General features: G+C 39.7%; 1 protein-coding gene and 3 pseudogenes across 15 annotated transcripts; 2 read left to right on the top strand and 2 right to left on the bottom strand.

Moving 5' to 3' along the window:
* Positions 1-1,437: 1,437 nt before the first annotated feature.
* On the bottom strand, positions 1,438-89,582 carry TAB3 (TGF-beta activated kinase 1 (MAP3K7) binding protein 3). 15 transcript variants are annotated; one of them, XM_045582347.1, is made up of 11 exons: positions 89,029-89,200; positions 72,871-72,992; positions 68,890-68,974; positions 62,542-62,602; positions 58,788-58,979; positions 51,893-53,318; positions 50,785-50,945; positions 43,519-43,612; positions 38,734-38,817; positions 30,973-31,074; positions 16,752-20,955 (listed from the first exon to the last, which is right to left on the bottom strand). In XM_045582347.1, the coding sequence occupies exons 5-11, from the start codon at positions 58,887-58,889 to the stop codon at positions 20,807-20,809; spliced, it is 2,118 nt and encodes a 705-aa protein (XP_045438303.1). In that variant the 5' UTR covers positions 58,890-58,979; positions 62,542-62,602; positions 68,890-68,974; positions 72,871-72,992; positions 89,029-89,200; the 3' UTR covers positions 16,752-20,806. The 15 variants fall into 15 exon arrangements, with proteins under 15 accessions (XP_045438308.1, XP_045438303.1, XP_036295620.1 ...); XM_045582353.1 differs by lacking the exons at positions 16,752-20,955; positions 30,973-31,074; positions 62,542-62,602 and adding exons at positions 21,936-21,946; positions 24,687-24,692; positions 34,258-34,262 and having other exon boundaries at positions 89,029-89,195; XM_036439727.2 differs by lacking the exons at positions 62,542-62,602; positions 89,029-89,200 and adding an exon at positions 89,559-89,582.
* Positions 89,583-90,628: 1,046 nt separating this feature from the next.
* On the bottom strand, positions 90,629-94,492 carry LOC118720188 (annotated as a pseudogene).
* Positions 94,493-108,861: 14,369 nt separating this feature from the next.
* Positions 108,862-110,054, top strand: LOC118719800 (annotated as a pseudogene).
* Positions 110,055-110,669: 615 nt separating this feature from the next.
* LOC118720189 lies at positions 110,670-113,048 on the top strand (annotated as a pseudogene).
* The last annotated feature ends 31,131 nt before the right edge of the window (positions 113,049-144,179 follow it).

A 144,179-nucleotide genomic window follows, 5' to 3' on the forward strand; every position in this document is an offset into this window, starting at 1 on the left:
TTACCCCCCATCCCCTGCCTTCCCTCATAGGTCTTATAGTCTGTTTGATGCTTCTATGTCTCTGGTTGTATTTTTGTTCATCAGTTTATATTGTTCATTATATTCCACAAATGAGTGAGATCATGTGGTATTTATATTTCTCTTAGGATAATGCTCTCTAGTTTTATCCATGCTGTTGCAAATGGTAAGAATTTCGCTTACGATAATGCTCTCTAGTTTCATCCATGCTGTTGCAAATGGTAAGAATTTTTTCTTTTTTTACAGCAGTGTAGAAACAAGGATCTTTTCAAATATGTAATCCTACTATAAAATAAATATAAGGGGATCCTTTTCTTTTCCTTCCCTTATTTTTAGTGGGTAAACTGGTTAGAAAATCTAATTCTTCTTAATATGATCATGTAAATGGCAAACATTCATGTCTTGAACAAGGGCTACTGGGGCTTACTGCTTTATTTTTTTTAAGTGTTTTTATCTATACTAATAAAAGAGTAAGATGCAAATCGACTGTACCTTTGTGATGACCACCAGCCAATCAGGAGTGAGTATGCAAATTAACCTAACAAAGATGGTGGGTTAATTTGCATACAGGTGCCGTGGCTGAGGCAGAATGCCTGATGCCACTGATGCCACTGACCGCTCAGGGCCTCTGGGCAGCATGGATAGGTGGAAAGGAGGTTCAGGGCTGGAGAGAAAATATGGCTCTGGCCAGAGTGAAAGCGGTGCTGGCAGCCAGGGGAAGGAAGGGCCATTCTTTTTTTTTCTTTTTTAATATATTTTATTGATTTTTTTTACAGAGAGGAAGAGAGAGGGATAGAGAGTTAGAAACATTGATAAGAGAGAATCATTGATCAGCGGCCTCTTGCACACCCCCTACTGGGGATGTGCCCGCAACCAAGGTACATGCCCTTGACCAGAATCGAACCCGGAACCTTTCAGTCTGCAGGCCAATGCTCTATCCACTGAGCCAAACCGGTTTCAGCAGGAAGGGCCATTCTTGCATGAATCTTCGTGCATTGGCCTCTAGTTTTGGAATACTTTTAGATTTACAGAAAAGTTGTAAAAAATAGTACAGAGTTCCCATATACCATGCATGTATTACCCCTAATGTGTCCCCCATTCTCCCTTTGGAGAAAACTATAAAACTGAGACAGCTTCACTGAAACCGGTTTGGCTCAGTGGATAGAGCGTCGGCCTGCGGACTGAAAGGTCCCAGGTTCGATTCCCGTCAAGGGCTTGTACCTTGGTTGTGGTCACATCCCCAGTGTGGGGTGTGCAGGAGACAGCTGATCGATGTCTCTCTCTCATCGATGTTTCTAACTCTATCCCTCTCCCTTCCTCTCTGTAAAAAATCAATAAAATATATTAAAGAAAACAACAACAACAAAAACTGAGACAGGTTTAAGTCAAATATCCAACATAAGAACAGTCTGCATGCTTTCAGCTCATTTTCCTTTAAACCTGTGGTTGCCCTTCTCCTGCAAGATAAATATAACAGTTGAGAACAATACTTAGCAGAAGTTGATTTAGATTACATTGAGGCCATGCAAAGGACACTACAGTTTTGATTTTATAAGACAGACTTCCAAGCATTTACCCATTTTTTTCAATTGCAGTATGCATTCAATATTCTATATTAATTTCAGATGTATGACTTCTACTGTTAATGTCTTAATAGGTATAATACATTTGTTCAAACTAAGAGATGCATATTAGTACATTATTATTTACTAAACTACAGACTTTATTTGAAGTTCAGTTTTTCCACTAATTTCCTTTTTCTGTTCCAGAATTCAATTGAGAATACCACAGTGCATTTAATTGTGGCATTATTTTAATTATAAAAATTCATCCACTGTGTTTGACAACAATAACAACAAAATTATATAGCAATTCTATTCTGATCCTAAAATATGTAAATGTTAACATAATCTAGCCATTTAGTAAATAATATTATTTTAACATTTTCCCAGGAAAATCTGCCCTAGTACCCAGAGAAAATATTGAACCAATAAACTAAGGGGCCATTATGTATTTCAAACTGCTTAGGGAATTGTGTTCATATTATTTTCTGGTTATTTGCTTGAGAGAGACTTAGAACTGGGATATTTTTAAAAAGAAAAGTTGAAGTTTCACAAAAGCAAGTGCTTTTGTCCTTCAGCTTATTCCCACTTTTCGGGTGGTGGAAATAGCATATGATAATTATTTTAATAGAAGTTTTCTTTCAAATGTATTCATTTTATATTTAATTAAACCTTTTAAAAAATGATAGACATATTTTTAAATATATTTTAATTGATTTTAGAGAGGAATGAAGAGGGAGAAGGGAGATATAGAAACATCAATGATGAGAATCATTGATCAGCTGCCTCCTGCATGCCCCCTATTGGGGATTGAGCCTGTAACCTGAACATGTGCTGTTGACCAAAATTGAACCCGAAACCCTTCAGTCCACAGGCCAACACTCTATCCACTGAGCAAAACCTGCCAGGGCTAATTCAACCTTTTTTAAAAATCAGATATTTGTTGAATGCCTATAATATGCCATGTGGAAGGAAGAAATTTTCCTCTTCCCTCCTAGATTTTTCTGGGTGGTCAATAATTTCAACCTGCTGCCGAAACTGGTTTGGCTCAGTGGATAGAGTGTTGGCCTACAGACTAAAAGGTCTCAGGTTTGATTCCGGTCAAGGGCAGGTACATTGGTTGCGGGCACATCCCCAGTAGGGTGTGTCCAGGAGGCAGCTGATCGATGTTTCTCTCTCATTGATGTAGATTTTCAGGCTTCTGATAACATACACTTTCCCCTTCAAGATGGCCTGGTCTCCGTGTCTGATCCAGTCACTCGGAAAAAAACCCTAGCAGCAGTGGGGGCTGCCTGGTCAGGAGACCCCTGTCCTGCAGTCCCCCACTGTCTCCTGGAGTATGGCTGTCCCTCAACTCACCACAAACACTCCCTATGCGACCACACTCTCCTTTGTTTTCTCACTCTCACAGTCTCTTGCAGTCTGCTTTCCCATTGGCAGCCATCGTCTTTCAAAAATATATTTTTTTAAAAATTGACTTTTGAGAGAGAGAGAGAGAGAGAGAGAGAGAGAGAGAGAGAGAGAGAGAGAGAGGTAGAGAGACACACACACAGAGAGAGAGATTTGTGGTTCCACTTATTTATGCATTCAATGGTTGATTCTTGTGTGTGCTCTGATCAGGGATCAAACCCACTATCTTTGCTTAGTTGGATGATGCTCTAATCAACTTAGTTACCAGCCAGGGCTACAGAGCACAGTGATGTTTTGTACCAAGATTTGGAAACTAGATCTGACCTCTGACCTGAATGTAGCATTTAATGCATCACTTTGGAGAGCAAGGTTATGGTTTAGGTACCTGAAGCAATTTGATTTTTTTTCAATGTTATGGGATCTTGATCATAGTACAATTATCTGTTTGCATGTCTGTGTTCCTATCAATTATTTTTTCCTTATCAATTATTTTTATCTAATTTTTCAATTATGGTTACTTTCAATTATAGTTGACATAAAATATTATTAGTTTCTGGTTTATAGCATGGTGATTAGACATTTATATAGCTTACTAAAAGTATAGTATCCATCTGGCACCATACGTAATTACTATAGTGACAATTTGATGTCTTTACAAACATTTTTATGCCCTAGCTGGTTTGGCTCAGTGGATAGAGCATTAGACTGTGGACTGAAGGGTCCCAGGTTCAATTCTGGTCAAGAGCACATGCCCAGGTTGCGGGTTCATTCCCCAATAGGGAGCATGCAGGAGGCAGCCAATCAATGATTCTCTCTGATCATTCATGTTTCCATCACTCTTTCCCCTCTCCCTTCTTCTCTGAAATAAAAATTTATAAAAAAATATTTTTTTACTTTGAAATGATTATGGACTCACAGGAAGTAGCAAAGTAGTACAGAGTCCCATGAACCATTTACCCAGCTTCCCCCCAATGAGAGATATTATATAACTGTAGTGTAATATTATGACATTATTTTATATTAATATTGGTTTAGAGATGAGTCAATGCAGCAGAGAAAACAAACAGTTGTTTAAAATAAATTTTCTCTCAGATGTAATTTCATCTAGCTCTACTAAAGATTACATAGAGAAGAAGTTGTGGCATGCTCTTTTATGATAAATAACTTTTAGGCTGGTCAGTGTTGAGCATTGACCTATGAACCAGAGGTCATAGTTTGGTTCCTGTTCAGGGCACATGTCCAGGTTGCTGGCTGGATCCCCAGTGTGGGGCATGCAGGAGGCAGCCAATCAATGATTCTCTCTCATCATTGATGTCTCTCTCTCTCTCTCTCTCTCTCTCTCTCTCTCTCTCTCTCTCTCTCTCTCTCTCTCTCTCTCTCTCTCTCTCTCTCTCTCTCTCTCTCTCTCTCTCTCTCTCTCTCCCTCCCTGCCTCTCTGAAATCAATAAAAATAATATATCTTTTAAAAAGATAAACTTTAATCATATAAGAGGTGGTAATTCTTGTGTGCAAGAGAGCACTTCAATAGTTAGAATATACTTTGTTAAACTTCATCTGCTTTAAATGTAACACAGTGCATAATGGTTAGTTGATCAACCTTTGATTCTTTCCAAATTCATATGTCCTCAAAATTTTACTTGAATGTCTTCTCTATTCAGTTTCCTATCATTTAATGTGACAATTCTTAAGTCACATCATAGCACATTTAATTCTGTAGAATAGTTGTGCTATTCTAAGAGATGATATGGCAGTTTAAAACCTAATGGTACTCCTACACATTAATATCTCAATATAAATAATCATTATATCCACTACTTACCTGCTTTAAATGAAATATCTATAAATATTTTGGCAAAGCAGCCCATCCTTGTGGATGGATGAACAGAGCTAAGATTTCCTGTGCCTTTAGGTCTATAATCTATTCTGTAGGCATCTGAAATTTGCCTTCCAGGCATGCTGAGAGCTCAGTGATATGGACTAGCATCGTGGAAGAGAAGCTGAGAACCATCAAGGCAAAGATGAAAAGAACTAATTCAACCACACACCTGGTTCTAGGGAAGCATATTTTGCATTTTTAAAACAGATCGTTTTCCACAATTGAACCTTTAAACATGCTGGTATGATCTGTGCATCTGGATTTCAAGGAAAGGAAGAAAAATATATTTTGCAGGAAAAAGTCTGCAATTCAGAGCCTATCATATGCTTTACCTTTTAATATCCAAAACAAGGTTGAACATTTCCAGCCATATATATAATGCTTTTTAAAGAGAGAAGAAGAGTGAAGCAGGGGGAGAGAGAAACATCGGCTGCCTCCTGCAGGCCCCTACTGGGGCATGTGTCTTGACTGGGAACGCTTCATTGCACGGGACTACTCCCAACCAACTGAACCACACCGGCCAGGGCATGTTAACATTTTTAAGTGTCTAATTCAGTGGCATTCAATATATTCACAATGTTTTGCAACCATCAACACTGTTTCCAAAATGTTTTCATCACTCTAAACAGAACTCTAATCATTAAGCACTTTCTCCCATTTCCCCATTCCCCTGGGAACCTCTATTCTACTTTCTGTCACTGTTAATTTGGTTTTTCTAGACATTTCATAGAAGTGGAATTATCCATTATTTGTCCTTTTGTGTTTGGCTTATTTCCCTTTGCATAATGTTTTCAAGATTTATCTATGTTGTAGCATGTGTCAGAACATTATTCTTTTTTTTAATGCCTGAATAATCCATTGTATTGATATGTATATGCCACATTGTATGTATCCATTTCTCTACTGCTGGATGCTTAATGTTAATTTCCACCTTTTGGCCATTGGGAATAATCTGCAATGAATATTGATGTCCATTTTTAGTTCATTTAGGTATATACCCAGGAGTAGTTGCTGGGTCTTATGGTAATTTTATGTTATGATTTTGAGGATCTATCACTGTTTTCCATAGCAGCTGTCACATTTTAAATTCTCACGAGCAAAGTACAAGTGTTCCAATTTCTCTATATTTTTGCTAACACTTGTTATTTTTTTTTAAATAGCCATTTTAATAAGTTTAAGGTTCATAGTACTTCGCTGTGGTTTTGATTTGCATTTTCCTAGTGACTTATGGTATTGAGTATCTTTTCTTTCTTTTTAAAAATATATTAATATTTATTGATTTCAGAGAGGAAGGGAGAGGGAGAGAGAGAAACATCAATGATGAGAGAGAATCATTGATAAGCTGCCTTCTGCATGCCCCACACTAGGGATCAAGCCCACAACCTGAGCATGTGCCCTAACCAGGATCAAACTCGTGACCTCCTGGTTTATAGGTTGGCACTCAACCACTGAGCCACACTGGCCGGGCTTGAGCATCTTTTCATGTCCTTACTGGCTTTTCTAGCTATTTCTTTGTAGAAAGACTCTATGCAAGTCCTTAACCCAATTTCAAATTGGTTTTTGTTGATTTGATTGTAGGAGTTGTAAATGTTCTAAACATTCTAGATATTAAACTTAGATACATGATTTGCAGATATTGTCTCTCATTCTATAAGTTGTCTTTTCACTTTTTGAATCTTGTCTTTTAATGCATAAAAGTTTTTAATTTTGATGTTCACTTCATTTTTTTTTCTTTTGTTGCTCATACATTTGATGCCATATGTAAGAATTCATTGCCAAATCCAAGGCCATGAAGATCTATCCTTATAGTTTCTACTAAAAGTTTTATAGTTTGGGCTCTTATGTTTAGGTCATTCATCAATTTTGAGTTAATTTTTATATCTTTGCTGTGAAATAGAAATCCAAATGTATTCTTATTTTTATTTTATTTTTTATTGATTTCAGAAAGGAAGGGAGAGGGAGATAGATAGAAACATCAATGATGAGACATTTTTCGGCTGCCTCCTGCAGGCCCCTCACAGGGGATTGAGCCCACAACCTGAGGATATTCCCTGACCGGGAATCAACCATGACCTCCTAGTTCATAGGTCAAAGCTCAACCACTGAGCCACACCAGCCAGGCCAAATTTATTCTCTTTATTTTTCAAATTTATTTTTTAATTGTAGAAATCTATTTATTCCAGCATCTATTGAGGAGACTACATTTTCCCCCATTGAAGAGATGTGGCACCCTTATTAAAAATCAATTTGCCATAGACATAAGGATATATTTCTGGACTCTCATTTTATTTTATTGGTCTATTTGTCTACCTTTATGCCACTACCACACAATGTTTTGAAATCAGGAATGTGAGACCTCTGTCATTTTTATTTTTCAGGATTGTGTTGGCTATTCAGGTCCCTTGAAATTCCATATGAATTTCAGGATCAATTTTTGCATTTCTGCAAAAACAAAGCTGTTTGAATTTTGATAGGATTGCATTGAATCTGTAGGTCACTTTGGGGGTAGTATTGTCAAGCTAACAATATTGTCTTTTTTGATGAACAAAAACAGATTCAGAGACAGAGAAGCATCGATCAGACTGTCAAACCTCAGAGGGAAGGTAGGGGAGGGTGGGGGTAAGGAGGAGAGGTCAACCAAAGGACTTGTATGTATGCATATAAGCCTAACCAATGGACACAGACTACAGGGGGGTGAGGGCATGAGTGGGGTGGTGGTAGAGGGGTAATGGGGGGATGAGGTCACATATGTAATACCTTAATCAATAAAGAAATTAAAAACAAACAATATTTTCTTCTTACCCATGAACACAGGATATCTTTCCATTTCTTTAAGTCATGCTTAATTTTTTTCAGCAATATCTTATAGTTTTCAGTGTAAAAGTCTCTCATTCCTTGGTTACATTTATTCCTAGGCATTTTATTTTATTGATTTATTTTTAAATATATATTTTTATTGATTTCAGAGAGAAAGGGATAAGAGGAGAGAGATAAAAACATCAATGATGAGCCGAAACCAGTTTGGCTCAGTGGTAAAGCGTCGGTCTGTGGACTGAAAGGTCCCAGGTTCGATTCCGGTCAAGGGCATGTACCTTGGTTGCGGGCACATCCCCGGTAGGGGGTGTGCAAGAGGCAGCTGGTCGATGTTTCTAGCTCTCTATCCCCCTCTCTTCCTTTCTGTTAAAAAATCAATAAAATATATTAAAAAAACAAAACAAAACAAAAAAACCATCAATGATGAGAAAGAATCATTGATCGGCTGCCTCCTGCACGCCCCCTACAGGGGATCGAGCCCACAACCAGGGCATGTGCTCTGACCAGGAATTTTAACTGTGATCTCCGGGTTCATAGGTTGATGCTCAACCACTAAGCCACACCGGCTGGGCAACATTTTATTATTTTAGATGATTTTATAAATGAAATTACTTAATTTCATTTTCAAATTGCTCATTGTTGGAATGTAGAAACAAAACAGATTTTTGCATGCTGTTCTTGTACCCAGCAACTTTGCTGAATTTGTTTAGTAGCTTTCATGTGAAATTTTTAATATATGGGATTATGTTTTCTGAGAATAAAGATAGTTTTACTCCTTCCTTTTTCAATATGGATGCTGCTATTTATTTCTTTTCTTGGCTATTGCTCTGTCTAGAACTTCCAGTACAATGTTGAATAGCAGTGGTGAAAGCAGGCATCATTCTTTTGTTCCTAATCTTAGGGGAAGAGCTTTTAGTCTCTCACCATTGAGTATAATGTTATCTGTGAGTTGTTCATAAATGCTCATTATTGTGTTGAAGAGGTTCCCTTCTAAGTATAGTTTCCTGAGTGTTTCTTTTTATCATGAAAGGATATTAATTTTGTCAAATGCCCTTTCTGCATCAATTGAGATGATCATTTGAGTTTTCCCCTTTTTTCTATTAATGTGATGAACTGCTCATGCATTCTTGGAATAAATCTCATTTGGTCATGGAGTATAATTCTTTTAATACTAGAGGCATGGTGCATGATATTCATGCACTGGGCGGGGAGGAGGCTCCTCAGCTCAGCCTGTATCCTCTAGCAGTCCAGGACCCCTCAGGGGATGTCCACCTGCCGGTTTAGGCCCGCTCCCCTGAGGGGTCCTTAGCGGTGCCACAGAGGCAGGAGAGGCTCCTGCTGCGGCAGCTGCATTGCCAGCAAGCCAGGCTCACAGTTGGAGAGCACAGAGGCAGTGGCGGGAGCCTCTCCTACCTCCGAGGCAGCGCTAAGGAGCAGCGAGCCCTGTGGGAGTACACTGACTACCAGGGGGCAGCTCCTGCATTGAGCTTCTGCCCTCTGGTGGTCAGTGCACGTCATAGCAACTGGTTGTTTCATCGTTTGGTCTATTTGTATATTAGGGTTTTATTATTTAGGATGCTGTCGGATTCAGTTTGCTTTTCTTGAGAAATGTTGCATCTATGACATAAGGGATATTAATGTGTAATTTTCTTTTCTTTTAATCCTCATCCAAGGATATTTTGTTCATTGATTTTTAGAGAGAACGGAAGGGAGGAGGTGAGTGAGAGGGAGAAACATCAATGAGAGACATGTTGATTGGTTGCATCCCAAACAGGGCCAGGGATAGAGCCTGCAACCAAGGTACATGTCCTTGACCAGAATTGAACCTGGGACTCTTTAGTCTGCAGGCTGACACTCTATCCACTGAGCCAAACTGGCTAGTGCTATACTTTTATTTTTCTGTGATGTGTTTATCTGGCTTTAGGTTCTATCTAGCTAGCCTCATAGAATAAGTATTTTTTGGAAGGGCTTGAAAAGGATTGGTGTTAATTTTCCTTTATAGTTTTGGTAGAATTCAACAGAGAAGCAAGCAATCTGAGCTTTCCTTTTTTTGGAAGGTTTTTGAAAAGAGACCTCTAACAAGCAAAGACACTAAATCCGTTAAGATTTTCTGTTTCTTCTTCCTTTTTAAAAAAATATATTTTTGTTGATTTTTTACAGAGAGGAAGAGAGAGGGATAGAGAGTTAGAAACATCGATGAGAGAGAAACATCGATCAGTTGCCTCTTGCACACCCCCTACTGGGGATGTGCCCACAACCAAGGTACATGCCCTTGACTGGAATCAAACCTGGGACCTTTCAGTCCGCAGACCGACCCTCTATCCACTGAGCCAAACTGGTTTCGACGATTTTCTGTTTCTTCGTAAACCATTTAGGTAATGTGTGTTTGTAGAAATTTGTCCATTTCATCTAGATTATCTAATTTCTGAATGTGCAGTTGTTCCATCATTAATGTCCCCATTTAATTTTTTAAATATATTTTTTTATTGATTTCAGAAAGAGGAAGGGAAAGGGAGATAGAAACGTCAATGATGAGAGAGAATCATTGATCAGATTGGTAGCCTCCTGCACACCCCTTATTGGGAATGTGCCCACAACCAAGGTACATGCCCTTGACCAGAATCAAACCTGGGACCCTACAGTCCACAGGCCGACGCTCTATCCACTGAGCCAAACCGGTTTTGGCTAAATATAATTTATTTAACCCTCACACTTAATGAGATAGATTTCCATTATTGTCCACCTTTCACAGATGAGGTGACTGGGTTTGAGAGAAAGTAACTTGTAGAAGATCACACAAAAAGTAGGTTGTAGGCAGGTCAGATAGTCCACCTCCACAACTGTTATCCTTAATGGCAATTCTCACACTTCAAAGAAAAATACTGTCATAAGAATTTATGTGTGACATAAAAAAGTTGTGTGTCCTAGCTGGTTTGGCTCAGTGGATAGAGTGTTGTCCCATACACCAAAAAGTTTCCAGTTAGGACACATACATAGTGTGTGGGTTCGATCCCCAGTCAGGACATGTGCAGGAGGCTACCAATTCATGTTTCTCTCTGTCTGTCTCTGTCTCTGCCATCTCCTCCCTCACTCCCTTTCTTCTCCCTCTCTTTTCTCTCTAAAACAAATTTTAAAAATGTTTGGTAGACATTTGAAAGAGGATTTAGTTCATGTGAAATAGATAATTTTATTATATAGAGATTTAACCAAGCTCACAATTTTGTCTGTTTTGCCTGTTAAAATATGAGAGTTGTTCGAGTTTTACACATAGATATAGGAGAATTTTGATGTTACCTTTGTTGCTTCTATCCTAGCTTCTGTCTTCATTCCTTCTGGTATCCCTTATTGCACCTCTTGGATCCAGAATTCACAATATGTCAATCTATAATAGAATAATTTCTCAATTGATTTCAGTTTTCTGAAGTTTTACTGCCTGAATTTGTAGTTTAGAATTTCATAAAAATTACTTTTCATTTGACCCTAGCCGGTTTGACTCAGTGGATAGAGCATTGGCCTTCATATCAAAGGGGCCTGGGTTCGGTTCTGGTCAAGGGCATGCACCTTGGTTGTAGATTCCTCCCCAGCCACAGTCCCACCGCTGTGATAGGCAATACAATAATTTCAGAATTGGGGTAGAAAAACTCAAATTGTAACCTTGAAGTAGGAGCCTACCACATGTGACCATTTTATTCATTGTCAAAGTGTATAGGGAATACAAATTATTTTAATATACTAACCCAATTTCCTCCTCTTCCCACAATCCCAAATACATTTCAAATAAAGATCTTTTTGAATCATGCACACCCAAAGCAGACTACTCGTAGTGATTTAAATCAGAAATGGGGGATGTGATTTAGAAATAGCTATAAATGTTAGTGGTTCTTGATCAAGGGTATAGAACTACCTAAAAACAGGCTCAGTCCCCAACACAATAAATTATACAAGTCCAAAAAAGCAGAGTATATAATATATACTAGAGGCCCAGGGCATGAATTCATGCACCAGTGGGGTCCCCCAACTTGGCCTGTGGGATCGGGCTGAAACTGGCTCTCTGACATCCCCTGAGGGGTCCCGGATTGCAAGAGGGTGCAGGGCAGGCCAAGGGACCCCACTGGTGCATGATCAGAGCTGGGGAGGGATGCGGGGGGTTGGCCAGCCTGGGAGGGACTGTGGAAGGGCTCCAGGGTGTGTATGACCTGTCTCACTCAGTCTCAATCAGCGGGACCCCAGTAGTTAGCTAACTTAGTGGTTGGAGCATCTGCCCCTGGTGGTCAGTGCATGTCATAGTGAGCAGTTTAGCAGCCTTAGCATATCATTAGCATAATATGCTTTGATTGGTTGAACAGCCAACCATACACTTAGCATATTAGGCTTTAATTATATTAGATAATAATTCGCATTTTGTTTCCAAACTACGATGCAAAACTTTAGGAAGCTAGGCTGTATCACTTGATTTTTCTCACAATCCATGGAAGGGTGATCAAAAGTACACCCGTCACCATTCAGGAGATGACTGCTATGAGCATCTGGATCTGATGAACCAAAATCTTATTCATATATTATAACTCTATTATTAAAACCGTTGAAACCTTAGACATCAAACATCACTTGGGTAATGTCCTAAAAAAAGGCCATCAGGCCAAAGTCAAGTCAGGAAGTCTGTAGAAATGGAGGTGAAAGACAAACACCGGGCATCCATGCCCAGTAGTCCCCCACATTGTGCGTGGAAAACTGAGCTAATCCCTACCTACAGAAATCATTATACAGATAGTGGATTACAGGGTAGTGTTTCCCTCTGATATTGTTTCTCCCCCAACCGCCTTCTTCTCTTTCTAAAATTCAAATTAATTCTTTAAAAAGTGACTATCCAGGATGCAGGAAACGATTACAAGGGGAATAAGAAAAATACTTCACATACTATTTTTAAAAATTTTGCCAGGTATCTCCCATTCACCTTTCTTCCCCTTTCCCAACCCCTTAGGTCTTCACCACCCTATTGCCCATGCCCATGGGTTATGCATATCTTACTAATAAAAGCCTAGGTGGTCCTCACGCCATGTTGCCCTCATCCTGTCACAAGATGGTTGCGTGCACAGTAGATGTGCACAGGTGGATGGGGATGGGCTTGACGCTGAGTGCATGAGGGCCCCCCAGCCTTTACCTGGGGTATTAACATGACAGAAAACCTCTCTAGTCACTGCCTGGTTCCCTACCCCAAGCTTCTCCCCACACAAGAACAGTTATTTCATTTCCTGACAAGAGCAGTGACCTCACTTTCTGACAATGGAGCCCAACAGAACATGGAACCTTGGTAGCTAGGCAGCCACATTCTGAAACAGCCCCTGCCCAGCTCACTTGATAGAGACATTCCCACCAAGGCATGCTCTGCTGGTTGCCACAGTCCTGCCGCAGTGATAGGCAAAGAGTCAGCCATGACAGCTTCTTCTACTGCTGCTGCTACTGGCTCCGCACTCAGTCCTGAAGCCTCTGGCCCTTTTCATGAAGGATCACAGAGGTAACCCAGGGAGGCCCAGGGTGGTTTTCTTAGAGACAAGCTACCTCTCTCATCCCTCTCAACAGCCCCATGTCCCCTGAGGTGCTAGCCCCGTGGAGCTAAGGAACTCGGGGACTTGGGGGGAGTCCTGCAGCCCCAAAGGCCACTGGCTTTGACCCTTTGTCCCTGTGGGCAGGGCACCATCATAGACTCTGACAGGAGGGAGGAGGGAGCTGGATACCTGCACCTAGGACTTGACAAATAGTGATATTAAAATATTTCTTCTAATTAATTCCCTTTCAATGTGTACAAATTTGTGCACTGGGCTACTAGTACTATATAATAAAAGGGTAATATGCAAATTGTCCATCACTCCAACACAAAGATGGATGGCTGCCCCCATGTGGACACAAGATGGCCGCCATAAGATGGCCAGCAGGGAAGGGAAGTTAGGGGTGACCAGGCCTATAGGGGAGGGCAGTTAGGAGGTGGCCAGGTTGGCAGGGGAAGGCAGTTTTGGGGGACTAGGCCAGCAGGGGAGGACAGTTGAAGGGGACTCACGCCTGCAGGGGAGGGCAGTTGGGAGGAACAAGGCCTGTAGGGAGGAGTGTTGGGGAGGACTAGGCCTGCAGGGGATGGCAGTTGTGGGTGATCAGGCCAGCAGGCCAGGGCAGTTGGGAGGGACCAGGCTAGCAGGGGAGGACAGTTAAGGATAACCAGGCCTGTAGGGGAGGGATGTTGCAGGGGACTAGGCCTGCAGGGGAGGGCAGTTATGGGTGATCAGGCCATCAGCTGAGGGCAGTTGGAGAGAACCAGGCCTGCAGGGGTGGCAGTTGGGGTGGAGGGGAGACCAGGCCAGTAGGAGAGAGCAGTTAGAGGCTACCAGGCCAGCAAGGGAGGACAGTTATGGGTGACCAGACTGGCAGGAAAGGGCAGTTAGGGGCAACTGGGCCTGCAGGGGAGGGCAGTTGTGGGCTAGCAGGCTAGCAGGGAAGGGCATTTGGAGGGAACCAGGCCAGCAGGGGATAGCAGTTAGGGGCTACTAGGCCAACAAGGGAGGGCAGTTAGGGAAAGCCGAGCCTGCAGGGGAGGGCAGTTAGGGGAAGCCGAGCCTGCAGGGAGGGCAGTTGGGAGCGACCAAGCCTGCAAAGGAGGGCTGTATGGGGGGACAAGGCCTGCAGGGAAGGGCAGTTGGGGGGGACCAGGCCTTCAGGGGATGGAAGTTAGGGACAACCAGGCTGGCAAAGGAGGGCAGTTAAGGGTGACTAGGCCTGTAGGGGAGGGCAGTTAGGGGTGACCAGGCGGGCCGTCAGGAGAGGACAGTTAGGGGCAACTAGGCCTGGAGGGGAAGGCAGTTGGGGAGAACCAAGCCTGCAGGGGTGGGCAGTTGGTTGGGGGACAATGCCTGCAGGAGAGGGCAGTTAGGGGTGACCAGGCTGGCAGGGGAGGGCATTTAGGGGCAATCGGGCTGGCAAGGGAGCAGTTAGACATCAATCAGGCTGGCAGGGGAGTGGTTAGGGGGTGATCAGGCTGGCAGGCAGAACCAGTTAGGGGCAATCAGGCAGGTAGGCAGGCGAGCAGTTGGGAGCCAGCAGTCCTCGATTGTGAGAGGGATGTCCCAGATTGGAGATGTACAAGCTGGGCTGAGGGACACCCCCTCACCCCTCCATGCACAAATGTCATGCACTGGGCCTCTAGTAAGTATGTAAGTTCATTGATTTATCTCTTTTTATCTACCCAATTCCACATTGAGGTCAGTCAGTCTATTCCATGCCTTCCTGCTTCAGGTCTTATTTTGTTGGTCAATTTATTTTATTCATTAGATTCCACAAATAAGTGAGTTTATGTGATATTTGTCTTTCTCAGTTTGACTTATTTCACTGAGCATATTTTCCGGGTCTATCCAGGTTGTCCCAAAGGGAAAGAGATCTGTTGTGTTTTTTTTTGTTTGTTTGTTTTTTATAGCTGCATAGTATTGCATTTTGTAAATGTCCCACTGTTTGTTTGTTTGTTTTTTTATACATTCATTTGCTGATGAGCACTTGGGCTGTTTCCAAATCTTAGGTATTGTAAATAACACTATGAACATAAGGATGCATATTATTCTAATTGGTGTTCTGGAGTTTTCAGGCTATATTCTCAAAAGTGGGAACACTGGGTCAAGCAGAATACATACTATTTTTTAAAAAATCAAGTCTCTATTTTTAAAATTTTATTTTTTAATATTTTTATTGATTTTAGAAAGGGAGGATAGTTAGAAACATTGATCAGCTGCCTCCTGCATGACCCCTGCTGAGGATTGAGCCCACATCCTAGGTATATTCCCTATCAGGGAATTGAATCAGTGACCTCTTGGTTCATGGGTTAATACTCAACCACTGAGCTACACTGGCCAGGTGCTTTACATACTATTTTTAAAGTTATCTTTGATCTTTCTATTCATTACTTTACTGTAAGATGTGGTGGAAGATAACCGTATAGTTGATGAGGTAAAGTATCCTTATGATTGCTGACAGAAAGGTAGGGGAAATATATAAAGATGTAAGAGACACAATTTCAAGTCATAATTTATACTCTAATTTAGACATGCTTGTAAAATAATTCTTAAGAAAACGGGTAATTTAACACTAGATATTTAATAAATCATTTTATAAGGTGTGATATGAGTATATGGTGCTTATGTTAAATTTAGATTACTTGTTATGTGTGAGATTTGTTTCAAAATAATCAGAGGTGGATTAGAACATTGATGAAATAAGATTGCTTATATATAGATAATTTTGGAAGTTGGTGATAAGTAAATGCGGGATTATTCTTCTTCTGTACTTGTCTGAAAATTTATAGTAAAAATGTAATAGAAATTATTTTGACTTTAAATACATTTTTTTCAGTTTTTTAATAGGACATGTGATTTATCTTTTTTAAAATTTACTGTTGAAAGCAGTAGATATATCTCCCCCCCCCCCAGACCTCTCCCTAGCTGCTCCCACTCCCCAGCACATACCTCACCCGCTACCGTCTGTGTCCATTGTTTATGCTTATACGCATGCATAGAAGTCCTTTGGTTGACCTCTAACCCCTCCATTCTCCCTCCCCTGCCTTCCCTCTGAGATTTGATAGTCTGTTCGTTGTTTTTGTAATAAATACATATTCTTATCACTGAAAATCCTATCTACTATAATTCATCTGTGGTGATTTCTGTGCAAAAGCTGGGAAGTTGACTCTAAATCCTAGCAAAACTAGGTTCAGGGCCTCTGTGATTATTTGCCTTTAAAAAATTAGCTACAAATGATATAAAGATAAAATTACTTCCTTTTGTAAGAAATATGTAAGTTCCTAACATATTCTACCTTTTATATAAAATTTGGTTATATATACTTTGACCCAATTTAAAATTAGAGTAATGTACATATAATACCTCAAAATTTAACATTAGTACATATTCTAATAGAACAGAAATGTGACCAAAGAGTAGGTTTCTGAGAGTTTATTTCAGACCAGAAATAATATGTGTTGGAACTAGAACAGGTTTGATACAGTAAGTCATTTCTAACTACACAGAAAAGATGCAGAATGTAGTTTACTTTTTGTTTATTAATTTATTTTGCAGGAATCATTGATTTTCCGAATATGTGTTGTTTGGAGGTACAATGCATGCATAGCCTTTTCAAATGCCTTTGTACAATTTCACTTCAAAATAATTTGATTCACAGCATACACAGAAATCTAAGAGACAAGGTATTTACAAGATTTAATAAGTTCTTGCTGTTTTAATAAAGAAACGAATAAATTCTTTAACAGTAGGGAAACATGGACATTGGGTATCATTATTAAGAATTCAGAATTGTTCAGTCGCAAAGTAACTTTTCATGGCTTAAAAAATTATAATTGAGCCATTCTATTAATTTCTGAATGCTCATGCCATGCAAAATCTAGTTTTAAATATCTGGGGTTGCATATGATATAGGAAAAAAATGCATTTCTGGTGAATGTGAAAACGTCATCAGAATTAAATTTTATAGTAAGAAAACATTGTTAATTCTCTCAGAAAGATTCAGTAGTGGTGCAACACAGACAGTGCCTAATTTAATGATTTTTTTAAAGTAACATTTCAGTAATCATTTTTCCTTCTTTACAGATATACAGACACACACTGTAACATGAACTCATTCAAAGTCTGAACAATGACTACAGTATTAAAATAAATCAGTTTTAACTATAAAGGGACATCTTCACATTCCAGGATACACTGTTGATATTTTCAAAGAACAATTTTCCTATACCTTATATTCTTTTTGTTTATAGCATCAGACATTACAATTACCTCTTAAAATACTATATAAAACTTGAGTTGCCATAGAAAGCTGGCAATGAACCTTAGATAATTGGGACAAAGCAATGACAAAATTTTAGGAAGTAATTACTAAAATTGAGACCAGCTCTTTAAAAATTATTAAACTTCTCATCACACATCCCATTTCTTTCAGGGAAATAAACAAATTAGCAACACTTCCCCCACCATCGTTAGTCTGCTCTAAAAACTACTTTTACCACACATTTCTTTGTTTCTTTAAAACCCTGCATCTACCCTCTCCCAAACAAGGTCATTATCAATTTGAAACATTTTTACAGTGCTCATTAGAAAATTTATGGCTCCTCTATAAACTTTTCAGACCTACTCCAAAATTTAGGGGGCCGTGCACTTTAACAAAATGGTAAATGTGCTCTCAGAAAACCCATTTTAAAACAGTGAAATACATATTTGAAATGTGTCTGGCCCTGGCTGGCGTTACATGGTGGTTAGAGCGTCAGCTTGTCCACCAAAGGGTCGCGGGCTTGATTCCCAGTCAAGGTCACATACCTGGTTCACTCTGCTCCAAGAGGGTGTCTGCAACCATTCTATGTATATGTATCTGTCACATGAATGGTTCTCTTTCTCTCTCTCTCTCTCTGTCCCTCCGTCCCTCCCTTTCACTCTCTCTGAAAAAATCAATGGGAAAAATATCCTCAGATGAGGATTAACAAAAAACAAACAAAAAACAAACAAGTGTCGTTAGGTCTGCGTTAAGAAAAAAAGTTTTTAATAGAAACAAGAAGTGTACCAATTGATCTAAGGAGCACAGGCACCTCTCAGCAGGCAGGCAACCAACCATCCAATTTGTATCCTACCATTTATATGCCAATTGTCTGTATATGTCAATCTAACTAGAAGATCCTTTACTTTGAAAGTTGACTGAATTCTTGTTCAAACTGGTCACAGACAAGAAGTAATGGATATATGGGACACAGTTAAATGTATCAGATTTATCAGTGTCAAATGATTTTGCTTATTTAAAAAAACGGAATACAGCCTATGTTGGTGTATGAAACTTGTACACAATCAGAAATGAACACATACAAAAAAAACACACACTTCCTTCAAATCAGTCTGATGTGTCATACCCCACCCTATACCTATCAAATAGAGTGGTTTCTCAATTTCCCTGGCAGGTGAAAACAATGGTTGTCTAGATATATCACCTAACGACTGGAACCATGCATCAACTGTATGACAGCAGCTTAGTAATCTGGATGTATGTTCATGCAATAGTTTTAAAGTCATCTACGTGGTTTTAATAAAGCATCAAACTGTTTTCATAACATGCTACAGGTACTTTCATTCTCAACTGTCAACTGCCAAGTTAGTTGCTGCCGCTTGAGCATATCACTAAGAATACTGGTAAACCTTTAGCGAGAATACCAACCAGTATATGGATTTCCCCCTAAACTGTTACTAAATACCAAGTGGGGTCCACCGTCACTAAAGAGATAATGAAACCATACAAAAGCAAAGATGGAATGTTATAGGATAGGACTGTTATTGGAGACTGACAGATACGTGTTACAAAAGCCTTTAAAGGATGATGTTTTCAGGTCACTGCTTTTAAGTCCATCTACTTTCTCACCATTGTTTTCACAGTTTTGCCACAGTTGTTGTATGAGAGATGTTCTATCAGTCTAATTACATAGCCACACTTTGTAGAGTGTGAAAGTATGATTTTGATGGAAAACTATGATGAATTGTTAATGCCTTTGGTTTCATTATGCTATTAAATGCAGCTTATTTTTCTAGGTCTGCCAGAGATTACTGCCAAATTAGAATGCAATGACAGCTTAAAGTGTGTGCAAGGGGTGTGGGGGAGGGAAGGTGGATATTTCTAAATTTATAACCTCAGGAAAAATCCCTAAGAATTAGAAAAACTTTCAATTTTATTGCTGTTTATATTTACCCAAATAAGGGGAAGATTCCAAAATCCAATTCTCAATGATGATAGAATCATTAATTGAATGTCTTCTTAAATTTTTTTCCAGTGGTGCATTCTAGGGAATTACATCTCTTGAGTTGTGCATACCCTAAAGTTCTAGTTTCATAAATAAGGAGTGCTTCAGTATCACTTGAACTACTTGGAACTCAGTGTTATTTCTGAATATAGTATGTTCAATTTGAAACATACTTCAAAGTCCTTTTTATTAACCTTATTCTTAATCTTATTTTTGACTAGCCTTCTCTTCCTCCCCAACTTTATGATATTGGCCCACTGTACTTTCACTCTCTGGTTTATGAATGTATGTGCAAATAAATATTTATTGAACTAATATTAATTTTTTTTCAGCTAAGTTAGGATTATGGCACAAAGTATTATCTGTGCTGTAAACATCATGAATCCCTCACAAAACTGAAAGGAGGGGACAAAAAGGCCCTATGCACTGCAAATGTATCTTGTAGAACCACAGGTGAAATCAAGGTTTCCAAATGGATTTTGGAATGGATTTACAATTGGCATACATTCATTGTGCTACTGACAGAGCACAGTTTTACGAGAAGGTCATTCATAAAATTGTACTTTGTAAGGACTCATTTTTTTATTTTTAAAACCAATGACCTAATAAAAGCATGCAGTAACTTCAAAAATATATCTATTATGTGGCGTAATTAGGTCTTGGTTACCAGTGTTGATATAGCTTGATGAATCATTGTACGAGCAATGATTATACTTTTGACAAAGGGCACAACATGCCTAATTCCTGACTACTGCAAATCACATTTTAAAACATCTTGTGTGTTGGAAATTACCCCTGAAAAAAGCAGCAGATACAAATACCCTAATATTTTGCCCCCCGCCCATCATATTCTAAGTGCTTCTTCCTATCCTCTTCAGTAGGAAGCAATGGGAAGGGCTCTAGGCTTTTCAGAGAGCTGTGACCAGATAAGTCTGCTATGGGGATTCACAGTTTGTCTGCATAAACTGTAACATGTCACACGATAAAGTTCTAGTTTATAAAATAAGGGTCACTCAGCAGTAACTCAACAATTGAATTCCACAGAAGAGCTCTTGACTTCTGTGTACATTCTTTCAAGAGAGAATCCTTTCCCAGTTTCAAGTATCCCTTTCTGTCTCTCACTCTGTAATGAGTTGAGACAGGGAAAAAACCTTCCCCATTTCTCCTGTAGTGAGTACAGGCAGCTCCAGTGCCATTCCTCCTCCCCCTACGGAATCTGAAATAAAAAGGCTGGACAGATGAAGATCCCGTTTCCTTTTCTTCTAATGGACACTCAGCTTCACTGTCAACCTGGTGCAGACTCTTCTCAATTCAGGTGTACCGGGGCATCTCACACTGCTCACAGCGATTTAGTGCTGGGTGGTTCAGAAACGTGCAGCTGTCACAATTCCATGGGGCCCCTTCATAGTCTTCATCTCGGGGCTGTGTCTGAGAATTGTTCTTGGGGCCAGGTAGATGCTCTGAGGGAAGTTAGAATGGAAAGAGAAAAAAGAGATTGATTTTCCCCAAAACAAATTAAAAACTACCAAAAAACGAACAAAAATAAGAAGTCTAGTATAGATTACCTTCAAAGTTCATTAACCATACATAGTTGTTAGCAAGCTTATTATCCATAGACACCGTTTCCCCGAAAATAAGACAGTGTCTTACATTAATTTTTGCTCCCAAAGATGCACTAGGTCTTGTTTTCAGGGGATGTCTTATTTTTCCATGAAGAAGAATACAGTACACATTTATTGTTAAATGAAAATAAAGGAAATTTATTACTTGTATACAATACGGTAGTACGGTAGTTGTCAACACAAACCAGACAAACTGTGAATCCTACAGTATCAAGAATTTACTCATTTATTCAATGACAATCATGTCATCATCTTCTGGACCATCATCATAACAATCCAATTCCTGAATTTCCTGGTGAATTTCTTGTGACTCCATTTCTTTCAGAATCAGTGGACCAAATCTCTCATGTTTAGCAATAGCACTGTCTTTTAATGAGTACTTCTTGTCAAGGTAGCCTGCTCGCAGTGCATTTGCAATGCAACTGTCAGTGATTTTCTCCCATGAATTCTTCACTCAAGTCACAACTTCTTGCAGTTTAGGTTTCACAAAGTTTCCACGCTGATTTCTCTCCATTCTATTTTCAATGTAGTCATTAATTTATATGCGCAAATTGTCTTTGAATTGCTTGCTTATTGCAGTAACAAGAGTCTGGAGATAGGCCTTCATTCCTGCGGGAATCATTATCTGATCTATTTTTCTTTCGTGAAGAAATGTCTTCATGTCTTTAGCGTGGTGAGTGCTGGCTGCATCCCAGACTAGCAGACCTCTTTGGCTCCCTCGCATAACAAGCGACAGCATTAAATTGACCCACTTCCTTATAACTGCTTGTGTGGCCCAGGCTTTTTCAGTTTCAAGAATAAAAACGCCCAAAACATGTTCAATCTTTTCCTTTTGCCCTTAGAAATGATTAAAGGCGGGATTTTAGTGCCATCCAGACGAATTGCCAAAATACAGGAAACACATGCACTTTCGTAAGCAGTGGAGGGAATGTACACTAAAGAGGCACCCCACTGTTCAATTGTTTGAGATGATTGGCCCATAAACACTGCAGTTTCATCCATAGCAATCATGTTGGAAAGACTGTATTTAGAGAAGTCAGCATCATCAATAAAGGACTTGAATGCAAGTGCTCACTTAATAACTTGAGTATCTTCCAACCTAAACAATGTAGATCTTCTTTAAGACAGTTCACTTTGCTGAAGGAAATTATCCAGCCAGTGTTGTGATGCTTTGAAGTCTTCGGGGGCTATGTTAAACTGTGGTGCCATTGCAAGGGCAAATTCTTGAATCTGAGCCCTATTCACAACCAAAGCCTTTGCTCTCCTGTCAACAACCCATTCACAGATCAGGTCTTCCAGCTCGGAAAATAATGGTTGCTGACCTGATCCACACTTGTGCTTTTTAGCATTTCCCTTGTCCACTTGTTCAATGAGATTACCATACTCTGCTTGCCATTTTCAAACCAATCGGATACTCAACATCTTCTCTTTGCAGAAAGCAGTAAGATTTTGGCCCCAAGAGTTTTCCACGATTCCTTTCTTGTACTCCACGGAGTAGCTTTTTCTTTTTGTGCTCATTTCTATGGGTAAAAAAAGGGAATTGGGGTATCAAGGTGGGGGAGGGGGATCACTTAAAATGACACAGGGGGGATCAGAGGGGGGGGATCAAAATGGCACAGGAGAATCAGAAGGGGGATTACCATTTTAGTAACCCCCTCTGATCTTCCTGTGCCATTTTAAGTGATCCCCATCCCCCCATCCCTGTGCCACTGAACACCTTCACCAGACATTCTCCCTACCCCTTTATCAGACATTTACCCCCTGGGGCCTGCCTGAGGACTGTCACTGGGCTTGCTGGAGCCTGGATCTGGGCTGGAGCAGGGTCTGCCACTGACTGAGAACCTTCAGTCATCATGAGGGCGGCCGCGAGCATCAGGTAGTCTCACCAGAAACAGACCAGCATTCACCACCTTCACCGTGTCCTGTCCGCTCTAATCCTCCTGTTCTACACGCATCTGCGAAATTCTCTCTCCTGCCCCGCGCTCACTGCTCACTCCGACCTCCGCTCTGCCTCCACACAGCAGTGACTTCAGGGCTCAGCATAACATCACTGGTTGCTAGATGCCAGTCGGGGTGGCCCTAGCAACCAGTTTACAGTAAAATAATTTTCATTCTGAGACAGAGCCTGGGGGGGGGGGGGGCTAATTTTCAGGGGGATGCCTTATATTTCACTCAGAAGGAAACCTGTTAAGTAGGTCTTATTTTCGGAGAGTATTTTATTTTTGGGGAAACACGGTAGTAGTTATTCCAGCCAAATGAAAATAACAAAATGTTATATAGCATGTTAAAAATAATTCTACCATTGGCCAGTGTAGCTCAGTGGTTGAGCGTTGATCCATGAACCAGGAGATTGTGGTTTGATGCAGGTCAGGGCACATGCCTGGGTTGCTGGCTCAATCACTAGCCAATCAATGATTCTCTCTCATCATTGATGTTTCTACCTCTCCCTCTCCCTTCTTAAAAAATCAATAAAAAAGATATTTAAAAAATTAATTCCACTTCCTCCTGCCATGTTCAGTTCTATGTGTCTCCCCCTCATATTAGTCATACTACATTTAGCATCTGATCAAATGTGTGACTTCTTTTAGATCATCAGTTTCACAATATGCATGTATTTAATAATGATGGTTCGTAAATGGCAGTAAGGGTTCACAACAAAGGTTTCCCCAGAATGGTAAAAAGAGAAAGATAAAGCCCCTACAGTTAGTTTTTCAGAAGTTAAATTGATTCAATATAAACAATTATCTTTTTATTCTCAGACTAGAGACCTGGTGCATGAATTTGTGCACCAGTGGGGTCCGTTGGCCTGGCTTGTGGGATCTGGCTGAAACTGGTTTACAAGACGGTGTGGGCCAGGCCAAGGGACCTCACTGGTGCACAATCGGAGCCATGTAGGGACACGGGAGGTTGGACAGCCGGGGAGAGACCATGTGAGGGTTCCAGGGCATGCCTGGCCCATCTCGTTCAGTCCTGATAGACCAGACCCCAGCACCAAGCTAACCTACCAGTTGGAGCATCCTCCCCCTGGTGGTCAGTGCACATCATAGCAAGCAGTTGAGCAGCCTTAGGATATCATTAGCATATTACATTTGATAGGTTGAACAGACGACCGGACATTTAGCATATTAGGCTTTTATTATATAGGATTCTTTCCTATCAATTTTTTTAAAAAAGTCTATGTGTATACAATATAAAATGCTAGCAACTTTATGTCAGTCCTTGGGAAAAAAGGCTTCTAGAGTTAATTTGTAAATCCTGCCTTTTAGGAACAGTCCCTTCTGAAAATGGGGTCAATAACTAGAGGCTAAAGATCTCTGGATGGAATTCACCCTGGCATCTGGAGCAAGGTCAGGAGGCTGTGAAGATGCACCATAAAACACTGGAAAATCCTCTCTGTGAACCGGAGATGACATTATAATCTAAGGTAAACAGCCTTCTAAGCAGGTAAAAGAAACTGAGACATGGTATTTAATTGGTTACCATTCTGGGTTAAGCATATCTTCCCTTGAAAGTGAATGAGCTACTGTGGCTTACCAATTTGTCTCTAATGACAAATGGCTGTTGGGTACATTTCCCTAAGAAAATTTGGTGTTAGACCCTGAACCTTACTGCAAGCTTAAGGCTCAGGCTCAATCAGGAGGTGGTCTTAGCCTTACAATAGAACCATTGGGTTCTCTAACCTAGTCCTGTGACTATAAAAAGATGGGCTTGCCATAGCACATTTGGCTCAGTGGATAGAGCATCAGCCCATAGACTCAGGGTGTCGTGGTTCAATTCCAGTCAAGGGCACATATCTTGGTTGCAGGCTTGATCCACAGCCCTGTTTGGGGTGCATGCTGGAGGCAACCAAACACTTCCTCTCTCTGAAATAACTTCTCAACAAATATATTTAAAAGGCACCTAATTTATAATTTTTTTGATCTTCACCCAAGGAGTATTTTTTCCATTGATTTTAGAGAGTGGAAGTGAGGAAGAGAGAGAAACATCAATGTGAGAGAAACATATCCATTTGTTATCTCCCTGTGGGGATCCCACCTGCAACCCCATGCCCTTGACCAGGAATTGAACCTGTGACCTCCTGGTGCACCAACTAACCATTGAACCATGTTGGCCAGGGCTAAAAGGCACCTAATTTAGAATTATTGTTAGCCCAAAAAAAAGATACTGCTAAAAAAAAAAAAAAAAGATACTATTGCTGAAACCGGTTTGGCTCAGTGGATAGAGCGTCAACCTGTGGACTGAAAAATCCCAGGTTCGATTCCGGTCAAGGGCATGTACTTGGATTGTGGGCACATCCCCAGTAGGGGGTATGCAAGAGGCAGCTGATTGATGATTCTCTCTCATCAATGTTTCTAACTATCTGTCCCTTTTCCTTCCTCTCTGTAAGAAATCAATAAAGTATATTAAAAAAAAAAGATACTGTTCATTTCATCATAAGGAAGTAGTGTTTAAATAGAAGCATGTAAAACACAAAATACATTTTAGATGCCTATTTTCATATGACTTACAGGTGTGAAATATTTATGGAATAGTTTACAAGTTAAGATAGTTCAGACCTTATGAAAAATAAAAACAAAATAATATGCATGTTTATACACAATAAAATGGAAATAAATAGGTGTTTCCTTTAATAGACTAAATTTCCACAAAATGACCACCCTCAAATATCACATCAATTTAATACTATTTATCTCACCTAATAAAAGAGAAACATGCAAATTAATCATCACTCCGCTACGCCCACAGCCAATCAGAGTGATTATGCAAATTAACCCAACAAAGATGGAGATTAATTTGCATACACAGGCACAGAGCAGAGTGAAGCCTGCTATGAGGGGAAGAGGGGCAGCGGAGGGAGCTACTGGAGTGGTGCTTCAGTCAGAAGTGAGGATGTGCCTGCTCTGGGCAACCCAGCAGCAGGGAGCAGAGACTTGCAGGCTCTGAGCAGCCAGGGAGCAGGGACTTGCTGGCTCCCTGGAGGCTGTGAGTGAGGCCAGGGGCCTATTCTTGCACAAATATCATGCAATGGGCCTCTAGTGTTATATAACTAGCATACAGAAGATAAAAATGCTCAAAAGGATGCAAATAGTTTTCAACAATTATAAATATTTTCTACACTTTCAAAGATAGTTGATATTTTTCCAAAAGGGAAATATGCCAATGATAAAGACACATTTCTTTTAAGTATATGAAGTGTAATATAGTTTCATGCTTGGTTTATATTTACGTTGGGATCTTTCCACCTAGTTAATATCAAGAAATATCAAGTATAATACTTGTACAAATCCAACTTGTATATTTTTAGAAACCTTATTTTCACTGAACCACAGGATATAGTTCAAGAAGCATTATAAATGCTCAGTGAGAAGTTATAAAGTCCAGAGCTTTCAAGTTACATTTACTTGACATTGCTTTCATTAAAAAAAAACACAGAACTTTATTATTGAGAATATTACAAATACCACCCCTTCCCCCACAATTGCCCTCATCCACCCAGTTTCTGCCCTGCCCCAGGCCTTCACCACCCTATTGTCTGTGACCATAGGTAATGCATATATGCATACAAGTTCTTTGGTTAATTTCTTCCTGCCCTTTCCCCCCACCTTCCCTTTGAGATTCCTCAGTCTGTTCCTTGTTTCCATGCCTCTGGTTTTGTTTTATTTTATTAACCAGTTTATTTTGTTCATTAGATTTTTTGTTCATTTGATTTTTTTTACATTGAATTATTGATAGACATGTATTTATTGCCATTTTATTCATCATATTTTTATCTTTTTTCTTCTTCCTCTTCATCTTCTTTCTCTTAAAGAATACCTTCGACATTTCATGTAGTACTGGTTTGGTGGTGATGGACTCTTTTAGCTTTTTCTTGTCTGTGAAGCTCTTTATTTGACCTTCAATTCTAAATGATAGCGTTTCTGGGTAATCTTTTTTTTTAATTTTTTATTTTTTTATTAAATTATTATCTGTGTACATATCTTACCATCCTCCCCCTCCCATATATACCCTCCCTCCCCAGAGTTTTGTGTCCATTGGTTGTACTTATATGCATGTATACAAGTCCTTTGGTTGATCTATTATCTCCCCCAGATCTCCCTCCCCTCCCTGCTGTAATTTGACAGTCTGCTTGTTGCTTTACTGTCTCTATATCTTTTGGTTCATCAGTTTATAATGTTCTTTATTATCCATAAATGAGTGAGGTCATGTGGTGTTTCTCTTTCATTGACTGACTTATTTCACGCAACATGATGTTCTCCAATTCCATCCAGGCTGTTGCAAATGATGAGAATTCCTTCTTTTTTATGGCAGCTTAGTATTCCATTGTGTAGATGTACCACTGATTTTTGATCCAATCACCTGCTGATGGGCACCTAGGCTGTTTCCAAATTCTAGCTATTGTAGATTGTGCTGCTATGAACATAAGGGTGCATATATCCTTTCTGATTGGTGTTTCTAGTTTCTTGGGATATAATCCTAGGAGTGGGATTACTGGGTCAAATGGGAGTTCCATTTTCAGTTTTTTGAGGAACTCCCATTTGTCCCAGTAATCCCACTCCTAGGATTATATCCCAAGAAAAATATATTCTAGCTGAAAAATATATTCTCCATAGTGGTTGCACCAGTCTGCATTCCCACCAGCAGTGCACGAGGGTTCCTTTTTCTCCGCAAACTCACCAACACTTGTCGTTTGTTGATTTGTTGATGTTGGCCATTCTGACAGGTGTGAGATGGTACTGCATTGTTGTTTTGATTTGCATCTCTCGGATAATTAGTGACTTTGAGCATGTTTTCATGTGCCTTTTGGCTTTCCTTCTGTCTTCTTTTGAAAATATTCTATTTAGGTCCATTGCCCATTTTTTAATTGGATCATTCATCTTCCTTTTATTTAGTTGTATTTTTCAGGGTAATCTTGCTTGTAGGTCCTTGCTATTCATTACTTTGAATATTTCTTGCCACTCCCTTCTGGCCTGCATAGTTTCTGTTGAGAATCAGCTGACAGTTGCTCTCTTGGAGGTAACTAACTGCTTCTCTTTGTCTTTAACCCCTGGCATTTTAATTATGATGTGTCTTGGTGTGGGTCTCTGAGTTCTTCTTGTTTGGGACTCTGTGCTTCCTGCACTTGTAAGTCTATTTCTTTCACCAAGTAAGGGAAATTTTCTACATTATTTTTCAAATAGGTTTTCAATATCTTGCTCTTTCTCTTCTCCTTCTGGCACCCCCATAATGCAAATGTTGGTATGCTTGAAGTTGTCCCAGAGGCTCCTTATACTGTTTTCATATTTCTGGGTGTTTTTTTCTTTTTGCTCTTCTGATTGCTTTTTCATGTTCCAAATCATTGATTTGATTCTCAGAATACTCTACTCCTCTATTGAGTCCCTGTAAAATATTCTTTTTTTCAGTTAGTATATACTTAATTTTTGACCAGTCCTTTTTCATGTCTTTGAAATTCTCACTAATATCCTTAAAAATCTCACTAAGTCCCTGAAGCTCTCATTAAGATCCTTGAGCATCCTAATAACCATTGTTTTAAACTCTGTATCTAGTAGTTTGTTTGCTTCCATTTCATTTGGTTATTTTTTTGAGATTTCTTGTTTTTTCATTTGTGACATGTTTGTTTTCACCTTTTGTCTTCTTCCCTGTGTTCATTTCTATATATTAGGTAGGGCACCTATGTCTCCTGGAATTAGTAAAGTGGCCTTGTATAGTAGGTGTCCTATAGGGCCCAGTGGCTCAGCCTCTCCAGTCACCTGAGCTGGGCACTCTAGGTGTGCACCTGTGTGGGTTTGTGCATAGTCTTGTTGTAGTTGAGCCTTGATTGCTGTTGGAGTCACTGAGAGGAATTGACCTTTAGGTCAATGGTTGTTAGGATCAGCTTCAACTACAATGGGAGAGCTGCTGAGCAGGAGACACTTCTATGGAGCAAGACTTGTTTCACTGGGGCTTTGGTGCTCACTAAATCTGCCCCTTGAGTGTGTTCCTTGTGGATTTGTAGAGTTGTAATCTGGCATGGTCTGAAGTTGTCCACCATGTGCACTGGCTTTGGGGCTTCCTGGCAGGTGCAAAGTCAACCACTGCATGGGGCCACCTAGCAAGAGTTACAGAGAGATCTGCAGATCATTTTTACTGTGTTGTGCTTGGAAGTGCTCAGGCAAGGACAAGATGTGAAGCTACGCAGGCCGGTGCTAGTGCTGGGTCTTGGACCTTTTATTGATAGGTATGGGGCACACTGATGCCAACTGTTGCTTGTTTGAGAAATTTTAGAAAAGTCTGAAATCTGAACTACTAAAGACCATTCATATGGAAAAGTTGCTGCAAACAGCTTGTGTGGGGCTGCAAATTGGATGAGGTGGGGCCTCAGGGAGTCACCGGGGCTGAGTGAACCATACTGATAGAAACTCGGATATGGCTGCCAGTCAGTTCTGTGATGGAGGAGGTCCCAGCACAGGATCAATGACCCCTATGAACATCCCCATCTGGGAGGAAGCCACCTCAAAATCCCTGCCCTGATGCCAGGCATTCCAGTTCCTTCCCATATGTCCCTGGATCCCCTAAAGCCACTGCCTGAGTGCTAGAGTCCAGAAGTATTGAGTCTGAATAAGTCCATGTGCTGGCCTTTCTAAGAGGGACTGCCTGGGTATCCAGCAGCCTCTGTGTCAGTCATAATCTCTGATGATTTTTACAGCCTAAAGCAGGCATCCTCAAACTTTTTAAAGTGGGGGCCAGATCACGGTCCCTCAGAGAGCTGGAGGGCCGGACTATATGAACTACTAATTCCTACTGTAACACCTCGGCTGCGCTCACTGCCCAAAAAACCTGGTGGGCCGGATCAGACTCCTCTGCGGGGCGCATGTGGCCCGCGGGCCGTAGTTTGAATACCCCTGGTAAAGTATGGGGGATTTCTTTTACTGGCACTGGAAGCCTGGGCTGACCATTCTGGTATGGAGTTGGGAGCCCTTGCTTCTCACAGATCTCACTGACTTGATATCACTCCAAATTAAAACCATGCCATATGAGGGTGTCAGACCAGCCTGTTCTGCACCTCTGCCCCTCCTACCAATCTTGATGTAGTTTCTTCTTTATTTCTCTAGTTGTAAGACTTCCATTCAGCCAGATTTCAGGCAGTTCTAAATGATGTTCAGTATTTTAGTTGTAATTTGATGTGGTTGTGGGAGGCAGCAAGTACTGCTTTTATCTATGCCACCATCTTGGTTCCTTCTCCTTCGCCTTGCTTTCTAGACATAATATCTAGAGCAATCTGTCCAATGTGTTAGCCACTTGACATGTGGCCACTCTGAATTGAGATGCTCTGAAGTGTAAAATTTATACCAGATTTGGAAGATTTAATATGAAATAAAAAATGTCACCTTGGCTGGCATGACTCAGTTGGCTGGAGCATTGTCCTATCCCATGCATTTGAACCCTATTCAGGCACGTATAGAGGTAGACGATAGATGTTGGTCTCTCACATTGATGTTTCTCTTTTCCCCTTTCCCTTCCCCTCTCTCTAAAGTCAATAAAAAAACATGTCCTTGGATAAGGATTAAAAAAAAATCTTTAAAAGATGTAAAATATCTCATAATTTATATTGATTTCATATTATTGTAAAATAACACCTTGTATTTAGATTAAAATATACTAGTTTTACTTATTTAGTTTTTAAATGTTTACTACAATGTTTTAAATTAATGTAGATGTCTAACATTTCTATTGGACAGCACCACTTTAGAAACTCAGTAGAGAGGGTAATTTTTTTAAAGCAAAAAAAAAAAAATGGTCTTTACTTATGATAGCTCTACATGGGTTAACACGTGTCTTTGGACATTTTGCACAAATGCTAGAGACACAAGTACAAACCACCTGCAGCTGCTGCCTGGGTGTCATGAACATCCGCCTGTACTTTGGAGGTCACACTAATTCTTCGGGCTTTCCTCTCAACTGTGCAAGGGTCTGGTGAGTCTGCATGAGACAAAGTGAAGTTACTTAAAAGGGATCAAGCCATTCATTTGGAAGTATTGTTGGGAGCACAAAAATCTCTCACAGGATATGCACAATTGAGTGCTTACCCCTTCTACTACCTCATGTTATCTTTCATTTTTCTGTGAGGACAAGTGCCATGTTTAATACTGCTTTTCCATCCTATACAAAGCAATGGCTTTTCTGACTTTTTCTATTCTCTCCTATTTATTCCACATGCCTTCTTTCATCAGTTTCCCACTTGCTCATTGTTTAGGGTTACAAACTCAGTAATGAAATGTCAAAGTGAAAGCAAAATTTGAGATACTATACTTTAGCAAAGCCGTGATTAAGAAATAGTTATTGGAAAATTATGGGTTGAAGATAGACTGCACATGTAAGGCTAACCAAAGAATCCATTATAATAATAACATTAAACTACAGCATTTTAAAATTAAGGAACAAGCAGTTCTGCCCTGGCTGATGTGGCCAGTGGTTATAGTATTGGTCCTTGAACCAAAGGGTTGTGAGTTTGATTCCTGGTCAAGGGCACGTGCGGGAGGCAACCAATAGAGGTGTCTCTCTCATATGTTTCTCCCTCTCTCTTCTCTCCTTCCCTCTACATCCCCTTCTATCCCTTTTATTCTCTCTGAAAAAGCAATGGAAAAAACTTCCTCCAGTAAGGATTAGCAACCCAAAAAGAAAAGTAATAGCAGTACTTGAGTCCTGCCAGCATGGCTCAGTGGTTGAACGCCGATCTATGAACCAGGAGGTCACGGTTTGATTCCTGGTCAGGGCACATGCTTGCGTTGTGGGCTCGATCCCCAGTGTGGGGTGTGCAGGAGGCAGGCTTTCAATGATTTTCATCATTTATGTTTCTATCTCCCTCTCCCATCCTCTTTGAAATAAAAAAGAATTGGTTCTTGAAAAATCAGAACCAATTCAGAATAACACTATGGACTGACAATAAATGCTCCTCAGTCATTTAATAAATTTCAAATACCTACATGTTCTAAAAGCCCAGCAGATACTTTCTAATAATGGATGTTAGGCATTCCAATTTTGTGCTAGAATACTATGTATCGATATATCAGTTTATGGTTTATCGGTAAGTAGTCCTTTGTTAATAATTAAAAACAAGAAATGACAAACTTCATAGTATTTGTCCCTAAGAACCAAAAAAATACCTTGCATTTTGTAATCTGTTCTTAGCCCATAAGCAGTTCCCCTAGTACAATCCACCTTTGGAAATCAGTGCTCCAGAATCCTAAGTGTGTTGCTTAGGTACTAAAACACTCCATTATCAGAATGAACAAAACAGAGTAAATTTCTCCTCAGGCTTCAAAGACTAAGGTAAAGTTCCACTTCTTAGATTTTTTAAAGTACTTTATAGCATCACATGCCTCCTTCTTACTGCTTATTTGGCTTATGTATTTTACAGTACTGATCACCTCTGGTGCACAGACTGGATCAGAACAAGGTCAGGTGGCCAAGACAACTAGGAACAGCATTCAAATCATGGGACACCAAGGTCAGTGCACTTACCAGTATTAGTTACCAATGACAGGGTGGGAGCAGCGGGGCTTTCTGAATCAGCTGAGGAGCTCATATACAAACTGTACTGTTTAACTACAAAATCCAGTGCAAATTTCTGTCTCGGTATCTCTCATTCTCTCTTTGGTTATCATACTTACTATTCAGATAATCAGATAAATATTTATATACCACTTGGATTTCTAGTATGTAACTATAATAACCCCAATACATTTATTCTAACTAATAAAACAATTCTACATTTTACTTGCTTTTTAAATTTAAGTGGTAGACAAAATTTTCATCAAACTAGGTAAACTTTAAAAGGACAATTTAGTTCTAGAAAAAAGAGACACTCTGTGTTTAAAAGAAAACAAATTTGACTTCATAGAGAAAAAACAAATAGCTTTTATAAATCTGTTATGAAAAACTTCCTAAAGAATTATAGAATTTAATCAAGTTCTACTTATAAACTTTAGTAGAAAAAGGTGAAAGGTTTAAAAAACTACAGGATATATAACAGTATCATTTTATACACTCACCAAAAGTCTCAGGAGGAAAAGTAGATATTAAACAAAATAATTAGATAATTAAAGTTCAATTAGATTTCTAAAGTAGATCCATTTATAGTAAAGATGCTACTTTAGAGAGCTTTCTATTCTACTTTTTATTGTAACTGTATATAGAGAGTACAAGCCAATTGGGATTGAAATTATGTCTTACCTTTGTAGCATCAAGCATCTACTACATAATCCATCTACGCATTTACGAAAATGACTGTATTTGGAATCCCATTACAACTAACTCTAAGGGACTATCCAATATCACTTGTAGCAAATTTTGTTAGCATTAAAAATACCATGGAAAAGAGCCTTTTTAGTGTGAAGATACTTGTAAGGAGTTAGATGAAGCTTGCTATTAATGGAATATTAATGCAATCCTTGCACAATTCCCAGCTGAAAAATATATCAAACAGGAACCTCCCACCTCAAATACATGGTGTTGGTCTCAAAGACAGAGGCCGAATGACATTTGCAAAAATTCTGCCACCACTGGTAGAAAACTCTGAGTATATTGTCTCCTTATCTCTTAAGAAATTTTCCTTATTTCGTTACTCAATTTCAAGAGATAACCAGTTCTGATACACACACACACACACACACACATACATATATATATGTGTGTATATATATATATATAATTCAGCTTATTCTATCTTGAATTTCATATAAACAGAATTATATACTATATATTCTTTTATATTTGATTTCTTTCATTCAGTATTATGTTGTTGAGATTTATGTATCAGTAATTCAGTTTTTTTTTGTGTGTGTGTGTTTTTGCTTAGTTTTATTCCATGGCATGATTATATCAGTGTTTATCCATTCACATTTTGATGTACACTTGGGCTATTTCTAGTTTGGGGTTATTGTGATTAAAAATGGTATGAATCTTCTAAAAAACAAGTCATTTGTAGATACACATTTTAGATTCTCTTAGATAAATCTTCAGACGTAGAATTGTTGATGGGCTATAGGGCAGATGAATGGTTTTACAAGAAATAGCTTGTTTTCCAAAATTTGGGATTTTAGTCATTCTGGTGAGTGTGAAGTGTTATCTCAGGATTTTAATTTGTGTCGCACTAATGTCTACTCAGGCTGAGCATTTTCATGTGCTTATTGGCCATATATATATATATATATATATATATATATACACACACACACACACACTAGAGGCCCAGTGCTCGAAATTCGTGCACAGGTATGGTTCCTGTGCCTGGCCTGCAATCATGGCTGAAACCGGCTCTCCGACATACCCCAAGGGGTCCTGGATTGCGAGGGACTCCACTGGTGCATGATGGGGGCCAAGGAGGGACACAGGAGGTTGGCCAGCTGGGGAGGGACTGCAAGAGGGCCCCAGGGTATGTCCAGCCCGTCTCACTCAGTTCTAATCTGCCGGACCCCAGCAGCCAGCTAACCTAGCGTTTGGAGCGTCTGCCTCCTGGTGGTTAGTGCATGTCACCACAACTGGTCTATTGGTTGCTTAGGCTTTTATATATATATGGTAAATTCTTTTGTAAAGTGTCTGCTTGAAGGTTTTACCCTCTTTTTTATACTCTTTTTAAAAAAAATATTTTATTGATTTTTTTACAGAGAAGAAGGGAGAGGGATAGAGAGCTAGAAATATTGATGAGAGAGAAACATTGACCAGACGCCTCCTCACATCCCCTACTGGGGATGTGCCCGCAACCAATGCACATGCCCTTAACTGGAATCGAACCTGGGACGCTTCAGTCCACAGACCAACGCTCCACCACTGAGCCAAACCAGTTTCGGCTCTTTTTTATACTCTTGATACCAATTCTTTATCACATATGTTTTGTGGATATTTTCTTTCTCCTTTACTTTAATATTGTATTTCTGAGCTAAACCCAACAAAGTCATGATGCATTATCTGTTTTATACATTGTAAATATTTTATGAAGGACTTTTTGCTTTTATGTCCATGAGTGGTACTGGTCTATAATTTTGTTTTCTTTTGGGAGTAGTGGGTAGGTAATGTCTTTACTGGGTCTTGGCATTGGGGTTCTTCTGCTGGCTCCATTCAAAAAAAAAAGGGAAGTTTCCCTTTCTCTCTATTTTCTCAAAGAGTTTCTGTAAGACTGGTATTACCTCTTCCTTCAATGTTTGATAGTCTGGACTTTTCTTTGTGGGAAAATTTTTGATAATAGATTTAATTTCTCATAGATGTAAAGTTATTAATATTTCCTATTTCATCTTGTTTTCAGTTTTGTAGGTTATATTTTTCAAGGAATGTGTCAATTCCATCTAAGGTGTTGAGTTTATTGGCATAAAAATGGTCATCACATTCCCTTATTTATGTTATCTTTTTTAATAAGTTGACTTTAGAGCTTATTGATTTTTATCTTTGAGAGATCAAACTTTTGACTTTGTTATTTGTTTTCTATCTCATTGACTATTCTTATTTTTCCTTCTACTTTTAAGGTGTAATATTAGGTCACTGATTTTAGATTATCTTGTCTTATACCAGCATTTAAAGCTATAAATATCCTTCTAAGCACTACTTTAAGTATTGTGTAGTAAAGAATTTGACCTTGCCTAAAGAGAAGTCTAGCTTTATCCCCAGCTCCTGGGAGATAACCTCTAAAATCTTGAAGTTTCCCAAGTGATAGAAGTGTCTTTGCTATTATGGTGGGACCTTCAGACCATACCTGAGAGTTTATGCTAATGAGGTGGCTCAAGGTGGACATATTGTCCACCATTTCTTACCAATTTGGTCCTCTGTTGGCAGGTAACAACTTTTTTTAATTTTTTTTTAATTTTTACTTTTTGAGAAAGGAAGGGAGAGGGAGAGAGGGAAACATCTATGTCAGAGTTGATTACCTCCTGCACATACCCTACCGGGGATCAAATCCCACAACCTGGGCATGTACCTGGACCAGGAATTGAGCCAGCAATCTTTTAAAATATATATATTTTATTGATTTCAGAGAGGAAGGGAGACAGAGAGAAATATAGAAACATCAATGATGAGAGAGAATCATTGATCAGCTGCCTCCTGCACACCCCACACTGGGGATCAAGCCTCCAAACCGGGCATGCACCTTGACTGGGAATTGAATTGTGACCTCCTGGTTCACAGATTGACACTCAACCACTGAGCAACACCGCCCGGACTGAACCAGCAACCTTTTGGTACATAGGACAATGCCCAACTAACTGAGCCACAACAGCCAGGTCCCAGATAACAACTTTTTAATGTACTCTCTTAAATAAGGGATTCCTCCATGACAGTCCTTGAACCAATTAAAGTTTGTCTGTTGTATTACCATTAACAAATGCTTTCTTTGTAGACATTAGCACAAACTCAAGTTTAAAGACTCATATTATTAATCCAATTGAGAGGCCGGGTGCACAAAATTTGTGCACAGGAGGGGGATTTCCTCAGCCAAGCCTGCATCCTCTCCAATCCAGGATATCCCTCTCACAATCCGGGACTGCTGGCTCCTAACTGCCTCTGCCTGCCAGCCTGGTCACCCCTAACTGCACCCCCTGCTGGCCTGGTTGATTCCAACTGCCCCTGATCATTTTAACCATCTATACTAATAATATAGGAATATGCAAATTGTCCAGGACACCATCACAGTAACAGTAACGACCTAATAGCAGGCTGTGTGGAGCGACAAGGCTGGCATGGAGGTTAGTGATTGGTCATCCCCAATGGCCCCCCTGGCTGGCCTGGTAGCCCCAAACTGCCTGCCCCCACCCGCCGGCCTGGTTGCCCCGTGCACCCTGCTCTTTGGTCGTCCCTCAGTAACGCCCCTGCTGGCCTGGTCATCCCACACACCCTGCTGTTCAGTCGTTTGGTCGTCCCTCACTAACACCCCTGCCAGCCTTGTTGCCCCATGCAGCCTGTTGTTCGGTCATCACTGTTACTATGACGGTGTCCTGGACAATTTGCATATTCCTCTATTATTAATATAGATGGTTAAAATGATCAATGATATATAACCCAGTGACTTTCAACTTGAAACTATATATAATGTTGCCACAGTGCCAAACTGGTACTGGGCAGTCATCCACTAAGATTATTCTTTGTGCCATTTTTAGAAATTAGTAAGCTATTTTAAATGCAGAGGAGTTGAAACAGCCATGGCTGTATTAAACAATAAAAAGAACAGATACTGTGTTGCAATCTATAAGTGAAATACTTAAAATGCATAGAAAGTTGTTTAACCAAAATTTAAGTAATTTAGCTCAGGTAAAATTATTTAGATAAGGATGTATAAAATTCCTTGGTTAATAATAATTCTGATCATATTTTAAAATATTATACTCTTAGGTATTTTTATTTATATTTTATTTATTTATTTATTTATTTATTTATTTATTTATTTATTTTTCTTGATGTTTTACAGAGAGGAAGGGAGAGGGATAGAAAGTTAGAAACATCGATGAGAGAAGGACATCGATCAGTTGCCTCTTGCACACCTCCCACTGGGAATGTGCCCGCAACCACGGTACATGCCCTTGACCGGAATCGAACTCGGGACCTCCCAGTTCGCAGGCCGACGCTCTATCCACTGAGCCAAACCGGTCCCGGCTCTTTGGTATTTTTAAAGTAAGACATTCACCACTATTACATATATATGTCTTCATGATCAATTTTTTTAAGTTGCCTAAAGCCTTAAGGATTACGTTCTGAAATGCATTAAGAATTATATTTATAAAATAACATGGGTTATTAATAAGAATGGGGCAGAAAGAGTTTAAATTTAATGACATTTAAATTTAAGTCATATCCATTTTGAATTTGTCTGGCAGGGAGGCAGTTGGGAGCAACCAGGCCGGCTGGGGTGGCCACTGGGGGGGAATATCAATTAAACATTTGGTACACAAAAATATGTGATACCTTTGATATTACATGGGAATGATTGAACAATTATTCAAAAGTGATTTCTCTAAATCTGGGATTTATGTAGGATCTGTTATGCTCCCCTGTGAAGTAACCTTAGATAAACTGCAGATCAAACTTTCCATTCTCTAACACAAGACCTTTAAAATTCTCATTATTTTGAAAGAATTATTTTTTTAGGATTATAGTTTTTACAGTAATTTTTAACTATATAATACAGTTTCAATTTTAAAAAAGTAAATTATATATATTCCATTTAATTACTTTTGACAGTTATTCCAGGAGTTAATTTTAAACTTTGGGGACATTTTAATATTGCCATAACAACATCAATATGGTAACTTTAAAAAAATATATTTTATTGATTTTTTACAGAGAGGAAGAGAGAGGGATAGAGAGCTAGAAACGTCGATGAGAGAGAAACATTGATTAGCTGCCTCTTGCACATCCCCTACTGGGGATGTGCCCGCAACCAATGTACATGCCCTTTACTGGAATTGAACCTGGGGCCTTTCAGTCCGCAGACCGACGCTCTACCACTGAGCCAAACCGGTTTCGGCAAATATGGTAACTTTTTTGCTGAACAAATTAATGAGTATCTCTAGTGGAAATTTCTTCAGCTATAAATGTGAACTCCCAAAGAATTTTCATATGTATTTGTATGATTGTTTTTGACATTTCCCTACTCACCTTTTTTAGATGGCTTGGGTGGTACCACCGGGCCAGGTTCTATGTTGTCATAAAAATTATTCATGGCTTTTGGATCAAAGTTTCCTATAAAAAAAATAAAATCACCAGGTATTCAGAGTTCTCCTATTATTTGAACTTTTTGTTAAGGAAAATATGAAAATAAAATATGTAATAAAGGAAATTGTTTTCCTGAGTTTCAAAACTCACATTACCCTACTCTTTCCACTGAAATTGTTTTATCATTCTGAGAAGAGACATAAGCAAACTGGCATAACAGTGTCTATCTACAGTGTTCACCTAAAGGAATATTTTTCTAACTGCAAAGCTAGTCTTTTTAGGCAGTGTTAAGCATGTGGTGCATATAGGGAGGTAAATAAAGGAGAGAAATGAAAGGCTGGCTGAACTGTTTTTTTCTTTGTTTATTCTGATTTTAATGAACAAACCATAAGAAAAGAAGATCTAAATAGCGAAAGCTCACCATATCTTTCATAATTTACCTTAAAATTTTATCTATTATTCAACTGTCAAAGACCCCAAATATATAAATTTACAAAGATTTTTCAAGTTTAATGTGATCTGCTCAGTTCATGGATTCCTATCTTAAAAAAAAAAAGGAAAATCTTGTCACCAATTTCAGAATAATAGAACAATCCCTAAGAATTTTGTCTTGCCACAAAATTTTCATTTCTCTTAAAACGTTCATTCATTCCTTGATCTAGTGTCTATTTCAGCCCCATCTCCTGTCAGGACTCCCCAAGGTCAGTTTTGATCCAGGGCTGGTTTTTGGTCCTACCTTCAATTCTGTGACCCTATCACTGCAATCTATTTATTCTTCACAATTCCAATTAAGCTTTACAACTGTACAGATGCTTATTTCCAGAGGATCCCTATATGTCACTGATAAAGTTCAAATGGTTTTCCTCACCAAAATCAACAATAAAGCTGTTTTTCATGAAATCATGCACTGCCCTGGCCAGTGTTACTCAGTTGGTTGAGCATTATCCCGTCCACTGAAGGGTTGCTGGTTCAATTCCAGGTCAGGGCACATGCTTGGGTTGTGGGCTTGGCTCAATCCCTCATCACTAGTAGGGGGTGTGTAGGAGACAGCCAATTGATGTTTCTTTCTCACACTGATATTTTCCCTTTCATATTGATGTTTCTCTTCATCTAAAAGTCAATTTTTAAAAAACCATGCACTGATTTACATCTAATCTAAATATTCCCCCAAATGTCTAGATTCCTTCTGTCGTTTAAAAATTTAATTAGAGCCCAGCCAGCATGGCTCAGTGGCTGAGTATCAATCTATGAACCAGGAGGTCAGTTTTATTCCCACGTCGGAGCACATGCCCAGATTGCGGGTCTGATCCCCAGTAGGAGGTGTGCAGGAGGCAGCCGATCAATGACATTTCTATCTCTCTCTCCCTTCCTCTCTGAAATTATACATATACATATACATATACATATACATATACATATACATACATATACATATACATACATATATATACATACACTAGAACACTAAAGATGTTCAACATCAACTAGATTAAGGTAGAAGAAAGGATTAAGTGGCCTCAAAAAATAGGGTAGTAGCCTTGCCAGCTTGGCTCAGTGGTTGAACTTGGACCTATGAACCAGAAGAAGGTCATTCAATTCCCGGTCAGGCACATGCCCTGGTTGTGGGCTTGATTCCGTGTGGGTCATGCAGGAGGCAGCTGATGATTGATGATTATATCTCATCATTGATGTTTCTATCTCTCCCTTCCTCTCTGAAATCAATAAAAATATATTTTTACAGAAAAAATATATTTTATAAAGTTTAGATTAGAAATTATATAAAAGAAATTCATATAAAATATCTCGAGAGCATAAAATAGAGACTTAGAAATGCTTAACCACCAAAAAGAGCTCTTTGTTGCTCAATGAAGACCAAAACACAGCTCTTCACTTATAAAATCTTAATAGTGGTTTCCCTTGCAGGTCCTATTACAAATGCTTTTATCCATTTGGCTATGCTATTTTAAGATATTTTCTGAAAAGAATTCCTATGATGGCTCATGAAAGCCACAATGCTATTTTGATATGCTAATTGGATCTTTTTATGCTTTATGATGCTGCATATGTATTTCTTCAATTACTTACGTTACAGATGCTGTTCTAATTTCTAGATCCCATTAGGCTTACTATAAATATCCTAACCAAATGTTTAAGTATTTGTTTTGCTTCCAAGAACACACAAGCAAAAAAAAAAAAAAATCAATGTTGTCTTCTAATATAGTAGCAATAGTTTGTATAGCCGCCACATTATGCATAGTAATTCTTTCATTGCTGAAAGTGAGTAGGCTGTAGAGTAACTATGTTTCTGAAAATAACTTTAAGGGCACCTAAGTAAATTGTTCAACTTTCATATTCAATTTTACTTCTATTCAGTTAAGTTCCATATTTTTTTAGGTTCCCCTGTTTCTACTGTTTAGGCTTGTCTAAAAATAGCAATGTGGTACTTTATGTATATCTCTTAAAATACAGTAGTAGCTCTCTTAGCTGCCATAATTAAGAACAGTAACACGAATTAAGAAAAATTACACACCTAATTTAATGTAACAAAACATATAAATATGGCCAAAACTGGTTTGGCTCAGTGGATAGAGCGTCAGCCTGTGGACTGAAAGGTCCCGGGTTTGATTCCGGTCAAGGGCATGTACCTTGGTTGCGGGCACTTTCCCAGTAGGGGGTGTGCAGGAGGCAGCTGATCGATGTTTCTAACCCTCTATCCCTCTCCCCTTCCTCTCTGTAAAAAATCAATAAAATATATTTAAAAAACAAACAAATATATAAATATGGCTATATTTTAATGATGGGCCAAGATCTTATCTTTACTTGTCTGTTGACTGGGGATTCTGTATTTTCTTTCCTATATAAACTACACCCGTGATGAGTTAAAGTATGGTGAGCAAACTTTTTCTGTAAAGGGAGATGATAAACACTTTAGATATTGTAGACCTGTAATACAGGTCTCTGTTGCAAGCCCTCAATTGTGCCATTAAAGCACAAATGCAGCCTGAGCATCGACTGTGAGGTCATGGTTTGATTCCTGGTCAATGCACATGCCTCGATTGCTGGCTCAATCCTCAGTGTAAGGCGGGCAGGAGGCAGCCAATCAATGATTTTCTCTAATAATTGATGTTTCTCTCTCCTCTTTTCCTCTCTGAAATCAATTAAAAAACACACAGAAGCAATCCAAGGCAATATATAATAAAGATAGGAAGCAGGTCCTGGCCAGTTTCTCTCACATTGATATTTCTCTCTGTCTTTCCCTTTCTCTTCCATTCTTAAAGCCAATGAAAAAATATCCTCGGGTGAGGATTAAAAAAATAATAATAAAAATCAATACGAATAAAAGGGTAATATGCTAATTAGACCAGGAAACCTTCTGGGAGACCTTCTGGACATCCTTCGAGACAAAGCCATGGTGGCGGGGCTGAGGCAGAGCGGTTAGGGGTGATCAGGCCAGAAGGGGAGGGCTGTTGGGGGAGCAGGCCGGTGGAGGTGGGAGGGGGCAGTTGGGGGCTATCAGGCTGGCAGGCAGAGCGTTAGGGGTGATCAGGCAGGCAGGTGAGCAGTTAGGAGCCAGCAGTCCTGGATTGTGAGGGATTGGGCCTAAACCAGCAGTTGGACATCACCCGAGGGGTCCCAGATTGGAGAGGGTGCAGGCCAGGTAGAGGGACACCCCCCCGCCCCCCCGCACGAATTTCATGCACCAGGCCACTAGTAAATAAATAGCCAGGCAGCAAGCCAATTTGCTGAACCCTGATCTATAATTTCTTGTTTTTGTTTCTTTAGCACCCTAGCTGGTTTTGCATTCAGTGGTTAGAGGGTTGGTCTGCAGACTGAAGGGATGCAGATTTGATTCGGGTCCTGGGTAGGGGCATGTGTGGGAGGCATCCAGTTGATGTGTCTCTCTCACATTGACGTTTTTCTCTGTCTCTCCCCCTCCTATGCTCTCTCTAAAAATAATTAATGGAAAAAAATATCCTTGGGTGAGCATTAACAACAACAAAAAAGGCATTTGCCTTTAATTTTTATAGGAAGAGCAGCTTCTTCTGCCTTCATGCCAATTTAGTAACTGGCATAAACAGGTTTAGGAACTGGCACAAGTGACTCTTGGTAAGCAGACAATTGCACTGATGGGAGCAATAGTAAGAACATCTTGACCCTGGTGAGCTGGGTAAACAAAAGTCAGTTAAGAGAGCTTCTACTGTAGTACACTTCTATAAGAAAGCAACCCCCCCAAAACAAAACAAAAAAAACAAAAACCCCACCACAACAAACAAAAGACCCTCAAACTTTAAGATATAGCTGGATGTTTTAACAGGTTACATTAAAAATGGCAAATGGAAATTACTTTAAAACTGAGAAATCGATATTCTGATTTGGGAGTCCCTATTTTTACAAATATTTAGATGATTCACATAATATGAACTTACTAAGTTTTAGAATTAAAACTTATAAAATCAACTTATAAAATATATACAGTAAATGACTAAAAGAAGATAAATACAGAATTAAAACAGAATAGTCTTAATGATGAAATTACCAAAGTAAAACTATTTTTTGATCCCCCAGTCCAATCTATTACCATGGCTGGAGTGATCTCTTTTACCGGGATTATAATCTTATAATGGACAAAAACTATTTCTTAAATCTATAAAACCAAAATGATTGCTATTTAAGCAGCTTAAAACACCACACTATTACTTATGATTTACCAAATAATCAAATCTATACCTCTAGATTGAAGGAGGTCAACTTCTTTCAGTGTACAGTCAACATTTATCTGGAGTTGTCTGTTCATGCTTCTCAATCTTGTCATTTCCTCAGGCTAGTAAGAAAGGACCCAAAATAGCAATTGTGGGAAAGTCATTATCAAGCCCAACATTTAAGAACTGCTATTCATTTTAATTGTTCTGATTGGTTATTACCAAGAAGATGGCCTTAATCCATAAGAGGGCATGATTAAGAAGTCTTATAGTTTTCAAGGAATAGTCAGGTAAAATGGGGACATCAGTATGGCCACGTATAAAAAATCTGCATATAACGTGGCAGGCTACAATACTAGACTGTTCTATCATACAAAATACTACCATTTTAATTAGAGAGCACTGAGAATGTTTTATTTCTATGTTTTCATAGTAAGGGAAACTGTAGTAAGTAGGAACCTTTTAAACAAGCCACATCCATTATTTTAATTTTGTCTAGGGATAGTTAAAATTACAACGGTATTGCTCAGCCACTATGGCTTGGTGGTTGAGTGTTGACCCATGGACCAGGAGGTCAGGTTTGATTCCCATTCAGGGCACATGCTCAGGTTACCGGCTCAATCCCAGTAGGGGGTGTACAGGAGGCAGCCAATCAATGATTCTCTCTCATCAATGATGTTTCTATCTCTCCCTCTCCCTTACTCTCTCTGAAATCAAGAAAAACATTAAAAAAAAAACAAACACATTACAACAATACTAATTTTAATTAACACTGAGTGCCAGGTACTGTGTTCACCAGATTTCTCTCATTTTTTCCTCAAAACCATTTTTCAAAGTAAGTACTAATATCACACTCAATTTATACATAAGGATAGTGGAGGCACAGAGGTTATATAATTTTCCCAAGGTTACCAACCTACTACTTAGGCCTTTCAGGACATACATGAGACACTAAAATGTGAAGAGAGTCCCGTTCTTCAGTTACAGTTTTTTGGAAGCCTTTATTTCCTCTGACATTCTAAATTCGTTTACTATTTTACATATATGTACATGAAAAAAGTTAGGGTTTAGACTCCAGAGGCATAGGTACTGAAGCTTTCAGCACAGCCTGGATATTAACTCAGTTTCTAAGGTGATTCTGTAAAGTAAAAGATAAAAATCTGCTATGATAGGAAAACAAAATAAAATCTCACTCTTGAAAACACGTATTTTGCTAAAAACTAAATACACTGTAAGAGTGAATAAACAAGAGCAAAAAGGGTTATTTTCATTCACAATAATGCAAGATCTTATGCTTAGGAGTTATTACTAGAATAAGTGGGAATGCTCTCTAAATTAGCAGGTATCAAAAGTTTAAAATAGTAAGAGCTACAATCCCTTAGAATGCCAGAGGAACATAAAAGTCATTTAGAAACATTTATTAGGGACTGCTTTTCTTTTCTCATTCCTATGGGTAAATCATGTGACTGATGCTATCTTCCTAGGAATATGTGAAGAACCTATTTTTCTTTGTAGAATCATATCAGCAAAGTCAAGTACCTGAAGGAGCTGATCTTTCCTATATATTGGGGTGGGAGGAAATGTTTTAGCCAAGGTGTACCTGAATAGTCAAGCTCTGTAACTAAGTATGCAAATATTATAATACACTTTATATGAAGAGACTACTGCACATTTGCTTATAACAACAACAATAACAACAAAAGCTCTTATCAACAGGCTCATTTCCAAAGACAGGAGAACCACTGGAACTCACTAAACTGTTTAACTATAAGATTCCTATGTCCTTTTCTGAAGCTTCTGATTGAGGGGGAAAAGCTATTTTTGAACATCATTACATTTGTCAAAAAGTACAGTTTTTCATGTAGAAAGGATTTTGAGATTGGCTGTGCATAATTTACAGTTGTTTGTAAACTACCAGAATGTTTATAGCTACACTTTTTTTTTTTCAAAAAGTGACATATCTTGAGCCTACTGTTTCAGCACTTTAGGAAGCTGTCTCACAGAGACCAATGTTGAAGACCACTGATGGTCTTAGGTGCCTTGGCCCCAATTATGCATCTGAGAATCAAAGCTGTGGGTTAGTCCACAAGCCCAATTAGTCAGAACAAGACGAATGGGAAAAAAACTTGGGGGAGTGGGTAATTAACAGCTCTCTGCCTATTAAAATCTTACTTCTCCTTCAAGGTATAACTTAGATTTTCCTCTTCTCCATGAAATTGTCTCATCTTTGAACATTGCTAGCAAAAAACTAACATTTCTATCTCTGAGCTGGGAAGCACTTAATATTATTTATTATTCAGTTGGCAAGCACTTCTGATTTGCTACCTTTCTCTCTCTCTCTCTCTCTCTCTCTCTCTCACACACACACACACACACACACACACATTCACAGACATATGTATATTTTTTTACATACAGATCTCTTCCAATAGATGGCATCTCTCACAGCCTTTAATACAATGCTTTGCATATAGTAGATTGAGAAAAATTATGCTGGGCATGCATCTTATACTTTTGCCCTCCTTCTTAGCTCCTCTAAGTTTCTGTAACTGTACACAGAGTTGGTCAAAAGTGTGCATTCCAGTCTCATTAGTCACACTTTTAACAAAATTTTTATATACTGCTTGATAAAAAAAAAAAATTCATTTGAAAACATGAAGGTAGCAATACACGCTCCATAGCAAAAAAGTCAATTCTCTATTACATAATCCTATGTGACTGGGACAATGATAAGTAAGGATAGCCATTTACTGAGCACCTAAAACATGCCAGCCATTTTACATACATTTGTCTTTTTATTAAAGTGTACTTGTTATAATTCCCTTTTCTAGTTATGGAAAATCAACTGCAGAGAAATTAGATATAACCTGTGAGTGCTAGAGCTGTTTTGGCTCCAGAGCCTATGTGGGCACACTCTTTCAACTGTCATGTGCCTCAAATGAGCTTGTATGAAGGAAAAGGAGATTCTGACAAAATCCTTTGTTTTCAGATTTTCTATATATGCCTTGTGTTATGCATGTTTCTGAAGTTAAAAGGAAATTATTTTTATAAAACACTTCAGATTTATCTCAAGTATATTTTCCAGTATCTTGCAACCAACATTTATTTTATACCATTTGTTGAACTTTATATAAATTGTTTAATGTGTTATTTAATCCTAACAAAAATCCCATCAGTATAACCAATGGATACAGACACTGGGGAAGTGGGAGCTTGTCTGGGGTGGGAATGGCTGGGGGAGGGGGTGTGTCAACTGGGTTAAAAGAAGACATATGTAAAATTTTAGACAATAAAAAAATGAAAAAAATAGCCCTGACCGGTTTGGCTCAGTGGATGGAGCATCAGCCTGGGGACTGAGGGGCCCCGGGTTCGAGTCCAGTCAAGGGCACATACCTGGGTTGTGGGCTCGATCCCCGATGGGGGGTGTGCAGAAGGCAGCTGATCCATGATTCTCTCTCACCATGGATGCTTCTATCTCTTTCTCCCTCTCTGAAATCAATAAAAATATATTTTAAAAAAATGAAAAAAATAAAAATAGTACAATCAATCATAAGAATAAAAAAGGAGAAACAATTGTAATAATCTGAGCAATATTTATTAAATTGAAAAAAAAGAATAAAAAAAATCCCATCAAATGGGTACTGGCATATCTATATATATAAAAGCCTAAGCTACCACCCAACTGAATGGATGACTGAACAAGCTGTGTGGGGCGACCAGGCTGGCAGGGGGGTTAGTGAGGGATGATCAAATGACTGAACAGTAGGCTGTGTGGGGTGACCAGGCTGGGAGGGGGGACAGTGAGAGGCGACCAGGCCAGCAGAGGATGGCAGTGAGGGGGTGACCAGGCTGATTGGGGTGGGGGTGGGGAATTGGGGGCAACCAGGCTGGCATGGGGGGCAGTAAGGGGAGATCAGGCAGGCAGGCAGATGAGCAGGTAGGAGCCAGTGGTTCCAGATTGTGAGAGGGGAGTCAGACATTCCCTGAGAGGTCCTGGATTGGAGAGGGTACAGGATGGGCTAAGGGGACCCACCCTCCCCATGCACGAATTTCGTGTACTGGGCCTCTAGCATTATAATAAGGAAACAAGCATTGCCCTAGCTGGTTTGGCTCAGTGGCTAGAGCGTCGGCCTCCTGACTGAAAGGTCCCAGGTTTGATTCCTGTCAAGGACACATGCCTGGGTTACAGGCTCAATCCCCAAGTAGGGGGTGTGCAGGAGGCAACTGATCAATGATTCTCATCATTGATGTTTCCATCTCTCTCTCCCTTTCTCTCTGAAATCAATAAAAAAATGTATTTTGAAAAAAAGATAACAAGCATAGAGAAGGTTACATATCCAAGGATATATGAGTGACATGAAAGCAGCAGAAGTAGGATTCAAGTTCACGCCTGAATTGAGAGCTTACTGACTTAGCCATAATTGTCCCTCAGCCATGAAATCCTAATAGTCTTTCATTTTACTGTAGGGCCTAGGAGCAGAAACACAGGGGAAATCACACACTCAAATTTCTCACTTCTCAAATACTATCACCCACATGAGCTATCAATTTCTGAAGTTTGCTGATGGCTACATGGGGGCTACATAAGAGTTCAGTTTTATTATCTTTGAAATTCTCTATAATAAAAAGTTAAAAATAAATTACAGCCCAGGACAGCAGTTTTACCAAGTTCCTCTTTTTTCTAAAGAAGTGTCATCAATAAAAGCTCTCACCTAAAACCTGGGTTTTTTAGAAACACTAACCTATGCTACATTAGACAGTTCTCTACTTCCAACAACAAAAAAACCAACAGGGCTTTATTTAGTAGGGGTTATCACACAGCAGTGGTTGACAATCAAAGCTTATATGGTTTTGTTAGAGAAAATAACTTCTTTGCTAAGAAAGTCGATGCCCTACAAGTACCTAAAGGACTCCCAAGTGCCCAACAATCACAGGTGCTTTCTTGTATGAATTACATTCTTCAGTATCTCTCTCCATCAAAGGATTCAGTTAAGATTTCAAGTGAGAAAAAATGAGGCAGAAATATCACCTTTCAGTTCAAGATAGTTTTGTAATATTCTAAGAGATTTTAGTATTAGAAAAAAATTTCACTAAATTATTAAATATTAGAGGCCCGGTGCATTCGTGCACCATGGGGTCCTTTTGCCTGGCCTTTGTGGATCAGGCCGAAACCAGCTCTCTGATATACCTTGAGGGGTCCCAGATTCTTAGAGGATGGTTCCCAGAATTGGGCTCCCTCCTTTCTGGTTCCAGGTGTGTTACCCAAGAACTGCAGCTGCCAAGTCACTGCAGCTCCTGCGTTCAGTGTCTGCCCCCTGGTGGTCAGTGTGTGTCATAGCTACTGGTTGGAGCATCTGCCTCCTGGTGGTCATTGTGCATCATAGCTACTGGTTGGACAGTTGGACAGTCCCTTAGGCATATATATATATATATATATATATATATATATATATATACACACACACACACACACACACACACATATATATATGTGTGTGTGTGTGTATGCCTGTTTCTCAGCCCTGACCCATGTGGTTCAGTTGGTTAAGTGTCATCCGGTGCACTCAAAGCTTGCCAGTTCCTTAGGCTTTTATATATATATATATATATATATATATATATATATATATATATATATATATATATATATATATATATGCCTGTTTCTCAGCCCTGACCCGTGTGGTTCAGCTGGTTAAGCGTCATCCTGTGCACTGAAAGCTTGCCAGTTTGATGGGTCAGAACACATACCTGGGTTATGGGTTCAATCCCTGGGTAGGGCACGTATGGAAGGCAGCCAATACATGTTTATCTCTCTCTCCCTTTTCCTCTCTCCTAAGCATGTCCTTGGGTGAGGAAATAAAAACAAACAAAAAATATGCCTGTTTCTCAAAAACATCTACTGGTTCCATATGACCAGCAGAATAAAATTCAAACACTTCAACCTAGTGTTCAATATCTAAGCCCCATTCCACCTATGAACATGAAACTGTTAAGACATCAGAAATCTCAGCTTACGTGAGAGAAAGAACTGTTAATTGCTGCTTCCTGAAAGTCTCTATCTTGACTTCAAATCTCCTTTGCCTCGTTCTTTTCCTTTCTAAAATGGCTTCCCCTTTCCTCTCTGCTTATACAACAATATTATATACTGTTTAGGGCAGTGGTTTCTTACCCTTTTTTTCCTTCAATCTGTTTGTAAGAGGCCTAACATATATGCCCACTTCTCTAAACTTATAAACTTTGCGAGAGAGATTACCCTTAGTTTAGAGAGGGTAATAAAATGAGGAATGGCTCTGAGAAAAAAGTAGAGATTGAAAAACAGGCAGGATTTGTACATGCAGAGTTTTAGAATGGCATTCCAGCAAGAGGAATATGATAGAGCAGAGAAGTGCACTGAGTATAAACAGAAACTAGTTAACATATGAGTTCTCTTATAGGTTGATGGATCTATTCTTCCCACTAACAGGTATGAACTAAGCACCTAACATTGGACCATAATCACAAATTATGAAATATGGTTGTTGACTGAACATTAAAAGGTCAAATTATAGGTGGTTGGATCAGAGAAAATCTGTGATGTCCCAATATTTTAGAGACTTGTTTCAAAATTTTCAAAACTGTTTAAGATCTTTATTAAATACTAGAGGCCTGATGCACAAAACTCGAGCAAAGGGCTCGGCCCTTGTAGCCACAGCTTCATCTAGAAGGTTGTCCAGAAGGATGTCTGGCTGGCTAGTCTAATTAGCATATTATGCTTTTATTATTATAGATTAACCAACATGTTAAAACTATATTATCCAAAATCTTTTCATTAGAGTAGTTCCTGTTAGGACTATTGTCAATACGGTTATTTTAGTTTCTACAATTATTTATACATAACAAAATTGCTCTGCCTTAATAAAGTCTATAGTCAACACTCCCAAAATTCATATTGATCTCACTGTAGCTCATATAAATTAACATACTTAGAAAAATAATTTTTTAATGCTTGGAAAAATATGTATGTTTAGAAGAATACACAAGAACAATTTATAAAATATTTGCTCAGGGTGCACTCTTCATTTCTATTTTGACACAATGCAATTTTTGTAAATGAGATCTATAGCTTGATTATAATCATCAGTATTTAAAAATACTAATGAGCCTGTGGAATTCATACATATGAAAAAAATAAAGCATCAAATTATTTTAATTAGAATTATTGAAAGCAAAAGTTCTTCATCTACTGTGTAAAAACAAAAAACTCTGTCAGATAGAACACCCCCACCTTCCTATCCAACACATCCCAACTTACCGTTGGACTCGGAGTGGTGCAGCTGACCCTTCTGAGCCGTCTCTGCATTAGGTCATGCTCCATACCGTTAACTTCAGCCTTCAATCGTTCTAACTCCTCTTTCTCAAGTTTCAATTGCTTTGCTAACCTCTCCATCCTTGCTCTCTGATGCAACAGCAAGGCTATAGCATTACAGATAAAGTAATTGCAGAGAATAATATTGAACAAGTGAGCAGGAAATTTCTATATGCATAGCTAATGTACAGAATACCTGTAAGGAACCCTGTAATCCAACTTCAGTTGGCATTGATTTTCATGTCTTTCTAATGCTAGCCTATGTTCATATCTGCTTTAATTTCGCTTGTAACTGCTGCCAAAATGACATTATCTATATGTCCCTCTTGTTCTGTTATCCATAGTTTCCCTAAAATTCTCCTCATTTTAAATACCAGGCATACTGATGTTCTTTTCATTAAATTCTGATGTCTTAAAACAATCTGAATAGACTTTTTAAAAACTCTATTATATTTACTAGTACTTAGGTCCATTTTTAATAAATAATTCTTTATTGTTGAAGGTATTACATATGTCTCGTTTTTCCCCCACTGAGTCCCTCCAGACCGCCCTACCCCCCACCCCAGGACCTCACTGCCCCATTGTCTGTGTTGAAGGGCCATGCATATATACTAAGGTCCATTTGTAATCTAACAATGTTCTTCATTATCAATCCAACTTCTTATAAATATTGCATCCTTCAAGCCATCCTTTTAGAAAAGGTTCAAATTCTTTCACCTTGATAAACTTTAGTCTAGCCTCTATAAATCTTTTTCCCCCATTCTATATTTTTAACAGTATTGATTTCACTTAAAAATTATTTTTCTCACGACTGTTCTTCCTAAAAGAACAGTCAGTAGTTACTTATTAGGTTACTACTCTACATTTTCATATTTTAAAATTAAGTCTGTAGATGGCTCTCAAGCACTAACTTTATTCTTAATAGCAATGCTACTACCCACTATTTAATAAACAGTACTACTAAACATCTAATTAAAACTAAATAGCTAACATTTATTCCTTCATTTCCCACCCCAACCATAAAGATTAAATTTCATAAAAAGGATAAAAGTACCTTGTGTATAGGCATAGTCATCTGATCCAGAACTAGAACTCCTGTGATATTTATGGCTTCCCTTTTCTCCCAAAGAGCCTGGAATCATTGAAATAGGCTGAATAGGTTCTGGGGCTGCAGAAGGTTCTTCTTGGTCCACTAAATTTAAAAGGTTTTCAGTCGTTGCTCGGCCTACGGTAATTTTAAAAACTGTAGTTGGGTTTGGTATTACCCGAGGAGATGGTGATGGAGCGCATGAAGGTCCAGTTGGCTGTGTATATGTAATATACACAGGATTAACACTAAATGGAGGTTTTGGTTGACTGGATATCCCTCTTGAAGGAGAACTTGAGGGTGGAGTGGTGGCTGTGTACAGCGAATGCTGATTCCGTGGAGACGGCTGATTACTGATAGGTGAAGGACTCCTTTGAGAGGGTTCAACTGTAATTTCTATCTTCTTCATGGATCCTTTGGGTAAGCTAGGTGTTGTATATGGGAGATAAGCTATTGAATGGTTTCCCTGTTTGTGATAGCTAGAAGGTCCTTGTTGATAAGGATGAGGTGGAGTAGTTGAAGGACTCGGGGGCATAAAGACATGGGAACTCGGGTGGCCCAACGGTGAAGGTTGCACTTGATGTTGTGGAGAGCTGTAGGGTGAAGGACACTGCGAAGGAGGTGGCGAATGGTAAGCAGGCTGAGGAATCTGTTGTTGTTTGGGAGAATACTGAGAAGGTTGATAGTTCTGTTGATGTGGATAAATAGGTAGAGGACGTTGGCTATAATGAGACACTGGGCCCTGTGGTGAAGACTGCCATGGGGTACTCTGAGGAGTTCGTCTTCCTGATGGACTCTGAGATGTCTGTCTAATATAAATAGAACCAGGAGACCCATAGAGATTGCTTGGAATTTGTGGAAGGATTTGTAAAGCTCTTGGTACAGTCTGTCCAGAAGGGAGGTTTTGGGATACTGTAACAGTAATTGGATTTGTACTATACCGAGGTATGTGCATGTATGAAGGAGGTGAAGGCCCTTGCATAGCAGACGGATTCATTCCTGTTTGCATCGAAGATGGCTGTTGAGGTGGCTGTGAAGGAGGAGTAGCTGCACTTCTGTTCTGTTCATTCATAAAAAATGGATTGTAGTTTGGAGTAGCAGCCACAACAGCTGGGGCTGAGTGTGGTTCCGGAACTAAACATATCAATTGTTTACCTGCTGCATGCTGTGGATCAATATGTCCATCACTTGAACTATGTACCAGTGTTCGACCACCATTAAGTTGTGCTCCATCTCCTGGGTGGTAGCTACTAGGAGAATGGATTCCCAGGTTAATATGCAAAAGGCGATTTCTATTGATTCTGTTGTCTTCTGGACTATGGTATTCCATATATAAGTACTTGCTACTCTCCTGGGAAAGGGCTCGGCAACAGGCTTCAAGATTGTTGTTATTCTAGGGAAGAAAATTGGTTAAGGTAAATTGGCAAAATTAAAAAGTCCTAACAGCGGAAGTCAAGCTTTGCCGGAGAGTTATGCAAATATGATTGTCACAGAATTAGCAGAGAACAGTATTTTAAGCACAAAATTCTTCATGATCATCTATCCTGAAAAGGAGATCTCAAACGATAATTTTATAGACATTTAGTTTACATGACTAGTGCTACCTTTATTGCTACTGAAATACGAAGTACCTACGAATGAACATTGTGACTCAAGCCCAACTTTTCTGACTCCAATTCCAGGACCCATTTATACTTGTCACATCTCAAAAAATTAAAATGTTGGGCTAATCTTGTATTCGCCACAATTGCTGCAATATATAAGTATAAATAATAGCCATCATTAATATTTAAACATGAAAATAACCATGCTTTAGTTTTCTCAAGGCACTGAAATCACAAAAGAAAAAAACTAACAAGCAGCCTTCACTTTTCTTTTAACCAAAGTTATCCCTATATAACTTCAACTGTCTCTATCACTATGAAAGATAAAGCTAAACAAAGAAATCAGTAAAAAAAAAAAAAAAAAAAAAAAAAAAAGCCCCTTTTTGAACTATGTCGCCATGACTTTGCCAAAGTTACGATGATTTAACACAAGACCAGGTCTTGGCTGACTTCATGAAATTCTTCACAATTTTACAGTCTTTTTACCTGATGAAAGGTAGCTTGGTAAACTTTCAAAATCATGTAAGGATTTTAATTTTTTGAGTTATACACACACAGATAAGATAATAGCAAACATTTTAGATGTTCCAATTGACAGTAATGAAACTATTAACAGGTTCTCTCTTTTTAAATTTTAAGATATAAGATAGTTTCCATTAAAATATAAAATTCAGATCTACGTTATTAGCCTAACACACTATTATTCATTGACTTTGAAATAATCTGTTTTCTCCCCCTGGCCAGTGTGGAGTGTCATCCATCCTGTGCACTGGCAGGGCTGGGTTCGATCAGGGTGTGTACAGGAGGCAACCAATAGATGTATCTCTTTCACATCATTGTCACTCTCTCTTCTTCTTCTCCCTTTCTCTCTAAAATCAATTAAAAATATTTTATTGATTTCAGAGATGGAGGGAGAGAGATATAGAAACATCAATGATGAGAGAGAATCACTGATTAGCTGCCTTCTGCAGTCCTCTTACTGGGGATGGAGCCCGCATCCCGGGCATGTGCCCTGACTGGGAATGGAACCATGACCTCCTGGGTCATATGTTGATGCTCAACCATTGAGCTTCGCTGGCTGGGCTCTAAAATCAATTAAAAAATTTTTAATTAAAAAAAATTCCTGGTCAATGTGGTTCAGTGGTAGAGCATCTTCCTATGCACCAAGAGGTCCCCAGTTTGAGTCTCAGTCAGGGCACATGCCCAGGGTAGTGGGCTCAATCCTCAGCAGGGGGCATGTACAAGGCAGCTGATCAATGTTAATGCATCAATGGATGTTTCTATCTCTTCTCTCTAAAATCAATAAAAACATTAAAACAATCTTAAAGAAATAATCTATTAATGTTTCTTAATTATCACTACCTTCTCTGTAGTTCTGCCGAGAACTACCTAAGGTTAAACCTAAGACAGGACATACAACGCTACAATTTTATTTATTAAAATTTATTTCAGAGAGGAAGGAATAGGGAGAGATAGAAACGTCACTGATGAGAGAGAATCATTGATCGGATAACTCCTGTACTCCCCCTACTGGGGACTCAATCCCTGATCTCTTGATTCATAGGTCATTACACCAGCCAGGCAATGCTGCAATTTTAGAGCTGTGAGAACTCTTAGGTTTCATCTACTCCAGAGCAACTCATTTACAGATAAGAAAAGAGATGCCTGGAAAATTACAAGGCTTGACAACAAGCACTTAACTGGTTAATAGGAGAGCCAGGTCTAGATTCTTAGTTTCCTGGCTTGCAGTGCTCTTTCCCCTAAAACGCAACAATGTCAGGGAGAGGATATTAGGCCAAAAGTACATTACTATACTAAAGCTTTAGGGAGCAATAGGAGATTTGGTCAAGCAAACCTTTGCAAAATGAAGTATCAGAAATTTAAAGAATTAATGTTCTAAACATTCTACAAGTAGATTTTATCCTTTTCCTTATATAAAGCTTTTTATGTTTTTAATCCTTACCAGATAATATTTTTTCCATTGATTTTGAGAGATAGTAGTAGTGGAGAGAGAAACATCAATGTGAGAGAGACACAGATTGGTTGCCTCCAACAGGAACACTGATCTGGGGGGTAGGGATTGAACCTGTAACTGAGTTATGAGGTACCTGTCCTTGACCAGAAATTGAACCTGAGACCCTTCTGCAGGCTGATGCTCTAACCAGTGAGCAAAACCAGCCAGGACATATAAATCTCTTCCTCTCTGAAATCAAATTCAAATACTTTTAAAAATACTTTATGATCCACAAGGAAAAAACACACAATGTTAAATTTTAAAAAGAAAATAATTAGAATTCAAAGTCTGGGTTTTTTCTTATCTTTCTTGGAAATCATGCTGATCAAGGGAGAAAAGCTAGATATTAAGCAAAATTGGAGCCAAAGGATTCAAATGTCACTTACATAGCTGGAGGGAAAGAAAATATGAAAAGATTATCTCCTTAAAGTATTTTTATAAACCCATGGATTAAGAGGAGCACACAAACTTGAGAGTTTTATTTGAAACCTAAAGCAGTTATGGACACTTAACTATTTGACATTTGTATTATGGTCCAGAAATTTCATATTTTCTACACTGAAATAGGTAGCCTAATTAGTATTGTTGCAAAAAGGATCCAAATTCAAAATGATACAAAGTTAGTTTTGTCAGCTTATTTCAAATATGTCTACAGTGACAAGTTGAGTAAATTTTTCTATGAAAAAAAATTTAAATCACAAAAAAAGATATTTAAGTATTTTAAAAAGAATACCACCAGAATAGATTCAAATGTCATATTTAACCTAGTAAATATCTTACAAAAAATGAATTAAAAACTTTTCAAACAGCAAGCATGAAGAATAAGACAAATTAAAACTGTTTAGTTAGCCGAGACTGGTTTGGCTCAGTGGATAGAGCGTCAGCCTGCAGACTGAAAGGTCCCAGGTTCGATTCCGGTCAAGGGCATGTACTTTGGTTGCGGGCACATCCCCCAGTAGGGGGTGTGCAGGAGGCAGCTAATCGATGATTCTCTCTCATCGATGTTTCTAACTCTCTATCCCTCTCCCTTGCTCTCTATTAAAAATCAATAAAATATATTTTTTAAAAAACATGTTTAGTTAAAGAGGTTATAGTTTTTATGAAGATATACAGTATATGAACTCTCTAGAAAGGACCGATGCAAAAAAAAGTATCATACTTTCAGAGTGATCCTAAATTGAGGGATGATATAGCCCTGAGACAGAATGTAAGGTTTGTATTTTAAAATGCAAACTACTGAATACCATATATTTCCTGACCCAGTAGGAGGTAAGTTCCCTATCAATTACCGCATTTTTCGGACCACAAGACACTCCGGACCATAAGACGCACCAGTTTTTAGAGAAGGGAAATGAAGAAAAAAAGATTCTGAAACAAATAGTGTCCTAAAATATTTTATGTGCATTAAAACCCAACATCACAGTCATAAACACATGTAATCAACCCTGTAAAGTAAACAGCAGCATTTAGAACCATTTTAGAGCCGGGCAAGCACACAGAGACCACACAGAGCCGGGCAAGTAAAAAAACTTTTTTTTTTAAAAGTATATGTGTAGGCTATATTTGGACCATAAGACGCAGGGACTTTTTCCCCCCACTTCTGGGGGGAAAAAAGTGTGTCTTATGGTCCGAAAAATACGGTAACTCTATTAATTCCAAAGGAAGAAAATGACAATGTAAGTTATCACCAAATGTTCATTGAGTTGAATTTATATTGATAGATCCATTCCTTTAGTTTAGTAAGTAACATGAAAACAACTAAGCCACGAAAAATTACAGGTGATAAAGAACTAAGTAAAGCTCTAACCGATTTGGCTCAGGGATAGAGTGTCAGCCTGTGTGGACTGAAGGGTCCCAGGTTCAATCCTGGTCAAGGGCATGTACCTTGGTTGTGGGCACATCCCCAGTAGGGGGTGTGCAGAAGGCAGCTGATTGATGTTTCTCTCTCATCGATGTTTCTAACTCTCTATCCCTCTCCCTTCCTCTCTGTAAAAAGTCAATAAAATATATATATATATTTTTTTAAAGAACTAAGTAAAATAAAATAAAAAGATCAGAGCTAGGTGGGGCCCAAGGAGATTACTAGTGCTTTAAACCAGAGCTCCACCTGGATTCACTCCAGTGGGAAATACTTTTGATATCATTATAATAAGCTAATTATTAATAACTAGAGGCTGGGTGCATGAAATTCATACACAGGCAGGGTCCGTTCAGGCTTTCCGGGCGGCTGGCCAGGGCCTTCCTTCCCTGGCTGTCAGCCAGGCCTTCCTTCACTCTGTGCTGCCTCCTGGTTGTCAGCGCACATCATAGCGAATGATCAAACTCCCAGCTGAACTCCCGAGGGGACACTTTGCATATTAGCCTTTTATTTATTTTTTATTTTTTTTATTTGTTTGTTTGTTTTTAAAACATATTGTATTGATTTTTTACAGAGAGGAAGGGAGAGGGATAGTTAGAAACATCAATGACAGAGACACATCGATCAGCTGCCTTCTGCACACTCCCTACTGGTTATGTGCCTGCAACCAAGGTACATACCCTTGACTGAAATCGAATTTGGGACCCTGAGTCCGCAGGCCACCACTCTAGCCATGGAGCCAAACATGTTAGGGTGCATATTAGCCTTTTAGATAGACAGACAGATAGGGAGATAAGGAGATAGATAGATAGATAATAGATAGGAAAGGAACAAAGGGAAGGCCAGACATTTCTGCAAGTTCCCTGCAAAACACTGACTAGACAAAGGGAAGATGCCCAGTAAAGTTGGGATGACTAGGGAAGACATGGTCTATCAGAGATAAAAGGTCTTTATTTCACTAGCAGACAAGACAAAACAAAATGAATGTGGTTAAAGAAAGTGGCCTTAGAGGCATTTACTAAGTAGAAAAACAGTAAGAAAGAGTGAACTCTACAAACTTTCAAAAATACACTCAAAAGTACATAGTCCAACAAGTTATAAATTTGAGACTCAAAATTCAATTCTACAGTTTTAGGGACTGATGACCCAGCCCAAGCAATTGATATATGAGGAGAATCTTATTTGCTACATTTTTTTTTTTTTTACCACCACAACAAAGGTTATCCAATCTAAAATGTTGATAGCACCGAAGTTAAGAAATCCTGCTCTGTCACCCTTGCTCCCTACACAAGAAAATTTAACAAGAGTTTTAGTTGCCACAACACAATGTCAGCTCTAATAAGGTAAAATATATCTTAATATCACTATCATTGGTGGGTAATCTACCTGTAACATGCACTGAGACACCACACCCTCTGGAATCTCAGGGAAACGTTGTCGGAGGTCAAGGAGAACCTGCATATCAAGCTGTGGACTGCTTTGCGCCATGCCAGAGCAAATGGTGGTCAAGTTTCTCTTAGGAAATGGATGCTAACCGGCTTTCCAATAGCAATGGTCTTCCAACACCGCAGTCATTTTCTATTAAAAGAAATTAAGGTATGGTTACATTTAATTACATATTTCATTTTATTCAAGGAGAAACCATTAATATATTAAAGTGGAAGGTTGGAAACCTAGCCAAAGATTTTTCTGATGTAATATAGTCATTATTGGTTTAAACACAAGAAAAGCCAACCCCCACCCCCCAAACTTCAATTTCAGTTAATTGTTAAAAAAAGCTGATACATTAAAAATACATAGTAGTATTAGTTGGCACATACTGTTTGCCTTATATTCTCTCTGTACTTTGAAGCCAAAAGGTTTGAATTTCCAGTCTGAGTGAAAGAAGCCCAATATCTAAATGAAATAAATGGGAGGGGGGAGAGAAGGAAATATGTAATTCTTTCTTTTAAAAAAATGATGTTGGTGGACCATCAATAGTCAGACCTTCCCAGCTAGGCTTTTACCTAGCTTTGATGCCACTGGCACAGGTGCTAAAATGGCAGAATGTGGGATTAGAGTTTAAGCAGAGGAAATTTACCCCCAAGCATACTGACACTAGTTAAGCACCCATGTAAATAAGGCAACTCATGCAGTAATAATGAAATCATAAATCAACTAGCAGCACAAGGGTCAATTAACCAACCTATTTTTTAATCCTTATTTCCCTTTTATTTAAAAAACTAGAGACCCGGTACATGACATTCATGCTCCTGCCTTGAGCATCTGCCCGCTCGTGATCAGTGCATGTCATAGTGACTGGTCGTTTCACAGTTCAGTTGATTTGCATATTAGCCTTTTATTATATAGGATTGATTTTGAGGAAGAGGGGGAGGAGGTGTGGGAGGAGGGGACAGAGAGAGAGAGAGAGACATCAATGTGAGAAGCATAAATGTGAATAACATAAATTGGTTGCCTCCCACACGGTCCCTAATGGGGGATTGAACCTGCCACCTTTTGTGTATGGAACGACACTCCAACCAATTGAACCACACTAGACAGGGTTTATTATTTCCAATTTTTTACTATGTTTTTAGTATTGATTTTTTAGAGAAAGAGAGGAAGGGAAGATAGAAAAAGAGATACATCTATGAGAGAAAAACATTAATTGGCTATATCCTGCACACACCCTATTGGGGATCAAACCTGCAACCCCAGACATGTGCTCTGACCAGGAATCGAACAATGAACTTCTGGTTCACAGGTCAATGCTCATCCATTGAGCCACACCAACCAGGTAATTTCCCATTTTCAAAAGGCAAAAACAAAACAAAAACCCATAGTGTAAACTATACAATCTCATAATATTTGTGCTGTGTTCAGTCATTAGTCAAATATTTTTAAGAATAAGAAATAATCATCTGCATCTTCATAAGATTCCATGGAAGCAATAATTATAAAATACATGTCTAAACCACACACATAAGGGAGAGTTATCCCACACCAAATCTTCTATTTCATGCAAATAGGTCCCAGAACTGTAAATCATACCATTACTTACAGCAATGTAGACTACTACACTGCATATTTTACATAAAAAGTATTGACCCAGTTGGTGGGGCCCAGCTGCTTGAGCATTATCCTGTGCACAGAAAAGTCACCAGTTTGATCCCTGGTCAGGGTGTGTGCAGAAGGTAACTGATAAATGTTTCTCTCTTACATTGATGTGTGTGTGTGTCTCTCTCTCCCCCCACCTCTCCTTTCCCCTCTCTCTAAAATCAATTTTTTAAAAGTTAAAAATAATTAAAAATAAAATACTGAATTACTTTTGCTGGTTTATAATTAAGTAGATAATTAAAAATAAATTTATAGAGTTTATGGAATCGCTAATCTGACTTTCATTATAGGCACAAAATTTCATTTTGCATCCAATCTGCTGACTTTTACTGGGCATCTAGATGTCTCTTCTTCCTTCCAAACCAAGACTATCAAGAGTTATGTACTTTTTGTATCTGCAAGGTGTTCACAAAGCTCCTATGTATAAAACTCTGCCTAACCATAGGTAAAAAGAGCCATTAGGGACTGCTTAATGACTTCCAACAATCTACACCAAAGATGTCTAAGGAACATGAGGGAAAAAGTAAAATGTGATTGAAGAATATAGGTTACTTCCAGTGCACACATACATGGATCTTCTGGCCACCTTGTATTATACCGATCCCTGCAATTCATTCCTCAGTCTGTCCTAATGTGGCTGATCTCACTGTTCCACAGAAATACTCTCCCCATCATCTCTCTGCCTCTAAATCCAGATGATATATGTATTGCCCCTTGACCTCTGAAGCATCTGTTACTACTGATCTATGCCCCTTGGCCTTTGAAGCATCTGATACTACTGATCACACTCCTTCTTTTCACAGTCTCTGTGACACCATAGTAGCACGGTTTCTTCCCTCCTATCACATTAATGTTTCCCTTGTTTTTGCCCGCAACTGCCTCTTCTTATTCTACCTGTTTTTGCCCAGTGATCACACCCACTACTAAGGTTTCAAAAATGTATAAAGGCTGATGATTCCCAACTTGATATCTTAAGCATCATTCTCTCTCCAAGACTCCAGACATATAACCAACTGCCTAAAACAGCACCATAAGGAAATACCCAAAGCTATCAGTCACTATGTCCAAAAAGGAACTCCTTACCCGCAGCCCTTCCCCAAAGGCTTTCTGTTCTCTCCATGAATGTTACCACTCAGTAGAGCAAATTAGAAACCAGGGTGTGATCCTTGACTTCCTGTTCTTGCACAACCAACTAAACAGTGTGTGAGATCAAGTGGGTCATGGTTTATATCCTGGTTCTGGCATTTATTAGTCTGTAGAAAAGATATTCAATCCTTATAACTTTGAAGCTTCATCTGTAAAATGGAAATAACAGTAGAATTTAAATGGAAAACAGTCTTAAGTCAGGAAGCATTAGTTACTATTATTCAGGGCATGTCTGAATATTATTCTCATCAACTTCCTCTGGTCTCCCCATAGGTCTTGCCTTCTTCCACATCACTGCTAGAGTGTTTGTTTTCTTAGATGCAAATCTGGTCTTGTCTCCATCCTTTGCATAGATGTCCTATAACCGCCTTTTCTCAGGGCATTATCCCACAATCATCTATCTGCCTGAGACACTTTTCTTTTTTTTTCCTGAGACACTTTTCTATTGTCCTCCCTCCCCTCTGATTCCCCAAGTCATCCCGATACCCTATATCCTATATGTTGGCACTTTCCAATGACCCCTTCCCCCTTCCTTAGTCCTACTGCCTTGCCTCTCATCCTACACTGAGTTAGAGGACTTTGCACTATGCCACCACAGCAGGCTGTGCTTATCCTCTCAGGAGAACCAACACTATACTGAAGCCACTTGTGTACCTGAAGGTCTCATATAAAACTGAAGCTCCCCATGAAATTAGCTGTTATGCCAGAGAGTGAAGAAGTACTCAAAAAATAATGGGAGCTGGTCGCAGGACCTGTGAGTCAGCTTAAAGAGGCTCCCACTAGCCAAATATTTGACAGTTTAAACACCAAAATAATTAAGGATAGTAATGGATTACAGGCCTGTAGACGAGAGGAACCCTTAAGTCCATATCAATAATAGTTAAAAATACACACTTACATAGATGGAGAAGGGAGAGCTTTTGCTTAGAGTAGAATCCAACTGGCAAACATGCAGAGTGCTAGAGCGGGAAAAATCATTTTGTAGCTATCACAGTATACAAACTGCTTCTAGCAAAAATCACCAATGGTTAATAAGTCTAGGGGGAAGTATGAATTAGGAGCAGGATATATAAGTGGTCTTAAAGTATCTTCCCAAAGAATTGCTGATTAATTGCATGGGGGAAATTTTTAACTATACAGTGGATAAATTGAGCAACATCTTGATTGGGTGAATAAATTAACATAATCAATAAAGGACAGATAGACAGCATTCACCTCCAGATGTGATACCCCCAAAATATATCACTTTATAGTATTCCAGTCATGGATGCATAACCTGAAATGGCTCATGAGGAAACAGATAAACCCCAAATGAGAAATGTTCTATTAAAACAATGTAGAGAGTAGGAAATGGTGAGAATGTCATCTTAAAAATGCCAGTGTCATAAAAGATTTAAGGCTAGAAAAATATCAGAGATTAAAGGAGATAGAGCCATGAAAACTAAATTGAATACCTGATCCTAGACTGAATCCTATACTAAATGGGGAAAATATTTTTTGAAAATAAATGGATCAATTGAAAAAACTGAAATGTGGATGACAGATCAGAAAAGGTATTCTATTAATTACTCAATTTACTGACTTGAATTTGACATCATCATCCATGTTTCTATCTCTTTCTTCCTCCCTTCTCAAAAATTAATAAAAATAACCAAAGGACATGTGTGCATGCATATAAGAATAACCAATGCACACAGATACCAGGGGGTAAGGGCATGAATGGGAGAGGACCGGTGGTGGGGGAGGGGGCAATGAGAGGATAAGGACACACATGTAATACCTTAATCAACAAAGAAGGAAAAAAAGAAATCCAAGGACAGATATCTCTCTCCTCTCTCTCTCTCTCTCTCTCTCTCTCTCTCTCTCTCTCTCTCTCTCTCTCTCTCTCCCCCCCCCCCCCTCTCTCTCTCTCTCTCTCTCTCACACACACACACACACACACACGCACACACACACAGTTAAAATTAGCCCTGGCCAGTGTAGCTCAGTTGGTTGAGCATTGTCCCATGCACCAAGCGGTCCCATTCCATTCATGGCCAAAGCACATGCCGGGGTTGCGGGCTTGATTCCTGGTAGGGGGCGCACAAGAGGCAGCTGATTGATGTTTTGTTTTCACATTGATGTTTCTCTCCCTCTCCTATCCTCTCTCAAAATATCTTAAAAACACACACCAAGCACTCGTTTTATAGTAACGTATTTCTGTATTTAAGCCCATAGAATGCAATGAAAATGAAGCATTGTCATATACTATCTTATACAATAGATTTGGATATGATATAGGTCAAAACATATAATCTATTCTTGTCCACATATAGTTGACCCTAGACCAACATGGGTTTAAATCACACAAGTTTACTTATATGCAGATTTTTTTCAATGAATATACAGTTGGCCATATGTATCCTTGGCTTTCACATCTGAAAATTCAACCTACCTCAGATAAAAAAAATATTTTTGATCCTTGGTTGGGAATCTGCAGATCCAGAGGGTGACTGTATGCATTGTTCTATGCCATTTTATATAAGACTAGTGGCCCAGTGCAAAAAATTTGTGCACATTAAAATGGAATTAGGGAATTAATCAGAGGAAGTATTTTAATATTGCTATTTGCCCTTTCTCTATAATAGAAGTGTTGGAGATGAAAGAAAATTAGTAAAATGTATATGAATATCTTCCTCCTGTCAGAGTCTGGGGTGCACTATGGGACACAGAGTCAAGTCTCCACCCACCCATGTGTGCCTCAAAATTGCGTGAGACGCAGACCCAGCTGCCCCCCGCATTGGGCTAGATCCATACCCAACTGGTTCCACCCTTGTCAAGCCCTGTTGGGTAGGAGGCATAGCCTGAGGTCCCCCCGCCTGAGGTCCTCTGTCAATCTCTGCCAGGTGGAGGGCATGGCCTGAGGCCCCCTGTCAAGCCCCATGGGGGCGGAGGTGGGACGCAGGCTCAGGTCCCTGCTGATTGCTCGTTAAGGCTCATTATGGGAACTCAGCCTCCACTGTGGGTGCAGCCATCTTGTGTTACGGAAACCCCCGCCATTGCTGTGGATGCCACCATCTTTGTGGTGAAGTGACAATCAATTTGCATATTCCCTCTTTATTATACAGGGTACTTGAGCACCTGCAGATTTTGTTATCTCCAGGGAGTAGGAGTGGGGGGAGTAGTCCTGGAACCAATCCCCCGTGCATACTGAAAGACAACTGCAATTAAGTTTTGGGGGAATCAAACGTTATTCAGATACTCAACTGTATGGGGTCAGCACCAGTAAACCCCCACATTCAAGGGTCAAGAGTATATTAATATATGCAACAACTATGCAAAAGTTAACATGGAGTTTATCTCTTAACATTATACTGAGATGCTAGTTTTTATACAATATTAAAGTGATAAGTGATGATTTGACACTTTAAAACCAGGCAGAGTACTCACGCACTATCTGAACTTAACTGGCTAGACTAGGATGTGACCAAATTCCTAAGACACCCTTGAAACACCCCCACTAAAAACACAGATGGTCACAGCTGTGGACTGTGGAGCTATGTAGGCAGTAACCCTAGATCAAGAAAGAAGAAATAGTGAAGGCATAAATCACACAGTTCCATAGCCACAAAACCCAGGAGAGTCTTTGGGGTCAAGCCTTTATTTCTGAAGGCAGGACGAAGACCGGGAGCTTAGAATAGTATGCGTTAGCGTGGAATCACTCAGGCTTCCTCCAGTAGTGCAGCTACATACCCTACCCAACTCAGGAGTGCTAGCACCATAAGAAACAGCAGCTGCAGGAATTTCTCCCAATAGAATTCCTCCTTCCAAAGAGAGGAAACTCTCCAAGAGCTCTCTTGTGATGCTACAATTCTCCAAACTCTAGAAAATGACCTTGACACCTAGTGCTTTCTTTCCACGAACTTTTCTGAGCCTAGCAAATACGGTCAGTACTGTGATAGCCCTGACTGTTTACCTGTGCCAGAATTTTAGCTAACTTACTAAAATAATTACATTACATGTTACAAACCAATGATCTGTGAACTGAATCCATCCCACCCATCTGCTTGGTCAGAGTTAAAAAAAAAAAAAGTTGACACTTTAAAATGGAAATTATACATAAAAATTTGAATATCTAGCTTTCCTCTGAAAAATCAGATCTAGCATCTGGTTGAAGCTAAGTAGTCACTCCCTATTTTAGAAAGGACATATACTATCCATCTTGCCTAGTGTCTACAGTGTCTCAGGCACTGAGGCCTGGCCTTGCTTTATTCATTGACATAGCTGCTGGATCTGTGACACCTGTAAGGTGTTCGAAAGAGAAGCTTATAGATAGTATGGTATTAGTCTAGTCTAGTGTGTCTTAATGGTATGCTGTTAATGTGGTAGTCTGGAACACAATTCTCCATCATGAAAGCCTGTTCCATGTGTCATGAGATCTTTAGCATCCTGGCCCCTCCTGTAAAATTCTAAGAATACCCCAAAGGGGGGCCTAAGGAAGCAACAGTATTCCAGGCTGACAACTACTATTACTGTGCTAAGTTTGGTGAGGTGAGCATTTCCCAGGTTTGAAGAAGAGTTAGCTTTGCTTTAAGAGGCAAAAGAAAGAAAACAAGATTAAAAAGAAAAGAATTGCCAGGCCATAGTGGCTCAGTGGTTGAACAACAACCTGCTGTTGGATCTTTGTATATTACTCTTTATTTCAATCAGTGTATGCTTAATTTCTGATTGGTCCTTTTTCATATTCTTGAAGTATCACTACATTTATCAGAAGTTTCTAGAAAATTCTTGAGTAACTTTATAACAGTGGATTTGAACTCTATATCCAGTAGTTTGCTTTCCTCCATTTCTGTCACTTGCGACCTGTTTCTTAGACTCTGAATTTTGGCTAATTCCCTGTGTTGATAGAGTGGCTTTTGTACTAGGTGTCCTATAGGGCCCCGTGGTTCAGCCTCCCCACTTACCTGAGGTGGACACTCTTGGTGCACCCTTTTGTGGGCCATGTGCACAGTCTTGTTGTTGTTAAGCCTTGACTGTTGTTATCCCTGGGAGGAACTCGCCTCCAGGCCAATTAGCTGTTAGGATAAGCTGTATCTATGGTGGGGAAACTTCTGTGCTGGAGACACCCTTATGGGGCAGGACTTCCTTCAGTGGGGCTTTGGTGCTCACTGAGTCTGCCCCCTGAGTGTGTCCCTTATGGATCTGATGAGTTGTAATCTGGAGGGCCCCACTCTGACCATTGGGTATATTGGCTCTTGGATCTCCAAGGAGGTGCAAATTTAGCTCTGCCTGAGGTCATCCAGCAGGAGGTACAGAGAGATCTGTAGATTCCTCTTCTTTGTTTGGGGTTTGGAAGTGCCCAGATGTGGCCCAGCTGTGAAGCAATGCAAGCTGCTGTGGAGCCTTGCAAGTTCTGGGGCTCTCTGACCCAGCTGCAGTTTGTTAGGAAATTTTAGATTCCAAAGGACAGGCCAGGCCATTCATATACAAAAGCCTCTGCGTACAGCTGGGGTTGGGTTGTAAATTGGGTGGGGCATGGTCTCTGGGAATCAATAGGGCAGAGCAAACAGCAATGGCTGACCTTCAGCCTTGCCTTTAGTTGCTTCCGGGTCTCAGTGTCTTGTGGTAATCCCCGCAAGCACCTCTGAGAAAAAGCTGCCCTTGTGTTCTGGCCAGATGCCAGACAGTCCAGTTTCCCCCCCATATGAGTCTGGGTCCCCAGAGTCTCGCCTGGAACTGGAGTACAGAGCAGTTGGGAGCTTGTATCTCCCTCATGATTTAAAAAGATAACTGAGTCCTCAGTTGCCAGCTCTTTCCTCGTGTGCCTCCATTCCTCCGCACTTTACTTCTGCACCTCCTCTGAGTCTCAGTGTGCTTTTCTCTTGCCTTCTAGTTGTAGAATTTCCACTCTGTCAGCCTTCCTGTGGTTCTGGATAATGTCTGTTTTGTCTTTTAGTTGTAGTTTTGAAGTGGATGTGCGAGGCAACAAGTTCAGGTGTTCACCTGTACCGCTATCTTGGTTTTCCCCCAAATAATTTCTAAAACAATCATCCTATATGGTTTTCATTACAGTGGAATCCAAACAGTCATATAAATGCTGCATCTGTTTCATATTGTTTTATATTTTCAAGAGATATACATGAACTAAAACAATATTCACATTAAAAGAATCATCAAAAGCATTGTCAAGGCCTAGTTGGTTTGATTCAGAGGTTAGTCCTGGAGAGGATGTGGAGGATAGGAAAACCTAGTGCACTGCTGGTGGGAATGCAGATGGGTGCAGCCACTGTGGAAAACATAATGAAGTTTCCTCAAAAAATTAAAATATGGAACTGCATTTGGCCCAGTGATATCACTTTTAGGATCACTAAGAAACCCAAAACACCAATCAGAAAGAATGTATGCACCCCTATGTTCATAGCAGCACAATTTACAATAGCTAAGATCTGGAAATAGCCCAAGTGCCCATCAATAGATGAATAGATAAAAAAGGTGTGGTACATTTATAACATGGAATACTATGCAGCAGTTAAAAAGAAGGATCTAGCACCCGTTGAGACAGCAAGAAGAGACCTGGAGAATATTATGCTAAGAGAAATAAGCCAGTCTGAGAAAAATAAGTATCACATGATCTCACTCATATGTGGAATCTAATAAACAAAATAAACTGATGAACACAACAGATCCAGAGACATAGAAGCATGGAACAGATTGTTGAATCTCAGAGGGAATGGGTGGCTGGATGGAAAGAGATCAAGCAAAGACTTTGTATGCATATATGAATAACCCATGGACACAGACAATAGGGTGGTGAAGGTCTGGGGCAAGGGGCGGGAGCAGGCTAGAAAGAATCAATGGGGAGAAAATGATGACATATGTAATACTTTCAACAATAAAGATTTAACAGAAAATTTTAAAAATACACGTGTTAAAACACACACACACACAAAACCTGACAAGGCCATCAAAACAAGAGAAGTCTGAGAAACGGTCACAGCTAAGAGGAGCCTTAGGAGACATGAAACAGAAAACACATTATGTAAAAACAAAGGAAATGTGAATTAACTGAAATATGAACTTTAATTAATAATAACGTTTCAATACTGTTCAATTAATTTTAACAAATGTACCATGCTAACGTAAGCTACTGATAAGAAAGGAAATGGAGCACAGGGTATATGTGAACTCCCTGTATTATCTTCTCAATTTATCTGTAAAATTAAAACTGCTCTGAAAAATAAAATATATATAATTTTTTTTTAATTACCTTAAGGTGGTTCATGAACCCTGGCATAGGCGTCTTATTCACATCTCCAGTTCTGAAAGCACCTTCTTTTCAGTAGTCTGGAAGTCTAACAAAATGAGACAGTTATCCTTCTGCTAACTTCCAAAGTCAACATGGAAGAATGACAAGAATTCATAAACCTCCGATGCTTTAAAGTAATAGGAGACAGAATGCTAGACCACACTTTTTAGAGCAGGTGGTTCTTCCCCAATTATCGTCACAAGCTGAATCTTCTTTTCCTTTAGGTCACAAATATCTTCTACAGCAGCAGTTAAAAAGACAAAAAGATAGTCCAGCCCTAGCTGATTTGGCTCAGTGGATAGAGTGTCAGCCTGTGGACTAAAGGATCCCAGGTTCAATTCTGGTCAAGGGCATATGCCTGGGTTTCGGGCCTAATCCCCAATAGGGACATGTAGAAGGCAGCCAATCAATGATTCTTTCTCATCGTTGATGTTTCTATCTCTCTTTCCCTCTCCCCTCCTCTCTGAAATCAATAAAGATATATATTAAAAAATAAGAGAATCCACCACTCATTTTCTTAAGGCTTATGCAGCACATCTGATTGTGACTTACCATCCTAAGCACCTCAATTCTTTTTAAAGAAAGGATGAGCCTGGGCCTACCAAGCAACTATAACATTTTCTATTGCATAGCTAAAATAGCATATCACTTTTCTAAAAATACTATTATATAACCCATTTTTGTTCTATGAAGAATAATTATATATAGAATAGTAACACTTTTATTGGGTTATTTTGACAATTGAGCATTCTCTCTCCCCATCATTTAGAAACTACCTTCATTCCCGGAATACGTAGTAATTCAATGTTAACTTTATAATTTTAGGGCAAATATTGGCTTTATAGCAGAGCCATCATGTATACAAGTTTCTAATAAATCTCCTAACTCCACTTCATTTTATAACCACAGTAGAGCTAAAATAACATATCTTGTTTATACTGTATAATTTCAGCACTTTATTCTTCTTTTAATCTTAATTCCTGTTACTTTATCTTAAACATTATCCAATAAATGAACTTCAAGCATGAGCAAGAAGTACTGTGCACCTACATGAATGCTGTCTACTATCATATGTAATTGCTTTTTCCAATCTTCTAACAGATGACAATGCAAAATCCACCCCACATTCATGTTAACCTCTACCATCAAATTTTCAATCTTTCTACACTTCTTAAATGCCTATTAAAAGTCATGGTGTGTTGTTATCACTTTTAGCACTTGAAATACTGTTTATTAATTTTTAATTCTCCACTAGATTTTATCACTATAAATCTTGAGAATGAAAACCAAACATGCCCTTTCAGCTATAGTGCCTTGTGCACATTAAATATTTTGTAGGACTTTTAAGTAATTGAAAAACTAATTTGTTCTGGTTGTCTGGTCAATTATTAAATGATATTATTAAAAAAAAGGCAGGATAGACTGTTGGAAACATGTGCCAGAAGCAAATCATCTCCACATTTTTTACTTAAAGAAATTACTTAGAACACTGGTTTTCAAATGGTGGGTTGTGACCTCTAAACAAATTATATAATAAATTTATAGGGTGATGACAAGTATTTTTTTAAAATAATAAATATAACAGAATATATTATAGTGTTTCATACATAGTAATGGTAAATATGACTTAAAAAAACTTGTCTGAGGGATGTATGTGTTTTAGATCATGATTATGTATTTGCAAGACACTGACTTAGAATATGGTGAGGTAGTCTAGGTTACATAAGAAAAATATTTAGCACGTTTTTCCTTTTATCTGGATAGCAGTTTTGAATTAACAAAATGGAGTTATTTAAGAAACTTCTGGATATGAAAGTTGAAGCAATTCTGTTATAAAATACTTTAAAATATATTTTATTGACTTCAGAGAGGAAGGGGGAGAAGGAGAGAGAGATGAAAACATCAATGATGAGAAAGAACCATTGATTAGCTGACTCCTGCATGTCCCCCTACTGGGGATAGAGCTGGCAACCTGGGCATTTGCCCTGACTGAGAATCGAATCACGATCTCCTGATTCACAGGTTGACCCTCAACCACTGAGCAACACTGGCTAGGCTGTTATAAATTTTTATGTGATGTTTTCCAAATGTAGCCTCACTGTGTTTTGTGTAGCTCCCTCGCATTCTATTAGAGGTTCCTGCCTTCTAAATGATTTTAAAAAACGAGTTATTAGTGTCATTAACCTACAGATTCAAGATCACAAATTGTAGCCTACTGTAAGGGTATAAAAGATTCGCAAAAATGCCACTCATAATAATAATTTCTTTAACAATATCTAGCCTGACAATACTCCTGAATCCCTTATTCAGGAGAGTAGGGTTTAGTCCTATAATGCATTTTCAGAAAAAGAAATAATTAAGTTAGGACAAGGAAAATGAGCATTGAGGAAAGGTTCATGGAAGAGATATTTAAGCTGGGTGCAAAGAAAAAAAATAAAAAGTATTCTATATAATAAAAGCCTAATATGCAAATTGTCCCCTCAGGCAATCGTTCAAACAGGGAGTTCGACTGCTCGCTATGACATGCATTGACCATCAGGGGCGGCACAGAACATGGCGGGCATTGATGACGCGGCGCTGGCAGCGGACGGCAGTCGAGGCGCTGTTGGCCTTGATGGGCCCCAGCAAGAGCAGGACCGCGGGACGGTAAACCAGGTGAGCAGGTGGCGCCAGGCCAAGACCTGTGTGAGCAGGGGCACAAATCGCCCTGCAGACTGTGACCAGCAGCAGCAGCGGGGGGTGGTGCTGCCGTCACTGCCCAGCTCCCAGGTGTTGAGGGAGCTGGGCGGGCCCATCATTTACCCCGCAGGCAGGATGGTGGAGCAGGTGAGGGGGCAGTGCCAGGCCAAGATGGGGTGCCAGGAGGAGCTGCAAGGCTGGGGGTCTGTGGCCACCCCAAGGAACCCCAGCCATGCACAAATTCGTGCACCGGGCCTCTAGTAAAATTATAAAGCTGGAAGAAACTCTACACATAATCTAATCCAGGAGTTCTGAACTGGGGTTGATTCTGTCCTGCAAGGCACATTTGTCAATGTCTGGTGGCATTTTTGGTTGTCATTACTGGGGAGGGACGCTACTGGCATTTAGTGGGCAGAGGCCAAGGACAATGTAAAATATCCTACAGTGCACAAGACAGCCCCTGACAACTAATTATCTGGCCCAAATGTCAATAGTGCCAAGGCTTTCTCCGAACTCAACCTTGTTTTACATAAGAAGGTAACTGAAGGCTATAAAGAGATTTAAAAACTTGCTTAAAAGCCAAGATTATAAAACAGGCCTCATAACATCTTGTCCAGTGTTTATGTTAAAACACACACCCACGTATGTTTTTATACTAGGAAACAGCTGTTAAAAAGAGTAGTAACATCTTTATAAGGTGGCAAAACAAGCTATCTAAAAATCAAAGCTGATATTGCTAAATAGCCTTTCTTGGCTCAAAGAAAGAATTATGCTACATTTAAAAAATTATACCCTGATTTGTTCATAACACCGTATTTATCATTTATACAACTCAGTTATTGAACACATATCTAAGAATAAGAAAAATTACAATAAAAACTAGGAAGTTGGAAGACCAGCATTTGCATGCACACCCAGTTACCCCATAGGGCAAGTCTTTCAAGCTCCACCAGCTCCACCCACTGGGGATCTGTGACCTAGCTAGGATTGATTAGTGTCCTTTATTCAAAATCAACTCCTGAGTTACCCTTCCATTTGCTACTGAGCTTTCTAATAACAAATTAGTTGTACAAAAAACTTGCTTAGAGTCTTGATTTAGGGCCTAAACCTAAAGCATAAAATCACCTGAACAGCTTTTCCCTGCTCTTAAATACACGAAAGGGATGGGGATAATGGAGTGAGGTGATATCAGTAACAACATGGATTACTTTTCAAAAAAGTTTTTAATACAGGAATACAAGAACAGACATATATACTCCTTACCTCCAATTTGTCAACTGGTGAAACTTTAACTATGATGAGTTGTCCAGTTGGACATGTGATAATTCATGATAAAAAAACAAAACAAAACAAAAAAACTTGAAGCAAAGGCTGAAGACACTGTCCTAAAAAGGAAAAAGAGGTAAAATTCAAATTGTGAAAGGTTTAAAGAAGGCAGCATGAACATAAGATCACAAAAAAGAATGCAGCCATTTATATATCATTACTATCTGAAATTTTAGCAAATGAAGTTTCTGTTGCTAGATACGAAGAGAAAATTCATCTGACTGCCTGAACCACCCTGTTCTACTTCCCAGTCAGGCACCTCTAGTACCTAAGGCAGAGCTGGCAATAGCAAAGTGGATGGCTAAAGCTTTTCTGAGGTTTTGGCTTTAGAGAAAGCTAGGAAGAGGAACTTTAGTTGCATCTCTGGCAAACCATTAGGGGTCCCTACGGCTCCCCTTGATTTCTAGTTATTAAATTTTAATGGGTTTTATTACAAAACTGCATCATAGCCATTAAAGGACTGGAATTCAGAGAGGTGAGCCAAGCATTTCATAAGAAACAAGAGATTAAACTGTATCTGACAGCCTGATAGGCAGAGAGGAACAAAAGGAAAATCCTCTTCCCCTACCTTCAGGTTAACAACCTGAAGGGCTGCACCTTAGAAATAGGGGTAAACCAGAAATTAACCAGGCCAAACACTGAGTGCAACTTGGCCTTGAGTCATCTGATTGGCCCAGAAAAAAATCTCAAAAGTGGAGATTAGACTAAGTAATCTTGGATTCCCTCATGGAGAAGCCACATACACACACACACACACACAAAAACAAACAAACAACCAAAAAAAAAAAAACCTTTCTGGAAGACATTCTTGATCTCAGATGATTTTTTAAACAAATTTTCAGCAGACAATTAAAGACAATCAGGCATATGAGACAAGAAGGTAAGATTAAAAGCTGTTTTAACAACAAAAGGAGTCTCACAGGCCCTCCATATATTAGAATTATCAAACATAGATTTTAAATTATATTTAATACTAGAGGCTTGGGACACAAAATTTGTGCACAGCCGGGGGGGGAAGATGTCCCTCAGCCCAGCCTGCACCCTCTCTAATCTGGGACCCTTCAAGGGATGTCCAATTGCTGGTTTAGGCCTGATTCCGGTGTGGGATCAGGCCTAAATGGGCAGTTGGACAGTCCTCTCACTATCCAGGACTGCTGGCTCCCACTGCTCGCCTGCCATCCTGATTGCCCCTAACCGCTTCTGCCTGCCAGCCTGATCACTCCCTAACCACTCCCCTGCCAGCCTGATTGATACCTAACTGCTCCTCTGCCAGCCTGTTTGCCTCTTAACTGCCCTCCCCTGCAGGCCTGTTTGCCTCTTAACTGCCCTCCCCTCCAGGCCTGGTCCCCTCCAACTTCTCTCCCCTGCAGGCCTTGGTTCATCCCAACTGCCCTTCTCTGTAGGCCTGGTCACCCCCAACTTCCCTCCTCTGCTGGCTTGGTCACCCCTAACTGCCCTCCCCTGCAGGCTTGATTGTCCCCAACTTCCCTCCCTTGCAGGCCTGGTCCCTCCCAATTGCCCTCCCCTGCTGGCCATCTTGTGGTGACCATCTTGTGTCCACATAGGGGCAGGATTTTTGACCACATGGGGACAGCCATCTTGTGTGTTGGAATGATGGTCAATCTGTATATTACTTTTTTATTAGATAGGATGTTCAAGGGGGTGAAAACCAAACTTGATCTCAGTAATTAAGTCTAAACTATAAAAAGTGACACAGCAGATTTCTAAAAGAAGCAAAAAGTAATTCTGTAATTGAAAAATACAAAAGCTGAAAATAAGAATTCAATGAACAAGGTTAACAGCAATGGACACAGTTGAGACAGTGAATCAGAAGATAGGTTAGGGGGAAAAGCTCAGAATGAAGAGAGGGTAAGAAACATGAGGATATGGTGAGGAGGTCTAACATCCAACACAGTTAATTGGAATCCGAGAAGAAAGAGACAGAAACGTTATGTGAATGGCTGAAAAACAATGGAAGATGTCAAACAACAAATTTAAGAATCTAAATGAATTCCTAAGTGAAAATCGACAAAGAAAAACTTAAAAGCATCCCAAGAGTAGAAAAATTACTTTCAAAGCAACAGATGGATAGCTTAATTCTTAAGAACAAAAATGGAAGCTGAAAGACTGTATAATAGTATCTCTAAGGAGCAGAAAAACAACTGCCAACCTTGTGTTGTCTTGCAGAGAAAATATCCATCAAGAATGAAAATGAAATATTCTGACAAATAAAAGCAGAGTTCACATCCAGCATACTCCTACTAAGAAATCATAAAGCAACAGAAAACTGACCCAAAATTAAAGGTTACAGATGAAGAAGTAAACATGTAAAAAATCTAATGGAACACTGACTGTATAAAATAATAATGTCTTAAAGGAATTAAAATGTGTATTATTAAGTTATATACAGTAAATCTGTATAGCTTTTGAATATTATACACACATACATACACATATACATACATACAGAAAATTAAATTACAGTACAATAGCAAGTATGTCAGGAGGTAAGTAAATGGAATTAAGGTATTTTTAATGTTCTTGCTTCAACCAGGAAGAAGGTAAAAGTATCAACACTAGACTCTGGTAAGTGAAGGTAATCATAAAAAGAATTAAAATGGATATATGCTATTTGAATCAATAAAGGAAAAACTGACATAAAATAATAATTCAAATGAAAGGGAGAGAAAAATAAGAATGGAAGGGGCAACAATGTGATGCTGTATATTAGTTACATTAAATATAAATGAGTTAATTGTTCCAAAAAAGAAAAATATTATCAGACTAGATTTTTAAATATCTACAAATATATGTTGTTTTCTAGAGACTCATGTAAAATATAACACAGAAAGGTTAAAAGTAAAAGGATAGAAAAATACATCATGTAAACATTAGCCAAAATAAAGATAGTATTGCTAAATTATTTTCAGACAAAATAGAAAAGCATCACTAGAGTTAAAGGAGTCATATTAAGAATAATAAAATGTTTATGTCACCAGAATACTATAACTAAATTTGCATATACTTGATAGAATGGCCTCAAATTATATAGTATACAGCAAAAGTTGACAGAACTACTAGGAGAAATAGACAAACATTAGTATCATTGTGGCTAATTTTAAGATATCTCTCAGTAGTTGAAAGAATAAGCAGACAAAATAATCAGTAAGGACACAAATACACACAATTAACAATATATAACACTACATCCGACAGTTGCAGAATGTATGCTTTTCAAGCACTTAACATATTTACAAAAATCTGACCATATGCTAAGTCATAAAAGTAAATCTCAAGAAGTTTTAAAACTTCTTGAAATCACACAAAGAAAGTTCTCTAAGTTTTGTGATAAAACCAGAAACCATTACCAAATATGCAGAGTTAGAAAATTCTCATATTACTGGAAATAAAAAAATACATTTTAAATAACCCATTGATCAAAGATAAAATTACAATGAAAGTAAGAAAATGTAAAATTAATAATGAAAATATTACATATAAAAACTATGGGATGCTGCCCAGCTTCTGTGGCTTGGCTGGTTGAACATTGTCCCATGCACTGAGAGGTCACTGGTTTGACCCCCAGTGGGGGGATGGAGGGCAGCAATTGATGCCTCTCTCTCTCAAAAAATTAATGAAAACATTAAAAAGTATTTTTAAGTTAAGGGATGCTGGTAAAGCAATGCTTCAAACTAAAGGTGTGGTTTTAAATGTATGTTGGGGAGAAAATAAGGGGGCAAAATAATACCTAACTACCCCTGTGAAGAAGTTAAAAAAATAAGCCCTAAAGAAATAAAAGGAAATAATCAACATAAAAGCAGATATTAAAAAATAGAACACCCATACAATTGGTTCTTTAGAAAAATTTCTGTAATTGCTAAACCTCTAGTAAGATTATTTTTAAAGAAGAGTTAAAAGATACATATATCCAGCATTAAGAATAAAAAGGTCCATGAGTAATAAAAATATGTCTACACAAAAATTTGTATATGAATGTTCATGGCAGCATTATTTGTAATAATCAAAAAGTGAAAACAACCCAAATGCCCATCAACTGATGAATGAATAAATACAATGAGATCACAGAAATAAATCCACGTCTATATAGGCAAATAATTTTTGATAAAGGTGCCTCTTTAATAAATGGTGCTGGGAAAATTGGAAAGTCAAATGCAAAAGAATAAAATATACTTGTCTCCATATACAAAAGTTAACTCAAAATGGATTGAAGAACTAAATATAAGACCTGAAACAACGAATTACACAGAAAAAAACATAGGTACTAAACTAAACTTGTGGACCTTGTTCTTAGAGAGGATTTTATGAATTTGACCACAAAGGTAAGGACAGTAAAGGCAAAAATAAGTGAATGGGAGTGTATCAAACTAAAAAAACTTCTGCACAGCAAAAAGAAATAAAAACAAATGGGCAGCCAATCAAATAGGAGAAGCTTGTAAACAATAGCTCTGATACATGGTTAATCTCCAAAATATATAATGGCCAAATTTTTATAAACATAATTTACCAAACAGTTGTAAAAAACAAACAAACAAAAAACCTCAAAACATCAAGCATCTTTTCTGACCACAATGTTGTAAAACTAGACATCAATTACAAAAAGAAAACTGGAAAATTGACATATATGTGGAGATTAAACAACACGCTACTGAACAACTAATGAGTCAGTGAAGAAATCAAAAGATAATTTAAAAAATACCCTGAGACAAATGAAAATACAACATGCCAAAATTTTTTAAAATAAATTTTGATTTTTTACAGAGAGGAAGAGAGAGGGATAGAGAGTTAGAAACATCGATGAGAGAGAATCATCAAATCAGCTGCCTCTTGCACACCCCCTACTGGGGGATGTGCCTGCAACCAAGGTACATACCCTTGACGGGAATCGAACCTGGGACCTTTCAGTCCGCAGGCCGATGCTCTATCCACTAAGCCAAACTGGTTTCGGCCAACATGCCAAAATTTATATATTCAGCAAAAGCAATTCTAAGAGGAAAGTTCATAGCAACAAATGCCTAACTCAAGAAATAAGAACCATTTCAAACAACAAAATTAAACCTTGAGGAACTAGAAATAAGAACAGACCCCAAAATGAGTAGAAGGAAGGAAATAACAAAAACCAGAAAGGAAATAAAAAAGATTAAAAAAAATAATAGAAAAGGACAATGACACCAAGAGCTGATTCTTTGAAAGGATAAACATAATAGACAAACCTTTAGACTCACCAAGAAGAAAAAGAGGACTCTAATAAATAAAATCAGAAATAAAACAGGAGCCCTAGCTGGTTTGGCGTGGTGGATAGAGCATTGGCCTCGCGGACTGAAGGGTTCTGGGTTAGATTCTGGTCAGGGTCACATACCTCGATTGCAGGCTCAATCCTGGGCTCATGAGAGAGGCAACCAATCGATGTCTCTCTCTCACATTAATGTTCGTTCTCTCTCTCTTCTCTCCTCTTCTCTCTCTCTCTCTCTCTCTCTCTCTCTCTCTCTCTCTCTCTCCCCTCCCCCACTTCCATTCTCTCTAAAAATCAACGGAAAAATGTCCTTGTAACAAACTAATAGGAGACATAAAGATCTCACAAAAATATAAAAAATAATGACACTATAATGAATCATGACACTACATGAACAATTATATGCCAATTCCTAGAAACATACAACCCACCAAGTATGAATACTGAAGAAATAAAAAATTTGAAGAGACTAACTACTAGTAAGGAGAAATAATGACCAATAGCAAACCTTCTCAGACTCTCTTAAAAAAATAGGAGAAGACTTCCAAACTCGTTTTACAAGGCCAGCATGACAAGTGTTGGAGAGGATATGAAGAAAAGGGAGGCTTGTGTACTGTTGGTGGGAATATAAATTATTACAGCCACTATGGAAAACAATATGGAAGTTCTTCAAAAATTAAAAATAGAACTACTATATGATGTAGCAATTCCATTTCTGGGTATTTATCCAAAGAAAATGAAAACACTAATTCATAAAGATAGCCCTGGCTGCTTTGGCTCAGTGGATAGAGTGTAGGCCTGGGGACTGAAGGTCAAGGGCACATGCCAGGGTTGTGAGCTCCGTCCCCAGTAGGGGGCGTGCAGGAGGCAGCCAGTCAATGATTCTCTCTCACCATTGATATTTCTATGTCTCTCTCCCTCTCCCTTCCTCTCTGAAATCAATAATATATATATGTTTGAAAGACATATATATATATTTAAAAGACATATATATATTTAAAAGATATATATATTTAAAAGACATATATATATATATATATATATATATATATATATTTAAAAGACATATACACACCCATGTTCACTGCAGCATTATTTACAATAGACAAATTATGGAAACAACCTAAGAGTCATCAATGGATGAATGGATAAAGGAAAATGCAGTATACATATACAAGGGACTATTCAGCCATAAAAAAAAAAATGTAATCTTGCCACTTGTGACTACCTGGATGCACCTAGAGAGCATTCCGCTAAGTTAAAAAAAGACAGAAAGACAAATACCATATGATCTCTATTATACATGTTATCTAAAAAATAACAAGAAATAGCAGGTATATCCCTTAGCTCATTTTACAAGTCACCTAAACCTGACAAGGACAGTACAAAAACAAAAAAACAAAAACAAAATAAAGGCCAATCTCACAATCTCACTCCAGAACAAAGATCCAAAATTTTTAAGCAAATAAAAAAAATATATGGTAATAACCAAACTGAATTTATTACTGGAATGCAGAGTTGATTTAACAGTAGGAAATCAATCAATACACTTTGATTCAAGAGTAGGAAAAGCATTTAATAAATCCAATTACTATTCATGATATAAGCTCTTACTAAGTCATTAACAGAACGAAACTTCTGTAAGCTAATAGAGTAACTAGGAAAAATTAAAGCAAATATCTTACTTAGTGGACAAATGCTCAATTTTCCTTTTTGATGAAGGGAACAGGTAATGTTACCCTCCATTATCACTTCTATTTACTATTATAACTACTAGTCAAAATAGGCAAGGAACTACCTGACACTATTGAAGGAATTCTACCCAAAATAGTTCTGAAATCACAAACCTTGTTACCTAGAAGATTTAGTTATAAATACTGACCCTTTCCCTGAGATTTACAGAGTAAAAGATTTTACTATATATTAACATTTAAAAAATGCAGATGCTCCTATTAAAATAAACCAGTTCTTCCATTCTTTCTCTACTTAAAACTCTAGAACAAATTAAAATTTAAAAGTCCTGTTTAAGAAATCTTTGCCTACCCCAAGGTCACAAAAGACATTCTTCAAAAACTGAGACCTACCTACATATCCATTAACAACAGAATGATACAATAGAATAATATATAGTGATATATTCATAATAGAATATATAATAATGAGAAGGAATAGTCTACAACAGGGATAGAGAAGAGAAACTTTTTTTCTGCCAAGGGCCATTTGGATATTTATGATTGACTTAATATAAATTTATGTTGCTATGAAAAAAAGCTCCTTGATATATGTAAAACTTTAAAGAATTTTTTAAAAAGCTCCTAGATTTATTGAATTTCGAGTCCTTGGCAGGACCAGACCAAATGATTTCGCAGGCCTTATATGGCCCGCAGGCCGGACGTTCCCAATCCCTGATCTACAGCTACATACAATATAGATAAATCTCATATTCATAAGGTTGCACAAGGGAGTCCAGTAGGATTGCATTTGTATAAAATACAAAAGTAGGCAAAACAAATCTGTGATGTTAAAAGTCAGGGTGGTAAGTGACCAGAAGAGCAAACAAAGGATCTTCTAAGTGGCTGGTAATGTTCACTTCCTTGATGTGGGTGCTGGAACACAAGTGTGCTTAGTTGATGAAAACTCACCAAACTGTTCACTATTGATCTGCACTCTCTGCATACATATTAGGCTTCAATAAATTCTTTTAAGTATTAAGGAGTACCTATTTTTAAAAATTGGTTAGGGGATATGAAAGCAAAAAATTTGAATTTCACATTGCTTCAGGTCAAAGCATAGAAATCAACTAACAAAAACTTAAAAAGCAGGTATTATAAAACATGCTAATTACCAAAATATTCACAAGTATCAAACCAACTAGTGACTCTCAAAATTCATTTGTGTGAATCAAATAAATTGATTCATGTCTACCTTTAGTGACTAGTGTTGGTTTATAAAGTGACTAGTGTAAGTCATCTAAGACTTGCTCTTATAGGTTTTTATTAAATAAGAGGGTCTTTCAAATCTCAGAAATGAACTTATAGAATCACATATCTAGTCAAATCTCCTAATTTTACTAATGAACAAACCAAGGTCCTTTGCAGTTTGGTGATTTGTCCAAGGTCATAAGCATCTCTTGATAAGTGGAAACAACTGAAGTTATTTAACTTCACCCCTCTACTAATTTTCTGGAAGTTCTAGGGGATTTCCACCTACCAAGAGAGTTAGTTTACTGGCAGTGCTCCTCAATACATACCATAGTCAATGAAAACATTTTCATCCAAATATTACCAATTCAAAATTAATTTCTTTGCCACCCATGACGAACTGCCAAAAGCTATTGCTGGGGCAGAAAAGATAAGGCTTTTTAAAAGTCAAGTTCATGATGTGCAACCTAACTGATAAATTTTTGTTTACAGAAATGACAACTCTGACATAAAATTTAAGCTTTTGTGATAATTTAGAATGACAATGGCACTTATTAGTATAGTATATAGTATCCTTGGAAAATACTTTAAAAAGTCAACCATGTCCACAAACCAAACAGTACATATAAACAAATACACTAATTAAGAACAAAAACTTATTGTATATACTAACAATATTAATTTCTTATTAAATCAACCATAATTTTAAGTACTTAAAAACAATTTCTCCAATTCATTCCAATTAGCTTCTATCTCCAGTATAGAATGAAGTATGCTTTCTACTAATTTTAACATTTTTAAAAGTGATATCATTTTGTAACTAAATCCATCAAAAGTAAAACAATCCAATTTAGTTCTGTAAAAACATTTTTAAAGTATAAAAATAATTGTTTTCATTCAATCTTCATACCATTCTTTCCTCTATCATAGGACTCCTTTTATTTCAAACTATAAAGTTCAGTGCTAAGATGAATTCCTGGACGTTTCGTTCCCAGGAAAAACACCTTTCGAGGACCTGCAGAAAACTAAAATCAGAAAATGTGTTTATGGCCACAGAAATTTATTTACTAAAGAACTGGAAGTCTCAATGACAATTAAAAGTAACTTAAGCCCTAGCCAGTTTGGCTCAGTGGATGGAGGGTCGGCCTGTGGACTGAAAGCAGCCACTCAGATTCTCTCTCATCACTGATCTCTCTCTCTCTCTTTCTCTCTCTTTCTCTCTCTTTCTCTCTCTCTCTCTCTCTCTCTCTCTCTCTCTCTCTCTCTCTCTCTCTCTCTCTCTCTCTCTCTCTCTTCCTCTCTGAAATCAATAAAAAATATATATTAAAAAAAAGTAACTTAAAGCCCGGCCAGTGTGACTCAGTGGTTGAGTGTTGGCCTATGAGCCAGGTCACGGGTTCGATTCCTGGTCAGGGCACATGCCAGGGTTGCAGGCTCAACGCCCAGTAGGGGGCTTGCAAGAGGCAGCCAATCAATGATTCTCTCTTCCTCTCCCCTTCCTCTCTCTGAAATCAATAAGAAACATACTTAAAATTTTGTTCCTCTTTAAAAAAAAAAAGGTAATTAAAAAACTAAATATAATATGATATCCTAGATCAAATCCTAGAACAGAAAAAGGGTATTAGTAGAAAAACTGATGAAATTGAATAGAATTGCAGTTTAGCTAATAGTAAAATACCAATGTTAGTGACAAATGTACCACAGCTATGTATATCTGAAGGATATATGGAAACTCTGTAGTATCTTTGCAACTTTTCTGCCAATCTAAAATTATTCCAAAGAAGCTTATTTCTATTAGAACAGTAAAACCTAGGAAATATATAACATTTCCTATGCACTCATCTATGGGCTAGGTGCTTTTAAAGTGCTTTATAGAAACACATTTAACCCTCCCAAGAACCCTGTAAGGTAGGCATTACTTACAACTACATTTTGCAGATCAGAAGTTCTGTGAGTGATAGAGATTTGAAAGCAACCACTATAATATACAGCCTTCTGAGGAGCCAGACCAAGAAAATGCTCCTGCCTTCTATTAGAAACCAGGTTACACTGCTCCCGCTGTCCTCAGCCTCCAGCAGGGAAGAAATTCCTCTGCCCAAAGCTTGGGAGTCCTTGCTAGGATTGTGAAGGAATGTGACTCCACCACACTGTTCATAATCTTTCAGTACTTGATGCACTCAGTGCTCTTCTTATTGAGACACTATTATACGTAGAAGCTAGTTTTTATGGTATTGTCAGTTTTCAAATTCAGGCACGTTGGGTTGGCCTGGGAATCTGAAGGTCACATGTGACATTTTTTCTATGGGAAAATGGAGTTGATTTCCAAAGAGAAATTCTTATAATTGGACCATTTAGAAATTGAACATCCCTCTACACAGTTCCCAAACACCAACATAATATATACAAATTTTAACAAAGACACTGCAGTTACTCAAAGTGGCACAGTTCCTTATACATAACATAATAGGAATGGTATTACTGGGAAAAAATGGCTGAATATTTTATGGATTTCCTTCATTATGGCCAATTTTGGATGTATCCAATAGTTAATATACTTCTCTGCCTGGACCCCCAATAAGCTTTATATCTAAAATTTACTACCAAATAAACATGTCTTTCACATACACCCAGAACAGGTGTCATCTCCGAAGGTAGCCAAAGTATCGATAGAAATCGGAGCAGCAATAATGACAATGACAAAGGAATAATAACAAAAAGAACTAACTATGAGCATTTACCATTTAGCGATGTTCTAATTATTATACATCCTCTGGCTCCTTTAATCCTCACAAAAATCCTATGAGGTAGGTATTACACTATCACAATTTCAAAAATGAGGAAACAGGTTGGAGATTGAGCAACTCGCCCAAGATCACCGAGCTACTTAGTGTCAAAAGTAAGGTTTTCCCCAGCCAGTGTGGCTCGGTGGTTGAGCATCAACCTATGAACCAGGAGTTCAGGGCACATGCCTGGATTGTGGTCTCAATCCCCAGTGGAGGGTGTGCAGGAGGCAACTGATTGATGATTCTCTCTCATCACTGATGTTTCTATCTTTCTCTACCTCTCCCTTCTTCTTTGAAATAAATAAAAACATATTTAAAAAATAAATGTAAGATTTGGATATTTAAGCATTTTACCCTTGGAGATCATGCTTTTTAACCATTGCACTGTATGTGTAATTGAATAATTTGGTAAATTCTCAAAATGAAGCTGACTCAAATTCATTTTAAAAACAAGAGTGGTTTGGAGACACCTCCTCCTCCCAGCTAATGAAGAACCTCATCTTGCCTTTTATTAGTTATAGGTCCTTCACCCAAGCTAAAACTGAATACATTTATGGAGAATAAATTTAAAATATATTTTGCTTTGCTTTTATCACCTTGAAATCCTTCACTTAATTGAACACTACAAACAGTGGTAACTGCATCTAATTTCAACAATAGGCAAATAAAAGTTTACTTTAAAATATTCAGGTAAAACACACTGCCCATGTTTACCAATAAGTAATCTAGGGCAAAATAACTAAGAATTCCAGTACCCTTGAAAAGTTTCAAAACAGCAGCAAGATATAGTGGGAACAAGATATTCCTTTATGACAAAGAAAAAATGTTCTTTCCACAACAGTAACATCTGCTTTAATGACACACATTAACTTGGGATGGACTGAACTCAAAACATGTGCCTGAATTCTTAGAATTCAGAAATTCTTCACTGATAGTCTATAAAGGCTATCAGTTTATCTCCCAGAAGGACCATCTGATCCACAGAAGACATCTAATTTTGGTGAAATAAAGGTGTGCTCCCTACCATCCCACTGAGTAACAAAAAGCATGCAACCCCCAACTTCTGGAGCACAAGGCTGGTTTTTTTTTAGTCATCTATTTGAACTTCAGAACTTTCTTTCCCAGAAAACAAAGGTCTATGTGCCAGGTTTCCAAGCCAACCCACAAAAACTTAAACACCCATAAGGTTACAGAAGTATAATAAATTACCGAACCTATAGGAAAACCCATTTAGCCTTTAACTTTGAATAAAAGCAACTACCCCTGTCCCACTCAGGCCTGGATGTAGAATTTTTCCCTCCCCCAACTGGGAGTCTGGACTCCCCTAGGACCAGAGGCCCAGGCTTCCATGATCAAAGCAGAGCATAAGGAAAGGCATGCAGGAGGTTGATTGGCAGTGCATTAGACCTCAGGTTGAAGACAAAAAGTGCTGCATTGGGAAGAGACCTTGGGATAAGGAAAACAGAGAAGGATGAAGGGTGGGATAGCGGCTAAATGGAACAAGAAAAAAGTGGGGTTTGGGGTGGGCTGCAAAAGAGGACAAGGGAACAGTGCCTGCTCCTGAAGCAGATGGGCTTTTACAAACTTTCCTCTTTAACACTTAGGAGAGGGAAGGAAAAGAAAAAGAGAAACCATGGTAGTGTCAAGATCCTTCCTCCCTCACTCTGGCCACTCTTTCTCCTTTCCAGAAAGAATGGGAACCTGGCCAGGTAGGTCAGTTGGTTAGAGGGCTGTCCCAATACACCAAGGTTGTGGGTTCGATCCCCAGTCAGGGCATATACAACAGTCAACTGATGAAAGCAGAAATAGGTGGTACAGCAAGTCAATGTTCTCTCTCCTCTCTCTCATCAATAAGTTAAAAAAAAATAACAAAGTGGGCCATGTGGTCTTGTCCAGCTCTCTCTTAAGCTCCTTGAGGAGAGTAAATCGAAGGGAAGAGGACTTTAAGGGTGTTTTTTTGTTTTGTTTTTTTTGCCCTCGTCAATATCCACTCTGCCAAAGACTTCATTCAGTGTGTCAACTGAGAACTATGGGAAGGCTCCATGCACCAGCAGTAACAGTCAGAAAGAGAGGAAGGAAAGAAAGGAGAGAAATTTGAAGCAGGAAGGAAGTGGGATGTTGCAGGATTGAACAAATTAATAGACCTACCAATGAATTAAACTATAATAAATATTCTTAAGTATTTAGGATTAATTCATTTTGGCAGCTCCAAATATTTCAACAGTTCCATTTCACTCTTAGACAAATGAATATTTGTGGCCTTGAGGTTTATTATGCAGAAGGTATGAAAATAAGCTTCTAAAAACATCAGAGACAATTTCCTGATGTCTTTTATTTATATAGAGGCAATATAAATCATTTCAGAAAGGCTTTATTTACTTGAAGAGTACTCAGTTACATTATCATTTGTCAATTTTTTCTCTGCAATAGCCCAAATACAATGAGTAATTACCTTAACAAATAAGGAAGTGTATTTAACTCTTTCTTGGGAGTCTGCCTCTAATGAAAACATTGTTCATTCAGACTAAATATTGCCCATCAGGATTCCAAGGTTTTATTTCAAGCAAAGCTCCAAACTCCATATATCACAAACACACAGACATATCCTGAGGAACACAGGACTTCTTTTTCCTCTGCCTCTAATGCCCATGTTTCTGAGACATGGCTATTTAATTAAAGACCTCCAATTTACTTCTTGAAAGATGGAGCAGCAAATCCTAACTTCCATGACTTCTCCTGAAATTCCAGCCAGGGATAATTAGACAAGTAAATCTAATCAAAGGACCACAAAGGATGAGTGCCAGCTAGAATCTTTTTTTTTTTTTTTTAATTTTAGCAGCTACTCTTCCAGTTGAACTCTCTTAAACAGAGATAATGACCGGATGGCAAGCTCAGCAGAACATCAAAGATGCAAGAGCAGAGACCAATGGGGGATAAAAGTAACCAATGGCCATGGCATTAGCAAGATGTTCCTGCTGTTTCATTTCATCTAAGATAGTGCTTGGAATCTGGAAGGTCTTCTACTCCCTAGCCCCACAGAAGATTATGCCGAATCCCAGAATAGCTACTGTATTTTCTGTAAACCACAAACTAGGTCCAAAACTTCTGCCCTAAGTGAAAGAGAAGAAAAACAGCATCTGTTATCAAGTACTCCACTTGCTAGAGAAGGCAGCTTGGTGGGTATGTGTCTGTATACCTTCAAGCTATAATAAAGCAAATTCAAACCCCTATAAATAGCTGGTATTTTATTTTAATAATAGTATTTTAATAATAGTATTTGAAAAACTAATATCAGAATAAACAAAACATTTTAAGTATATCGGGCATGCTGAAATTGGAGACAAAGATAGTGAAAACTGTCTTTCAGATAGGTCACCTCAACTACTAGGAATCCTTACTAATCAGCGGACCTGCTAAAATGTTACCTCTGGCTAGAAAATGAAGATATCTGGGGGGGAAAACTTGAGACTATCTTCAGCCAAGAACACTGAAAGCTTTCATGATTAGCAACAGAATTGAAAGGTCTCTTTGTGACAAAAATTTCCACTTTCATAAAATTTCTATCAGTCAGCACATACACTTATGCAGAGCATAGTAGGAAAAACACATTCTAGAATCAGACACACATAAGTTTTAGCTCTACCCCAGGTTTAAAATGAATTAATCCTAAATACTTAAGAATATTTATTATAGTTTAATTTACCAGCTATATCACCTCCTCAGGAAAGACACTGAAGAATACTGGACGTTTCATTATCTGTACAACAGGGACGTTATCTTTGGCACAGGGTAGGTAACTATGAGGATTAAGTACAAAAGTACATAATTCACCAAGCCCAGTGCCTGAATACAATCAATGTTAATTCCCTTTGTTCCAACACAAACTGTACAGAGTGTGGTATCTATAACTGAGAAGGCTATTAAATATGTGGAAGAAAATTCAGAGTGACAGAATATAGATTATTATATTCCCATATTCTGTCCAACGTAAAGATGAAGATCACATATTTAATTTTCACCTTCACTAAAGTTTTTCCCTTGATTAAGCCATAGGCAAATGGGTAGGGGGAGAGCTCAAAGTGAAAAACTTCATATCATACACTGATTTAAAATTATGTATGTGTATATGCTTGCAATCTTCCAATATTCATAAAAAAAATCATCACAAAATATGCCGTAAGTAATGATACCCTTTAAAATTTAATACCGTGAAAAAGTAAACTCTCATCTCAAAAGCCCTTTTCTGATCTAAATGTTTTCTTCTTACAAATGTCTTGTAAAGCATTTGCAAAGACAAAAGTAAATCCCCTCTTCCTTTCAAAGTAAAAAGTGTGCAGAAGGAGCTTTTCAGTTTGTCAAATTGTTTTCCCCCATTCAGTCTTATTTTTACAAACCAGAAATAAATACATGGCATGCCAAAAGTATTGTCTGTTTGACAAACGTCACTGAAGAACACATGGAATTGACAAGCCCTGTCTGGACCAAAGGTGAAAAGTTTTCTTGAGCAATTTTATAGGACAAATGCTTTTCATCGACACTAGGAAACTTTATAATGCAGCTTACTTTATAACCCCCCGTGCAACCCCCCAAAATCCTGCTTTTATGAACTTTAATGAGCTGGCACACAGTATTAAACTACAGAACTCCACTGATAATAACCCTAATCTGTCGGCCCTCAGAGGAATCCTCATGCGATCTTTAAATGAACATAGACTGTGTTTTTCCTTACTCTACACCTGCCCACAATCGTTTGCAAACGTCTTTCACAACAATTACTACTAACCTTCCTTGCGATCTCAACCACTCCAACCTCGGGGCGTTTGTTCTCATCTCATCCCCAAACGCTCTGCTGGGGCTTCAAAGTCCAGGGTCCAGCGAGGAAGGACATCATGCCCTGGGTTCGGGGGGCCAGGGCTACCCCCCGACCCCGGCCACTCCCTCTCTCCTCAGCCGTCCGGGTCGAAGGCGCCAGGCCCTGCGCAGACCTCGGCAGCCGCGCAGCCCCAGGCCGAGCGGAGCCCCGGGTCACCAGCAGCCGCGCACACGCCCACCGCCCGAACACGGGGTCACCGGGAAGACCCCGAAGCCATCCCCGAAGCCCCAGTCTGGGCAGGTGCTGGGCCTCCTCACGGACACTCACCGGGCAGCCGCTGCTCCCAGTCCGCCGCAGCCGCAGCCGCCGCCTCTCAGTCACTCCTGCCGCCTGTTCCCGCGGGGGGTCCGGGCCGGCGCTGCTTCCCCGCCCGACCCCCCCCTCGGGTGTGCGCCGCGCGGAGCCCGGATACGGTGAGAGCCGCCGCCACCGCCCCCTTCCCTCCCTCCTCCCTAGTGCGTCCCTCCCACCGAGGCCCGCCTCGTATTTCCGGGATCCGCTCTCAGCAAGAGCTGGGCTTGCGAACCTCAGGCTTCGGGTCTCCCGTCGGGCGCCGTCGCTCGCCAGGCACAAAGATGGCGCCGTCGGAGACCGCCGAGGGCCATCTCGCGAGCTTTCCCCACAGTCGCGGGAGGGCGGGGCCACGGGAAAGGTGATCAGTTAAGAGTAGCCTGAGCGCGCTTCAGAGCTTCCCCTTATGGGCCAGGTTATTGCGCGTGCGCGGGGGCAGCGGGCGGAGGATAACGCATGCCCAAAAAAGCCCCATTAAATAGCACCCCCTGTGCTCCCAGTCTTACCTGTTTCCTCTGGAGGCGCGGAGCGGAGAAGGAGGGGGCGGAGGAACCGAATGAAACTCCGGAAAGGGCTGGGCACGACCCGTTGGCGAAGTGAGAGGCGTCCCTTAGGGCTGGGTCATCCCTCTAGAACCCAAAGGGCTAACACTGCTTTGATGTCCCCAGTTCTCCAGCCTTCTTACCCTCCCTGTCCTCGAGTATTCTTTGCAGAGTCTCAGCTGTACTTTCTTTTCTTTTCTTTTTTAAAAAAAAATATATTTTATTGATTTTTTAGCGAGAGGAATGGAGAGAGATAGAGAGCTAGAAACATCGATGAGAGAGAAACATCGACCAGCTGCCTCTTGCACACCCCCTACCGGGGATGTGCCCGCAACCAATATACATGACCTTGACCGGAATTGAACCTGGGACCTTTCAGTCCGCAGACGGACGCTCTACCACTGAGCCAAACCGGTTTCGGCTCAGCTGTACTTTCATCCTGTGGTCAATGCGCGTTATTTAGTGAGAATTTAATATGTGCTCAGAGCTGGGCTCGCAGCTGGCAGCCACAGCCCTCCTGTTTCTCACAGCCCCATCTAACTTTCTCTTTCATTTTGGCGTTTTGTGAATCTTCCATATCTCATACTGTTAACTGCTTCTGTTCCTGTTTTATTTTTCCTCGCTCATTCATTTACTCATTCATTCAAACGTGTGGCGTTCAGTTTCCTATATGCCAGGTGCTTAAGGAAACAGATGTGCTCCGACCTCAGGAAGCTATTGGCCCGAGATGGGGATGGATGAGAGAGAAAAAAAAAAAAATGATGACAGTTCACAGTAAATTCTTTGATTAAAAAAAATAAGTGCAGGGGAATGAAGATACTGGGAGTGGGCTGTCATGAAATATATCAAAGAGAAAATTCTTGAGGAGACTCACAGGCATAGGATTTACTACAGTGAATTAGGGTGCTGTCAGGAAATAAACCACCTCAATTATTTTAACAGAGTTTAATATAAAGAAATGATCATTAACTGAAAAAGCAAGAAGAGAACTCAATGTATTGCGAAGATAGCACTGAAGGAGGCAGCTATTATGCCTAGAGCTTGGGGTACTACGGGAAGAAGTAGGGATTATTATAATTTAGACATTTAGAGGACAGCCTTGTGGAGCTGAAACTCAGACCTATGAGGAGGGAGCAACATCTTATGGTGCTGGTGTCTCTGAGGGGAACTGAAGATGCTGTTTCCACTAGTGTGGGCAAACTGGATCCAACTGTTGCTATGGGAAGGAACCACCACTGTCCTGAGAGCTTCTAATCTCCTTCCAATCTGATGATGAGAATGACACATGTAGAGCAGAGCTGAACTTGAAGCAGAACATTTTGGAAGCTGGATGTGGTCAGAAAGGGGCCATTCACTCCTGTTGCACATCCCAAGTAGTGGGGACCATCATGTTAAAACATTTATAGAAAACCTTCAAATTCAAGGTTCCATATCAAACAGAACTGCCCGGCCCTGGCTGGTTTGGCTCATTGGATAGAGCATCAGCCTGCAGACTCAGTGGTCCCAGGTTCGATTCTGGTCAAGGGAACATGCTGGAGTTGTTAGTTCGATCCCCAGTAGGGGGCGGGCAGGAGGCAGTCGGTCAATGATTCTCTCTCATCATTGATGTTTCTATCTCCTTTCCTCTCTGAAATCAATAAAAAAATATATTTAAAAAAAACCACACACACAGTACTGCCCAGCCAACTCCCAAACCCATGAGTGAGAAAATAAATGTGCATTGTGATATGGCACTGAGAGTTTTGCCTATTATATGGCAAAAGCAACTTTGTTCCACAAGGTGAGCAGGATTTAGTCTCCTTCTGTCTTCTTACTCCACCATCCCTAGACTGCTGTCCTAGTTTATTTGGTCCAGAAGGAGAAGGTTTACCCATTTCCTTTGAGAGCACAACCCAGAAGTTGTTAACATCACTTGTGTTCACAGTCCATTGGCAAGAACTTAATCACATGACTGTGTTTACCTGCAAGGGAGGCTGGGGAACGTGGTCTTATTCTAAGCTAGTGGTGGGCAAACTCATTAGTCAACAGAGCCAAATATCAACAGTACAACTATTGAAATTCCTTTTGAGAGCTAAATTTTTTAAACTTCAACTTCTTCTAACGTCACTTCTTCAAAATAGACTCGCCCAGGCTGTGGTATTTTGTGGAAGAGCCACACTCAAGGGGCCAAAGAGCTGCAGGTGGCTCGAGAGCCACAGTTTGCTGACCACTGTTCTAAGCAGTCTTGTACCTAGCTAAAATCTTTAGAAAAAAGGTGGGGGAGACAACCAGCAGCCCCATAAAATAATCAAAACTCAGAACTTGATTTAAAGTTATATCTTGCTCGCTCTCATTAGTGAAGAGTGTAAAGTCAAAGAAGCAGCACTGCCAGTGCGGCTCAGTGGTTGAACGGCAACCTATGAACCAGGAAGTTATAGTTTGATTCCAGTTCAGGGCACGTGCCTGGGGTTCAGGATCAATCCCCAATAGGGGGCATGCAGGAGGCAGCCAATCAATGATTCCCTCTCATCATTGATGTTTCCCCTTAATCATTGATGTTTCTATCTCTGCCTCTTCCTTCCTCTGTGATATCAATTAAAATATATTTTTTAAAAGTCAGAAAAGCAAGTATAATCCTCTTTCTGTTCTATAGGCTTCTACGTCTCCTTCCCCATTTTGCTAACCACAGTTTCTTCTCCAAGGATGAAGAGGGTGGGATTGGAGGTGGGCAAGTTACTGCCTTACAGATGCAGTCATAAGATGCCTGTCATCTCTGCACATGGCAGATGCCTAAAATTGGCTCTTTCTCTCTTGGTTTCATTGAGGGTTCTTCTTAGTCTTCCACTGGGAAGGTTTAATAGCACATCTGAGGACACAAATAATGCTCTTTCCTCTGGCCTCTCTTTCCTCAGTCCCTGGCTTCTTTTACTTTTTGATACTGCTATAATTCTCTTGGTTGTGAATGCCTTCTATGTGTCTGGCACCCGAATGCTGTTTCTCTCATGGGGTGAGCATGATTCTTCAGGATCTCCCTCAAGATACAGTTCTTTAATATGGACTCAACCTTTTCTAATTTCTTAGTCCCTACCTCTTCTGGAATACCCACAACTTTTTACTTCCAGGATCCCCTCACCTACTGGCAAGGCGCAAGCTTATTTGCTTTCTTTTAATGTTACCTTGATCCATGGGAAACACATGTTCTTGCTACGCTGAACAACAGACATGCCACCCTGTCCTGCTGCCCCAGCAATCTTCCTGTCTTCATAATGCTGATGGCAATAGGCAGGCAACTGTGTGTCTGCTGACTCTGGTCTCCAAACTCTAAGGATATGTGGCCTCTCCCTAAAATTATCTGCCTGGGTTAGACCTATACATAGCCTCTATTCAGTAACAAGCTAGAAGGTGATACATCTTTTTTTTTTTTTTAAATGTGTTTTGATTGATTTTTTGAGAGAGAGGGGGGGGGGAGAGAGAGAGAGGCACGAAGGGAGAGGGAGAGAGAGAAAAACATCATTTGCCTGCCTCCTGCATGCCCCCTACTGGGGATTGAGCCTGCAACCATATGTGTCCTGACAGGAAATCCAATGGGTAACCTCTCGGTGCATCATGGGAAGACACTCAACCAACTGAACCACATTGGCCAGGGCGAGGTGATATATCTTGAAGACATTCCTCACTCAGCTCTTGGAGGACCCCGCCCTAATGGGAGAGAAAATCTAAATTTCCTCAAAAGTGGTAAGTAATAAAATCTACCTTCTAGTCTTTTTTTAAGAATATTTTTAATTGATTTTTTACAGAGAGGAAGAGAGAGGGATAGAGAGTTTGAAACATCTATCAGCTGCCTCTTGCACACCACCCCCTACTGGGGATGTGCCTGCAACCAAGGAACATGCCCTTGACTGGAATCGAACCTGGGACCTTTCAGTCCGCAGACCAATGCTCTATCCACTGAGCCAAACCAGTTTCAGCTAGTCTTTTTTCTTTTTGGCAGAATCTTATGGTTTGATTAACACAAATGCAGTGTGCACAAGCTGTCTGTTCATATTTTTCGCTGTGCAGTCTGGCATTGGGATTGGTGACTCTGATGACCAACTGGGCTGCTCTTTGCACAATGGCTTTGCGGTTCTTTCAGGAAATGCGAGCAGTCTCAGCACAGTGAGATTTGTTGCACATCAGCAGCACTTCAAGCTCCTTGACGTTGTTGACAAGGAACTTCCTAAAACCACTGGGCAGCGTATGCTTTGTTTTCTTGTTGCTCCCATAACCAATATTGAGCATCAAGATCTGGCCCTTGAATCTTCTGCTCCCACTATTGTAAGTGCCTCTGGGTTTCCTCCAGTTATGCTTTATTTTTTTTAAAATATGTTTTTATTGATTTTTTTTTTTTTTTAGAGCAAGAGGAAAGGAGATGGATAAAGAGAGAGAAACATTGATGAGCCCTGACCGGTTTGGCTCAGTGGATAGAGCGTCGGCCTATGGACTGAAAGGTCCCGGGTTCGATTCCAGTCAAGGGCATATACGTTGATTGTGGGCACAAACCCAGTAGGAGGTGTGCTGGAGGCAGCTGATCGATGTTTCTCTCTCATTGATGTTTCTAACTCTCCCTTTCCCTTCTCTGTAAAACAAAAAACAAAACCAATAAAATATATTTTAAAAAAAGAAACATTGATGAGAGAGAAACATCATCAATCAGCTGCCTTTCTCCCTACTGGGGATCAAGTCTGTAGCCTAGGCATGTGCCCTGACTGGGAATTGAACCAGGGACCTCATGGTTCATAGTTAGCCACTCAACCATTGAGCCACACCGGCGGAGCAAGTTATGCTTAATTTTGACAGATTGGTCTGACTGGTGCCAAATGAACTTCTTGGTCCTCTTTTGTTACAATCATGGTTTTTATGAGTGGTCTGAGGGCACCCATGATGCTGAGCAGGAGAGATGGCTGCCACCTCCTGGCAGAACCAGGATAGGAAAGGCAAACTCATAATATGAGTATGAATCAGTTCTGGAAAGAATAAATTGCTGCCCCATAGCACACACACCCCATGTGGAAGGGATCAAAAGTAATCAATTTACCCAAGTGGCTGGCTGGTTTTCTTGAGAAATTATGCCATACCATGGCCCAGTGTTGGTTTCTGCAGGTGGAGGGTTGGGCCAGTAGTAGCTAACTGAACTTTGGTGAGAGGTCTAATTGTTGAGCCTAAAGGGAGATCCTGGGTTCTCCCTTCTTGAAGAACAAGCCTATGAGGAACCTTGTGGGAGATAGCTTACTTGTGCTGCTTAGTGCCAGGCAATTTGGATTTAGGATGCCAGCTGTTTATAGGCATTGTCTTGAACCCTGAGACTGAATGGATATTACAGTCCTCCTATAAGGGAAGGAAGTCCCATGGGAAGCTAAACTTGGGTGCAGGCCATCTCTCTGGGAGAACAGCAAATCCCTAGTTCCAGTTAGCTTTTTGCCTGTAACCTAGCATGAGTTCTCTCAGGATGACTTTCATACAAATGTTCTCTTTGTACTAAAATACTCTGTTTAAATTACATTAATTTTTACTTCTTTGTAGACCCTTTGATTGACTTTTACCTTATGATTTGGTGATTCTCAATGGGAAATGGGTTCCTCATAATCTAATTTTCCCCCCTGTGTTCTATACTCTACTTTGTTTCCCACCTAGCAACCCTCGTTTAGCACTTGCCCCTGTACTAGACAGCACCCTAAATAATGAATGTGCCGAAACAGGTTTGGCTTAGTGGATAGAGCATCGGCCTGCGGACTGAAAGGTCCCAGGTTCGATTCCGGTCAAGGGCATGTACCTTGGTTGCGGGCACATCCCCAGTAAGGGGTGTGCAAGAGGCAGCTGATCAATGATTCTCTCTCATCGATGTTTCAAACTTTCTATCCCTCTCTCTTCCTTTCTGTAGAAAATCAATAAAATATATATTTAAAAACCATAATGAATGTGTCAGAATGCCTTCTGAATTTGCTAGAAGAGCTAAATACAGCCTATTTTCATTTTTGCTTTTATAAGCACAAGGAAATGCAAAATGGAGCCCTCTTATACTAAAACATGTAAAGAGGGGAAACAAAATTATTAAGTGCAGCCCTGACTGGTTTGGCTCAGTGGATAGAGCATCAGCCTGCAGACTGAAAAGTCCCAGGTTTGATTCCGGTCAAGGTCATGTACCTTGGTTGCGGGCACATCCCCAGTGGTAGGTGTGAAGGAGGCAGCTGATTGATGTTTCTCTCCAATCAATGTTTCTCACTCTCTCTCTCTCTCTCTCCCTTCCTCTCTGTGAAAAATCAATAAAATATGTTTAAAAAAATAAAATTATTAAGTGCAAAGGATACAGAAGGAAGAGACACCAGTTGCCCATCACCTCCAGCCTTTCGACCATGGGGATATACTCATTGTCTCTTGGTTAGGCATTCTCTAATCTGGAAATTGTGTGTCTGGTGATAGATAATGGGTTAGTGCCCCTACTGGAACACAACTCACCTATACTCAGCAGGGCTCTTTTTGAAACAAGCCAAACGAATTGGGTTGGACCTTGGGCCATCACCTGAACTGGATAGAATAATATACCAATCTCAGTAACTCCAGCTGGTGACCAGGATCAACCTTTTCCCTGCTAGTTACCTACTCCTAAACACCAGTGCCCGCGCCCAGTGGTCAACTCCTCACTGGCTCATCTCTACCAAAGCTATCATCTTGGGAGTGGTAACCTTTCTCAGAAGAAAGAGCTTAATTAAAATTGATTCAACATCTTTTCCTTGTTTGGACTCAAAGTTTAATTAATAATAGGAATAAAAATATTTAGGGGGGCAGTTTTCTTGACCAGTACAAAGTAAAAATATTTTTTAAAAAGGAAAGAGTTCATATGGAGTGACCTCATTAAGCTTTTGGCAAAGATAAAGAGCATTTGTAGTGGAAACTGTGACGCTCCATCAAGATTCCCTCTTCAGGGCAATGCACCTATCTCTGAGTTGCTGGAGTTGTTGACTCCTGACAGTTTATATCTATGTTCCTCCCTAGCAACTGCCTTTGCCTTGAGGAACCTGCCTTACAAAGATTAGGCACTCTCTCAGTAGGTGGACCACAGCTACTGACGGCTGCTGTGGAAATACACAGTCTTGTCTTCCTTGCATTAACTTGGGAAAACACTGAAGGCCTATCCAGCTTCAGAGCTTTATGTGAGATAGGCTTAAGCTTTGGTTGCAGCTTCATACTGGATCAGTGTCTCCTTCTGTTCAATTTCGTTTTCCTTGGTTCCTTACAGATATATTTCCCAAAGGAATTTATCAATAACCCTGCATTTAGGTATTCATCTCCTTTTAGTACCTAAAATCATCACTTGTTTACTTTTAAACCTCATGCTGCCGATCACAGAATGGTGGCACCACAAGAATTCTTTCTAAATGTCCCATTCTTTAATCTTCTGACCTATTGTCATAAGCCTAGTAATGTGGGAGGGGAAAACTGGGAGATGGTAAATCAGGGTGCATGAGAGTGTGTCCTTGTAATATTATGATTTATAATAAGAAATATATATATTTGGGTTTTATTAGCATTCCTGGCATAGGCTTATAAAACCACTGGAATTTCCTAAGTGATATGAGCTATAGAAGTGCCTTTTGCTACTCATAACAAGCCCTTTCCCACCACATGGAGTTTAGGATAATGGGGTGACTTTTGGAAAGCCCCTAAGGATGGCGGCTGGTTGCCAAGGAGGCTAACTCTGAGGTTAGAGGGTTGGAATGTTCTGCCCCACCCTCCCTCCTCTGGGGAGAGGAAAGGGGCTGGAGGTTGAATTAATCACCAATGGCCAGCTCTGGCCAGTGTGACTCAGTTGTTTGGAGCATCATCCCATACACCGAAAGGTGGTAGGTTAGGTTCTTGGTCAGGGCATATATCCAGGTTTGGGTTCCATGTATAGGAGGCAACTGATGGATGTTTCTCTCACATCTCTCTCTCTCTCATAAATCAATAATAAAATAAAATGAAAATCACCAATGGCAAATTATGTAATTAATTGTGTCTTCTGATGAGCCCTCCATAAAAATGCAAAAGGAAGAGGTTCAGAGAGCTTTTAGGTTGGAGAGCAGGAGGAGGTATTAAGAAGGTGGTGCACTAGAGAGGACATGGACACTCCATGCCCCTTCCCTCCCATACTTTGCCCTAGGCATTCCTTTCATCTGGGCTGTCCTTTAGTTATATCCTTTTATAATAAGCTGGTGAGATTATTATAAACAGCAAGTAAACTGTTCACCTAAATTCTGTGAGCTGCTCTAGCAAATAAATCAAGCACAAGGAAGGAGTCACCAGAACCTACCATTTATAATTAGTTAATCAGAAGCACGGGTGACAAACTGGAGTTGCAGATGACATCTGAAGTCAGAAGGGAAGGGGCAGTCCTGCAGGACCGAGCCCTTCACCTATGGGCTCTGACACTATCTTCAGGTAGATACTGTCATTGACTGGAACTTAGTCATATGACCATAGCTAACTTCATATGCCCAGGAAACACATTAGAGTGTGTTGGTGGACCACTAACAGACTCAACCACAATAGTGCATGCAAAATATTTTTGTAGATTCTTATCATTATATCAAACATTTGTCATAGTCTTGATTATTATGGTAGATGTTATTATTGTTGAAAACCTTTGCTGCCCCTTTCCACTGAGAACATGTCTACAGGGCCAATTCCAGGTGGGCCTCCCTGTAGGAGTAATATCTGCCTCACCGATATCAGGCTTGGTCATACGGCTTGCTTTGACTAGTGGAATTAGAGCAGAAATGACATATCCCATATCTGAGTCTAAACTTTAAGAGTGATTGTATAATTCTATCCTTGCTTGTTTTCTACTGCTTTGAGACCAACATGGGGCTGGTCCTTCCAGCTGGGTCCTGGGATGAAGCAGAATTGCAGTTAACCTGCAAAGGATAGGAAGCTAAGTGAGAATAGACCTGTGATAAGTCAGAGATTTGGGGATCAGCTGTTACTGCAGTAAAATCTAGCAAAAGCTGACTGATACTGTTATTGGATAAATTGGGGTGTCCTCTTCCCCACTGGGTGCTAAGAATGGGGTCCTGATGATATCTTGAGAAAAAGAATTTTCTGAGACTCACACGGGTGGATGAGTGATTTTTATTTGCATGGAAATACATCCATGGGTTTTCAAAGTCGCATTCCAGTCATAGAAGTGGAGCTGAGATTTCAGTAAAGTTAGAAGCAAAGTCAGTCCATGGGTTTTCAAAGTCACATTCCAGCCATGGAAGTATAGCTGAGGTTTAAGTAAAATTAGAAGCAAAGTCAGTATCCAGAGTTTCTGTTCCATGGTGCAGCCAGGTCCAGTTCAACATCAGGCTAACAGCAGTACATTAGTCCATTGTGTGTGGGGGTCTACATGGCCGTGGGCCACGTGGGAGAACGCCAGGAAGTAGGGGTGAGAGAGCCCCAGGAGTCAAGTGAACCATGTAAGAGAGGGAACTCCTTTGTTTAAGGGATTAAATAACCCAAATTTCTGAGTGCTTGCAGTGGCCTTCCCCATTCTGGCCTGGTGTGACTGACAAACAAGTATCTTCCTGAAGTCACCTCAACTTTACTGGGCCTGTGTCTACTCTTCTCCTCCAGTGATCTGTAGGGAATAGACCAATGGTTCCATGGGGAGTGTTAAGTTGTAGCTTCCTGGTGAAGCTGCCCAAATGACATGCCAATACTATTTGGCCTTCCTTTTGCTTCTTTCTTGTAATTAACAACTAGGTTGATTACAATGGTATCAATATAATAATTAGAATGGCTGCATATTATTCTATTGTATTATGTACCCTGAATTTTTTCCAGTCTCCTAATATTGAACATTTAGATGGTTTCCAGTTTTTGGCTATTATCAATAATACCAAAATATACATCTACTAGTGACCCAGTGCATGAATTTGTGCACATTAAAAGGAAATTAATTAGAAGAAATATTTTATTATTTTATTTTTTTAATAAATTTTTATTGTTCATATTATTACAAATGTTCCTCTCCACGCCCCTCCATTGCACTCCTCCACCAGGTTCCCACCCGACCCTCTGCCCTTTCCCCACCCCCCATTCTCCTCATCCATAGGTGCACAGTTTATGTTCAGTCTCTTCCTACGCCCCCCTCTCCCCTTTTCCCCAAGAATCGTCAGTTCACTCCCCTTCCATACCTCTGATTCTATTATATTCAACAGTTAATATTGTTCATCAGATTTTTTTTTAATTTCCTTGGTTTTTATTTTATTTATTTATTTATTTATTTATTTTTTATATCAATCTTTATTGTTCATATTATTACAAAGGTTCCTCATTTCTTCCCTCTTCCACCAGGTTCCCACCCCACCCTCCGCCCCCTCCCCACCCTCCATTGTCCTCATCCATAGGTGCACAGATTATGTTCAGTCTCTTCCTCCCTCCCTTTCCCCGAGAACAGTCAGTCCACTCCCCTCCCATATCACCGACTCTACTATTGTACAATGAACCACTATTATTGTTCATCAGGCTTTTCAATCTCCTTTTGTTGTTGTTGTTGTTTTTTAAATTAATAAACTTTTACACTTCTAAGAATAAATTTTAAAATCTAATAATTTTATTTATTTATTTATTTATATTTTATTTCTTTCTTTATTTATTTTTTTAATATATTTTATTGATTCTTTTTTGCCCCCCTCCCTCCCACACATCCCCTCCCTCCCCAGAGTTTTGTGTCCATTGGTTGTACTTATATGCATGTATAAAAGTCCTTCGGTTGATCTATTATCTCCCCCAGATCTTCCTCCCCTCCCCGCTGTAATTTGACAGTCTACTTGTTGATATACTGTCTCTATATCTATCTTTTGGTTCATCAGTTTATAATGCTCTTTATTATCCACAAATGAGTGAGGTCATGTGATGTTTCTCTTTCATTGATTGGCTTATTTCACTCAGCATGATGTTCTCCAATTCTATCCAGGTTGCTGCAAATGATGAGAATTCCTTCTTTTTTATGGCAGCATAGTATTCCATTGTGTAGATGTACCATGGTTTTTTGATCCAATCATCTGCTGATGGACACTTAGGCTGTTTCCAAATTCTGGCTATTATAGATTGTGCTGCTGTGAACATAGGGGTGCATATATCCTTTCTGATTGGTGTTTCTAGTTTCTTGGGATATATTCCTAGAAGTGGGATTACTGGGTCAAATGGGAGTTCCATTTTCAGTTTTTTGAGGAAACTCCACACTGTTCTTCACAGTGGTTGCACCAGTCTGCATTCCCACCAGCAGTGCATGAGGGTTCCTTTTTCTCCGCAACCTTGCCAACACTTGTCGTTTGTTGATTTGTTGATGTTGGCCATTCTGACAGGTGTGAGATGGTACCGCATTGTTGTTTTGATTTGCATCTCTCGTATAATTAGTGACTTTGAGCATGTTTTCATGTGCCTTTTGGCCTTCCTTCTGTCTTCTTTTGAAAATGTTCTATTTAGGTCCATTGCCCATTTTTTAATTGGATTATTTATCTTCCTTTTATTTATTTATTTATTTATTTATTTATTTATTTTAATATATATTTTATTGATTTTGTACAGAGAGAAAGGGAGAGAGATAGCAAGTTAGAAACATCGATGTGAGAGAGTCATCGATCAGCTGCCTCTTGCACACCCCCTACTGGGGATGTGCCTGCAACCAAGGTACATGCCCTTGACCGGAATCGAACCCAGGACCCTTCAGTCCCCAAGCCGATGCTCTATCCACTGAGCCAAACCGGTCTCGGCAAATTTCCTTGGTTTTTAGATTCACTTGTTGATAGTTACGTATTTGTTGTTCATAATTTTTATCTTTATTTACTTTCTCTTCCGAAAGAACCCCCTTCAGCAATTCATATAATTCTGGTTTGGTGGTGATGAACTCCTTTAGCTTTTTTTTTATTAGTGAAGCTCTTTATCTGGCCTTCAATTCTGAGTGATAGCTTTCCTGGGTAGCTTATTTTTGGCTGTAGGTTCTTACTATTCATCACCTTGAATATTTCTTGCCATTCCCTTCTGGCCTGCATGGTTTCTGTTGAGAAGTCAGCTGACAATCGTATAGATGCTCCTTTATAGGTAACTACCTGCTTTGCTCTTGCTGCTTTTAATATTCTTTCTTTGTCATTTGCTCTTGGAATTTTAATTATGATTTGTCTTGGTGTGGTCTTCTTTGGATTCCTTTTGTTTGGAGTTCTGTGTGCTTCCTAGACTTGTAAGTCTAATTCTTTCACCAGGTGGGGGAATTTTTCTGTCACTATTTCTTTCAGTATGTTTTCGATATCTTGCTCTCTCTCATCTTCTGGGACCCCCATAATTCTGATGTTGGTTCGCTTGAAGTTGTCCCAGAGGTTTCTTACATTATCTTCAATTTTCTGGATTCTCTTGCCTTCTTGCTTCAGCTGAGGAGTGTCTTCTGGCTCTTTATGTTCCAAATCTTTGACTTGATTCTTGCGATCTTCCATTCTGTTTTTAGGACTCAGTATAATATTTTTTATTTCAGACAATGTATTCTTTATTTCTTGTTGATCCCTTATTATTTCTTGTTGATTCCTTATTAATTCTAGTTGATCACTTTTCATATTTTCATAGGTCTTATCGATCTTTTCTAGGAAATTCTTGAAAAACCTTATAAGCGTAGATTTGAACTCTATATCCAGTCACTTTTTGCCCTCCATTTCTTTCATTTGTGATCTATTTCGTTGTCGCATTTTCGCAGCTTCGCTGATGGGGTGGGGTTTCAGGGTGGAGCCTACAGCTTTGGTTTCTGTGAGCCCTGCCCTATGCTGCTCCTGAGTCTCAGGGTCCTTCAGTGCTCGTTGCAAGCACCTCTGAGAGAAAGGTGCCCTAGATTTTCGCCTGCTACCAAACAGTCTAGTCTCTCCCACAATGAGCCCGGAACTGGGGTTCAGTTCAGTTGAAAGTGGAGTTGGAGGTGGCGTTCAGTGCAGTCTGGAGCATTTGTCTCCTTTCTGCCAGAGCAATTCCACGGCACAGCCAACTGTCCCTTCTCTGCATGTAATGTGTGCGCCTCCGGGACCTCATTTTGCCACTCCCCTTGGATTCCGCCTCACAGCCCTGGCTCCCTTTGTTTGAGCCTGGGTCCCCAGGGTCTGGCCTAGAACTGGGGTTCAGCGTTGTCGGGTCTGGGGTTCAGCACAGTTGGAGCTTTTATCTCCTTCCTGCTAATGAATGCCAGCCAGGCACTCAGCCGCCCCTCCTCTCCGGCTCCGTCCTCTCCGCGCACGCCATGTGTTTCCGTACCTTAGGCTTTTACAGCTCCTCTGTTCTTCCTTCTGGTTTTCTCCTTGCTTCTCATTGTATTATAGAATTTCCAGTCAGTCAACTTTCCTGTAGTTCTGGGTAATGTCCATTTTATATTTTAGTTGTATTTTATTGAAATTGTTGTGTGCGGCTGCGGCTAGGTGTTTACCTGTGCAGCCATCTTGGATTCTCAGAACACACCCTCTTTTCTAGAAGAAATATTTTAATATCACTGTTCACCCTTTTTCTATAGTAGAAGTGTCAACCAAATTCACAATCCACAATGACAGATTGAAACACACACACATGCAATTAGTACCAGCAAGAGTTTTATACATATGGTGCATGTGTGAGTCAACTTAGTCTTTTATGGATATAGAATATACTTGCTTAATTAGACCTGCTGTTTCATTTAGCTAAACTTTTTCCAGCCCAGTGAAGCACCCCAACTTCTCTTTATCAGTTAATTGTCAGCAACACAGCAGTAAATATCAACATGAAATAGATTATTATTGTAGATCACGTAGGGAGAAGAAAGGGTAAAATATTTAGCTGCAGCAGTGTTTGACTATATTCTTCACAGTGAAAAAACTTGAAGTCATTTTCAAGGTCCACCATTTCTTACTTCTTTTCAGTTGGGCCAAGTTTCTAAGCTTTCTAAATCTCTATTTTCTGGCTAATGAAAAGAAAAAGGGATTCCACCAAGTCTCCTATCTACCTACTCTAGGACTTCTGTGAGGATCAAATGAGATGAGGCACAGGAAAATGCTTCACAGACATTTGGTTAAATTGTGAAATGTTTGTGCCTGGCTATGAAGAAACTGCAAGGAGGCTAGTTGTCACTAGGGAGAGGAGGCCAGGAGTTGCTACGTGATTACTCAGACAGAGGGAAGGACACTTAGCATATTAGCCTTTTATATAGATAGACTAGTGGCATGGTGCACGAAATTCATGAACATTAAAAAGGGATTAGTTAGAGGAAATAATTTAATATTGCTATTTGCCCTTTCTCTATAATAGAAGTGTCAGAGATGAAAGAAAATTAGTAAAATGTATATGAAAACCTCCCCCTCCCAATTGGGCTTGATCCAGAACTGGCCAGTCCCACCTTTGTCAAGTCCTGCTGGGCGGGGGCATTCTGGTCCCCTGGCCAGGTGCCAGGATGGGGGAAATGGTTTGAGGTCCTCTGTCAAGCCCTGCCAGGTGGGGGAAACAGCCTGAGATCCCCTGTCTAGCCCCACTGGGTGGGGGGCACAGCCTCAGTTTGCACGTTAAGCCCCGCTGGGTAGGGTCACTGCCTGAGGTCCCCTGTTAAGCCCAGCCAGGCAGGGAGGGTGCAGCCTCAGGTCATCTGGCCTGGTGCTGGGGCCGGGGGTGTGGCCCGAGGTCCCCTGACCTGGTAACAGGGTGGGAGGGGCATGGCCTGAAGTTCCCTGTCAAGCCCCACCTGGTGGGGGGCGTGGTCTCAGGTCCCCTGGTCTGGCACTAGGGCAGGGGTGCAGCCTGAGGTCCCCCAGCCTGACTCCAGGGCAGGGGGCACAGCCTGAGGTCCCTAGTCAAGCCCCGTGGGGGTGGGGGAGGGTGTAGCCTCAGGTTCCTGCTGATTGCTTGTTTAGGCTCCTTATGGGAACTTGGCCTCAGCTGTGGGTGCAATGGACAGTACTTGCAGTGATGGAGTGATGGTCAATTAGCATATTCCCTCTTTATTAGATAGGATGTGCAGATTTTTGTTTCTGTTAAATTATTTCCTTAAGTTGAATTTTAAAAAGAATTTTTATAGAGAGGCAGGGAGAGAGAAACGTCAATATATTTTTCCACTTATTTATGCATTCATTGATTGACTCTTGTACATGCCCTGACCAGGGATAGAGCCCACAAACTTGGCATATGGGGATGACACTCTAACCAACTGAGCTATTCAGTTGGGCCCTTTAATCTACATTTTTAGGGTAGAAAGGTGGGTCAGCATGTATGATCATCATTATTGCTCTTATTCCCCAAAGGGGTCTGTAGTCTGTATATTAAGTCAAGTTCCACCAAACCCCACAGAAATCACGCTGGTATCTTTAACGGAGAGAGAATAAAACAGGAAATTGACATTGAAAGTAACGGAGAAGCTGAGAAGTCAGTGGTGCAATAACTCAGAGACTGGCAACAGTAGAAAGATGCTGTGGCCCTAGGAATGGAGGGACACCTGAATCAGAAACCAGGGTTGTCCAAAGGGAACTACAACCGTGGCTGGGTCTGCCTACTCAGAACTGCCTGGTACTAGCTGGGCCCATCAAAGGAGGTTTGGCCTGACAAAAGCTGGACCCATGGAGGAGGTGTTGTAAGAAGCAGAAAGAGAGAGGGAGAAAAATACTTTGAAACTCGTTCTTCTTTTTGCTCTCCAATCTTCTGCAAGTACTGTCCATTGGGCAAAAACTAAAGGAACAAAGGAACCTGGAAAATGTTGTTTCCTATGATACAGAACAGAGCCAGAGAAGAGCAGTGAGGTATCTGAGAGCAAACTGGACAGTAATGAATGAGTAAACCGCTTTACCAGTCTTTGCAGCATTGTGTGTTATCATTATAAACTAGTAGCCCTGTGCACGAATTCATGCTTCAGTAGGTCGCTGCTGCCCTCCTGTAGCTCTCCGCCTGCGCCCCACCCTGCTGTAGCTCCCCGCCACCTCCTCTACATAGCTTGCTTCCCTGCCCCCTCCTGTAGCTCTCCACAGGCCGCTTGTAATTTGCTGCCCCACCCTCCTGCAGACCCGTGATCCTGTCCTTATGCAGTCAGTCATTACACCTCAGAGTAAGGGATAATTAGCATATTCATCTCTCATTATATAGGATACCATTTTGGTATGGGAGGCAATACAGTTTAGTAGCTGAGAGTACTGACTCTGAAGTCAGACACCTCTGGATTTAAAATCTGCTCTGATCCTAATTATATGAACCTTGAGTGATTTGTTTAACCTGTTCAAGTCTCAGTTTCTCATATATAAAATATTGTGAAGATTAAATGATAAAAAACCTGTGGCATAGTGCCTAACATGAAATAGGTCCTCAATAAATATTAGCTAATATAATTATTAGGTGTAAACTAAAATCTTTAAGTTTCACTCCTTTGATGTCTGTACAGGAAAAACATTTTCCAAGTAATTTTCTTTCACTGTATTTCCTCAATAATTAATTGACTATTGTCTTAACTACAGGTTTTAGGTGTCTTTCTTATGAATTTGAATGAATTGTTAATATGATTTAGTTATTAATCCTTTTTATCACATTTTATATTTCATATTGCTCAAAGCTACAGAAGTTGTCACTCTTATAAAAAGCTAAAAAATAGTTTATTTTCTTTGTGGTGTCTAGAATTAGATTGTGATATGTAATTATTTATTAATTAAGCTATAAGTATGAGTCTATAAAAGATAAATAAAATCTCTCCTATAAAAGTCTAGGGTAGTATGATGCTTTATAGTGTCAGAAAACGAGGCTCCTTCTATTTTGTTCTGCCATCCTTAGAATGCTTTCATGGTCTATCGATTCCAGATATTCTCTACCTCCTCCGTAGTCTAACTACTGGGAAGAAGGAAAGGAAAAGACATGTGCTTAGCGTTTAAGGACATAACCTGGAAGTTACACACATCACTCCCTCTCATATGCCATTGGCCAGAACTTAGTCCCATGACCATATCTATTTATGAGGGAGACTGGGAAATAAAGTTTGCATTTTAGGTGGCCACATACTCAGCTCATGATTCTATTATGATAGAAGGGGCAAAGAGACATTTGGGGAAAACCATTAGCCTTTGACATTCTGCTATTCTGGCCACACAAACATCTATGTATCCCCTCCTCCTTCCCACACATAGAATATACTTGTTGCCAGGGGAGAGAACTCCCAAGTACAATCCTGTTACTAACAAAGGGAGCAGAATTTGCCACCCCCAAAATATGTCTTTTTGGCCTATTGATTATCTTGAGCTGCTTATGTGTAAGAAACAGCAGACACAGAAGAAGCTCTGAAACTAAGTGGGGAAATAAAGGTTACCCTTTTGTAAGAAACATAGACATTTATAAGGGAAATCTCCATTTGTAAATGGCAATTACTAGGAAGAGGAGGATGACTAAATCTCTAGAAATTCTTATCAATTAATAACCTTACCCTTATTTACTGTGCTTTCCTGATACCCTGCATAACTGGCCTCCCCCACCCCCAATATCTTTTATCTTTAACTGAAAGTAATTAAGTTGGTGGCTGGGACCATTTGGGGGAATTAGGCAGTTTTCTTGGGTATCTCCCTTGTATACAGGAGGTACACATATACGTAAACTTTTGTTTTTCTCCTGTTAGTCTTTCTTTTATTACATAGGGGTTGGGGGTCAAGTCTCAGCCAAGAACCTAGAAAGGCAAAGGGAAAATAATTGTTCCTCTCCTATACCACATATATCTCAAAGTCCACCATCTCTTAGTGACGTGTGATCCCCTATGACAGGCTTGGATATCTCCTTGTGATCCCACAATCTATAAAAAATAAGACAAGTGTTGTGTCCCATAGACAACATTATAGAGTAATAGAATCAAGGTAACAAGAATTGCTGATTCTGGAAAGGGAGAATTGGAATTGATACCGTTATAATAATCTGGTTATTATTCAACAGGAATGGAGTAAAGGGAAGATTAGATAATATAGGCCTGCCGTTTATACAGCTTTGCTAATGTAATACTCTCCAAGTCTGTTCCCTGCTGATCAGTGGGAGAATGCACTGGACAAAGGCAGTTTGGGCGCATGCCCAGGGAGGTCTGAGTGACCTGGGAAGGTGCCAACCTGTTTGTCAGTCACACCTGGAAATGAGTCAGTGGCCAGAATAGGCATGGCCACTGCAAGGGCTCAAATCTTGAATATTTAAACTTCTGAACAAAGAAAGTTCTCTCTCTCTCTCTCTCTCTCTCTCTCTCTCTCTCTCTCTCTCTCTCTCTCTCTCTCTCTCTCTCTTTCTCCCTCCCTTGCCCCAATCCCAGCATACTAGGCTCCTGGCTCTCCTATTGCAGGGGCTGTGCTCCCCGAGCCACGTGGGGCTCCCTCCACACGTGGCTAATGGACTTTAATTAGCCCGAATACTGAACCACACCCGGCTGCCACATGGAAGGAAGCTCTGGACACTGGCCTTGCTTCTGGCTCTACTGGAACCCCAGCTGCCCCTCTTTCAGGACTGGCTTAAGGGGGAGGGGACTTTGGAACCTGACAAATGTAACTGCACTCAAATGGAGTCATTTACCACATCTCATTCTCCCTTGGGGTCTTCTGAAAATGCTTATTTCAGTGGCACCTCAAGAACCTCAACCTCATGCCCACTTGTGTCTAGGAGATCTGGCCTATTAACTCCTCCAGCAACAGAACCACTCAGTAGTCATCAGTTTATGGCCATTATTGCATCCTGCTGGTTTGGAAATGCAAAAGCTCCTTGTGCTAGTATTGGATTAAATTCCATAGTTAGCTCATCAGACAGCCTTAAACTCTGTTCTGTTAAGGGTACCCCATGTCCATTGTCCTTTATGGCCCCAGTCTCTACCCTCTCTTTAGAAGGTTCATTTACAGTGATTATAATGGCCTCATCTGCCACTAACTGACTCCCCACCCCCAACATATTTTATATTTAAGGTGATGGTGGCTTGGATCATTTCCAGGAGTCTCAGTTTTCCTGGGTCTCTCCCATGTAAACAGGAGGTATACATGTTATTAAACTTCTGTTTGCTTTTCTCCCTTATTAGTCTGTCTTTTATTACAGGGGATCTCAGGCAGGAACCTAGAAATATAGAGGGGAAATTATTTTTCCTCCCCTAGAGAGGCCCTAATCATATCGGCATTTGCAAACCAGGTTTTGGTTTCTTGGGCTTTCAGACTCCCGCTGACATTTAATAGGCTTCTGATCTATATGCCGCTTGTCAATTACATGTAGAAGTAAGTATCAGGCAGGATCAGCTGCCAGGCGGTGAGAATCTGGCTTGGCCATGAACTACTCTGGTGGAAGGAGGCAGGAAGTAGCAGGGTCCAGGGGTAGAAGGGCTCACTGACCCCAAGAACCTGATCAAGTCCTGCACCATGGGCCCTGAAGCTGGGTCTTGCTATGGGGGTGAACAGCTTTGTGTCCCTAGGCACCCTCTATAGCTGACCAAGTTTCTCAGATTTCCAGCTGAAGATGTGCAGTGCATGGTGGACAACAATGGAAAACAGCAGGGGGACCCCAGCACTGGCCCTCTCATCCAGGCCAATCGAAGTCACTCCCTGTGTAGGAGGCCACTTCACCCCAAAGTCAAATCCAGGGAAGAGACTCATCCTTGAGTGGAGACCTAAGATGTTAATGAAGCATGCGTTGTATGTTAGAACATGTAGCTCTTCTGCGTCTGTGTGAATCAGAGCCAGAGGACCAAAAGAAGAACCTGGAGAACAAAAAAGCATACTCTGCCTGCACAAACCAGTGTCAGCCTGCTGGTGGGAAACTGAGGGACAAAGGAATCTGCCTTGCGCCTGTGTGAGAAGTGCCAGCCCAGCAAAGGGGGCAGAGGAAGCATGTGACTATGTAAGCCAGACCCCAGATGTAAATTGGGCAGCCATACTATTCTTCATCTAGTGTGTGCTGCCTCAATGCACTGAGCTTTCTCACTTCATCTTTAATAAACTTCTTTCTTTCCGAATCTGTTTCGTCTCCTCTGTTGATTATGGCTCCTTTCTTGATTTCTATCCTGGGAGGAACAAGGCCCCTCCCCCTGGTAACCCCTGCAGGTAACTGAGTTGGAGCTGCTGTCTCTGGAGACCCCACAGGCCCTGTGTCTCTGATGCTTATCCATGGTACATTCTGACAGCACTGGCCATCCATCTTGCTCAAGGACCTGTCCTGTCTGGGAAGAATGCACATACACCTGGCCCCAGGACTGTCTGGGAACCCTGATGTCATCAGTGACATATGGCCAAATTGCTAAGTGACCCTGTTCACCAACAGACCCCCGACATTACCTTCTGTTCTGCCAATGGGGTGCTCCTGACTGCAGGGAATGCTGATAGCTTCCTGTTTCCCAAGTACTTGTAAGAGGCTCTGCAGCTATTTCATACTCAAGACACCCATTCCTTGACTGGTAATGAAGAGACATAGTGTCAGAGTGGCTCCAAGCACAGCTCCAGAGGAACAAAGATGATTCAACAATAAGATTTTTTTTAATGTAAAAAGATGACAAAAGCTTTCATTTGAAAACAAACAAACAAAAAGAAATAACTATAGCCCACGATCTCTTCAAGGAATATTCTTTTGCTTTTTGCTGTTCTCTCTGCTGACTCAGCTTCCTGTCATTCAACTTGATAGTTCCTTCCTTAGCGCTTCTTAAGTTTGGGTGGGAGGTTGACATTCTTAATATGCTCTTCACCTCTGCTCTGGCTCTCATGTACTGGTCAAGAAGGAAGGCACTTGAGGAGCCCAGTATTATCTCTTCCCAAGTCTTCCTTTTTTGTAGCCTCTTTAAACTGCTTCACTGTGGAGTTGCAGAGAGATTTGCAGTTGTGTGGGGCTCTGAAATGGCAGGCCACAGACTTAAATGACTCTTGATAGTTACATTCCCTTTCATTTTCAGTTGCTCTCTAGCTAGCTGACTGGGGTCCATCCCTCTGTAAGATGCTGCTAAAAGTAGCAAGACAAAGTCCAGAGCGGTACCACAGGTCCATCATTTGTGCTCTGTGCCTATTTACACAGGTATCCTGTGTTTGCCATGGCAGAGCAATGGATCTGGGCCAAGACAATGGGTCCAGTCACTCTTGGACTCTGCTTGCGATGGAAAATGGCAGCTCCAGCCGAGACCGGTTTGGCTCAATGGATAGAGCGTCAGCTTGGGGACTGAAGGGTCCCGGGTTCGATTCCGGTCAAGGGCATGTACCTTGGTTGCGGGCATGTCCCCAGTGGGGGGTGTGCAAGAGGCAGCTGATTGATGACTCTCTCTCATCGATGTTTTTTTTTTTTTTTAAATTTATTTATTTATTTTTATTTTTCATATTTATCTATTCAACTTTATTGATTTTTTTTGCCCCCCTCCGTCCCTCCCACACATCCCCTCCCTCCCCAGAGTTTTATGTCCATTGGTTGTACTTATATGCATGTATAAAAGTCCTTCGGTTGATCTATTATCTCCCCCAGATCTTCCTCCCCTCCCCGCTGTAATTTGACAGTCTACTTGTTGATATACTGTCTCTATATCTATCTTTTTTTTTCATTTTTTTTACATTTTTTAATTAAATTATTATCTGTGTACATATTTTAACATTGCCCCCCCCCACCATACATATTCTCCCTTCCCAGAGTTTTGTGTCCATTGGTTGTACTTATATGCATGTATAAAAGTCCTTCGGTTAATCTATTATCTCCCCCAGATCTCCCTACCCTACCTGCTGTAATTTGACAGTCTGCTTGTTGCTTTACCGTCTCTATATCTATCTTTTGGTTCATCAGTTTATAATGCTCTTTATTATCCACAAATGAGTGAGGTCATGTGATGTTTCTCTTTCATTGATTGGCTTATTTCACTCAGCATGATGTTCTCCAATTCCATCCAGGTTGCTGCAAATGATGAGAATTCCTTCTTTTTTATGGCAGCATAGTATTCCATTGTGTAGATGTACCATAGTTTTTGGATCCAATCATCTGCTGACGGACACTTAGGCTGTTTCCAAATTCTGGCTATTGTAGATTGTGCTGCTATGAACATAGGGGTGCATATATCCTTTCTGATTGGTGTTTCTAGTTTCTTGGGATATATTCCTAGAAGTGGGATTACTGGGTCAAATGGGAGTTCCATTTTCAGTTTTTTGAGGAAACTCCACACTGTTCTCCACAGTGGTTGCACCAGTCTGCATTCCCACCAGCAGTGCACGAGGGTTCCTTTTTCTCCGCAACCTCGCCAACACTTGTCCTTTGTTGATTTGTTGATGTTGGCCATTCTGACAGGTCTCATCGATGTTTCTAAATCTCTCTCTCTCTCCCTTCCTCTCTGTACAAAATCAATTAAAAAAAAAATGGCAGCTCCATATCCTTCACTGACGCAGATGATGTGGCAATTTTGACCCATGTGAAGGAAAATGCCCGCTTGACCAGCTCCATCATTAGCAACGCCTTGTGGAAAGTGATGGGAGAAAAGCTCGCTCACGCAGCACGCATGGCAGTCCCTGAAGGACTGCTTCTTAAAGCACCTGTGGGGCCCTAGCCGGTTTGGCTCAGTGGATAGAGTGTCAGCTTGCGGACTGAAGGGTCCCAGGTTTGTTTCTGGTCAAGGGCACAGGCCTGGGTTGTGGGCTCAGTCCCATGTGCAGGAGGCAGCCAATCAATGATTCCCTCTCATCATTGATGTTTCTGTCCCTCTCCCTTCCTCTCTGAAATCAATAAAAAAATATTTTAAAATAATAATAAAAGCACCTATGGGGTCAGGAGCATAAGGACCTGTTGGTGGAGCCTGTCCTCCCTGAAACTCAAGCAGAAAGCTGAGGAAGACCTGGAGGCTGCCGATAGTGGGGAACCACAGAATAAGAGAACTCCCAACTTGCCTGAAGAAGAAGAGGAAGAAGAAGGAGAAGAGGGAAAATGAGGAGGAGGATTATGATGATGAGGAGGAGAAGGATGAGGAAGAGGAGGGGGGCAGGAGAAGGATGAGGAAGAGGAGGAAGATGAAGAAGAGGATAAGGAGGAGAATTTGTAGAGGAAGAGATCAAGGAGAATCAAGAAGCAGTCAAAAAGATGCTATGGAAGCCACCCGGGACTTTGAGGAGGTTGTGGTGGAGGATTTTGAAAGACACATAACAATGTGTGATGATGATCCGCCCACACCTGAGGAAGACTCAAAAACACAGTCTTATGAGGAAGAAAAAGTAAAAGTTTCTCCACCAGAAGTGGGAACTGCCATTCAGATGATCCAGCAGTTAATGGAAAAGTTTAACTTGGATCTATCAACAGTTACACAGGCCTTCCTAAAACATAGTGGTGAGCTGGAGGCTACTACCTCCTTTTTAGAGAGTCTGGTCACAGGGCTGATGGGTATCCCATTTGGTCCCAACAGGATGACTTAGATTTGCAAAAAACGTGATGAGGGTATCCGACATTGGTCAAAAATTTGGTGCTCAGAATGAAACTCGGAGAATTTATTTCCAAAAGTATTATAATAATTGATAGGATAATGAGAAAAGAAAAAAGTGTGGCAGATGAGGTGGTAAGAAAATTTTTTTTGTGACATTGAACTTTAGAGATTCTTATGTTGGAGCTGATACTTGTCTTCTGACCAATGCTGTCTTTGCTCTGTGAGCCCTAGATTTTGTAGCCATGCAGAGTTTTGTAGGAGGATAAAAATAAAAGATATTCGATATATTTACAAATAAATAAAAATGAAAGTAGCAAGAAGCAGCAAACAGTGCTGAATGTTATAAATCTGATTTACCCCAATGCTATTGCTTTCAAAGCCTGTTAGCTGCTTTCCAAGATCTTGCTGACCTTTGTTAATGTTGTGCCTAGCTAAAATTTCTATTTCCTTACAAGAAAGAGAAAATGGATGCCAGGGGAGAATTAGCACTCGGTGCTACAAATGCCTATTGATTCAAACAGGTTCTTAATTCCACTCTATCAAATGAGTCAGCAACTTGTAGGAGGCATGGGGCCGGTGAAATAGAAAACTGGCACTCTCAGATTAGCATCAAAGGACTCACTTTGAAAAAGGAAACCCAACCCTGAGCATTGCAGCTAAACTTTTGCTAGTTTTGATCTGACTGGAATAAATGTTCAAAGATTATCTTAACTAGCAATGAAGCTGACTTCTCTGGGCCCTGTCAAAAACTTGATTTTGAAAGTATAGTAAAACAGCTACACAGACTTTTAAAACTGTAAAGATAAGAAAACACATGCACTGTTATAATTTTTCAATATGGTTGTCAGATTGCTGAAGTCACTTCTAAAATTCACTTATTTTGTTTTAGATGTATTTATTGTGGATTTGGGAGCTTGTAATATATTATAAATACCTTATGATGTTTCCTTCCTTCTTACATTATAACATAAGCCTTTAAAGTAAATGAAAGAAAATAAAAATTAATGACTGTCACAAAGAGATTTTCTTTCTCTCCTTAGCATGCTTATTTTCTTTATATGTCATTTCTTTTTCTTTTTCTTTTTTTTTTTAATATATTTTATTGATTTTGTACAGAGAGGAAGGGAGAGAGATAGTTAGAAACACCAATGAAAGAGAGTCATCGATCAGCTGCCTCTTGCACACCCCCTACTGGGGATGTGCCCGCAACCAAGGTACATGCCCTTGACCGGAATCAAACCCGGGACCCTTCAGTCCCCAAGCCGACGCTCTATCCATTGAGCCAATCCGGTCTTGGCTATATGTCATTTCTTGATGTTCATTTTATCTGATTAAACTCCAAATTACTTCATCTCTAGCACTAAAGATTCCTTAGTTTGCACTGTCAAAATATAAATCAAATACAACTTTATCTGAGAATGGAGATAATGACCATTCTAAACAGAAGTTTTGGAACAAAGTCAGCAGACGTTGAGAAGTTTATATTATTGTAGTTATGTATATTGGTATGAAATATAAGAGACTTTACTAGTAGTCTGTTTTGTGCACTGCCATTTACTTGATACCTAGAGCAATACTTAGGGGACACTCAATAAATATGTATTTGATTAATGTATTAATGGACTTTTAATTTTTTTAAAGTGATTTTAGAGAGAGAGAGGAAGGGAGAGAGAAACATCAATTCTTTGTCACACTTATTTATGCATTCATTGGTTGCTTCTTGTATGTACCCTGACCTGGGATTAAACCTACAACCTTGGCATATCAGGACATTGGTCTAACCAGAAATCCACTGGAAAATATTTGACCTACATAGTTGGAAGAGTTGTATCTTTTAGATTCAAACAATAAGGCATGGAGGGATTATATAATTTAGACTATTAAAATTTATGAAAGCATGCAGACTGGGTGAAAAGGCATTTAACCTCAGTTTAATGTCTCCAAATATTCACACCAGGAAAGAGGAAGAAGAGCATAAACTCTGGGAAAACATTTATGTGATACAGTGTCTCAGATGTTTGCCTCCAATGGGAGGTGACGGCTGAGAAGACACTGATCCAAATGATGGGCAACATTAACGTTGAAATCAACATTTTGAAGTGTTCTTCATTATAGTCTCATTGTCTCACAATACATTTGAGAAGTGGTTACTATTACTGTTCTCATTTTACAAATGTGGAAATTGAGGTTCAGAGAAGTAATTTGTCTAAGTCCCATAGCTAATGATTGGTAGAGCTAAGACCTTAAGCTCTTTGACAATCAAGATCAAATGGGATAAGAAGTCATGTTTTTGCTCCATCGGCATTCAACTACTCTGGGGTTCTTTCTTTGTCTTTTATCCCCTTCTGCAGCATATCTCCCTTTCTTCTGGTTAAGGTTATTATACTAATGTTGTAATGTTATTAGGTTCCCAGAGTTAATAAAGAGCTCCTTTTCTTTTCTGGTGTTGAAAGTGATGAATTAATATGTGATGGGTCTTCACGAAGGAAATAATGATGACTGGAACAAAAGTTAGATGAAGTCATGAAGATGAGAACCTCAAGGTGGGATTAGTGACTTTATAATAATATCTCTTTCTCTTTGTATCTCCCCCCCCCCTCCCCACCAATGCCCTGAGGAAAGGCAATATGAGGATATGAGAGTATATACTGAGTGGCCAGATTATTATGATCTCTGAATGCATAATAATCTGGCCACTCAATATATATATATATCCCAGTACATGAATTTGTGCATAGGTGGAGTCCAGCCTGGCCAGGGGGAAGGGATATGGGCAGTTGGCCGGCCTGCCTGCTAGTTGAACTCCTGATTGAGGGGACAATTTACATATTAACCTTTAATTATATAGAATATACACTGAGTGGCCAGATTATTATGCGTTCAGAGATCATAATAATCTGGCCTTTTAGTTTAGTGAGAATCTGCCTATGATCAATCCAGGAACAAAGCTCTCACAGGAACTAAATTGGCCTGCACCTTGATCTTGGACTTCCCACTGTTCAGAACTGTGAGAAGATAATTTTTTTTTTTTCCTGTATAAAGTACCCAGTCTACGGTATTTTATTTTGGCAACCCAATCAGACTAATAATATATACTGTGTAGTGCTTTGGGCCCCAAAACTCTATGTGGATATCTCAGACTAGGTGAGGTGGACTGGGTTACTAGTGAAGAGTAAGCACTGTTTTTGCCTAGACTAGAAACTGGTCTAAATGGCCGTTTCCATGTGTTCTTTATTTTAGATCTGAAACTGGTTTCTGTTCAAGCTTCCAAGAAGATGCAAGTGGAGGTAAGGGACTTCTTTCTAGCTGAGGGGTGAATGAGAAAAAGAGGAAATGTGGCCTATTAATCATTACCAGTCACGGAGAGAGGCCAAGAGTAAGAATCTCAAAAAAAGAGAATCCAAAGGAAGATAATTTATATATAAACTCTGTTATATTGATTTCAGAGAGGAAAGGAGAGGGAGAGAACTGGTGTATGAGACAGGGCCTAAATATCACACAACTCTTGTACAAGTCACTTAACTTCCTAGTTAATCATGGAAGCTGAGGTCATTGATTTTAGACTTTTCTTCTTTTGTAATATAGGTGTTTAGTGCACAGCCTTAGGTGTATTCCACAAGTTTTAATGCCAAATTTCATTTTCATAAATTCAAGTACTTTATGTCTATTTTTATTTGTTCTTTGCCCATGCATTTTTAGAGTTGTGTTATTTGGGGATTTTCAGAGTTCTTTCTATTAATTTAATTTTATTATGGTTATATAAATGCATAAATTGAATCCTTTTAAATTTATTGAGACTTGCTTTATGCCCAGTGAATGGTCTATCTTGGTAATAGTCCATGTGTACATATTCTGTTCTTGGTGGATGTTCATTAGGTTACATTAGTTGATAGTGTCAAGTCTCCTATATATTTGCTGGTTTTTTTACTTGTTCTATTAATTATTGAGAGCAGGGTATTTCAATCTCTGACTATAATTAATGGAACTATATACTTCACCTTTCACTTCTATCAGGTTTTTTGCTTCAAGTATTTTGAAGTTCTGTTATTATATTCATAAACAATGATGATTATTATACACTCTTGATGACTCCTTTATCATTACCAAATGACCCTCTTTATCGCTGGTATTATTTTTTTGCTATGAAACTTACTTTGATATTAATATAATCAGTCCAGCTTTATTTTGATGCTTTTACTTTTAACCTATTTCCATTTTTAAGTTCAAAGTGGGTTTCTTGTAGGCAGCATAGGTAGTTCTTGCTTTTTCAGTCAACCTGATGATCTCAAAAGTTATTAGAAGTTCTATATATATTTAGTTTGTGTTGCACACTTTATTCTTTAAAAATACATTTTTATTGATTTCAGAGAGGAAAGGAGAGGGAGAGAACTGGTGTATGAGACAGGGCCTAAATATCACACAACTCTAGTTCAGTGGCACCCCTTGGATCATGTATGTTAATGATACTTCCAGAATTGTGTTAAGTTATGGCTTTTGCTAGAGGATCCATTTGGAGGGAAGAATTAGAGTCACATGTATGAAGCTGTGAGGGGTCTGTTCCCAAGTGGACATAAGGCCAAACAAACTCTTCCAATGCACATCATTGTCCCTGTAGGGAAGCAAAAATAATTTTCTCCCTACTCTTCTAGGTTCTTGGTCGAGACCCCCAGTAATAAAGAACAGATTAACAAGAGAAAAGCAAATATACATTTAATAACATATGTTCCTCCTGGGAAAGACCCAGGAAAACTGAGGACCTCACCAAAGTAGTCCCTGTCACCACCTTAAATACCATCTCCAGCTAAAGGCAGAAGAAGGTGGGTGGAGGCAGTTATGGGAGTTTTTCAGGCAAAGCATGGTAAATAAGGGTAAGATTTTTATATCACTTTCTAGAGATTTAGAGTCATTCTTCCAAGTACAGAGAGGGAGATGCCCTTACAAAAGGAGATTTCCCTTTTAAATGTACAGAAGGACAACTTCTCTGTTTTCAGAGATTCTCCTGGGTCTGAAGCCTCTCAAAAATAATCAGCCCAAGATAATCAAATAATCAATAAGCCAAAGAAGCATATTGTGGGGTGGCATATTCTGCTTCTCTTCACCCATGAGTTCAGAAAGAGTGTCCAGTGAGAGGTGTGTATGCGGGACAAAGTACTGGAAAGGAGGGGACTAGACAGAAAATACACAGAAACCTGAATGAGGGGTCCCTTTAAGTCTGTGGCTGAATACTAAGCTTTGCACGTGCAGAGGTTAAATACATAGTATGTCACAACGTCATGAAGGCCTCTGAAAAGGAAATATTTTAAAAAGCTAATGCTTACAAAACATGCTATTTGAATAGTTTACCTGGGTAATCAAATATGTTCTGCTGAAGAATATTGGTAATCACTTACTTTTAAAATGATAGTTTTAAAGGCTGAATGTGTAGGTAGACTATCTAAAGGTTACTTCACTCAATATCAGGATTCTGGAATTTATTTTGTGAACTTCCCAAAGCAATCTAAAGCCTGATATTTTCTGAGTTTTGGATTAAAGGTAAGAATTTCCCTCAGCCCCAGTAAGAAGCACTTTTGAATTCATTTCCCTGACATGAGATTGCTCTCCCCAAAGCAATTTTGGAGGGAACATTAAGTGCTATAGAACTGGAATTGGAGAAGTTTGGCCCTAGAAAATGTTTTTAATCAGGGCTGTGTAGGCGCCCTTTTAATCACTGTGCAATGGAAGACGTTAAAGGAATAACGTGTTGTTTAAGGCACTTACTGGCTGAGAAGTTCATTTAAACTGGGTCCTCTTTTCTCTGGCTTCCCACTTTGGAACTGTTTGGCCCAAACTGAACTCAATATTTCCGTTTGGTAGCTATTCTGCAGCCCACTCCTGCCCCCTGCCCCCTGCCCCCAGCGTCCTCATCTTTTGAACTATAAATGGAAATTCACATGTTTTGATTTTTGTCCTTGCGAGTTATAGTTGTCTCTGACAATTTCCTCTTGAGAAAAGCCAGAGTGGGGCTGTGTATTTTCAGTCATATTCTCTCTGGTATCAAATGTCACAGCTGGGTTGCAGGAAGGTTTATTTGCATTATAATAGCATTTCCTTTAGACCTCTAGGGGCCTCTATCTCTAAAATCACTTGTCTACAGTAACTGCAGGGAGAATAACTTGACCTTTTTAAAAGTAAACTTTCCAACTGAATATCTCCCTCTGGATCTAGGTTCAGAGGGTTCTGTGTGTTCGTGAATGTTACTTGAGCTTTTAGGTTAATGTAGATTCTGACTTTTAAAGTGATATAGTGCCTTTGATTTCCCAAACAGAAAGATCTTTCGTTGATTGTGATGATGAGTAAACTATTAAGTATTGCAACGGGATGATTTGTTGAGGGTGACAAGGAGAAAATTCTAAGATGTCCTAAATTAAATTACAGCAGGCCAGAGAGTGGAAGGAAGAGACAGAAAGGGTTAGCCAGTTAACTACAGTGCAAAACCAACAAAAGACTGCTCATATTTCTTAGTGTAGGTTGGAGTTATTAAATTAACTTCCAGGTGGCTATTTCTGTGATTATCTAAAAAGAGAGAATAGTTCGGAGCCATTGAACCCCAGAAACCCCTGCTTTAAAAAAATTATATATATATATATATATATATATATATATATATATATATATATATATATATATATATATTTGAGGAAGGGAGAGAGATAGACGCCTCAGTGATGATAGAGAATCATTGATAAGCTGCTTCCTGCACACTCCCTATGGGGGATCGAGCTGCAACCCAGGCATGTGCCCTGACCGGAATCTAACTGTGACCTCCTGGTTCATTGGCTGATGCTCAACACTCAACCACTGAGCCACACTGGCCAGGCAGGAGCCTCTACTTTATGTTTACACAGGAGCTTTAGGGACTCTGCTGGCCTATCCCAGAACTAGCCCTGATTCACCTTGTCCCATGTCTTTGTCTATATCCTTTCAAAAGGGCTTACATATTTCTCCCCCTACTTGATAGATGAAAAAGGTTTACAAAACTTCAGAATGATGGACTTGTTATCTTTTCTACCTAGCCACACTACAGGGGTTTAGACCCCAGGCTCCAAGGCCTGTCTTTTTTTAAAATTAATTAATTAATTAATTAATTAATTTGCTAGCAATGGCTTAATAAATCTTTTCTTAAGACTTTCAGCTGTGGAGGGGGAAAAAATTGTTTAACAAGGGCATTAATGCTTGTTCTTCCTCCCCTATTCCGGAAGGTTAGTCAATACTTTTTGTTCTCCTTCTCAAATTTATATTATAGTATTTGTAGGCAGAAGTAAGGTGACCAGCTCTGGCCAGCAAGCTAAGTCAGTTAGAGCATCCTCCCCATATGCCAAGGTTATGGTTTCCACCCCTGATCAGGGCACATACAAAAATCAACCAATGAATGCATAAGTAAGTGGAAATGTTGTTGGTGGAAATGGAATTCTTCCACCGGATCAAGAGGAAAGCATTCCAAGGACCCACGCATGGAGACTGTGTTGTGGTGAGATTTATTTGTGATGCAAAATCAAAGAGTTCCCCTCCTCTGTTCCCAATGTCCTGTCTCTGTCTTGCCATGGAAAAAGTCCAACCTTATCTTCACCAAGGCCAAAACAAAGGCCAGTGTCCAGAATTTCTGTTTTATATTAAAGCTTAGTCCTTTTGAGCTTGTACTGTGTGCTGCAGGCCCCAGGTGGCTGCTAGACCTGCGTGGTTGTGTGTTCACAGGCAAGAGAAAGGAAATACAAATGAAAAGGTGAGAGTGTTACCAGGTGGGGAAGGAAAGGAGAGGGAATGAGAAAGAGATAGATAGATAGATAGATAGATAGATAGATAGATAGATAGATAGATAGAGGAGTTAATTCTTTGTTCTCTAAAACTCTGTACTCTTGGGCTTAGGAGGAACCAGGAGCTTTTTCAAAACCATGAGACAACTTCCCAAGCCTTTGCAGGTTTTTGATTGTCTACCCCCTGACCAATGATCCCTTTCCCAAATTAGACTGACAGGCCTCTATGATCAAGTACCTCCCCCTGCCCCATTTTGACTTACATTGTGCATATGCTTACCTCCCTCTGTTCCCCTCCACAAACTAGTACTGGAAGGAGGAAGAGTGTGTGTGTTAATCATTGGTGTGGTAAGCAAACAGGCTCATGCTCCCCATCCCATTAGGCTCAATGTCCGATTCCCTTTGCTTCTGTTATCAGTGGTGAGGTGCCTTCTGTGCCCCTACTAGTTACTGGTGGAAGTGGAGTTCCTGGGGTGCCATTGGGAAAATGATTAACTGAGGCCCCCATTGGAGGATGAAGTATTGTGGGAAGCTTTATTGATGATGTAATATTAAGGGGGTTCCCTCCCAAGGTCCAACTTCCCTCCATCTGGCCATGGCAAAAGTCCAATCTTGTCTTCAGCAGAGCTAAGATCAAAGCCATTGCCCAGAGTTTCTGCTCTGTATTAAAGCACATCCCAGTCCAGCATCTGGCTAGCTTAGCTTGTGTTCCCAGCTGCAGACCATTGCATGTGAGGTCCACATGTCCCTAGGACATGTGGCTGTTAAGGCCACAAGGCGGGTTAGCGCATAAGGGAGTGCAGGTTACAGAGCAAGAGAGAAGCAGAAGCAGAAAAGAGAGAACACTTTGTCTTGAGATTATAAGTAGGAGCTTAACCAATGATCCCTTCAGGATTTTGCAGGCTTGCAGTAGCCCCATCTCCTCTGGCCAATGATCTCTGTCCCTGTGTTTGACTACTTGCCCTGACTTCACAGGGTATGCGCCCCTTTGTTGGATCCCTTCCTGCAGTGATCTTCAGGGAATGAACTGGTGGTTCTCTAGGGAGCGTGAAGCTGCAGCTGCCTGGTGAAGCTGCCCAGATGGCCATGCGTATAATGCCTGGCCTTCCCTTTGCTCCTTTCCTATTATTTATATTAGCTAGCTAATTACCACAATAACACTTCCTTTCTTGATATCTACAGTAACAGAACAACAAATTGATGTTTCTCTCTCTCTCTCTCCCTCTCTCTCTCTCTCTCTCTCTCTCTCTCTCTCTCTAATCAAGAAAAAATAAAATAACAAAGAAATAGGGTGACCAATTGTCCCAGTTTTTTCAGGACTTGAGGAGGGGGCGTGGCAGTTCCTGGCACATGGACCTTTCAGTACAAAAACCAGGTAAAGTTTTGACCAAACCAGGACAAGTTGGTCACCCTAGGCAGAGGTCATATACAAATATCTTCCATTCTGGAATTTTTTTCTAAATCCTCAGCTCACTGAAGAGAAGTGTCCCTAAGGGCAAAAACAGAGCAGGATGCCATATTAATGTAAACTTTTATTTGAAATATAATATAATGCATAAATCATAAGTATATAACTCTACAAAATTTCTCCAAGTGAATATATTGTACAAATGTAACTAGTGAGAGGGGTTACCTTGACATGCAGGCAGACTGGGCAGGGGTCCAGTGGAAAACAAAGGCAGTTGGAATGTAGGCAGGGACAGACACAGCAATTTAAGCAGGTCTAACCAAAGAAACATGCAGGAATAAAAGAATGTTTTTAGTCTCTGAGACGGAGGTAGGTGAAACTAGGAAAGGGCTGCAACAATAAGGCAAACTGATGCATAAGGAACCTTCAGGTCCATTGCTGAGCAAGAACAATTGAGAGAATCAACCAGTGGCAACAAGTGTAGATTTAGAGCAGGCTAGTAGCAAATATATATAATACCCCTAGACTGATTTGCTTCATAGGAAACCCATTATTGGGTTCCCTCCCTGTGCAGGCAGTTTGAATCTGCTTGCAATAAATTTTCTACACTTTTGCTTAAATCTTCTAGTCCTCAATTTCATTCTTTAACTTCAACTTCATGAGGCATGATGGGGAGGATGGACCTTGGCTCACAGTTCTTGTTATCACTAGTACCTAGATCACATGTGTCAAACACAAGGCCCGCGGGCCAAATCCGTCCCGCCAGGCCTTGCAATGTGGCCCGCACCACGCTGTCATCACTGCACTCCGCTGCGTTTCCATCACAATGACAGTTTATGACTGTTCAGTAAACCATTCGGCCCGCGATTTAGGCTGGATTTTAGATTTTGGCCCCTTCTCTGATTGAGTTCGACACCCCTACCCTAGATGAAGAGATTATTTCCAGAATCCCAGAAGCCTCCTTCTATCCTTTTAGTCATGACCCACTTGAATAACCTTCTAAGAGAGGAAAAATTATTTTCCTCTAACCTTTTGAGTTTTGGCTGAAAAGCTCTGCAATAAAAGACAAATTACCAGGAGAAAAAAAAAGTTTAATAACATGTATACCTCCTATATATATAAGAGATAGCCCAGGAGATCTGAATAAAACTCTCTGAAATAGCCCAATACCACCTTAAATACCATCTTCAACTAAAGACAAAAGAAAAAATGTTAGGGTGGGGAGGTCAATTATAGGAGCTTAACAGGATAAACACAGATTGTTATGCAGATATAAGTGTATCCCTCCTCTGTAGATAAGAGTTTCTTGTGATTTAGAGTCACCTTTCTCTTCCTGGTAGAGAGGGGAGACACCCTAAATGTAAATTTCCCTCATAAAAGGGTGAATTCTACTCTGTTTTTAGAGCTTCTCTTTTGCTTGCGTTTTCTAAAAAAAAAAAAATGTGCCACCTCAAAATAATTCTTATGCCAAAAAATCATTTTTTAAGGTGTCATATTGTTACTTTTCACTATTATTTTTGTTTAAAAGACTTTTAATTAGTTTTACCTGTTTTTAAAATTTATATTAATGGAACCATAGTGTGTACTCTTATTTGTAGGATCTTTTTTTTAAAAAATATATTTTATTGATTTTGTACAGAGAGGAAGGGATAGAGATAGAGAGTTAGAAACATCGATGAGAGAGAGTCATCGATCAGTTGCCTCTTGCACACCCCCTACTGGGGATATGCCCGCAACCAAGGTACATGCCCTTGACTGGAATCGAACCCGGGTCCCTTCAGTCCCCAAGCCAACGCTCTATCCATTGAGCTAAACCGGTCCCGGCTATTTGTAGGATCTTTCATTCAATATTAAGTTTGTGAGATTCATTCATGCTGTTGTGTGTCATTTAGTTTGTTCATTCTTACTACTATATAATATGCCATACCACAATATACTTATCCATTCTACTTTTGATTGACATTTAGTTTTTTTTTTTAGTTTGGGGCCCTAATGAACATTGTTACTGTCAATACTTTTGATGGTAAGGATATATAGGGGGCAGTGATTTGACAGAATCTCAGGGAGGCAACAACATTCAAGGGAATTGGTACAAAATGGACATAGACCCTAGCTATAGTGGTTCTCACCAGTGTAAATTCTGTGGCCCACCTATGCAGGGTACAAAAGCAGAGGATTGTCATGCTTTATGGAAAACTCAGTCTTTAACAACAAAACAATTAGGCAGGATGCAATGAAGGTTAGGAACCTGCATGGAGTTAGCCAAACTTCTAGGTTAAGGCTAGAGTCCTCCAGACTGCCAAGTCTGCCTAAGAATTATGATACCAATTACTAATGCAGGGTTTTTATTTTATTTTTTCAGTTTTATTTAGATATAATTGATATACTCTATAAGTTTAAGGTATACGGTATAAATGTCTTGGCATACATATATTGTGAAATGATTACCACAATAAGTTTAGTTAACATCATCACCTCATATAATTACAAAAGAATTTTTTTTCCCTTGTGATGAGAACTTTTAGGATTTATTCTCTTTTAACCATAATTTTTTTAGAAAGAGAGAGCAAAAAACATTAATTTGTTACTCCATTCATTCATGCATTCATTGGTTGATTTCTGTATGTGCCATGACCTGGGATCAAACCCCCAACCTTGGTGTATTAGTATGATGATCAAATTAGGATTTACTCTTTTAATGTACTTATAGTTTCATCAACTATAGTCATCATGCCATATATTACATCCCCAGTAGTTATTTACCTTATAACTGGAAGTTTGTACCTTTTGACCGGTCCTCTTATCCCCTACCCCCCACTTCTGGAAATCACAAATCTGATCTCTTTTTCTATGTGTTTTTTAAAGACTCTACGTACAAGTGCAATTATACACTTTTTGTCTGACTTATTTCCGTTAGCATAATGCCTTCACAGTCCATCCATGCTGTCACAAGTGACAAGATTTCCTTCTTTTTTTATGGCTGCATAATATTTTATTAATAACTAGAGGCCCATTGCAGGAAGATTCCTGCAAGAACAGGGCTTCCAGCGGGCTTCCCTCCCACCACTGCCATCTATCCGGCTTCCAGCGCTTTCCCTGCTGCCTCTGCCCTCCACCTCCCACCCCACACTTTTCCTCCTGCCGCTACCACCCCCCACCCTCCGTGCTTTCCCTCCCACTGCCTCTGCTGCCCAGCACTTTCCCTCCAGCCGCTGCCCAGTGCTTTCCTTTCCCTCCCACCATCTCTGCCCCCCACCCCACTCTTTCCCTCCCACCACTGCTGCCTCATGCTTTCCCTTCCACTGTCGCCCCACGCTTTTCGACAGTAATGCGTGCCGCCAGCACTTTCTGTCCCGCAGCTGCCTTGCTTTCTGCTTTCCCTCCCTCTTCCTTCTATAGTGTCTTCAGTCTTCACTCCTCCCTCCCTCAGCATATGCAAATTAACCACCATCTTTGTTGGGTTAATTTGCATACTCTGATTGGCTGTGGTTGTAGCAAAGGTACCGTCAATTAGCATTTTTCTCTTTTATTAGTGTAGATATTGTAGTCCCCCTTATCTATGATTCCACTTTCTACAGTTTCAGTTATCTGCAGTCTGAAACTATGCTCTGAAAATATTAAGTGGAAAATTCCAGAAATAAACAACTTATACATTTTATATTGTGTGCCACTCTGAATAGGTGAGATGAAATCTGTCCTGCTTTATCCTAACCAGAATGTGAATCATCACTTTGTCTAACATATCCATGCTATATATACTACCTGCCTGTTAGTCACTTAGTAGCTGTCTAGGTTATCAGATTGGTTATTAAATATATTAAGAGAGACCACATTTATTTAACTTTTATTATACCACATTGTTGTAATTATTCTATTTTGTTAATTTATAAATGAATATATCATAGGTATGTATAGGAAAAAATCTTGTATATATAGTGTTCAGTACTATTTATCTGCGATTTTAGGCAGCCACTGAGAGTCTTCAAATGTATTCCCTGTAGATAAAGGTAGCATATATATATATATATATATATATATATATATATATATATATATCTTTACCCATTCATCCATTGATGGATATTTAGGTTGTTTCCATATTTTGGCTATTTTAATTAATGTTGTAGTGAACATGGAGGTTCAGATATCTCTTCCAAATAGTGATTTCATTTCCTTCAGATATATACCCAGAGGTGGAATTGCTGGATCATTTAGTAGTGCTATTTTTAATTTTTTAAAAAAGTATTGCTTACAATTCTTTTTTAAAGTATGTTTTTATAGATTGGGGGTGGGGGAGAGAAATATTGTAGAAATAACAATGATGAGAAAGAAGCATTGATTAACTGTTTCCTACATGCCCCACACTGGGGATTGAGCCCATAACCCAGGCATGTGCTCTGACTAGAAATTGAACCGTGACTTCCTGGTTCATAAGTCAGTGCTCAATTACTGAGCCACTGTGGCTGAGCTCCATTTTTAATTTTTTGAGGAACCTCCATACTGTTTTCTATAGTGGCTGCACCAACTTATATTGCCACCAACTGCGCACAAGGAGGGATTTTTCAAAACCACCTTCAGATTGAATAATTCCCTAGAAAGACTCACAAAACTCACTGAAACTTAGTATACTCACAGTTATATTTATTACAGGTAAGATATACATTAAAATAAGCCAAAGATTCATAGGACAAAATCTGGGAGGCCTCCAAAGGGTTCCAACCTCAAAGCTTCTATTGTTCTCAGGATAGGTTACCTTCCTGACATTGATGATACACACAGAGTGTTGCCAACAGTATTCCATGCATATTATAAATTCAGGAAGCTCACCCAAGCTTTGGTTTTTAGGATTTTTATTGAGGCTTTATTATATAGATATGATTGATTGGATTGTGGCTGAATGTGTCTGCCTTCATCCTGAGTCATCTCATTAACATAAACTATCAGTTGTGGTTGAAGAAACTCACTATGAATAACAAAGACACTCCTATAGCTTGGGAATTTCCAATTGTTTACCTGGCCCAGGTGCTGTTGCTCAGTGGTTGAGTCTTGATCTATATGAACCAGGAGGTCATGGTTTGATTCCCAGTCGGGGCACACGCCCAAGCTGTCGGCTAGATCTTCAATAGGGGTGTGCAGGAGGAAGTCAATCAATGATTCTCATCATTGATGTTTCTATCTTCCTCTCCTTTCCTCTCTGAAATCAATAAAAATATGTTTTAAAAAAAGAGGTTACCTCAAGAGCCAGATACTCTCGACAAGGCCAAGTTCTTTACTACATAGAGCTCTTTCTCCCTTTTTCTATAATATATGCTTCTGGATTCTAACGTAACAGTGACAGGGGCATTGTGACAATTATGATTGAAATCATCTGCCCAGTGGAAATGGTGACTCAAAGAAGAACTTAGGTGCTTTATAGAAAACAAATCAATGCCATATTTCCTATAACAGAATAATATTTTGAAATGTAAACTAATGTGTTTTTCATTATTGGTAATACCCCCACATCTCTTTCCTTATTAAGAGGAACAGAATGAGAGAAAAGATAATCATTTACTTTTTTTGCTACAAAATATGCTTTTGAAGCTCTTTACGGACTATCTATGAGAGGAGAGGTTTTTGGATTGCAAGGGCCTGAGTGGTTTGGGTGTCAAAAGCAAAGGTCCAGAAGCCTTCAGGGTTGACACAGAAAGATCTGGAAGATCTGATCAATCAGAACCACCTAAAGCAGTATAAAGGGTATCCCAGGAGTCAGAGGAGGTAAAGAAACATAAAAATATGTTCCTGAAAACAGTTTTATTATACTCTTCCTGCACTCTCTCCACCCCTATCTAGTCAAAGAGAATGAAAAGATAGAGATACAGCCAAAAGTTGCTAGTAGTCAACACTAGTGCCCCATCCATAGTCATCCCATCTTAATCATTCCCGTGTGCTCCCTCTGACTTACTGACCAGTAGCTGCATTTTTATGTCTAAAGGTTCCCCCATCCCCCACCCTGGGACTACTATGCTTGGTACAGAAGTGCCAGGGAGTCACATTTCTCAGAACAGCCCTTAGTCAAAACTCTTATTATATCATAGTAATTATCCCCCATTATAAATTATATCTCATTATTAATACACTAACTCTGGCCCAGCCCCTTGGTTGGGATAATTTGGAAGTGTGTATTTTATATAATTTCACCCCATGGGGTTAAGTTCTAGTATCTTCCATAGCAGTTGGTTTAATAGTGCACCTTATCACCCCGTCAGAGTGGCTCAGTGGTTGAGCATTGACCTATGAACCAGGAGGTCATGGTTTGATTCTCAGTCAGGGCACATGCCTGCATTAGGGGCTCTATCCCCAGTGGGGGTGGCATACAGGAGGCAGACAATCAATGATTCTCTATCATCATTGATATTTTTCTCTCTCCTTTTCTCTTTGAAATAAATAAAAGTATATTAAAAATCAACAACAAATAATGCACCTTATCTACCTTGCCTTCTCTATATTACTCTCCACTCCAACATGATTTCTGTGCAGCTCAAATACTTATACTTAAACCCCGTCTCAGAGTTGGCTTCTGGTGGTGCCCACACTAAGGCACAACTCTTTCCATTGCTTAAAGATGTAAATGTTACTTTTTAAAGAAATATATTTTTATTGATTTTTTTTTGAGAGAGGAAGAGAGAGAGAAACATTAATGAGAGAGAACCATCAATCAAGGATGGAGCCAGCAACCTGGGTGCATTCCCGGACCAGGAATCAAATTAGTAACCTTCTGGTGCACAGAATGACATCTAATCAACTGAGCCACATCAGCCAGTGCCAAATGGTCCCTTTTAATAGATTTATTAAGAAAAGGGAGCCGAGCCAAAACCGGTTTGGCTCAATGGATAGAGCGTCGGCTTGGGGACTGAAAGGTCCCGGGTTCGATTCCGGTCAAGGGCATGTACCTTGGTTGTGGGCATATCCCCAGTAGGGGGTGTGCAAGAGGCAGCTGATCGATGTCTCTCTCATCAATGTTTCTAACTCTCTCCCTTCCTCACTATACAAAATCAATAATATATACATATATATATATATATATATATATATATATATATATATATATATATAAAAGAAAAGAAAAGAAAAGAAAAGAAAAGAAAAGAAAAGGGAGCCGAGCCGAAACCGGTTTGGCTCAGTGGTAGAGCATCGGTCTGTGGACTGAAAGGTCCCAGGTTTGATTCCGGCCAAGGGCATATACTTTGGTTGCGGGCACATCCCCGGTAGGGGGTGTGCAAGAGGCAGCTGGATGTTTCTCTCTCATCGACGTTTCTAGCTCTCTATCTCTCTCCCTTCCTCTCTGTAAAAAAATCAACAAAATATATTTTTAAAAAAAAGAAAAAAAGAAAAGGGAGCCGAAACCAGTTTGGCTCAGTGGTAGAGCATTGGTCTGTAGACTGAAAGGTCCCAGGTTTGATTCCAGTCAAGGGCATATACTTTGGTTGCGGGCACATCCCCAGTAGGGGGTGTGCAAGAGGCGGCTGGTCGATGTTTCTCATCGATGTTTCTAGCTCTCTATCTCTCTCCTTTCCTCTCTGTAAAAAAATCAATAAAATATATTTTAAAAAAGAAAAAGAAAGAAAAGGGGAAAAGGAGAGATGGTTCTACATCTATTAGATTTCTCTGTGGTCCCTTGCAATGGATTCTCTGATTAATAGCATCACTCAGGGCAGGCATTCAGGGAAGAGAGTGTCCTGATGTGTTTTGTAATTTTGTGTTGTGAGCTTATTTTCAGCGGGTATTCTTTTCCATGAGAGTTCTCTGGGTGCACTAGGCTGGAAAGGTGTCTCAGGTGTATGGTTTAACATTTGCCTCTTCTCTGGCCTTGCAAAATTCACAGATTTATAATCAGTTTCATGTAAGTTTCCAAGCAGAGGAAACTCATACTCTAAGGTAGTGCAAGCTTGTACCCTCTTCCAGGCAGAGATTATGCTTGGGGTTCCAGCTTCTTACAGTAGCTCTCTGTCTTCCAATGATCTACAGTGGGCGCTGTGCTTGTATCCATTCTACTTGTACTTCCTCTCCAAGGAGAGGGTAACTTTTCCTAGTGCCACCTTTATTTAGAGAGTTGAGGTATGGTTTCCTGGTTTGACTTGTTCCTTTACCTTGGAACCCACTCCTATTCTTGTGCCAATCAATTGCACAGCCCCTGTGTTATGTCTCTAGGGATAAGGCTCCAAAGGTTGCATGGTTTCAATTCCTCATCTCTGCTTTGCTTCTAACATTCCTTGTTTGTCTGACACCTGGAATTTGCTTTTGAGCTTGACTATGTTTTAAATATATGTTTTTTTCATATCTTATCCAGCATTTCTGTGGTTTAGGAATAGAAGAAAGAACTTCAATGTCTTTTGAGTCAACAATAGTTACAATGATTCAAAACAGCATAAATGGTCAACATTTGACCCTACCCACAATAAATATAATTTTTTTTTGCATTACACAGAATAGTTAGCACTTCATAGTCCATTCTGGAATAGAATCTTGGATTTACTTTTATCTACCCTAAAGGATTCCCAGAGCAAAAGAACCCTCAAAGAGGAATTCAAGTCTTTGCTTCAATCACCTAAGCTTTATTTCAAGATTTCAGAAATCTCAGGAACAATTTCTTAGGCAGATCTCATGGTCAGTATACCTGAGCTATTCCTTTTCTCAGAAATTTCTATAAGAGAAAAGCTGTTTTCAGACACATGACCCAAGGTGGGGACCTGTCCTTGACATGAACAGAGATAAGCAGCAAAATATATTTTTTCAGTTCTGGAGAAAATTAACTTCAGAGGTCAGAGTTCTTTTTCTTTTCCAATATATATCAGCATTCCCATCTTGAAAGGTCATCTAGTTGAGGGAAAGACCAAGGACTTTGAAGTCAAACATCATGGTTACGAAGTGCTTTTCAAAAGTTAAAAACCTGGCTCTGATAACTCGTATAAAATGGACACATGTCAAATATTTTATTTAACTTGTTAAAAAGGAGATCACTAAGATGGTAATGCTGGTTCAAAGAGCATTTTGAGGACTGAAGTATTTATAATCTACCTGGAAAGGAAGTTTGAAATCAATTTACTAAGTAGAAGACAAAACTGGTTAAATGTCCAAAGCATAATGAAACTGAAACTTGGGGGCTATATTTTCTATTGCACAGAAAAATTACCATGGACCTTTGGAGTCTAAGCTCTTAATTAACAGTAAATGGCAGTTGTGCATAGATATATCCTCTAGATAATTAAATAATCATTGGGTTAGATAATTAAATAATCAAAGCCAATAAGATCTTTTAAATGTACTCATCAAAGATCCTGTCAACAACCCAAGATAGCATTAAAAGGACGTGAAACCCATTTCCCTCCTTATTTCTCAAATTTTAAATACTTTTTAACAACAGCTAAGACACTAAGCTATCTAATTAAGTGTGGTACGCGTACCCCCAGGGGTAGGGAAGAGTTTGGTGGGGGTACGTGTTGCATCAGAGTTTGGTGGGGATATGCACTGCACAGTGCTTAGCTGCGCCTAATTCTACGTTCTCATGAGTTCGAGGGGTACTCAGCGTTACGAAAATTATAGAAGGGGTACACATATGTCAAAAGTTTGGGAAACACTGGTCTAATATAATAGCTTTTAAGCAATTATCCTAATTCTCTGGGACTGAGTTTCTTCATCTATAAAATTGGGGTAATAATATCTGTCCTGCTTGAATATTTTATTTTTTTCTTGCTCCACAACTAATGGAGACAAAGCAGGCATGACCTCTGGGTAGATGGAAGATGGAGTTGGAGTGGGTACCTTTTACACTAATCTAATGACTGTTAGCAGAGACCTGGGGGTAGTTGGGTGTGGGTCTGAAAATGGACCAAAGTTTGGATCACTGTGTTTGAGGGATGGAAGCCTAGAAGGGAAACCAAGTTAAAATGAGCAGCAATTCTAAAGCACAGTCACAAGGAGAAAAAAAAAAAAAAAAACAAAAAAAAAACCCAGAGATAAAACCAGGACTACGTGTCAGCCACTCCCACTAGCTTGGTGTTCAAAATATAAAACAGTGGGAGAAAGGGGACCAGAGTGAACCTGAACCTGAGTCAGGGAAAAATATAACAACTTTTGTTCTATTCAGTTGTATCAATAGTGTGGGATGACCTAGCCTTGGAGATTAGGGTTATCCTGGGACAGTGTGTGCTATAAAGGTTCAAATAGAGAATTTATACTGGGCACCTTGTTTATTTTTTATCTTTTATAAATTAAAAAAAATTATTTTAGACGGAGGAAGGGAGGAAGCAGGAGAAAGAAACATAGATGTGAGAAACATCAATGGTTTGCTTCCCGCATGTGCCCTGACCTCAGATTGAACCCACAACCTGGCTATGTGCCCTGACCTGGAGTCAAACCCACCACCTTTTGGTGTATGGGACGATGTTCCAGCCAACTGAGCCACATTGGCCAAGGCTGGGTACCTTGTTCAGTATCTAAAAATAGCAGATGCATAATAAATGGGAGTGATTATATTTCTTTATCTACTTTTCTCTCCATGGAAGTTGTAGGTGAAGCCATTTTCTTTTTTAAAAAAACCACAAGAGTAAAAGTCTCTATGACTTACTTGTTTAGTATGGAAGGTATTCATATTACTGATGAAAACAAGGTGGACATCCGGTAGTTTTGCAAACAAGATGTGACACTGGCATCTTCCTTCAGGAGAGAACTTGTTCATCAGCCACCAGGAGGGCAGTTAGCTGACAACATCCAACTGCAATGTCTTCAGGACCTGCCTCAGCACATAATTGTGAGGCCCAGTTCTCAGGTGGCAAGGCTAGCCAATGACTGAGCTTATTGTGCCTATAAGGGCCCGGACTTTTCTATCCAACAGAGGGATTCACTAATAGGCAATCTTTGTTCAGCTCTCCAGTGGATTGGCACTGCAGTCTGAGGCTCTCTCTGTTCCATTCTATTTTCTCCTCTATTTTTTTTCAGATCTGTATCACAGTTTGAAGGCTTTTTCTGTTGCTTCTGTTCCCTCTCTTTTCATTTTTTCCCAAGGTTCAATTTCCCAATAAACTCACACTTCTCACTCTGTCTCTCCATTTGTTACCCAGAAGACTTGAACTGACATAGTTAGTATTGGAAGTGGTCTGAGAGAGATCAGGGGGAAAAAGGGGGAATTGGTGACTGCTCACTCATCACCTGACTGGCAATGAGGACCTCATACTGGGTGGTATGTTGGATATGGATAGTCCCTGGTTAATGTTGTGTCTAATTGTTAAAACTTACACTGATGATGATTTGGGAGAAGGTTCTGATGGAGGGTAAATGCTCTGGCTGGTGCAAGGATTTGAAAACTCTAGGAGGTAGATTGTGGGAGGGGAGGAGGTGCCAATACAGGTAAGAACAATGAAATTATCTGGTTGCTGTTAAGCTTCAATGACACCCTATGGAAAGATAATGAAAAATTGAGGGCAGTTAATAAACAATTGCATGGCCGGTGTAGCACAGTAGTTGAGTGCCTTCCTATGAACCAGGAGGTCACAGTTTGGTTCCTAGTTGGGGCACATGCCTGGGTTGTGGGCTCAGTGCCCAGTGTGGGGTCTGCAGGAGGCAGCTGATTAATGATACTCTCTCATCATTGATGTTTCTATCTCTCTCCCTTCCTCTCTGAAATCAATAAATATATATATATTAAAAAAAACAATCGAAAAGTAAATGTGAAGGTCAGAACTCTTTGCTAGATTCCAAAGAGGCCCTTATCTCCTGTAGTGGGAGAGTAGAAGCTAAAGACTAAACTCAAAATGTAATAGTTGCATTCACTGACCTTCAAAGATAATTGAATCTGCTCAGCTAAGGCAATCTATTATGTCAAGGTCATAGTCCTGTTTGGGACAATCTGGGACTTTGATACATGGTATGAAGACATGTGGGTGGATACCTTTCAAGAGTTTGGCTTCTCAGTGTTAAAAAAACCAGATAACGCCCACGATCAAGTCACTCATTCTAAGCCCCATGTCAGTGAAGCAAAACTTTACTTAGTTTTTATGCTTGACTTTCCCAAAAAAGGAAGGCTTAGGTCAACCAATCAGCATTTGCCTGCTTAGCACAAGTTACTGGACCCACCTTCAAGACTTCCCTTTGCTTCAAACAAGGAAAGTAACCCTACTTTAACCAATCAGCAAATGCCCAGCATAATTTCTTTTTCCTTACTCACTTTAGTCCATAAAATCCTCTTGAATTGTACAGCTCTTTGGAGCTCCTTTCTACGGTATTACTAGATTGTATGCAGCCCAATTCATGAATTGCTGAAGAAAGCCAATAAGATCTTTTAAATGTACTCATTTGAATTTTGTTCTTTAACACCAGACTCCTTTGACCCCTGAGAGACTTTTAAGGTGACCCCTCCCCCCAAATACGAGTAAGCATGATCCTTGCCTCCAGTGTAGAAAGATACTGCAGTCTTTCCCCCTACCCACCTCCCCCTATCTGTCCCACTGTATCTCCTGCTTGCCAGGCCAATAACTGAGATCATATGGCAGCATAACTTAGCTAGGGAGGTACCGAACCTCATAAAAGAGGACAGAGACCGTACACCAAGGGAGCTGCAAGACCTGCCAAACTTGCCAGCAAGAGCTGGGATGAGATGAGGTGGGTGGCACCAACGAACTGGGTTTTGACGGTGATAATGCGGATGGAAATGAAGACTGCATAAAGGAGAGTTTACCTAGTATTGACTTAACATCCTGGCAAGGATCCCAGGGGATGGGGCAAACTCACTATTAGGGTGGCTTTTAGATGCCTGGAGAAAGTGGTAGCGCAAGCTGAGCAAAAGAAATGCCTACATTGTCACAACAAACAGTAGAACAAGGAATAAAGAGTCTGAAAGAAGTGGGCAGACAGGAATGTATGTATTATATGAGATCAGATGACTCACCAGTGGATTATGCCCTGTGAGAAAGCCCAGAGGACACTCCATTCACCAGGATTATTAGAAATGCACTAGGAAGCCTGGTATCAGCATTACTAAGATATTTAGTGGTGGTTTCCTCTACATGCAGGTCAGGGTTAAGATGGAGAGGCTATCACATGGCTTGGCTTATTGATAGCAAGGGGGATGATGGGATGGGACTCAAAAGCAATAGAGGCCAGGTTGTGGTGCTTATCCACAGAAGCCATAAGGGTGCAATTATCATCAAGACCAAAAAAGCTGGAGTGGTTGCAAAGAGACCCTAATGAAGAGAGAATTGTGAAGATAGTTAAAAACCTATAGCTCCCCAGGGGTGAAACTGATGGGCATACAACATAAATATAATCAAAAGTAGGAAAACATGGATGTGCAGAAGGCTTAGAGTGTTGCTCCAATGAAAAGTCTTGACTAATTGCCTATTTCCTGGACTTGAACCTGTTTTCAGAACTGGAATCCATTGAATGAAGATGCGTCCAGGGAACCATGTCCTCAGGTCCCTAGGTTGAAGGAACCTGCGACACTATGGCAAATATAGACCACAATGATCCCTCAATGCTTTCCCAAAGGAACCAGTTGTCTTTTTCTCAGGTGGCTGAACACTTAGGAAAGGGAACAATACAGTCATTTTGAGAACAGACATAGGCTCTGCGTTAATATTTATATACAGAGAACCCAAGAAACATCATGGCCCCTTTTTAAAATAGAGGCATATGGGAGCCAGTCTCTAGCTTACAGTATCTACTGATTTTATGGAACTACCTGGTAGTCATTTTCCTAGTCTTTGAATGTATAATTGGGGTTGATGTACTTGCCGTTTGATTTAACCCCCATATTGGTGCTTGGCCTGTGTGTGGGGTAAGACCTCTTATCGTGGGGAAGACCATGTAGATAAAACACAACCCTCTACCCTCTACACTGCTTCCAACCCCCAGAAGCCAAGGTTGTAACAAACAACAATATTGTATCCCAGGGGATGGTAGATATTAGTACTACCCTTAAGGGTCTAAGATAAGGTGACCAGACGTCCCGCTTTTGGCGGGACAGTCCCAATTTCCAACAATTTGTCCCACGTCCCACGGCATTTTAAAAAAGTCCCAATTTTTAGAAAGAATCTTTCCAATCTTTCCAAAAATCGGGACTTTTTTAAAATGCCGCAGGACGCAGGACAAATTGTTAGAAAACGAGACTGTCCCACCAAAAGCGGGTGATCTGGTCACCTTAGCTCTACTCTAAGAGGATCTCATGAATCCTTTAATTTACTAATCTGGACCTTACAGAAACTGGATGGATCCTGGGGAATGTCATGGATGGCTGCACAATAGGCCCATCCATAACTACCATGCTGGATACTGTATCTATGTTGGAGCAGATTAACATGGCCTTAGGTACATAATATCCAGCCATTGATTTTGCAAGTGTGTATTTTCTATCTCAGTCAGTAAAGAGGATCACAAAGAGTTCTCATTTACCTGGAATGGACACACATATATATTTACAGTTTTGCCCTAAGGCTATGATAACTTGCCTGTCCTTAGTCATTACATAGTCCAAAGAGATCTAGGGAGTCCCCCAAAATATCCATCACAGTGGTGACATTATGATGACTGGGAAGGATGAGAAAGAAAGTGGATAGTTAGCTGAAAGCCAAGGTAAGTCACATGTACTCCAAAGTGTGGGAGATAAAAGCTATACTTCAATATATGAGACAGAAATAAACTTCAATTGGGTTTAACCTAATACTTTTTGAGTGGAGTCACTTGCAGCCAATCCTGTTTCAGGATCATTTGCTCCCAAAAAATGATGGTATTTTAGATTTATTGATCTAAGAAGTATTTCTGATGCTAATTAGATAACAGAACTAATTGCCTATTAATATTGCTACAAGTTCATGTCAATAGAGAATCATACTGATATTTCTATTCTACATTGGTAGTTAAAGTGAGAGGGTATGATTTTAGGTTATCTAAAAGAGGTTTGGCCCTGGCTGGGTAGCTCAGGTGTTAGAGTGTTGTCCCCATATGCCAAAGTTGTGATCTCTGGTCAGGGCACATACAAGATTCAACCAATGAATGCATAAGTAAGTGGAACAACAAATCGATATTTCTCTCTGAAAGTTAATAAAAAAATTTAAAACATTAAAATAAAAAAGTTTTATAAATAGTCAAGATTGAAAGTGAGGGGAGGAGGTTAGAATGCAGCCTTATATTATACCAATTAAAACCATTGATTTATCTATGATAAATCAGGAGGCCTGGACCAACCCTAATTCTTACAATGGTGCTGAGACAGGGGTTCTAATAAGTATGAATAATCAGAGGTCCATATTGAGATCGCTGAGTTGCCATTCATATCTGACAGTCTATGACTGAGGAACAGTCAATTAAATTAAACCTGGAAATAACTTGTTAATTCTTAATAGATGTCACAGAAAGTTATTAAAGAGTGTATTAGCCAGTCATGCCCATGTAAAGTACTGTCTGAACAATCTCAAACATGAAGTTTATCAAGTAGAAACATATCGAACTTAAATTGAATGATAAGCAGACCAGTAAGTCTGTAGTTCAGAGTGATTTAGATTTTATAGGGTTGCCCATAAAAATTATTTGGTACTATATGAAGAAGCCTTACCAGGACAGTTTGAGAGCGTAATAAAATTATAAGCAGTTGTCCTTGGATTATTAAAGCTGAAACCTTCTGGGTCTCAATGAAATCTAAGCATGCATTTTCTATCTTATTCACCAGATTCAAAACATGAATTCATTAGGTTTTCTAAACTATTTTCATTAGTGCTAACAGAGGCCTAAGGTAGGTCATGGTACAATAGGACAAGAATATATTTTACTTACACAATCTTTTAAACTTAAAACTTAATATTTTGCTTAAGCAATTTCTTAGGCAGGCAGAAGTGTGTAATAAGAGTTAATTTCAATAAGGTCATCCGAGGTGACCTCTTCTGTAACTTGTTTCACATGGCACCTCATTAACTTGGTTAAGGTTTTGTTTTGTTTTGTTGCATCCCAACAGTACTTGTCAAACCAGAAACTGGAAGGGTGAGGCCCACATTTACCAAAACCTGGAACAGGATTTTAATTTTCATTGGTCTGTTGTTAGAAACGAAAGGGGAAGTGTCACTGGGGCACTCAGGGCAATTTCAAGAAACAGCAGGAAATTGCCAATGGAATAAACCAAAACCAAAAAAAAAACACAAAAAAAACAAAAAAAAACCACACAAAAACAACTTTGCTCTGGATTACTTTTCTCAAACCTTTTAATTTCCTCATCCAATTAGACTAATTAGACTTCAGGACACAAGTTGGAGTAAAGGAAAGCTGTACACTTTCTAAAGAATTCAAAATACCTATAATAAAATATATAACACTGGGCTCAGGGTAGAGACAATATTTTCCTAAGGTTTGTCACATTTCCTATGACTCAGCAAAACACAGTTTATTGTTGTAGGTAGTTTCTTGAGAAATGTTACATTTAAGCAAAAACATCTCTCTTAAGACAACTAGCTTGTGGAGAAACAGTCCTAGCTGCCCTGTCAGTTGGGGAGTTTAGGTTTTCAAAGATCCATATATAAGGATTATTAAAACTAGTAAAGACTAAATAGAAAAAACAAACAAACCACAATCTCAGACACACTTTAAGTGTAAATTGGAATATACTTTTCTGAAGAGCAACTTGGCAATATACATTGAAGCCTTAAAAAGTGCATTTCTGCCTGGCCAGTGTGGCCCAGTTGATTGAGCTTCGTCCCATATACAGAAAGGTTACTGGTTCAATTCCCATTCAGGGCACATGCCAGAGTAATTCAGGGCTTGATCCCCAATAGTGGGCATACAGGAGGCATCCAATTGGTGTTTCTCTCTGACATAGATGTTTCTCTCCCTCTCCCTCTCTCTCTAAAATTAATAAAATCATATTCTTTTTAAAAAGTGAATTTCTTTTATCTAAGCATCTTCACTTAAAATTTTTATAAGAATATAATCACATAATTGAACAAAGACATTTGTAAAATAATATTCATTGTAGTTTTGAAATATTGGAAACATGATAATACAGGATTGATAAAAAATTATGGTACAAATGTATAATAAAGTAGTATAAGTCATTAAGAGATTTAATTAACATAAAAGATATTCATAATACTATGAAGCCTATGAACTCAATAGTGTTTACAACCTGAACTTACATAATTACAAGTTATTATTATAATATAAGTGGCCAGATTATTAGGATCTCTGAATGCATAATAATATGGCCACCTATGAATGCATAATAATATGGCCACTCAGTCAGTATGTGTGTGTGTGTGTGTGTGTGTGTGTGTGTGTGTATGTGTGTGTGTATATATGTGTGTGTGTGTGTGTGTGTGTGTGTGTGTGTATATTAGAGGCCCAGTGCATGAATTCGTGCATAGGTGGGGTCCGGTCAGCCTGGCCAGGAGGAGGGGACATGGGTGGTTGCCTGCTGCCAGACAGTCCCGTTTCTCCCAAATGAGTCTGGGTCCCCAGAGTCTCACCTGGAACTGGAGTTCAGAGCAGTTGTGAGCTTTTGTCTCCCTCCAGATTGAGAAAGTGTACTCAGTTGTTAGCCCTCTCTGCGTGCACACCTTTGTACCTCTGCCTTCCATGGCTCCTCTGAGTCTTAGTGTGCTTTTCTCTTTCCTGACAGTCCAGTTTCTCCCCGTATGAGTCTGGGTCCCGAGAGTCTCACCCAGAACTGGAGTTCAGAGCAGTCGGGAGCTTTTGTCTCCCTCCCGATTTAGAAAGCCAGCCCTATACTCAGTTGCCAGTCCTCTCCACACATTCGCCTCCATACCTCTGCCTTCCACAGTTTCTGTGAGTCTCAGAGTGTTTTTCTCTTTCCTTCTAGTTGTAGAATTTCCACTCAACCAGCCTTCCTGTGGTTCTGGATGATGTCCATTTTGCCTTTTAGTTGTAGTTTTGAAATTGTTGTGTCAGGCAGCAGTTTAGGTGTTTACCTATGCAACCATCTTGGTTTCTCGAGGTCAATGTTTTTTGAGGAAAAGTCATCTTATAATAAATTATGTGTGACACAAAAAGAAAAATGATAAAACTAGTTTTGATGCCTAGAAGAAAAACCAGGAGCTGTTATACAGCTAATACCAATTTCTGCAAAAGGGCATCATGCCCTAGAAAATAAGGTATTCCCTTAGAAAATATCATGCCTAAACAAATTTATAAATTCAGATTTTAAGATCATCAATTGTGAAGTACCTTGTTTTTTCTTTTTTTCATAAAAGTTTGAAGAAATGCTAAGTTCAAACTAAGAAGGTTATTCATTATGAAGACATTTGTTGAAATGTCACCTTGTATTTTTAAAGAGCTTTAGAGTTTTCAAAGAGCACATTTTTCCATTTCACTCTCTTTATGACCTCCTAAGTGAAATCGAAAATGAGAATTATTCATAAGCAACAAAGTGGGCAAGTGTGCATGATGGTGTAAGAGTATCTCCTGCCCCAGATCAGATAAAATCCCATTAGGGTGAGGAATTAGGAGAAGAAATAAGAATTACAGAATAGTGAGTATTCCTAAGAGGTCTGGCCCACATTGTCTATGATGGATGCAAGGGGTGATGGAAGATGGAATCTGAGGATGGAAGGAAGTGTGCTATCCATTTCAGAGGCAGTCAAGAGGCTGAAAGATTCTCACTTAACAAGGCACTAGAACAGAGGATACGGATGCTGAGAGATGTCCCCCAGCAGGTGTACCTGAAATTGCCTCACAGGGACTCATGCATATCAGTCTGGTGTGGAGAAAGCATCTGAGTGTTCTAAACCTCTGAGAGTCTGAGAAAGAGCACCAGTAGGCCTGAGGGTGTCTGGGATCAGAACAGAGAAGAATTAGAATTGTGTCCTAGCCTGGCTGGTGTTGCTCAGTGGTTGAGCCAAGTGGTCACGTCAATTCATATAAGATAGAATTGTCTGGTTGCTATTAAGTTTCAATGACATCCTATAGAGAGATAATAAAAAATTAAGGGCAGTTAAACAATTGCACGGCCAACATAGCTCAGTGGTTGAGTGTCTACCTATGAACCAGCGGGTCACATTTGATTCAGGTCAGGGCACATGCCCAGGTTGCAGGCTTGATCCCCAGTAGGGGGCATGCAGGAGGCATAGGATCAATGTTTCTCTCTCATCAATATTTCTCTCTCTCTCTCCTCCTCTCCCTTCCTCTCTGTAAAATCAAGAATGTTGTCCTAGTAACCACAGGCCATGATAAGATTATGAACTTCAGCAATGAATGCCAGAATTCAATGACAAAGACCAGATGAGCAAGTTAAATTATGATTGATTTCAGTAATAGAGAAGATCTCTGTATCTAGAAACCCTGTTCATTTTGAAGTCTTATTTATCGCAAGTGACACAGAAAGAACCTAGTTTATTTCTGAGGAGATGAAGGAGTGGGGAATACTAACTTACTCAAAATAGTCAGGTTCTTGTTGGAAATGGTTGAGTTACCTTGAATTAGCAAGATAAAGTTTAATACTGCTGACTGCCTTTATGAGGGCTCAGTAGCTTAATTAAATATACTTAAGGAGAAAAACAAAGTTACATTGTTTAGGTTATTTGAAAGTTTTGTTGTTGTTGTTTTCTTTCTTTATTGATTAAGGTATTATATATGTGTCCTTATCCCCCCATTTCCCCTCAACCCCCACTTACGTTCATGCCTTCACCCCTCTGGTGTCTGTGTCCATTGGTTATGCTTATATGCATGCATACAAGTCCTTTTGTTGATCTCTCTCCCTTCCCCCCATCCTCCCTTACTTTCCCTCTGAGGTTTGATCATCTGATTGATACTTCTCTTGTTTTTGGATCTGTTTTGGTTCATCAGTTTATATTGTTCATTATATTCTACAAATGAGTGAGATCATGTGATATTTATCTTTCTCTGACTGATTTATTTTGCATAGTATAATGCTCTCCAGCATTATGCTAAATGATAGTTTGTTTTAAATAAAATGTATTTTAAATACATTTAATATGGAAAGAATTTCTTTAGTGATCACACTGAACCGTGAAAAATTCTCATTTGCACATTATATTTAAAAGTTATGTTTTTACACACTCAAGTTTGGAGACTGTGAATTTACTATCCACTACCTATGTGCAGATAAGTCACACAGCTCCCTACTTCATGGAAGAAGGTCCTCTGTTCTTGGAGGATTGCAGGCAGTATATAACTGTATGTATTTCCATCTCTGTTGGTTCACAAACTCGGGAGTTTCCCATGTGAAATCTGAACCTTGCCCCAGACACAGAGGGCAAGGAGTGATAGAAGAAAAAGGCAGGCCACTGCAGATTGGTAGGCAGAAGGTTTAATAAATAAGGAAGCTTACATATGCTTATTTTAGACACCACAAGTTGAGTAGATCTCTCTACCCGCCTGCTGGAATCTAAAAAGTTGATATAGAGGCCTTAATGCTATTTGGTCATATATACTGTTCAAATGGTCTCAACAAAACCTTACTCTTTCAAGGTGGTGTCCTTGGGGCAACTTCTAGTGTTGAGCACAAATTCCAAGGAGGGGAAGGGTTGATGATGTGGGAGAGCCTCTGATTGCATGGGTCCAGCTTTCAGATCAACTAATGGTATCCCTTCCATGGCCTCTTCCAAAAATCTTTGTCTCTCATGCTCTTTTATTGCTGTAGTCTCTAAATTAGCTCCATCTCTAGTGTTCTCAAAATTGAACATATATAAATATATCTTTTAGCTTATTTCTCCTGGTTCCTTTCATTTGCAACTTAGATTCTTGACTAAAAAAAGAAAAAAAATCTAACAAATACATGCAAGTCTCACACAAATAAAACCACAACAATGATCTTCAACCTTTTTCATCTCATGGCACACATAAGCTAATTACTAAAATTCTGTGGCACACCAAAAATATATTTTTTGTTGATCTGATAAAGAAAGTTATAATTTTGATTCTTTCACACCAGGTGGCTATTGTTGTGTTGGCTGTTGCCATTTTTAAATTTGACAATCTAAGGTAGGGGTGTCGAACTCAATCAGAGAAGGGGCCAAAATCTAAAATCCAGCCTAAGTCGCGGGCCGAATGGTTTACTGAACAGTCATAAACTGTCATTGTGATGGAAACGCAGCAGAGTGCAGTGATGACAGCGCGGTGCGGGCCACATTGCAAGGCCTGGCGGGACGGATTTGGCCCGCAGGCCTTGTGTTTGACACATGTGATCTAAGGGAAAAGAGGTCAGTTACCCTGACTAAATAGTAAAGTATTGCATATTTTAAAAATTCTTGCAGCACATAATGTGCTGTGGCACACATGTTGAAAATTGCTGCTTTAGAGTATGTTCAAGACCTGAATAAATGGAGAGATATAACAAGTGGACATCCTTAAAGACACCCTTATATTTGGAAGGGATCCTTTATTTTGTGAGGCATTAATGAAACCACTATGGAAAATAGAGGGAAATATACCTTTCTATTATTTATCTATGGAAGAAATGAGAAAGGTTATGACAAGGTTTCAGTCAATGAATGCTACAGTTCTTAAATCTTGAATATCAAGGTTCAGGGAAGTTGCCCTAGCCGGTTTGGCTCAGTGGATAGAGCAGACTGGAAGGTCCCAGGTTCAATTCCTGTCAAAGGCATGTACCTTGGTTGCAGGCACATCCCCAGTGGGAGCTGTACAGGAGGCAGCTGATCGATGTTTCTCTCTCATCGATGTTTCTAAATCTCTATCCCTTCCCCTTCCTTTCTGTAAAAATTCAATAAAATATATATTTAAAAAGATTCAGGGAAGTTTAGAAATTATTCATAAGCATCAGAAGTGTCTATCTTGAACATACCCTAAAGTGACCCTTCAAAGAATCACACCCTTGAATAATCCTTTTTCTGAGTGTGGGTGAAACCTAGCCAATAGAATACTGCAAATGTGAGGAGATAGTCACTCCCTGTTTCTGTTACATTATATAAAACTCTGTCTCAGAAGACTAGATAGAGAGATTCTCCTGCTACCTTGTAGAAGTAAGCTATTATATTATAGGAAGGCCACATGGCAAGAAACTGTAGGAGATAAGA

The sequence above is a fragment of the Pipistrellus kuhlii genome, unplaced genomic scaffold (assembly GCF_014108245.1).
Source record: "Pipistrellus kuhlii isolate mPipKuh1 unplaced genomic scaffold, mPipKuh1.p scaffold_m20_p_16, whole genome shotgun sequence".
Classification (NCBI taxonomy): domain Eukaryota; kingdom Metazoa; phylum Chordata; class Mammalia; order Chiroptera; family Vespertilionidae; genus Pipistrellus; species Pipistrellus kuhlii.

Excerpts from the sequence above, each read along its gene's own strand:
- TAB3 (XM_036439727.2), bottom strand. The coding sequence starts at position 58,889 with ATGGCGCAAAGCAGTCCACAGCTTGATATGCAGGTTCTCCTTGACCTC. Across the intron at positions 53,319-58,787 it reads TGTCTCAGTGCATGTTACAG|AATAACAACAATCTTGAAGC; the intron begins GTAGATTACCCA and ends TTTCTTCCCTAG. Across the intron at positions 43,613-50,784 it reads GCACCACTCCGAGTCCAACG|CCTGAGGAAATGACAAGATT; the intron begins GTAAGTTGGGAT and ends CTTTCTTACTAG.